Below are 144179 nucleotides of genomic sequence, written 5' to 3'. Positions count from 1 at the left end.
AACGCACCATTTGCACCAAGGTATGAAGACTGGGGAATTCTGGGGAACTGAGTTCAGTTCAGAGTCTATTTTTGAAATGACAATGAATGACTTCATCTGTGGATCCAACACAACAACATATATTATTTTAATCAAAACTTAAAATACTTATTTGACAAAGTTTGAAGTATGAGTATCACTCTCTCTCTATATATATGGCCTCTTCTTTATAAAAACTAAAAGACCCAACAACAAAGATGAGACCAATATCCAGTTTGTTAGCAAGTTAGCTCCACACTTTAACATGTAGACAACTTCAATCTCAGTGACTGCAGTAATAGTCTGACACACACACTCACTGTGCGTGAATTAATGCATCGCATTAATTCAGCCAAGAGAAGAATTCAATTACTTTCGAACAAATGAGTGTCTCTGTATCAGTCGGGGTAAAAAAACAACACTGACTTCCGAATCGATATGACTCCGTAGGTCATTCAGTGGTGGCAATTACTTCTCCCCCTGCCTGTCATAGCTGCACTGATTCAGCCACAGCTTGTGTTAATGCCACGTTTTTTGGTCTGGAGATTTTATTTCTTTACGCTTCGTCTCCTGCCAGACAAAGGAGAGCCTTTTTTTTCTCAGATCATGATTAGCTGATCTCCTCCTCTCCAACGCCGTCTCTCCTGCTTCAGATCCGGATCATGACAGGTCCTCACTTGAAGCGTTGCTAATCAGGAGTCAGGCCGCTGTGCTCGAAGGCGCAAATGTCACATGCAGCTATTTATCAAATGTCAGTTGACTTTCAGTGCAGCTTTTTCCTATTTCATGTTTGATACAGACCTACTCTCAATATTCTTAGTGGGGCCATTCTGCTGTTGCCGCCAGGCAGAGAAATGAAATGCTCTTTCAGTTATAAGATCAGTGCTGGAATAGCTTTTGGGTAAAAAAAAAAAAAGTGTTTACAGAGCTTTCATGTGATCTAATGGTCTCAGCAGAATGACTTTCGAAATGAAAGAACAGGCCGTCTCATTTGAATAAACTGGTAAACATTTTACATTTCTATGCTGGCTTTGCTGAAAATGGATCAAGATACTGTTGTCATGACATTCTTCCTCACCCATGGGGAGCAAAGAAGGGCTGGGTTTGGCTAATATCCTGTCATTATCAGCACAGACAGATTAGTAATGCCAGCGGGGCCATTATCAACACTTTCTGCATGATTTCCCCCTTACGTGGTTTTTCTACTACTGCGATGAGTCGAGATATTTGTGTATTAGCTTTAATCTTTGCTGCATACTGTATTTAACCATACTGAGGACAGCCAGTTATCACATGGACCTTAGTGGTGGCAGCCAGGATATCTGTAACTCTGAATGTAGAGGTGTATTACACCGTCCTGCATCCCTCTGCACTGTATATGAGGTAGGAGTCAACTGATATGGTTTTTTTCAGGGCCGATACAGATTATTAGTAATCCAGGAGGCCGATAACTGATAATTGGAACCGATATAGGAAAAATAAAAAATCTGAGTGTCAAAGTTGAGAATAAATAGGAGTGGGCGGGACACTGAGTGAGACCACGGAGTGATGACGACAGACAGACAGACAGACGGAGAGAGGACGCTGCATCCAGCCTCGGGATGAACATTTTAAGCAGTTAATTTAACCAATAGTCGGCTGCCTTAACAGCCGATTAGCAGTTAATCATTGAAAATATTTGAAATTCGTTTTTCCATCAGAAAACTGTTTGAAACACTGACGTGATCTGTGTCCAATGTAAAATCAGAGCAGGTGATATAACAGATAAACACCAAGTTACTTGAATGATAAACTCAATAACACAAAATAAGGACTTCATTTTCATTGCAGAGCTCCCACCTGTAACTATAACCCATACTGAGAGTACTAAATGGCTGAAATGGAATAATATCAGTTTATATCGAATGTCCTCTTGTATTTTGTATTTTATTTTTACATACTCGATAAGCAAGTATTTGTAATTTGTAACAAGATACTTTATGATGCACGTGTGCCCATCTCTGATTGTTGTTTAATACATTTTTAATCAGCTAAATTCTTTATCCTGATTAATCGATTAATGATCAATCATTTACATCCCTAATCCAGCTAAAGTAGCTCACTCTTTAATTAATTAATTTTATCAGCAGTCAGACACAGACACTGATACCGATATCAGAAGAATGCTCAATATCAGCCCCGATAATCAGCCAGACCAATAATCGGTCTACCCCCATGAGGTACTGATACTCTGTACGGTGTTGTAGTGTGTTGGCTCAGTATGCCTGTGTGCAGTGTGTCCCTAAGCTGGTGATTCTTATATAAACACTAGACAATATTGCTCCATTTACAGTTGCAGGAACATCTGTCCAGAACCAGGTGAATAAACCATAAAACTGAACTGCCCATGCTTGAAATTACCCAGTATCAGCATTTGAAAGGTGCTCACATGCACCTTGAAATTGCAAACCTAAAAGACTGCAGTTTCAGCCGTTCAGGTCGCAGCTTTGGATGATTACAGATATCGTCTTTATTTTATTTTCCCCGCTGCCGACAAGTATTCAGCATGCAAATGTTTCCAGGGTAAGGTCACTGTAACGATAACTGTAGCGTGAGTGTCAGTGCCGGGTGATATTTACAGCCATTTACTGCTGCATTCATTCAGCTTGCATGTTATTTAAGGTGTAGCAATAGATGAGAATGAGTGCTGACACTCATTTATCTTCTCCTGAGAGTAGAGATTGCAGATAACGCGACCTGCTTGCCTTTTGAGAGTAATTACACGCAGCATGTGAAATCGAAGACAGCTTGACTAAGATGTAACAGGCACTTTCTAAAGCCCTTAACTTCACCTTGATAAATGCCTGGAAGCTGTCCGATATCACTTAAAGATTAGTTTAGCAGCTTCACCACCGGAGGCAGGGATTGTCCTTGTGCATCTCAGCTGGTGTTGTTAGGAACTTTTGTCCCACCTGCTTTTTTTGTAAAAACCTGTCCTGACTCTGAGAATAACTGTTAATATGAACAGAGGACGGTGCGCAGGGGTTTCTGTGTCCTCTGCACATCACCTCTGAGAAATCATCTCAGAGTTATCTCTTACCTTTGGTCTTCATGAATGCTTGATGAAATTACCCTCTGACAAGAGGGCAGAATTTAACTGGGGGAGCGATTCAGGTTGAAATTTGAAATGAGATCATGCTGAATGTGTGATGAATGAGGGCAGGGTTAGAGCACAAGGACAGAGCTGAGTGAGGAAACACTGACTCACGGCAGTGATTGACAGCGAGACGTGTCTCTCGTTGAGAAACACTAAATTAATGACGTGTCAACCAACATAAAAATGTATAAATTCATGGAGGCTGCATGACGTCCACCTGATGAAGATAAATACCGAACTTAAAGGTGCATATATTAAAAAAAAGAAGCAATTTTAACATTATTACAAAGATGTCTATGTATTGTGTTGAGGAGATAGCTACTAAAGTTAGCATGCTAACCAGCTAGCCCCAGGTCTGAAAACCTCTTTGGTCCCAGTGGTCCAAAGCTCCTGTGCTAGCGCTGCAAACACCAGCACTCCCTTGGTAGTCCGGCTAGCTGCGAGGCTAACTGAGCCAACGAGCTAACAGTAGCTACAGTCATGGATGTATAAAAAGAATACAGCAGCAGTTAGCCGTTACTCTGGTGAGGATGAATTCAAGGGGGCCAATTCCTACATAATGAATTTAATCAGATATGACTTGAATAATGACAGTTTAACAATATATTGGATTTTGAGATAAGATTCAATATTCATGACATGTACACATGATCCATACTTGCGTTCTAGCTGACAGGAGGATGAAATTATCATCTTGGGTTTCCATTGACTACTTTAGTTACTTACTTTACTTCAAGAAGTGTCTTTGCCTTTGCTGTTTTGCCCCCAAAAAGTGCATGATGAAGGTGCTGTAGTCCGTCAGGACAAGGTTGTAGATTGTTGGCCTGGTCTGGCGGGTTGGTGTGATACCAGGTTGGAATATTACAGTATGATGTATGATACTGTATGATTCCCAGTCAATAAATACATAAATATAATACATAAAAACAAAACAAAATTCAGCTCTTTTATAAGGGAAAACAGCTTAAATTTATATCATCAAATACACAAATGTAACATCATGCATTGATTATCTTTAGTCACTTAAATGTTGGACTAAAGGACATTTTGTCTTGAGATGTCTCTCCAGCTCACTTGGCACCATTGCTGACAGGTTCTTCCTGCAGAGGAGGCATTTCCGTGTGGGACAGCTTGGTTGGCTCAGGTTTGGTCATTTCAGACTGTGTTGAGGGCTGAGATGTTCTGTATCAGCACAATTTACACAGACAAATATTTCCATCATCCCACTTGCTCTGCCAGTTGCTAACCAACAGCCAGAGAGCGTTAATGTGCAGCACGGTTTCGCAGCCACGCTGGACTGTCCTTGAGGCACCCACAACTTTCTTCATCATATTACAGCGTTTCAGGATCAGGTGCCTGATGTGCCTCTGTACTTGATGAAGAGCCAGCGTAATAAAAAAGGAGCTTTCTTCCAGTGTTCCCAGTCTTTGTTAAGACTAATTCAAACCACCTAGTTCACTAAAATGTTGGATGCTTTGAATTCATATGCTGTTTTGACCTTTGAGTCTCTGTTTGACACGTCAGATGTGATGTCAAAAACCTCCAGTCTGGATGGTCCCTCTGGTCTCAGAGTCTAAAGGGGCTCTATGTCACAATTTGTAGCAATTTACATGAATTAATCACTTTTTATCGGCCAGATTGTGATCTGAGGTGAAAAATGAGACCTTCCCTGTCTGTCTTGGTCGCCTGTACAAGCCTGTGGACGATTTGTTTAAGTTGTTGTGCTGTCGGACTGTGGATTTCTTTGTGAAGGCCTCGGGTTGGATGTCCTTGAATGACCGAATGCCATTAACAATAGCCGACAGCGCTGAACATGAACAAAAAATAAGGCAAGTGCCGCACTGGGTCGAAGGGAGTATTGTAGAAGTTAAAAAATCAAGTGCTCAAGGATGGCGACGGACACTGAATACAAATAAAAATGGCAAAACAATGACTGTCCAGTTTACTTGCAATGGAAATCCAAGGTGTGTGGAGGCACTCTGATCGGTTTAAAACCTTTTTTTTAGGTAAATGGATACACCTACGCTTTTTGATGACAAAGTTCATGATCACTAAGCATCTGGAGGACATCAGTAGGAAAATCAGATTGAATTTTCACCCTAAAATATGATCTAGTTATAGATAACTGAATATAACTAAATATATAGAGAAAGCTGTGTTTCTGGACAGTAATCAGTGACCCACTCCCCAGAAAAGAAAGAAGAAGAAAGAACCCCCCCCAAAAAAACTTTAAAATACATTTTAGAAAACGCACAGAAGACTTTTGTTTGGCATTGTTGGGCCTGATACTGCTGTAGAGGTGATAAAGACATTAGAGCACTAGATCAATGCATTTAACCTGTTCAATAGCCAGCAACAGCACACTGTTATGAGTCTGTGCACAGGGGGCAGATCCACAGGGGGTCAAGGAGTGTTTCATATTTCCAGCTTGTACAAAAGAAAGAAAGAGTGATAAAGACTGAGAGACATATTTCCATGTGGACCTCATGGTGTATTTTCTCTGTTTATATAAATTCCTTTACAGCGACACACTCAGTAAACTCAGTTATTTCTTCCTCCGCCCTCCTGTTGTCACCTCTGTGCAGGGTTTTTTCTACATCTGCCACTGTTTGTGCAGCTCCCAGGTGTAACGCAGCTCGAGGAACATTCCCTAGAAAAATAAAGACCAAGAAATAATTAGGCATTTCGATGTCAAGAACCAGTCACATACAATTTCTGTTTGAGAGATACAAAACAAACCCTCGCTAGTTAAAAATAAGATGTGAATATGATCAGAGCAGACGAATATCAAGAATGATCTGGATAACAAATACTCCATTAATCTCAGTATCAGAAGGGGACACCTTCACCTGATATGAATTGCTAATGTGAAAGCGGCAGTGCTGCTGATGTTTCTGCAGATAAGCGGCAGCGTGTAATTTGTTTGCCGATGTGATTATGTTTATCCTCCTTTAATGCAAAATGATTCGGTTACTGTTTGATATGGGACTGAGCCCGGCGCGCTGACTGATCCCAGAAATGAAAAATTGAATCCTCTCGCTGTAAATAAAGCTGCTCGAGTCCATCCATTTGTGTTTGTACTCCGGTGTGTGCTGTTGTCTCTGAGGTACATCAAAGAGCCATTAAGACTCGTGAATCACACTGTGTTTTACTGCACCGCCTGAGAAATGATATGATTACAGGCCAAAAATGGCCCCTCGTGGCCACTCAAGCTCCAGTGTGCCCCCGCTGTGGGCAGATGGGCTGTGAAAGAGAAAAGGGTTAGTATGGAAAAAGGGGCAGATCCTGCTAATGTATTTAATTTAGAAATTGCAAAATGAGTCAGAGGATTGTACAAACAGGTGTTACGAGCGTGGCTAATTTCAAATTCAACCAATTGCTGAACAAACATTACTGTAGCCAGGCTAAGAAGCACCATCTGGTTCATGAAATACCACCTGCATAAGCAGTTGGCCTCTTGAAACATCTCCATCGAGCTTATGGCTGATGAAAATCACAATATTTAGCACATGCTGGGACGGGAACAGACAGCATTAACCCAAATATTGTTGCTAATCAGCTGAACGCCTGGAATTTAAATGTAATCAGTATACAAGCCTTTAAAGAAGTCTGTGGAGTGAGACTTATGTCTAGATTTGTCACAGTTGGTATCCTCATCTGACAAAAAAAACAACCTTTTTTATACCCACATTTAACCAAGCTGGAACAAAACATCTGTTGTACAAGATGCATGATTCAACTGGCTAAGTATAGCCAAAGAGGCAGCTGTAATATTTATGAGAACGTGTTCTAAATCTCTGCCGAGAAAAGTCAGCCGATGCAACTACAGTCTGAGAGGGTCCAGCAGGCGGGGGACAGTCCACGCAAACACACTCTAATGGCTCTAATGGTGGGCAAAATCTGGGTCTGCAGAGCTTCTGACTTCAAAGACAGAGTTAAGCAAAGAAATAATCAAAGATGGCAAAAGTGTTATATTGAGTGTAAACAAACATGTCTATTACTGCTGTGATACTGCAGGAAGAGATTTTGCCTGCAGGGCACATTGGATTTTTCAAAAACACTTTTCCATCTTGTTTTTAGGGTTTTCTGTTAAAAACAAGTTGTGAATATCTTATTCTAATGTGAACGTATAATGCATTCTGAAAATCACAATTTTTGCAATGTTATTCATTTTTCCATCACTGCCCCCGTCAACCAGTCGACAACAACAGTTCCACACTCAGTCAAATCAAAACACACAAACTTCTGTGCACCACATTTACTCCTGTAGAGAGCAAATGGGTGCACAGGCCACACCACTCCCCTAACCACAAACAGCTCTCCTCGAAGCCACCAGACTCCATAGACAAAAATGGTAATTTTACTCAAAGATCATCAATTGTCTTCTTATCAACAGCTCTGGTTTAGCTAACGGTCCTATTTGTCGACTCAGCTGCAGTGTCAGGAGCCAAACCCAGCAAGAAAACCTTCCTGCAGGCTGCTTGCTACATGGCAGGGCCTTAACTCACATTCATGCCCCTGATATATGACTTTCCTCAAAGCTACCAGACTCCATAAACAAAAATAGTAATTGAGGGGTACTTACAGCTGAAATAAACCCGTAATTAGATGTGAAAATATTCTGGGTCTACATGCTGTTTTTCCACACTGTACTTCAGTACTGCTTACTGATAAATGCAGGGGCAAGTTAAGTTATCTTAACACAGTCAATAGTTGTTTGCTGTTATATTAATGTTGAAAATCTCTTATATTAAACCTTTAAAAACAAAACAAACATGATGCAGCTGTTCTGAATACAGGTCAGCCTCTACTGACTTGTATTCTCCCTCACACCCCACACCTGAATACAAATACCTTTTGTATTACACCCCTATTAAATGCAATGCCTAAAGTGAAGCATATAATGGTTTCAGCTATTTTGCTAAGCTTGGTGAAGTGGACCATTAACCCAGGGTTTATCTCTGCAGCTAATAGACTTTAGCCAATCTCAAAGTGGTATTCCCAACTTTTGGCCAGGACCCGTCTACCCTGAGCTCCAACTTTTCTGCTAGTGAGAGCAGAGCTAAATGATGCAAAGCTAAATGAGGTACCATTTGCCAACAGCAACCTTCAGGTTAGAGTTGCCTCGGGCTAAGTAGGGAACCATTAATAAGGAATCCTGCTTAGATTCAGGCGCTGTGAAAGAGAGAAAAGTGGGTGTTGACTTTATATATGTATATGCAATATATATAAATACAGTACATAGCAAATTACTTTATTAGGGGTGTCAATTTAGGTTACTTTTTCTTACAATAGCCTGGCAGCCATTAACCACTAACTAATTATGGAAGAAATAAATAAAAACACAAAATGAAATACAAAAGTGTTGTCGCTGTGTCAGCGCTGATGAAAGGAGCTCACCTGAGAGCTTCTCCCAGTCAGCACTGATGAAGTTACAGGTATCTGTGAAGTTAGCTGTTGTTTGTGAGTCCGGCAATTGTTTGTCAGACCTAACGTTAGCTTTGTCTGCCCCGGCTAGCTTGACTTTTAGCTCATCCTTCGTCTTTTTAAAATTGTTTTTCCATGTGTTTAGTCACAGCAGGCGACCTTTGGGCTCGAGGTACCGACACAGCTCTTCGAATCCTCCAGTGCATCACACTTTCTTGCCTCGGCGAGTAATGACATTACCTTTTGGCTGTCATCCTTTATACATGCTGTTCTTAATGTGGTTAATGTGGTACAGTACAGTACTACTACTAAACTGAAGAGTGGCACACATTAACTTACAATAGACTTTGTTGCCTGTGCTTCACTTTTGACCTCAGACTGTTCTGAGAAAAAGCCGTTATCAGTTAGTGTGTCTGTATGCAAGTTAACCTAAAGACTGACCTGCACAAATCTTCTCAGCAATTAACCGATGAATGTGTAAGAGATCGTAACTAATGATCGTTAACCATCATTAGTTACAATCCTGCAGATATCTGGCCCACTCTGCTCTCATGTCAACATTAAATACAGTAGGGAGCAGTTAAGTATGCAAGTCGCACTTGTCTCAGAATTAATGCGATAATGATTTGTTGATGTTAAAATGGAGGAAAAAATGTCTGCAGTTTAACTTCCTCTCATGAAAAGTAACGGCGACTGTAGCTCCCGCAGCTCTGGTGATATATAAAGTACCCCCACTGCCCTTTAAAAGCAGCCTGATGAAGCTCAGTCGACGCTCTGCCAAAATATTTTTGCTAGTTTTTTAATGACACTAACTTATCCTCCCCACATCAGCCTTCAAGTGTGCTATCATCCTTCAAGTGACACGATTTGACCGGCTGATTTTTTGCGAGCGGGACAAATTTCCAATGTTCCTGACTGGGTTAAGCAAAAGGTTTCTGCTGCATTATTGAAGAGGACATTTTCTAAATCCTGCTGTCTCTGCAGCTTGTACCCGAAGGGGAGATTGATGGGCAGATATTTGCTGGAGGAGAAATATTCTCATAGGTTTATTTTTTTCCATTTTTCTTTTTTTTATTTCTTTTCCTTAAGAGCAATTCATCAGCTACAGCGGGTGACATTTCAGACGACACCGCATCAAACAAAAACTTGGATAAAATGACATTCTACTCTAAATATGATGTCTGATGTGTGCACATGCATTTGCTTGTTTTGGCTTGTGTGTGTGTGCGTGTGTGTGTGTGCGTGTGCACCCAGTTGTTGATTCAGCAGGCTGAGAAAAATCCTTCAAAAACACGCGTCTCTAAATTGCATTTCATTTTACAGATGGAATTTAATTCAGCCAAACAAATCTGCTTCTTCAGGCTTCACACTTTTGACAAAACTTTTAAATTACCCAAAACACATTTGCACAGACAATCAATATCACTCAGGTGACCGAACTTAATGAAAGCTTCAGCTCAACTGGTTTACAAGGTGGCTGCTGCTGTGTGGCTCTCCATGAAAATACATCGAGATTTTGTTTTCATGGTGATTTCCCAGCTGAGATGTTGTTTCATTAACTATAAGTCACTTTCCTCGGGTGATATAACTGATGAGGAAGACTAAATGATTCAGCTGATGGCCAACGACTGTCTATAATAATAGATGACTATCATAAACTGGTGGTTGGTGGTTAGTTATTTTCCACAGAGGCAACACATTCACATACCTATCTGACGGACTGGGTTGTGACTACCAGAACAACATGTATGACAGACTGTTGCAGCGTACCGGATTTGTTGTACGGTCACAGTCTGGTCAGGTTTAGGTACCAAAACTACTCGGTTAGGTTTGGGTTAAAATACGTATGTTACCTATGCAACCTAAGTTACTTACGTATGTAACTACAGTGATGTTATGCTCATGAAATGAGTGAATAGGATCATGGGATTAACCATTTATTGCGACACATGGAAACACAGTTACTCTCGGCGCTGACGGCTCCACTCTTAAGGCGCTCCCTGAATTGACCCAGCAGCACGCTAAGCCAAAACAGGCAGCGCCATGCAGGAGACCCCGCCCCCCCTGTTGACACGAGGTTTTGTTGCTCTTTATACCACATTTCCTGACTTCCTCATTTTTAGAAATTACATTTCTTTGTAATCTTATCCATTGTTAATACAGAAATATTGGTTAATGCAGCTTTAAATTATTCTGGACATAAAACATTAGCATATGGACGTATTTCAAGAGAGTAACTTGGACTGTGCCACAAGAATCGTATGCCATGGTATCTGGTATTGGATTTTAAAGGATATGATGTAAATGTTATGGTCGGAGTCGCCCCAAAGGATTACACTGAAGTAGAGGTAGACCGATTATCGGGGCCGATTTTCCGATTATTGATATAAAAAAAATGTATCTGCATCAATTAAAAATGTCCCGCCCTCACAATGATTGGTAACGTGTCACAATTAATAGCCTGTAAACGCTGAATAATCTGAATCTGCAAAGTAACTAGTAACTTAATGTATCAAATATACTGTATGTAGTAGAGAGGAAGTATAAAGTAGCATAATATGGAAATGCTCAAGTAAAGTACCTCGGTCTCAAACATCAGTTTTCAGTCGGTATCGGCCCTAAAAAAGCCGTATCAGTTGACCTCTACCTTGCAGCCATGTCGCAGCTTTTGGTAAGTACGAATCATTTACACAACCAAACATGTAAATATGGGTCCCAGGTTTAAAAAATACTTGGAATTGCCCTTTAAAGTAAACTGATCTAAAGCCCATATCCCTTGCAGAGTCAGTGGAGGCTTGTATTTTGAGATATCATCAAACACTGCGATCTCTGATAATTAGGAGGAACAAGTGCCTCTCAGTCAACTGATCTCTTTCTCTGTGATCCTGCAAAATATATTTTAAATGTGTTTTAGCATTTGAAGAGCCGGAATAAATAATCTACATGTACCGATCAAAAACACTTTGAAACTGAAACTGATAAATAATGGATATTTTGTGCAACAAGGAACTGAAATAGTTGTAAAGAACACAGAGAGACGAGAGACAGACGTTGACTTAGAAGTGTATGAAAATGCACTTTTACAGACGTTTTAATGGGATTTTGTTCCTGCCCTATTTTCTCTTGTTTGATTTCTTGTGTTTTTGATAAAAAAATAAATACTTTATACATTTCCCAACATAAATATTTAATTTAGTCTTATCTTGCATCAACATTAAATCCTTTCTCAGATCAAGAAAATGCTGAAATATTTAATCTTGTATCTGTCAGTTTTGGGGACTTACACTCCTGGGAAGAGATGATGGCAGACAGTTTAATAGAGAAGATCAAATGAAGCCGATACGATTCAGTGAGAGCAGCCGTAACTGGAGCGGTCACAGTTGGCCACCAGCACCGGCAGCCTGTGTATTGAAGTGACACTCGATACGGGACAGGACAGCTTTTGTACAGGCCCGGGCTGACGCTGATGCAGCCAGAGGATTGACAGCGGGACAGCAACTCTCTCCTGGCCTGTCCCGTCTCACTTCAGCTGATGAACACAACCTGATAGGGTTCAGAAAACACTTTGAGGGGGTGCTGCCTGATATCAGCTACCAGGGCCGCTCGGCTCGACAGCAAGCGAGCCGAGATCCTGTCGACAAGAGGCTTTCATATCTTTGCTGGGAAGCATACGCAGCATGTCACGCAAAACACTCCGACACCCACGTGAGTGTGGATATATCTGCGGCTAGTAGATGTGCAAAGTATCCAGTGGACCAATCATATTTGTGTGATGTATAAGTTAGGATTAGGAAACAGATCATTTGCCGAAGGTCGCAGGAGGGGGACTGCTGAAACCTGTGAGGCGAAGGTCAAGTGACCAACGGAGACAATGATCAGTATCAGTGGGTCACTTTACAGAAGCCTTAAAAAACAAACGCCTTAAACAAATGACTATATAACTGTCTTAAGTGTTAAAGGTTGATGTGTGATGTGGCGCAAACTTGTCACATTTTTTGTGCTTTCAGCTTTTGTTGAGTTTTTTCAAAGCAGCCCTGAACTTTTATTTGAAAAGTAATCAATGCAAAACTTTCTAAAATGTAAAAACAATTCTTTTGAGACAATCAAACTAGGACAGCATGCTACCGTCCTCAAAAATACGACCCAATAAACATAACTGCTAGTTCATCAGATTTTAAAAATGACATGCAGGGACCCCTTCCACATACTTAACCTGTATTGCCTACATACATGCAATGAAGACATCCCTCCCGTCGTCTCTCTGTGCATAAATATCTTCTGAAATATATCTGAAGCTAATCTGAGGCTTCAGCAGTCTGAGTTAGTCACATCAATGGGATGTTTTCCAACTTAACAGTCTTTTTAATACAGAATTCCCTCTTTGTGTTTCCACAGACGCTGTTTTTCCGATCACTAACGTAACAAGAGGAAATTTGGACTAAAAAGACTGTAACTTTGGAAAACTCAGACTGCTGAAGCCTCAGATTAGCATCAGATATACTTCAAAACACATTTTTATACAGAACGAGGCCTTGATTTTTATGTCCCACCACTAGGGAAAGAGCTTCAGATCGGGATTTCCTACCAGAACTTATCTTGCAGAGATGGACTGATCGCTTTTTCATATGATGGCTTTTTGTTGGCTGTAAAAACTTCTACCTGACTTCTTCAGGTATCTTTTTGTACAGTTGATGGCATTATACCATTTAAAAAAAATACATTGTTCAACATTCACCCATATGCCCTTTAATGACAGACTTCTCCCTGTTCTCAGTCATGTTTCCTCTATGTTTAACACTTCAATGATAAAAAAAAGTGTGTTTTCATTTTTTTTGCACATAAAATTATGCATTCATCTCATTAACTTTGCTGGGCCAATCATTACAAATGTATGTTCTGTGGATAAGCTTTGGAAATTGAATTCAGAAGGTGTACGGTTGTATTTTTCTGTTTTGTAATGAAAATGGATGAAAAAGTTTTTCATTTCTTGACATTTTGTGGATTTGTTTTGCTCATTTAAATCACTAACTGCTAGCGTATATCTCCTTGCTGAAACCAGGGGCTATCAGACTATCGCCTCTGAGTGGATAAATGTATCTTTATTACATTTTCCTTACCTATAATTTCATGGACGATGTGTTTAAACTTCACATGTCTCTGCCTTTCCTGCGTGTAGGATGTGGTTGGTGTAGGATTGCAGCCCTCCCGAGGTGTAGAGCTCTTTACACCTGGGCCAGTGTTTGTGAGGAGCAGTCTTTTCATCAGCCATTACACTAATTGAACAATTATGAGCTTAAGTGAAAAGAGAAACTCTCAGCTGGTCTCCAAGTCTCAATTTGTCTCACATCTGTCCCAATTATCAGGTGGTTTGTAAAGCGATATGTTTGCTTTTGTCTTGGCAGAGAGCAACGATGACAGGCCCTAAATATTATGTAAAAACTCTCATTAACACTCTGCAATTGAATCCTCATAAATGGAAGATGAAATAGTGACATTCGACTGAGGGGAAATTTCTGTGCCATTTAATTCTGGCAGCTACAGCCAATTTAGTTTTAAAGCAGTGCAGCAGGCTGGTAATTATTCCTTTGACCTTAAGAGTCCCAATACCAGCGTCGTCGATCAAATTAGCCCGGGTTCATCATATTTCAAGCTCCTCTGATTTTTTTAAAAGCATGTTTTACACAGTAACCCAGCAATAAATGAACAGAGCACAAAATAACAATATGACAATCTGTGAGCTTCAGGAACAGAATACAGGACGGAGACTCATCATCATTATCTCGACATCACGACTTTTTAAATCAGCACTGTAGCTCGTTATACAAAGTAAAACCAATCAAAACCCACAGTAATGGAAATGACATTTTCTTTTGCCTTGCAAAAATTCATTTTGAAATAGCTGGTAGATTGATTCATCTGTCTCCATTTGGCTTCCACTGCTCAATCTCTTTTTCTTCTAGAAAAAGGAGGGCAGGATATATTAGCACATTTCAAGTCAAATGCAGCACGTCAGAGGACCGACTGTAGCTGTATTCTGTGTGCGTACAGAGTTCCTCTCACCAGAACATCCAATTTTCATCAAATATGTCAGAACTCCTGCAGAATTTAATTCCTGATACTGTACATCGACGCTCACATTCATCTCCTGCTGCACATGCACGCAGGAGATGTGAAGAACATAACTTGGGGCACATATCGACGAGTGTCTCTTTAAATTAGGTTAACGAGTTGCATATGTGTTGTAGGAGATTTGCTTCTGATTAGGGTTCTTGTACTGAAAGACGAGATGCTTTTTTTTTAACATATCCACCAGTTACAGAGCAACATTGTCATCATTTGGAGTCATGATTTTGGTCACCTAATGAATGTAAGTCTGATTCTACTGTACATTCAGTGGGAAGGATAACCAGGAAGTAAGTCTGGAAGTGAACGCCATCTTTGGGTTCCCTATCTAGTTATTTTTTCAAATCTATTCTCACACATTCAAACAAAACTGTTTTGAAAGCAAATGCACAGCTGAGCATGAGCGCAGAGCATTATGTTGTATTTGTTTTGCAACAGTAGTTCTTAGACAAGTTTTCTAGAGTTAAAAGTATTAACCTTCTGGGGTAGACGGCACCAGTGATGCAATGACTTCCCTGCATTAAGCTTGTTAGTCTTCATGTTGCTAATGTGCACATCCATTTTTCATGCCTCATGTCTCCCATGAAATATACGATCATCAAAACATTGCAAATGAGGTACAGGCAGAAATAATTAAAGAGGCCTCATCAAATATTTAAAAGTCAGAGGGCCATTTTTTTTTTCTTGATTTGCGTCTAATATTTCCATTTAGATTATTCTTTAATTGCAGAGTCAGTTACGATGATTAGTCGTGAACCAATTTGCAAATGTCTGAAATGGGAGAGAAATGTGGGAATGTGAAGTCAAGACAGTCGATAAAAGCTCTTTAAAACAAAGTCTGTAAAACATTAAACATATAATTGTCAGGATGATGACATTAATCTAGCAGCCTAAGCCCATTTGGCATGTTTATAAATTAAGTAGTAGTTGTACCCATCCTTGCTTTAAACACAAGCGCTACAGTCTAAAATCGGTTTGATACAATTTAATTTTCTCCTCCTCTGCTGCGCTTTCTTCAAGCTGAAGTCATAAACTGACTGACGTTTGAGTAAAATTGTACTTTCATTGCACAAATGGTGACGGTGGTTCGGTCAGTTTGTCAGGATGAGTCCTGGAGGCCTCCCTGTGGACGAAGTCTGCAGGGATTAATATTTATGACTCACTATTTTATTGGCCATATGTGAGATATTTGGGTCCGATTTTCTGCAACAGTCCAAAGGATGTTAATTTATCTTTAATACAACCGAAGAAAAAAAAAATAAAGGACAGCACTCTCATCAAACTGTTTATTCTTGCCACATGGACGCCCTTCCTCAGCGTGTATTCTGGCAAATTGGGGTTGTTTTTTTATTCAACCCCAATTCCCAAAAGTTGGTCCTCTGTGTAAAACATGAATAAAAACAATGCAATCATTTACAAATGAACTATGTTTACTGACGGCAGGTTTACAACGTGTTCCCGAGCTCATGTCGTCACATCCTTTATACAATTATGTGTTCCCCATCCTTCTGACAACAAGCACAGCATGCTAGCAGTTGTCATCCCCCATGTGGACATTTTTTTAAAGCTCAGAGGAAGACAACACGATTCTGCAGGGGTTCTTATGAGTCACTTGAAAAGCCGTCATCAACGCAAGTGTATTAGGGGAATACAAAGCAGCAGCTCCATGAGTGCTCCACTGCCTACACACTAGTGCCTATTCAACAGGCATTTGAAAAGTGCAGGGCGTATTCTTAAGATAACCCAAAGGCCAAAGCAATTACCGACAATACTGAGTTCACTGCACTTGACGACCGGCTCTTTTCCGTGGTCGATGACCTGAGGATCTTGTGGGATAATGGCAGCCCAGATATTCTCTTCTGAGCCGCCGATACTTTGCAGGCGTGTCCCTGCAGTACCTGCCCTTTATAATTCGTAGTCTGATTGATGACAAAGTGAGTGGATGGTTTAATATGCCAAAGCTCTCATCATCCCTGCAGTGTTTATAAATAGTTTGTATACCTAGTTTGTGTAACTTTTGAGGCCATAAAGGTGCACATATGTTTTCAGGCAGTAAAGGGTATGTACTATTCTTCTGAAGGTACAAGGTCCCCCAGCAAATATATTACAGTATCCTCATCGCTCCATCAGTGTTTTGAGCGACTCTCAGGACTGTTGGGTCTTTGTAGGTCTAAAGGTGAGGTGACATTGAGAAATTAGGCCTTCTTTTATACTTTTAGCTGAAAACGTTGCCATGAATTCTTGATGAGAAGTTTTGGTTTCCAGGGACCATTTCTGTAAAAAGAGACAACTAAATGGGTGCTAGGATACAACCAATCACATCCAAGACATTATCATCGCTGTGGATATTGGAAAAGATGGTGCCTTTGAATCAGATGTGAAAATACAGCCCCGCTTAAGATCTTTTCTGTTGAAAGTCTTTGATTTCTCTCTCTCTCTCTCTCTATCACCCACTCTGAATCCTACACAAACACAAACACACACAAGCACACACAAACACACACACATCACCATTTTTTCCTGGGGATTTAGAAGTGACATTTCCATTTACCCCATGGAGAGTGAATTGGACAGTCTTCCACCACCATCTGTTTTGAAGAGCAGGATGTAGTGACGTGTCTCTGTGGGAATCTGCTTAGAAATAAGCTTTTTCTTTTTTTCAAGGATTCTTGATTGAATTCTAGAAACACCTCAACATTTACAAAACAGACATGTGAAGATTAATCATTTAAAGACATCTCAAGAGTTTCAGAAAATTGTCTGTGGCAGTTGAAGCTTTTCTGAAAGTCATTTTTATTTCATTTCCAACCTGTATTTTCCCTTAAAATATCTTTTTAAAAAAAAAAAAAAAATATCTTCCATCAAACCTTATCTTTCATGCTCAGAGGACTTTGAATCAGAGAAGGTTTCACATTTGTTTTTTTTTCTTCAGTGGCTATATTGCGTGGGAACAGCTCCTCAGATATTCCCTTAATGTTATTTCATCAGGCCGTCACTCGCCAGCTTTTAAATTGAAATTCCAGCAGCACACACCCACATCTACCAGGAAGCCAAATAAGATGGAGATGACATGCAGCAAAAAAAAAAAAAAATGTGACCCACTCTCTGAGGGGAAAAACACAAAACACTCAGACTCAAGTCAGAATGGTGGAGAAGCTCAGTATCTGTACTCCATCACCACACACACACACACACACACACACACACACACACACACACACACACACACAGGCATGTGCCTCCATTGCATCAGTCCCATAACTGTCATTAGAGGATTCCAGCGGTACCGACCACCCAGCTGGCAGATCAATATGCTGGCTGCCTCTGGCCCGCAGCACATAATAGTGTCATCAGTCGAGCTGCAGTCAATGCTGATAGAAGAGCAGCGATTGTAAGCTTGGTGTGCTACTTGGCAACTGAGAGGCCTCAGGAAAGTAGATGAAGCAGGGGTTAACTGCCTTCCTCAAGCACACCTCTAGCAGTGCTGCTGAGGAAGGGGCGATGATACTTTGCTGCCAGTTTTACCATCCGGTCCGGTGGTTTAAACTGGTGTAGCAGTCCAATTGTGTAGTACTTAATATCTTTTTTATTTTAGCTGAGTTTTGAAATGATCGCAGTGGATTCAGATCAGCTGTGTGCAGGCTGTTGGAGACTGGCTCCTAGTTAATGAGTGAAAGCAGCTTGGGGCGTTCCCCTCTCAGCCAATCAGGGTGTGATGACGGCCCGTTTTGTGAAGGCTTAAGAGAGGTGGGGAATGACACCCAGGTCAGACTGGTTCTGATTCTGTCCTTGACTCACTGCAGACCTCATCCCAATAGGCTGTCAGCCAGAAAGTCTGCTCTGTTTGGGCCCTGTTCTTTCTAGTTGAGGGAGGTTGTGTATATTCTGCAAGTTGGGTGACCGTCGAAAGTTGTTGGTTATTACCCAAGTTTTTATATTATATTTGGTATTCCCTGGAAATACATGCATTTTTTTTGTTTATATTTTTATGTGGGTTGGGGCTGGTTTGTAAGCATTTTACTGCTGGTACCCCCACACTGGTGACGCTTTTAGTCAAGAGCACATCCAGATTTGATCGCTTTAGCAGTGGTAACACAGAAGCCTGTGCTGAATGAACCTAAATGAGGTGTCATCCTGCATATTTTTAAAAATGATTTATCACTAAATCAGATTTTATTTTTCTGAATAGAAGCAGGCAGGCAGCAATGTTCTGGATGATCCAAGCATTTGAGAATTTTACACCTGTTGATCCAAAACAGGGGGCGGATACAAAAAAATATTTTTCACTTGTGTTTCAAATACGAGAAAGGACAATTGGCCTGGGCGAGAAAACATTCAATACATCTTAAAATCAAGTAGATCGCTGGGAAGTTCAATGTTGGAAAACATAGCCAGCTGTATCTGAATCCACATTCACGGGATCCAGTAATCCTCTCGGTTAGCCGACTTCGTACAGAAAGCAGTTATTAGTGCCCTCTCAGTGGCACAGGTATCACTATTGGATCAAAAGATGCTGTAGAAATCAAGAAGATCTGAACAAGTTGTCTTTTGTGCCCTTTAATCTATGAAATTTAAACAGTTTCACCCAAAAAAGGAAAATTAGGGACATTTTTATATGTATACCTTTTTTATCATATGAATTGGTGCTTGTAAATCTGTTGTAAAATGCTAAAATAAATGACTCCTGAATTATTATTATTATTATTATTATTATTATTAATATTATCATACAGATTTCTGTATTTGAATTTAACATGCTATTGTCTTGTTTTAACACAGTTTGGTTTAGTTTCTGGTAACACACTTTGTTGTTGTATCTTGGGGATTTAACTACCACCAAGCCTTTCAGCTGCACCAGCTACTAACAGGCCACCTTAAAAGCCTTGGTTGCTAACAACAGTACAGGATTCTGGCCTCACATGAACCCCAGTGAGCTTCAATCACTTTCTGCAGTTGCTCCGCTTGTTCCCACGCATCCCTGCAGGGACTCTCGCCACGTGGCAGTGCCAGCTCGCTCCGGTAGTCCTCTTGTTGTGCACTTAGCTCGGCGCTGGTTTCAGTTCATTTAGGTTAACAAAGATGCACACTGAAACAAAACCAAAGCTTTTGTATAAAAGCGTGTCAGTATCATGAATAATGACGGGTCATTTTTCAAACTTGATGTTATTGGGTTAATTAGTTTATCTTCAGCTGTCAGATCCCATTTTATATCCAGTTAATCAAAGCTGTATATAATATCAGGATAAAGTCTTTGGGCGTAACTATCTAGCACATCTTTACCTCAGTACTAGATTCATCAATCGTGTTACGAAAGAGTTAGAAGGAAAAAAAGAGAATCTCATTTAGATACGTATATTTTAAAGTAACTTTCTGGTCGTTGAAGAAGTGCTCAAGGCTTTTTACCTACGCAGGAGAAGCGATACCAGTTTAGAAATACTGTTACAACACTTTTGGGAATGAAAGAGCACAAGAACTAGTGAGAAGTGCCAGGATGGGACAGACACTAGTGCCTAATGAGAGTGTAGTCAATGAATCTTTGATTTGAGTCAGTAAGTCAGGAGTCTTCCCCTGCCACGGTGGCCGGGAGTGTCCCTGATGTGCACTTGCACGCAGATGTGAAAACACACACACACACACACACACACACACACACACACTCACACTCACACTCACACTCACACTCACACACTCACACACAGAGAGAGAGGAAGCACGCACACACAGCCTTCAAGCAAAAAGTAAAAAAAAAAGGGTGGCATGCTAATTAAAAATACATGACATGGCTTATGGGAGTGCCTGCGAATTTGCATACATTACTCAATACCCGGCGGCACTGCTGGCAATCGTGTGCCACTGTACATGCAACGTACAGCCAAGCACAATGTAATTAAACTTGTTGAACATGCGCCGATTGATTGTATTTAACCAGAAGCAGAGTCAGCTCGCTAGAAGACAAACCGTCAGCCAGCATGGTTGATGGCAGACAAAGACATCGACATCAAATCCGATTTCTCAAAGAATGTGACGGTGATGTCACCAACAACCACTTGATGAATGTCTGATCAAGTAGACAAAAAAACAAATCATCCTCAGGTTTACATCAAAATCCTTTTTTTGTCTTTGCTTTATTACAGAAATCTTCAGGTTACGCTCTCCAGTTTTTAAGCTCTCCAGGGGATTGAGATTGGATCTGATTGGGAGGGAGGTCATCACGCAGATTTGTGTTTTCTCTGTGTTTTAAGTTTAGCTATCATGCTCACAGTTTCCTGGTGTGCTAATTAATTCTTAACAGATGAGTTGTTGTGTGATTTTTAGCTACGTTACCCCCATTACCTTTCCAACGGGAAGTGTATCTCGTGTATCCACCAGCTGTGCCACAGCACATCTCAGCAGCGTCCCAGAAGTGGCTCTCCGCTCCGGAGAACAGGCTCCAAGTCTGTTTTTGATGGAAGCGTCTCGCTGCACAGAGCAGATCGAGCCACACAGGAAGTCAGACAGCAGAACAGTAACAGTCTGGTCAATTTTCAAAATAAAACACCCTGTGCAACAAAGTAACAAAGGTAACAAAGACGAGCCCAGTGGAGTCAGGGGTCAGGTGCTTTCATTCACCGCCATCATTCTGCAGCATGTCGACCTCATAGTCTGGAAGTTTGCAACAACCAACAGTGTTACAAATTGTATTTTACCTCTGGCAGATTTGAAGAAAATGAACTTGATGCTGTTCCAGAAGCTGTGTGTTGTGTTTTGTTGTGTTGTGTTGTGTTGTGTTGTGTGAGTGTCCCAGAGGAGGAGGTCAGCGTGCCGTGTGTGGTTCTACCAGCCCTCACTTGTGTGGGAGGTGTTATGGCAGGCGATGCAGCAACAGGAATGGTGCTCCATGGTAGTCCTGTTTGACTGGCAACCATGCTTCACACACACAGACACACACACAGACACACACAGACACAAACAAACAAACAAACAAACACACATCCCACCTGTAACACTAAGCTGCCCTGACAGGTCCAGACCCGCCAGGACAGCAGCATCTAGGGGATGCATGTCAGAGTGAAAACAGACGTCTTGCTGCTGTTGTCTTTTTTTTCTATTTCTTTTTCTTTATTCAGATATTCAGACAATGGATGGTGCTGATTAGCCATCGATTTAAAGATGTGGAAGTCCGTCAATCAGTCTTTGCTCATTTTCAATATATTACATGTGATGCAGATTGTTTGACAGTTAATTGTAATTGTATTGTCTGTGGGAAGCCATCTTGAAGGCATCCATGTACAAAATTATGATTGGATTTACCAAAATGTCTGTAATAATGTGATTATCATGGTGCTTCAATGTCCCACTAGTGTGCTGTTTCTAATTAAAAAAACAAAACGGAAGACTGATTCAAAGATCTGACGCCCGAGAAGAGTGACAGCACAAAATACAGCTTTAATCTTACATTAGCTGTTAAATCTATAAGAAAATGACATTTTACGTATATACAAAATGCTTACATTGACTTGCGACAGCACCACTCGAGCGACGGCTGAACAGATACGTGTCGACAAGCGTGAATTCCCTCCAGACATAATCTGTGGGTTCCAATCATGCATCATTTAAGATAAACTGATGGCGAATTTATTAGTGTGAATGTGGACGTATTAAAGCTCTTTTAGGAATGGTTCGCTCCTATTCAACTTTGTTATACCTACTGCACACGATCTCAAGACTGGCGGTTTAAATCCTCCGGCCTTCGGCTACTACTGCAACCCACAGGTTTGAGTTTGGCATTTGGGCTGCAGGAGAGAAATGTTTTCACTGACATGAGTCGCCTGTCAGAAGACAATGGTACCAAGCTTTCCATATACTTCACCAAAAGAGCGTAGAATTTGTTTCTGACCACTTGTCTTTCACACATGATCGCAAACAATCGAAAGCACATGTAGGGTATATTATACTGTAAGGCTTTAACTTTCCATAGACCCTTTATAAACCATTTAGTAGTCGCACACATTAAATTGAAAACATGCATACTCACTCATTGATCACTGCTCACTGTGTAACAGACAAATAGCTCGATGAATCGCTGACTGCAAAAGAAAAGGAACACTAACGCTGCCCGTCACAACAAACAAAAATGAACTTATTACAAAATCAAACAAAAATAATTCAGATTTTATGACAAATTATGCAAATGTGTAACGTGGTTACACAGTGTGATGTAAGGAAGTCACAGGATTGAAGGAGGGATGAGGCTTTTCAGACGTTTCAGGTGCATTGTGGGAGAGAGGAGCTTCTGTTGGTGCCGACTTTGACCTTAACCTCTTTTTTTACACGCACAAGAACCTTCTTAAACTCTGAAGAAAGTAATAGCTCTCCTTAAGAAAACAATCATCACAAGGTCTTTTAGTAGCTGTTCTTTTTTATGTCAGTATTTTCTCAGTCTTAGAAATCTCCCCCCAGAGGACACTATGCAGCTCTTTATTTGACACAAACTCAGTATCTGGATGAGCAGTTGGAGAGATGTCGGCCTAAATGTGACAAGCTGGAGAAACAGAACAAGGACCTTACCTCTCAGTACAGCGCACTGGAGAAAGACAAGACAGACATCCGAGTACATGAAACGCTCCGTGGCTGCAAAAGACAAGAAGGTGGAGGAGCTGGCTGAGTGTCTGGAGGCTAACCATCAGACAGGACAGTCAGCAGATGCAGGAGCTGGTTGATGAAGTTAACTCTGACCATGGTGCAGTGTGAGAAGTACTTCAACACTTGCAGAGCAGATATCCAAGGCACATACGCACCACTTCCACACTGCTCTCAGTCAAGGTGCGGCTGTTTGGTTGCTTACGGTGGATGCATAGTGTTGCATCGGCTGAAACTTCATGTTTATAACTGAACCTCTCGTATAAAACTGATGAAAATGCCCTTTTTAAAATCAAAGATTTAACATTCATACGTCTAAAAGAAAAAATCAACAACGGCAACATTTTACCGCCACTTTCAGATCCAAAGAAGATTAAAGATAATTTTCTTCAGCAGGACTCATCAGCACCACATGCAGAGGCTCACATGTAGAGTGGCGGGTAATGATGCTGCAAGCAAATTGCTGATTAAACATGAGAAACTGAGATCATATTTATTTTACGCTACACGCTTCTTTCCAAGTGGGTGATTTCTGATTAGCTGAGGAAGAGATTTACTTTTCCTGACTAAGGTTTTTTTAAGTCAAGGTCTGTATTAATGTCTCCATGTCTGTGTCTCCATACTGCTGTGTCCACACGGTGGGTGAGGTGTGGAGAGCCATGCAGCAAACTCCTGCTTCACCTGAACGTCACATGTAAAATTTGCTCCGGCAATCAGAGCAAAGCTCCGTCTACGATTCAGCCTCAGAAAATTATGAGGCAAAAAAAAATATTTTATTAATGTGCCATTAAAAATTGATTCATGTTCATTACTTTCTCCGATAACTTTCATCCACTTTGCATGCAGAGAGAGAGAATTTCATTTCCTCCAAGAAGAGGCATTAGAGGTTTGATGCAATAACTTCTAAATACTCGTTATCAGGAGACGACTAAATCAGGGTCAGAGTGTGGAATCTGGGTAGAGCTTTTAAAGACTCAGTGACTGAGCGAAAAATGTCTCAAATTGATTTTTACAGTGTTGGAGACCCACTGATGCATGTATGAACAGAAATATAAAAAAGTATTTCACTGGTATTGTACAACTGCAGTGATTTTAGAAATGAGTCTATGGGACATTTCTACATGCACTGTGGGACTGAAGCAGATAAATGTCTTTTCGCAGTGGTGCCCTTTACATCAGACAGCAAAGATTGTTATTTGCCACATATAGAGGCAATTGTGGTGAAGGAGCACACGGGAGGATGGCGAAGCCTGTGGTGTCATAAGCATGTCGACAGTTTGTGTAATCACTCTCACTGCCAGGAGGGGGAGATAAGAGCTCCACACTTCAGATTAAAAATGTCCCCCAAAAAACAAAACAAAAGTGAAAATACTTCTATATAATTAAGTAGTTTTGGTGATTTAACCTAACCAATCTGCAACCATTTCATTTTCACTTGATGAAGGTCACCTGACTCGTCCTTTACTGCAAGTCCAAAACACATAAAATGCAACATCTCTTCAAAATTTGAAGTATATGGGGACTAAGTCGCATATTCACCCTGTAGAGTATGAAACATTACAGATGAACACAAACTGACACACAGTGTCTGACGGTATCTCATTGAGGCACCTGTCCTTCAGACAAGAACATTCACATTTCCCTTATTCAGACACAAAAAGTCATTTAAAATTACAATAATGTACTTTTTCAGTTTGTTTGTGAATGCAGCATGTCAGCATATCTGTCTGTCTGTCTGTCTGTCTAGAAAGTGGCTGAATCTTTTCCACATTCATGTATATAACAAAACAATGCAGAGTGTCTTTAAAGAGGACATAAAACAGCCTAATAGTGCCCAATAAGTGTTATAATAGATTGATGTTTGGTACTAACTAATGCTTTCGCCACACTGACATCAATTCTTTTTGACATATAGCTCCTTTAAAGCACAAAAGAAGCCACTTCCACAAATGTAATAAGTAAATAAACAACATCAACAATGACTTGCACAAATGAAGAGCACAGACGCTCTCATCTGGTTATTACATCCATAACTTCATAAGAATAAAATGCTTCTGTTTCCTCAAAATACAGCAGACACATTCAGATTTATTGTCCCATTACAGATGAGTGCAGCGTAAACAGACAGCGCTCAGTTCCTGTCGACACAGAATTTAATAAGTAATATTTGTCACATAGAATCATGATAAGAGGCAGTTAAAGCTTTGTTTTCTACACATATTTCACTAATATCTACATATCTCTTCTGTGATTTCATTTTATGTGGCATGGAAGATTCGTGTCACAATGTATTTAGTTGTTGAAGGCTATGAGCAAAATTCTTTGTTCATTATTTGATTAATTTTTATTCAGGCGTCTTTAATCTTCCGTACAAAAACCCGTCCAAAGATGACCTGAATAATGATGTAGCACACTCGGTGTAGTGTATCATAGATGGTATCAGCTCAGAATATAAAGAGCCTGTACGTTTTCCCTCGGATCGTTAACCCGGCTACTGGCACACAGCGCTTTAGCTTTAGCAAAGCTCCTTAAATCCCTAATTCTCTCAGTCCTGGAAAGAGCAGTAACATACTTTTTCTATGCATCGGGGACTCACACAGGAATGGATGGGTTCTGTCCCAGATCCAGGAAACTGTTTTCTCATGTTTACGCTCTCATGAATCAAAGTGGCTGTGAGTGTTCATACATGTTGAGGGTGTAAGAGCCAGGAAAAGGAATAAAGATCTCATACTCACCTCAGCCCCAGTCCTCAAAATAACCCTGCTCCTCCTCTTCTTCCTCTTCTTCTTCTTCTTTCAAAAGGCTGGGACAGAGCTGCACCAACCCCCACAAAATTTTCCCTTGCTCAGATGTTTTTCCAGCCTCCAGCCCTGCAGGCTCCAACTCCTCCTTTGTCGCTCTTATCACGCTCAGGTAGAACATTAGAGATGATCTGATTCCATCTCTGGAAGCCACACTTCTCCAGATCAAAAGGATTCCTGCACATCAGGTTTAATTTGGGCAGTCAGGAGGCTACAACGTGAAACAGGATTACAGTGTATCCAAACAACAAAGTTCGGTCCTCGACTGTGCAAACTGAGAGGGTAGTTTTTGTGAAAGTAGTCAGGAAAAATATAACAAACTGAAAGATTTGCTCAGGCTTTGATTGATGGCTCTGCTGGAAAAAAGGTGTCAGTGACAAATTGATGAATGCAGTCTGATCCCTGAGTGTGTTGAGAGAATTTTTAATGATCCCTTTTAGAGGTCGGTGCAGAAACCTCCAGTAACACCCGGGCTCCTTCTCGACACACCTCCTCCTGCAGAAACCAATTTTGTGAACCTTTCCCCCCGTTTACATTCAATTATTCAAATTTCAGAAAGAAGTGAATTAATGAGTCTTGCTTCCTGATGGGAGGCTGTTGTGTGCATAGATTAATAAGAATCATTTATCTTCATGGGTCACGACACACAGAGTCCAAACCCCGCTGGAACGTTTCACTGGAAAATGAAACATGAGGAGCAACACATCTTGTGTTGGGTGTGTTGTGGTTTAATCCCACTGAGCAAAAACATCTGATGTTGAAAAGACTTCCACTGGAGAGCAGAATGAGAAGCTATTTCAAGACATCTTTTCAACGTTCACTGGTGATGTCCAAGTGACAAAATTAAAGTTTTTACGATTTAATTTTAGACATCTTTCAGCAGTTTCAGCTTTATTAAACACCTTGTACCCTGTAGCTTTTGCTGCATGACGTAAAATTTAATTTCGAGCAACAAAAAGTTCTTCAGGCGTCTGTGACTGAAGTTGTAAAATATGTCTCAAATTACATTGTAAAAAGCGAAAGGATGTCACGAGTGAAGACGTTTAAAGGACATTCGTTCTGGCTCTCCGGTGGGAGTCTTCAGCGTCGACAGAGACGTTGAACTGGCGTCTTCTGGAAATGTTTTTGCTCAGTGCGATGGGTTAACAATTTTTCTCATCTGTGAGGAAACTGCAGAATAAAACTAAAGTTGAATAGACTCTTTTGACAGCTGACATGTTATCAAAGTTTAACTGACTACAACACTGTTCGCTGCACTGCAGTAACTGCTGTACCAAAAGCATCTCGCCACCTTTCTACCTGGGAAAAAAAAGTGTTCTGGGACCTTTATCTTCCTCTGAAAAACCACCATAGTGCCCTTTTAAAGCTGAATACAAAGATGGGTTTGGTCTGTCCATGAGTGCTGAGTAATTATGTAATAATGTAGTAACGATCACAGGTGGGAACGTCGTGATGCTGACAGGCCTTGTGGCTGAGCCCATCGAAAAATGTTCTCCAGTTTATTTATTTATATTTATTTGACACCTTTTCTCTCACTTTTATTTATTTAACACCTCTCTGGCACGCAGCCTGGCTCTGCTAACCAAACGTTAACAACCTGGTGGTCTGCCAACAGTAGACATTTCATCTCCACGCAGAAACTGGAGTTTTTAAAAAAATGTGTTGTATACTGAGATGATGTGTTATTTGTCATTATATATGATATTATAATGGCAGAATATTATAACCAGACAGCCTCATCCGGGCCCACATGCCACGTGAAATGGATGTACTTGGTTGGGCCACTCTTGCCACAAGCAGGCTAACGTGGACAGATGTGGGCCGGGGGGAACCAAATAAACCAGAAGTGGCACAAATCTGGGCCACAGCTCATTATTCTGGTAGGCTGGACCCGGCCGACTGCCTAAGTGCCATCATTTCACGTGGTATGTGGGTCGCAACACTTTTCCTATCAGGGAAGGCTATCTTCAGTACTTATTAGTACTTTTACTTCACTTTTACTTCAATTTATGTAAAGAAACCTTTACTGTATCTGATTGTAATGTCATATGTCAGAAGTGAAACTAATTAGCGATCTAACTAATTAACCAACTTCCTAACTACAAATTATACATTTTAAAATGTCATTAAAACAGCTAATTTGGAGAACCTTTGTGATGTATGTGTGACTCTAAACTTCCTTCTGCTTCTCTCATGATAAACTTGTTGCGTTGCACTAATTACAGTGATTATAACTCACTATAGAAGCACGGACGTGACTGTAATTATTGTAAACAAGATTAAAAAACACAACGGGATACAGAACAGAGTTTGTGTAGTTGCAAGTGTCTTTTTATTCTTTTTCTCAGACACAATAGAGCACATAACCCAGAGCACAGGGGGACTAGAGGGTGTATGTATGAGAGGTGGACCTGTGATTTAGGAGAAACGACCGATCCGAAGTAATGTCTGGACGGAGATGGCATCACTCAGGCTGAGCAAAGCAATTCAGTGGATGTTTTTTTTTTTTTTTTTTTTTTTTACGACTTGCAATAACAAATCATACGTGCACTTCTTCTTATTTGCAATATTAAAAAACACATTTCTATAAATCGTCGTTAATGTCGCCGGCGGTGGAGCCTCTCACGTCGGCTGGCGGCTCTGACATCAGCCAGCAAACAGTTTTTGTTTCAGTCCGTGATGTTCGTGATGATTTTTTTCCTTCTTCTCGTTCTCTACAGTACAAACCTCCGGCTCTCTGTGTTCACGTGATTTCGGCTTTCAGTAAATTCAAGAGGTCAATGCCAAAAAAAAAAAAAAAAAAAAAATGCCTTAACAATGTGAGTCAAAGCTACATTTTTGATTCGACACAGCTCTGCAGTTGACACGGCACTGAACATGTGGAAGAAAACTGTAAACAGATAACAAATTAATCTGATCCACAACAGTGATATATATTACTCATTTATAATTTTTCCTCATAAATTTCATTTGTACAACACTGGCTTTAAAAGAAGAAAGAAAGAAGAATGCTACATTAGCTTTCGAATAAGATATATTTAAATATACGTATATATAAAGCTGAATTACCCTTTTTTAAAACACTCCACAATATCAATACTCTTTTTTTGTGTGACCGTTACAGTTCTGGTTCTGATCGTCTGACCTCATCTACCAACTACAAAGGCTCTATAGTGGAATGGATTCAGTACAAGTGAATGTTTGACTCACTAAAGCAGCCAGTTACACCTCCCTGAGATGAAGACCATACTGAAATGAAAGCATCTTACCCAGAGAAAACATTTCTAAGCCTGTAACACTGACCACATACTGTAACTGTATATGTCGCATCATACAGCAAAAAAGAAAAATACCCATTCTTAATTTGTGAAAGACATCAGGTCCTCTATTATCTGTTTAAACCGGAAGAAATCTAAATATTTTATCTTATGTTCTCATTTTTGTAGTATTGGACATTATTTCTGATATTTTGGCGTTTTTTTTCCATCACAGCTGCCGGCCCGGCTCTGCTCCGTTTGACTCACCGCGCACGGATTTGCATTTCCTCCACAGCCGCGCTACCTGCTTAAAGGTGCGTCTTAAATTTATGACGCGCTTGTCTCGATCCCCGCAGTACTAATCGAAGAATCGCAGCTAATTCAGCTACAAACACGTGTCATTTCCTATAACTCCTTCACAATAAAAGCCAGCCTTTATTTAGTCATTTAAAAGCTTTTATTATGAAGCAGCATCACAGGAAACGTTATGTTTTCAGCAGCAGTAACTAAACATGAGTCCTGAAACAGCTGAAGCGAAACAGTAGAGATGTTTTAAAGAACAAACAGGACGAGAGAAACTAAAGAGATTCAGTTAGAAGCTACAAAAGTACTGAGAGCTGAACACGACAACTTTTTAAAACCTACAAGAGTTGAGTATCGATTGTTCGAGGGGGAGACGGGTGCTTGTTACGGGTTGGCCGCAGTAAAACTGGTGGTGGAAAAGCAAATCGGCACGGCTGGGTTGAATCGGCATGGCCAAAAGTGCTGGTGGGAAAAAAAAACGCCAAATGTCCTCACCGAAGTAACTGCTGAGATCTAGAAACATGGTGCAATTAGTGCAACAAAATGGGGCAAGAAACCTGAGCAGTCAGGCAATCAGTTAGGTTGTAAACAAGCCAGCAGTTTAGCCAGCTCACCTAAAACCACTTCACCGGGAGGTCAAAGTGAAGGTGACACCCAGAGTGTCGGTAAAAAGCTCTCAGTGCACAGAAGGAAAACTGTGCACCAAGAAAACACAGGTAGATACGACTGTCTTACTACTTTAAAATCTTTTCTTACTCTTGTGATCAACAAACATTGATCTGAAGTCCAATTCGGAGGCGGTTCTGTAGATGGTTTTCTAATAAATATTAAATATAGCAACTTCTGTTAATCCAGTATCCATCAGTCCCGAGTGCGAGTAGACAAATAATTCAGTTCAGGATGGATGATCGCAAATGTCCTCGAGGCCACATGTAGGTGAGCATGAACAAGGTTGTTGTCTGTGGACGTTCATGTGGCACAGACCAGGTGTTGGTTTGTCAGCAGGGTTACACAAAAACTACTGAACAGATTTTAACGAAACTTGGCTGGAGGACGGGTCTCAGTCCAGAATAGACCCGGTTAACTTTTGGTACAGATCCGGATAAATGGATGGATCCAGGAAGTTTTTCATTTTTCTTAATATCTCAGAGAATAATGTACAGATCTTGATTAAAGAAAAAAAAGGCAATTTAGGTGATCGGGATTGATGAGTGAGTACAATTTTTATACAGATCCTAATAAAAAATTCACATATGGGCGTGATTGAGTTGAAGGAGACTGTATGAGGGTTGAGGTTTGTGCTCTTCTGATTGCCATCTTAGTTTTCTTCCGTTTTCTTCTCAGCCAATCAGCTTGCACACTTCTGCACTTCATGTCGTTGAGATGTGGACGATCTTTGCACAAGAACTCTTTCAGCTTTAGAGGTTTAGAGAGCTCGAAGCCGAACATCTGCTCCTTCATCTTCATGTTAGATTGAGTGAACATGAACCAGAGGATCTGAGGACTGTGGAGAAGGCTACAGGTCGTGTCCATGGATGGAGTTGGGGTAATAATTTTCTGTTCGCTTTACTTTACTAATTTGAAGTTTTGTTTTAAAACCAGTCTGATCATCTGACTGCTAGTCTCTCGTCTCTCTTCGTACCTCTTTATATCAATATCGTTGCATTCCCAGATCTCAGTAATTACTTGGTGAGTGCGATGAGAGTGTCGGCTATAACTTCAGAACAAAATTGGACCTTAAATTGTAATCTGACCGAGCCTTTTTAAAAGCTTTAAAAACTCATAACTGCATCATATTAACTCTGTTGGTCTCCTTTTTAAAGCACTTTCAGAGCCACGGACAGAAGTCATTCACTGTTCAGTACAGCGCAGACAAGATCGTACCATCACAGCGTAAAGTAGGAGTCCAACCAGTGTCATTATTGCCATCAACCCCTTTTTAAGCTGCAAAGGGGGTTTAGCTCCACTGCAAGCATATATGCAATAAAAGCAGTATAGTTGAGTTGCATTGTGTGTGTACCATACAGCACGGTTAATGATCTCCGACTGTCAGTGGATTAAAAAAAAAAACACAGTACAGAGCTGCAGTGGGATGTCAAAGGTCGATGATTTAAGAGCGGCCAGCGATGCGGGAAAAAAACGGTTTAAACTGTACTGTATACTGACAGGGGAGGCAGTTGATGCAGTGCAGTGTTAGAAAAAAAATAAAAAATGTTGCTTTATTTTCCTCCTCGTCAGGGCAGCCGAAACAGAGACAGAAGAGAGAGAGAGAGAGAGAGAGAGAGAGAAATTGAAATGATGTGGAGGAGGGCAGAAGCAGGGCAGAGGCAGAAAAAAGCAGGGCAAGCTGACCACAGCTTGTCTGACATCAATCCAATAGTTGGTTTTTAAATCTTCGGCCCACGCTCACTGGACGCATATCTGATTCTTCAGGCTGTTGGACAAAAGACAAGAGAGAGAGAGACGGGAGAGGGTCGGGTTAATCAGGGACACACTGAACATCTCAACAGAGTTAAACTCAGACTTATTTATAATACAACACAAGAGAGAACGAGGTCATAATACAAACAAAGAAATATTTATTTTTTTATTAACGAGCTGTTCTCAGAGGAAAATAAGGTCACAGAACACTGTTTGAAGCTAGAAAGGTGGCAGGGTCCGCCACATATATACAAGTTTGTGTATTCAGTCATGAAAACAAAGAGTTTGTTTATTTAGTTTGTTTAATCATAAAAAAAAAAATCAGCCAAAGAAGATTTACTACATAACGTACCTTTTAGGTGGCTAGCACTAGTAAAGTGTTTTTTCTTTAAGAGACAGGAGAGACTTTAAAAAAGGGGCTCGTCTTCTGCAACACGGTCAAACGCATCACAAACTGCAGTTTAAAGCTTCGACCATGACTCGTCTTCAGAGACCTGTCCTCGTAAGAAAAACGACACCGTCAGAGGTTTTTAGAAAAATGCCCCCAAAAGATGTATGTGGACATTAAAGTGACAAAGAGCGCTACGGGTCGTTATATTTATGATTCTTGTCCGCACGTAGCAAAACAAGGAAGCGGTGTGATGTTGTTGTAGAGCCACAGAGTCGGAGAGGTCAGGGTGGATGAATGGAGCAACAAAACGTCAAAGTAGATATTTTAACCACTAATGTTCACCAAGCTTTTGTCAAGTGTTGGTGCCTGAGCCGGTTTCAGCTGGTGTTACTGTCGGTGCCGCTGTCGCAAAGACAAACGGATAACTTTCTGTTTTCACAGGACAAAATGTGAGTTTATTCATTCATTGAGTCTTTAAAGGAGAAATGAAAGTGGACAGAAACAGAAAGCTGACGGGCGATGCAGACAAAATAGCAAAGTGGAAGTGAAGTTTATATGGAACCAATCTAAAACCCAATCAATATTTACTTTACAACAATAGTGAAGAAAGGAAAATAAATAAAACTATATATTGGTGTGAGATCAGAACCAGTATATCTGTGAAGCAATGATTTGTAACGGTGTTGGAACATCCTGACAGGTGATGCCTCGTGCCATCCAGATCAGAAAAAGGGTTAATGTGTTCATCTGTAGGGCAGACTTTGTCGTTTATTTGAGAGGACATCTTGAAGTGAAAACACTTGGCATTCATTACACTAAAACAGAAAATAGGATCAATTTTTGTGCGTCGTAAATCTGTAAAACTTCTACCTACATGTCTTTATTTCAAACCGAGATCCGTGAAGTTTTCACATTCAGCCCACGCCGCATTATCGACATAAATGTCTGCGAGCAGTGTTAGTCCCTCCGGTGTCGCCCCAGGAGTAACACTCATCATCAACACATTTGGGCTTTTGTGCGGCAGAAAGGAACAGAACTGTTCTGCAGGTGAGCTGCTGCATAAATCAGCAAACTGTATTGTTCAGTTTATCAGGGAATGAAATCACCTCAAAGGACGAAAAAAGTTCCCTGCGAGTTTAAAGAATCAATTATAACTGAGTTGAAAAACTAAAGTCACTGTTGGAGGTGATTAGCTTTGGCAGCGGTTTAGAAAATACCTGGAGCTGTCTGGATGGATTGATAAACAATAATTACAGTTTTACATATCAGCAATTTCACTGTGTAATCGAGGACAGCGGCAAGTTTTATCTGCTGATCAAAAGATAAAAAAAAATCCTCTTTTCACGTTTGCTTTCTGAGGGTTTTGTTCCTCTTCTTCTCTTCGAACAGCCGGTCAAGAGGTTGCCATCGAACCCCGCTGTTGTGTGATTGAATAGCTGCGTGGAAACATTTCTTGTTACGCTCCAGCAGCCTGAAACCAAACGGACGTCCTCATCTTATCGGTTTTATCACTGCGCAGTCGCTGTCCTCATCTCTCCTCAGCGAGCAAGAACTCAATCAGTCAACCCACAGAGGACCGTGTCAAGACGAGCCCTCGGCTGTCTGCCTTGTAGACAGTAGAAACAGCATCAGCGGTTGCCTGTGGTTTTAATAGCACAGATGGAAATAAATGGAGAGGAAAAACCTGCAGCGTGCCCCGGTGGGGATACACGGCGGCAGTGTAACCGGGGGCGGAAATGTGACAGATTGACAGTTAGCGTTGTTTTTGTTGTTACTGCACATAATCAATGCAGTTTCCTTCCTCTCTTGAAATGGGAATTGCATGTTGTCTTCAGGTGAACTAAGCAGATTAATCAGTGTGTGTATGGGCATCCCGCTGTGTGTGTCCCGCGAGGACAAAACGGCGTCAACACAACAAATTGTCACGCTTATTTTACCAGAGAGCTTAATGTGGCAGGACGCACCGATGCAGCAGAGATGCAGTCAGTCATCAACCTACACACACAGGAGGGTTTACTGAACTGAGTCTGTTTTCTAACCCTACACATTCAAGACGGACACAGAGCAGCTGTCACTGTTAAAGGTTAAGTTCACCCAAAAATGAAAATTCTGTCATCTACACACACATCATGCCGATAAATTATCAGGTGAAGTTTCATAGTGCACAAAACATTTCTGGGACTTCACAGGGGAACAATGTTGCAGCGTTCTCCTAAACAGCTGAAGCAGATGCATAAAATGGCACCGTACAGCTCGCCCGGTGTTCTCGAGATCACAAATTGATCTACAAAGACGTTATCTGCACCTTTTTTTAATGCCAAAATCTGTTGTGTAGCTGCTAAGCTGCGGGCGCAGAAGCTCGACTACGTGTCGAGAGTGTAAATAACGTTCCAGATACTTGAGATTCACCAGGACGAGCTGTGAGGAGCCATTTCAAGGTTTTTTGTTTGTTTTTAAAATGTAAAAACAATCGGAAAAAACTCCCCGTCTACTTCAGTTGTTTAGGAAAACTCCAGGAAGTTTTTGTGGACTTTGAAACCTCACCTGACTTTCCATCAGCATGATGGGTGAGGAGATAATGTCTGAATTTTCATTTTTGGGTGAACTCATCCTTTAAGAACCAAAGCATACAGTGTCATCGAGCACAGGCGCATGAAAAGGATAATAAAATGTCTTTTATTAACTTTATTCTGGACACCTTGCTGCTTTAAATGCAGATGTAGCCCAGAAATATAGGTCAAAGCAACATTATGTAGAAATAGTGATGTAGGTGCTAACTACAAACAAACCTCATCACGTCAGAACAATGTCACGTGTTGAACACTTGCATCTTGAAGTAAACGTGTGTGTAACGCTGTGATCCTACCCTCCAGAAACAAGTGACAGAGACACCGTTCACACTATTACCAGACGCTGAAGCATCAACATGATTCTGAAGCTGTTATTTTAAAAGGTAAGAACGTTGCTTTAACAAAACTCAATGGAAACTTTGCAATCTTCTTTCCTGGCTGACACCTGTGTGACTGAAGCTGTGGCAGCACTTCTGTCACAGAGGAAAAACATTTTTTTTTTTTTTGGGCATCCCACCTCTGTTGAATGAAAATCTCCCCAGACTGTCAAAGGAAACAAAAAGCAGATGCTGTCTGTGTGCTGTAATCTCAGTTCAGCGATAAGACGGTGATGCAGTGAGGAGCAACAGTGCCGACAAAGCTGTCAAGGTTACACGGCGCTTTCCATCAGCCTTTCCTCTATCTCCATTACAGCTGACAGGAAGGCACATGGACATCCCCCCCCCCCCCGAGCTTGTGGTATTTTCCTGATGTTGAGGCACAACAAGAACATTTTCTGACTGTATGCATGAAATTGTAAATAATTCATAAATGTGTAGACAAGCGTAAAAGGTCGTGTGGAAAATCTGACAGAACGATAAGTTGAGCTTTATAGTTTGGACCTCCACGATTCATCAACTCATTCAGGAACCGTGCGTAGAAGCTTAAAGCTGCACACATCAGTGTTACGTTAACGACGGGTCAAATGATTGTGTGTAACGTGAAACCACAGAGCGCTGACCCAACTCTACAGTTCCTCTCAGCTCTACGGAGCTTTCTGGTGTCGTTCTGCACATTTCTCACGACTTCACTGTTTGTTTCCATTCCCACTGCTTTTATCCACCGTCTTCCCAACGGCAGCAACGGCCGACATTTACCATAATGTGACAATGTCCTGTTTACTCAGCCAATGTACTCTCATTTAGTTTGAGTGGTGTAAAATAAGCCAATCTGTTTTCTGGAGGAGCTGCACTCTTAGCCAATCAGAGATCACTTTGGGGGAGTGGGAGAAAACAAGGTAGATCGAGATGGAGAAGAGAGCTGGAGTGGAGCAGTCGAAACTACGTTTAACGTGGAGGTGAACAATATTTGTAGGCTGACGTACTTTCACAGTTTTGGCACAATTATCCTGCAGGTAAAACTCTTGTGTTTCTCGCAGTTCATTGACTCGTTATTCAGAAGTTTAAAGTGAAAGTGCAGCCAAGGTATCTGCGTTTGTTGATTTCATTAGGTTTGGAAAAAGTTTAACATTTAATACTAAAAACGTGGATGTTTAAGCGAGCACGGTTGTGAGCTGCAGTTTCACTGTTTCCTGGTAAGCAGAGTCAGATATTTTCCTCTTCAGCTGATGGAGACTGAAAGCAAAGCTTAAAGGAGGATGAATATTGGACTTAAAATCACCAGATTAATAGAAATATGACTATAAATGAATGTTGCCTGGTAACTGTTAGATGAAATATTATATTTATTGTGATATTAAACAGGACAGGTATTGGAGGACAGCATCTCAACCTTTAAGGGGGAAAAATGCACTTTTCTGGGAATAGCAGCGATGGATTGCTTCCGTTTCACACTCCTCTGGTGTCATTATACATATGAATACACACTCAATCATATCCTATACATTGCAGTCTTAATTATAGCGCATTCAGGATTATGTGGAATCTCTTCTTTTCATAATTCCCCAGATGAAACAACAGCAAAATGACTTCAAGGCATCATTACATTACATCAATTCTTCTTACATGAAGCCACATTTAATTTGATATACGACGCAGCTGGCAAGCCCCAGTTAAAAACATTGGTGTGCTTCGACACGGGAGGTCCCAGGAGTTCAAATTTGTCTAATTTAGCACCTCATCACACCGGCGAGCAATCTTAACCGCAGACAGCTGGATTACAAGCCACCTCTGAGACCCGTTCTCACACTCGCCTGCTTCGTGTTGTGGTTAACACGGCCTGTAATGAAAGAGGCTGCCTGGTAAACAGCGGGTCAGAGGCTCCATCCCCTCGGCAGTCGCTACCTTCTTCCCTGTTCACCTCTCAAAACATCAGACACACTCACCACAACGCCTCAACAACAAATTTATGAGCCTCTGAAAACTCTCTTGTTGGCTGTAAATACAGATGTACTTCTCTTTTCACGACAACCAGGAACATTTGAAAATAAAAAAAATGAAAAACTTTTGTTGCCAACAGTTGTATTTAAGATTTAGGATGTGTGATATAAATGTAGAAATTAGGTTCACAGATAGAAAATCAATAAAAATTAAAATAAACCAAGTGGTGGTGTTTCAGTGGACTCAGATCAGCTGTGTGCAGGCTGTTGGAGACTGGCTCATAATTAACGAGTGAAAGCAGCTTTGGGCGTTCCCCTCTCAGCCAATCAGGGTGTGACCACGGCCTCTTTGTGACGGCTTAAGAGAGGTGGGGAGTGACACCCGGGTCAGACTGGTTCTGATTCTGTCCTGGATTCACTGCAGACCTCATCCCAACAGACTGTCAGCCAGAAACTCTGCTCTGCTGAGATTTCTTTGCTGCCCCTGTTCTTTCTAGTTGAGGGAAGTTGAGTGACCGGCCTGACGCCTGCAGGTTTTCTTTAGTTTGTTCATCTTTAGTTTATCTTAACTTAATGAATTTCGCTGCAACCTGTGTCGGCTCACATTAAACAGCTCGTTAAGATCCTTGGGATATATTTACTGCAAAACCGATTGTCTTATCATGTTCATGGTTATTTTCACTCTTTGTCAAACTCACTGGCTCAACCTGACCGCTACTTGTGATGTCAACAAAAAGCTTGGTGACGAGCTGATTAGTATTTCTTAAGCTGCTGCTGCTCAGGGAACGCAGGAGAGGTTGAGGTCTGTCAGCTGGCTTATTCGTGGCAGCAGGGACGCTCTGTCACAGAAAATGAAACGTGCAGCTGAACTCAAAGACGAGTGTAAAGGGTGTGACCTATAGCGAGGTTGTTTTCTGCATTTATAAAACACTACTTATAAGAAGGTCAGTACCTGAATCTACATCTGTCTTGGAGGCCTTGACACTTCTGCATATTGAGTGCTGTGACTCTTCACCACCTCTGAATGATAGACAAAGACCTGGCTGTTTATTAAATTCCTCTGTAGCACAGCGTGGTGCTTCACACGTTACTGATGAGCACTTTGAATAGATTAATCAGTCAAGTCAAGTGAGCGCACTGACAAAAAAACATCTTAAGGCCTTCTTGGTGTCGGTGTCAAGTGCAGATTCAGTTGTTGAACTCAGAAAACAGATTTTTTTTTTTTGTCTTGAGTATCTGAAATCCTTGCTGCAGTTTGCTTCGCTCTCTATCAAAATGTCAGCCCTCAAATGTGCATCCTCCCCAAACTTGACAGCAGGACAGGCTTTTAAAGACGCTCAGGGATGATACATGGCCTTAAGCCCAGCCTTCAAATTCTGCTGCTGCACACGCACACACACACACTCACACACGCTCACAGATTTAAAGTGAAGAGTAGAGTTTTTCAAAGCTACTGTATATCAAGGCTCCCAGCTTTCCTCTTAAGGCGAAGAGGGCTCTCATGAGTAATTCACCGTGCAGTGGGTGCAGGTTACACAGCTGCACGACCTCCAACGTCCCGGAGAAACCACACCACCCCGACTGCACCAACTCCTCGAACATGGCTACTCTGCAACTTATGTATTCCTGTGGCGTGTGACAAATTGTGTCAGCACATTACTCTGGTGAAGCATTTTTCATGCATAATTCATCCCGGAGCCTACATTCCACATGGACATTTTCAAATCCCTTTGAAGTTAATTCCCTCTCTTCGTGATAAACAGCCTCGCTCGCTTCAGCTGTGTTGCGGCTTATGATGGTCTGTGTCGTCTGTGTCGGAGGAAGTCACCTGTCCGAAACACTTTCACCGTACAACACTGAAGCGCCAGAGAGATTTACATCTGATAATCCACCGTGCAGAAAAAAGCTTCCTGAGTACTTTGGTGTGTTTTTTTTCTTTTTGTACATTCGAGGAAAATTCAAGGATAGTTAAACATGTTTTTTACACGTAGTTTGAAAACAGAGCTCACACATGTCCTTAACGACTCTGTAACATGGTGGCGCTGGAAGTGAAGTCAGGGGATTACCACGATCATTAAGATTCATCTTCTGGGAACCATGACTGTTTAAATTAATCTTGTAGATGTTGATTAATTGCACTACATGCAAACCTGCTGGTGGGGCTGCATGGAAAGTCAGTAGGATTCATCCTCTGGGAATCATGAAGAAAGATAAAATATTTTAAGGTAATCCATTCAGTAGTTGTTGAGAGATTTCAGTCTGAACCCAAGTCATGTACTGACTAATGACTTACATTGCCACCAAAAGAGCCAAGGCACTAGCTTAGCTATAAATGAGGAGCTAACAGCATCGATCATGCCTCTGTTATAAAGTGGGACGTGTGGACAGATGGAGGTTGTATCGACGGGACATTTCATGCTCTGAGGTGGTCTCTGTTACTGTGGCAGACCCTAGTTAAAACCCTGTACCTAAGTACTATATATGCACATATGGACTGGCCTTCAGCAGTAAGAGATGCTTTTCAGTATTATAAAACACAGAACAAAGCGAATCCTTCCAGTGAAGTACAGGGAATTAAATGAACAAGGGTTGGCATCTCATCTAGCACCAGTATCAGCAGGCCCTGGGGAGGATATTTGCAGAAGAAAAAATGGAGAAAGAGAGAAGAAGAAAGCAGGTGAACCGATTGGCACTTGCCCCACTTGGAGGTAGACAATCGCCTCCTCTGTAGCCAACTGGGTCCCTGAGTTATCTCCCTGTGCACCGGGGAATTAATCAGCGGCTTGATGGTTGGGGAAATGAGGCTGAATAATAAAAAGCATTACGATCTCTCTGTGGTGTGGCTTCCTTTTGTCCCTTTTTCCTACCCAACCCAAGATCATTGTCATCCCTGGGAGCTGCTCTCGTCATCAATACCCACCTACCTCGCACACATAAAGCGGTTTGTAAAAAAAACCCCTCCGCTGAGCAGATAATGGGTGCAAGGTGTAGAAATGGCCTGGCCATTCGCAGAGCTCCCGCTGTGCATTGTTGTAAATCAGAGAGCCATTACATCAGGAGATGAGTGCTGCGAAAATATAGGCACTGAAAAATTTCCCCTGCCTCAGCTCTGGCTGTTTTCTGCTTCAGCACACAATGCACTGTACATGCTCAATATTTAGCCCTCCAGTCCTGCATAACCACAGGTACTCCAACCCAGATAGCAAAAATTGTCACGGCCCAGATCTGGCCCACACCAGACACGTTCATGCGGCCCACATACAGAGTTGAATGATGACACTTGGACGGTCCACTCCTGGGGCAAGTGGAGAGTTTTATCCATATTGAATAAATCCACACCTCAAGATTTACATCCAGTGCCAAAGCTGGAAATCTGCCCTGTATGCTGCGAGACTGAGAGGTAGTTGAGATTTGGAGAGGATGAGGTGTTTTCACATTAGGTACCATTGTTCCGAGTGTGGCTGCCCCTCATCCTCTCTCCCTCGGCGGTCAGCTTTCACATTAATAATGTGGTTCTGTTCACTTGTGTACGTACACAGTCCCATACAGTAGGTTTATAATCTGCAGTCCATTTCCAGTTTTGGGTACAGTTGCTTTCACACCTCATGCAAACCGTGGCTGGGTACACAATAACATACCTACGTTACGTACTTAACTTCAGTTATGTAAGTTAAAATAACTCATCGCTGACCTCCTCCCTGAGTTTTTACTCTTTATTCTACTTTACCTGAGTTCCTCTTTTGCTGCCGTAATTATTACTGCGCCACCCAGAAACTGTGGGGGGGCGCCATCTCGCACAAAATGCTAATTTCTACATCGTGTTGCTTTAAAATGGGACATAGTATATTGTGTGATGTTTTCCAAAGATGCCCCAATGGCCATTTTGTTTCTGCATCTAAATAAGCAGCAGTCAATTACCAAGCAGAGGCTGCAGCTCCACAACATCTGTACCAACCTCTGCGTACTCGATGCAACCAGCTGAGTCCTTCGCTTCCCTTTCAACAAAGTAAATATGTTGTCTGAATTGCAATGAGAGAAGCTGTCGAGGCTTATTAGAGAGCGTTCTTCCATGCTTTGAAGATGTGATCATTTGTATGCGCATGTTTTACTTGTTTTGAAATGGGTTGAACGGGAGGGAAGAAGCGATGCTGGTGGTGATTTGTGGCAGGCAGGATGGAGCCTCGAGGGGCTGATCGCTCCCCGAGCTAGCCTCTAACAGCGACTTCAACGCCTGAGAGAACAAGAAAGGGAAGACGGTGGATGGACCTATCAATGACGCCCAGAGGAATTCTGCATCGCCGGGTTGCTGCTGTCAATTATAGGCAGCCTGTGGGGAATTACTGTAAAATAACATGCGATCTTGAGACTTAGAGTTATGAATTTCACTGGTTGACATTCAAAATTCTGAAAACTGAGCAAAATAAATATGAGATTGTGAGAGAAGGGTGTTTTATTTATTAATGACAACGAGAGTTTAACATTTCAGTGAATTCAACATCAACCAGATGAAAAAACTGCCTCAAGCTACCGAGTGACGGCGAGAAGAGAGCTTCTCATTCAGTGCCTCAAGATATAGAAATAAAAATGAACAACTGGGTTTTTAAATAACTCTCTTTTTATGACAAATATATAGACTTTTGTTAAAAAAAATTAATCAAATGGTGATCAGGATGAATTCAACAAGTATGTTACTCGAAGTATTTAAGTTGAAATGCAACCAATCTTGACTATTTGATGGAGCTGAACCAGAACTTAAACAGTAACTTTTGTTCTTTTAAATATACTGCGATCATAAATCCACAAACCAAACTCTGATACTGGAAAACAAAATTAAAATCATCCAATCATTTGAGCATAAAATTACATTTTCGATTAGTTTTTAATCTTCCTAGTTCATGGCCTGGTGCCAGATAAGTCCTGTGAAGATTTTTAAATTGAATTCATTTAATATGACTTTGTTTTTCAAAAGACAATTACTAGATCATGTTTTTAAAAAACCTGCAGCGTTTTCAGAAATATAAACGAAGTAAGATCAATCTGGAACTAAAGTTTTCTGCAACATTAACTTTCTTGAAGTTTTCAGAAGTTTACATCCAAGAGAAACGTAAATATCCAATTTAAATGCTAAGATTTTAGCATTAGAGAATTTGATTTTTATTGCTATTGAGTCCCTTTTTTAGTGTTTGAACTGTATTATATATATTTGTTTAATTCTATCCTTGTTGATGTGATGGTACTTGCTTGTTATGTTACATTTTGTTGTCTTTTATTTTGGAGTTACTGTGTTGTGTGCTGAACTGTCATCACATAACTAACAATCATTCAGCCTTCTGTGATGAAGAACCTGCGCTGAAATGCATTCGTCAAAAAAAAAGGAGAACTCTTCCAGATAAACTGAATTTGGAGAAAATTACTAGAAAGTCAGAGATTTCAAAATACCTCAAAATATTCTTTTTACTGATTTTCTGTAAATCACCTTATTTGGTTTTACATCAATGGCTGTGTGTGTCCCTTGGTTAACTAAACTATGGCCACAAATCCCCCTTCAGGGAGCCAAAGGATCCTCTATCCAGCAGAAACAATAAGGATTGTGTTGAGAAGTGAGCCGCGGATAAACTGCCAGTGAATTGGGAAACAGCGAATGAGCAAATTGCAGAGGAACAACTGGGAGGGAAATGTCATGCAGCCGAACTGAGCTGCAGAATCAATACGCCTGCCTCTGTGCTGTTTCTAAAAAAGGGGCATGTGTGATGTGTAGCTATTGGGTGTTAAAGTGGACAGATGAGAGCAGAGGCACTCAACACAAGGCACGACCGGGGAGACACAGGTAGGAATGCATCCAGGCTCTGGCATTACACTATCACATTCTGTTTCATGTGTCTCGGCTGAGCGTGGAGCGAACGACCGGGACAAACAGAATAAATCCTGCTGCTGCTGTCAGACGGTACAACAAGCTGGATTTAACCCGGCTGAACACAATACATATTACAGTGTGTTCTCTTGGTGCAGCAGAGGACACAGCGTGAGTCACAGCACAGCACCTTTACACATAATCATGTCATCTCCCCAGTAACACCACCGTATTGAGTTAAAATGACACCATGAATTGAAACCCAATCCCTTGCTAACATGTATTTTTACTGAAGTTTGCTCTGTAACTTTCAGTCAGACTGAAATACCTCAAGAACTATTGGTTGGATTTCCCAGGATTTGTTTACGAATGTGGTACAAAAAACCAATAACGATTTGTTTTTCATGCAAAATTGGGATCAGATATCGGGAAAGAACAGGCCAAATGTGGTAAAAACCTTCAGGATTAAACTCCAGGTAGAATATCTGTGTCCCATGTTTGAGTAGTCGACATAAAAAGATTATTTTCACAGTACGTCTCATGATGTATCGAACCGAGGAAGTTAGATAATGAATTTCATCGCTTTGGCACAAATACAAAGATACCAAATGAACTACAACTTCATATATATTCCAAAAATTAAACCCACTGAAAGCTGAAGTGACCAACATGGATCATCTCGTCGCTGCTGGGAAACATTGGGTCCTGGAGTTCCTGTGGATGCCAAACCCACCGCCCATCAAAACAAAGTACAACCCCTCATGGAAACTTCTCTCCTTGATGCCCGCGGCCCCGCCAGCAAGACAGGAGTAACACAAGGAACGCAACGAAGAGCTCGAGGCGTCAACCTGGCCTCTAAATTCCCCATATACCCAATACGTTAGATCATCTGTGGGACCAGAACAAGTCAAATCCACAGAGGCCCCACCTCACAACCCACACAACTCAAAGGATTCACCACCAATGCACCTTGGTGCCAGATACCACAGTACACCCTCAAGCCTTGACTGGTCAAGGAGGCTCAATCAGACCGGGGCTCTGGGGAATCTGGAGGCCAGGTTGATGCCTTGAGTCGTTTGTCAAGATCCTTGAGTTGTTCCTGAGCAGGGTGGTGCACGTCCACATGAATACAAGGACATTTTCTCGATGTTTTTCACTTCACCTGTCAGTAGTTTTAATGGTGAATTAAGTTTATTTGTATAGGACTTTTCCTCTAGAAGCACTTTCACACCCTGGCGACAGAGGCTACCATGCAAGGCGGCACCGGCTCATCAGGAGCGATAACCATTCATCAGCACTCGCACGCCAATGGAAAAGCCATCCATCAGAAACAGATTGGGGTTAAGTATCTTGCCTTCGACATGTAGACTGCAGGGGATCGAACCACTGACCCTCAGATTGGTGGACAACCGCTCTGCCTCCTGAGCCATGATGTTGTGGCTTACACTGATCTATTATATTGACGGCTTCCTAAACAATTCACAAACAGCTTTTGCAATCATGTTCAAATAACCGTCTACTATCAGATTATCATGTGATCTGTTTGCTTTCACACCACAATTGAACCACAATGAGACCTATTAACCGCTGTCACAGCAGCGCTAACGAATCACACTAACCAGGCGAATGCAGCAGAGTTTGTTTTCACTTAATCAAACAGGTTAGTTGTGACATCATCCTAATTACAGCCTCACAGAGCTGCAAACATGACTGTAGACATATTTCAGGTGCTGGCAGATCAGGGTAAAGGGGTTTTGATATTCCAGCCTTGATTGAAGCCATGGATTTGCATGAATTGATGAGATTCAGCACAGAATTATAGTGTGCACATCAGTCGGAGTGGATAATTATTATTAGACAGAGGCAAAACGTCTGTAGACATTAATTATGTATGACTTACCATTTCCTGAATATTTTCTTTCCAATTGAGTGCTTCACTGTCACAATATGCCACAGCTACTATCAAATCTGGACGGCAAGAAATGCTTCACATTAGCGATTATTCAGGCTTCCTGCTGGTCGAGGTCGATGCATTCGACTGAAAGCAAACAATGTGTTTTCCCACAAATGAGTCGAGTTTTCTAAGTTTTTTCAAGTGGCCAAAGGTCAAGAAAACAACTCACCGGTGAGAAAAACAATGCATTTACAGTCACAGTGCCTTTTTTTTTTTTGCACGACAGCAGTCTCAGAAGAATGGATGTCAGACTCGCGAGGTAAGAATACTAAACAGTTATCTTCAGGTATCGACTCTCAGCAGCACGGTTACCCTGCACAGGGCTGAAACCATTCAACTGCTCTGTCAAAGGCACAACACATTCTCATCCTGCAGCAGTGATGGCAGACAGCATGTGGCTAATCAGTTTTCCGCAGCCTACTAGCATAGTCTGATCTAAAGCCACCATACATACATGTGTGTCTGCGTTCATGCATGTAGGATGTATACACACACACGTAGCGGTCCGTGATGGATGGCTATCCTGGGAAGAGGTGATGGCACACTAATTACACTGTCAGCTTGAGTTGACCTATCGATAGCAGCAGAGTTGGATACACTGCAGGATTGCTCACATTAACAAGTAATTTGTCTTGTATTCAGTTTTAATGTGATGACTTAAAGCTCGGGTCGGTAAGTATCTTTGTTATATTTGTAGAAAATCTCTAAAGACACCCCGGGGGCACAAGAATGAGAAGAGAGTGCAGCCAAAACAATAGCCATGTTCGTTGTGTTTGTTCATTATGATAATTAGATGTTTGCTTACATGTGAGTGAGACGTGAGGTAGTTGGATACGGTTAACGATGGTTCAGCAGTGTGCTAACTCAGTAGCACTGAGTCCCCCGAGGCAAAGAACGACTCGCTCATCCACCAAAAATCCATTTGCATTAAATATTTTTAAATGCTTGCAGCACATTTGTGATTAGTTTTGATTAATTCATTACAAAGCTTGTAATCAATTCCATCATTTTTTTAATCACTTCACAGCCCTGAATAATATTTCAAATTGAACTCTGGTGTTTTCATTAATCGGCTGCCGGCACAGATAGAGAAGTTAATCAGTGATGGAGAGACAGCCGACAGGTAGCACTGCTTCCACTTCTCCAGCACTGTTTTAAAATATGGAAAATCATGAACAGGCCAACAGTCAGATGATTACCTTTGTATCTATTGTGTCAGCTCCTGAAAGAAGTCATGGACGGACGTACAAAGATGTTGCTCATCTAACTGAAACACTAAGTGAAGTCAGTGTCACTGCTTTCAATTTTGGCTGGTAAAAAGATGCTTTGTATTACAGATATTTTTGGAGATCTGAAGGTGTGTTCAAGGTTAAACTGCATGTTCAGTTGCTCTTTAAACTGGTATTAGACAACTTGGAATAAATACTGATAGCACAGTGTGGTAGAAAATGACACCATCCCTATATATTGTGAGCTGGATTTTCCAGTTTTAGGTTGAATTACGATAAAAGGAAGAGAATTTGCCATTGTGCAATAAAACCAGGAAGTTTTGTTTCCGCCGGTCACTATCCTCAGGTAACGGTGGAACAACTGGAATAACTGTGGAGACTCTACACTGCAAAAGAAAAAGAAACCAGCTGATCTATTTTTTTATTAAGATTTTTATGAAAAATCAGCATCTTTATCAACAGGCACCATGTATAGTCAGCAGTTTTTTCAATAGCTTCCTGTACTGATTGAATGAGACACAACTCTTTATGTTGGATTTCGGTGCTTCTGTTATTTTTTATTAATATTTTTATGAAAAATCATCATTTTTGTCGATAGTTTCACTTGATGAAAAGCTCTGTTGTTGTGTCCAAGTCTGTTTCCTCTCACCACCGGGACTTGAGACGGTTCAAAACCGGCGTTCTTTCTACAAAACTTCACAAAGTTCAGGGTTTCTTTTTTCAAAAACATCACTTCAACATCAGTGTTAGTGTGATGCCATTATCCACTGAAGAATGCTGCAGACATTCATGTTCAACTGTAATCTCCAGAGCCTGTTGTTTAACCTGTTGGCTTGTCTTGCTTGGTTGTGAGTTGCTCGTGTTTTTCCTTTGTAAGCAGCAACAGCAATATCACAGCCAATAACATTTCCCCTTCCATGCTGAACCTGTTAGTAAAATGACTTAATACTCGTCCTGTGAAGAGTACAATGATCATCACTTGATAACACCATGGGTCGCTGGATGGATTGGTAAGCGATCCATCCAATATTTATTTTGCTTGGTCAATGGAGGGAGACAGACTCTGCTACAGGTTTAGAAACTGTGGAGGTGAGAAACATGACTGTAAGGAGGTGGAGAAGGTGGTGTGGGGGAATACCATAAAACTAAATCAAACTAGTAATTCTTAAAGACAGACTCCATTAGGTTAGAGTTTCCTGCTTTGGATGCATCAGGGTTGTTGCGCTCTTGTAGCCGGCTCGTTAGAGGAGTTATCGATCACACTTCTCATTAGTACACCTGTCATGAACGGGTCATTTGTTCCCCTCCTGACTCAAAATTGCATTTTCCTGCCCCTCAGTTCATCTGAGCAAAGAAACAGTCATGTAGCCGTGCAACTTGTGAGCTTTGTTCAGTATGACCCGCTTCATATTGACGTGATATTATCACACACACACACACACACACCGCCGTGCTCACACTACAACCTTAGCTGACCTGATAAAACATGCAAATAGTCGCACTAAAAGGATCAAATGTCAATAACAGCAAATATCACGTGTTGACTGTAAAGAGGATGTTTATAGTTTTATCACAACCCACAAATGTATCTTGTTTCCTGTGTTTATACATTTTCTTGACTTACACTATTTAACATGTTTTGGCCACTTGGGGTCATTGCAACAAGCTGTAAACACAACACTGACATATTATCCCTGGATGCACGGGGCCGGCGCACTTTGGCCCCACTCTGGAGAAAGTCTCGGTTCAAATCAGCACGACATGGTTTGACTCGGCGTGACTGTGGAAAATCCCCAAATGTCCTCGTTTGGCTCGACTGTTAAGTATTTATCCTGTTTATAGTATCTTCCTGTGTGTCCTGCTTTTGCTCTGTCTGTCAAAGCACTTTGTAAACTCTGCTTCTTAAAGACGCTCTATAAATAAAGTTATTATTAATCGAGCAGCCACACAAGGACAAGCTTTCCAGTTCCCATTCACTCCTGTTAGGCTCAGATAGACTGTAAATGCCACTGTGATAAAGGACACCAGACACTTTCAATATTATTCTCTGGAGTTTTTTTTTTTTTAAGAACAGATACGCCTTTATTCGCTTCATGTAAACTAGCATTAAGCAAATGACCTCAATAGACCCGAGGCACCTTTTGTGGGCTATGTGGATGAAATCAGGCTGGTTGGGGTGGAGGTGGAGGCTCGGGGGCTCACGTGTGGTCTTAATTCCCTGCGAGAGCTTTGTCCTGCTGCGGGTGTGTGTGTGTGTGTGTGTGTGTGTGTGTGTGTGTGTGTGTGTGTGTGTGTGTGTGACAGTGTGACGGGATCTGCATGGAGCCCCAGTGGCTCCGACAAGGCGGTGCAGCCATCCGTGACTAAAGCACGGGGCTGTTAAACGGCATGTCACGTCTCCTGATGCCAGCAATCCCCGTGGATGTGTGCAGCCAGAAACTGGCCAACAGGGGGAATTAATTCCAGGACATGTACCATGGAGGCCCCCTTCACTTCACACCTACTGCCTGAGACCCACGCAAAAAAACAACCTCACACAGTTTACAGTCCTCTTATTCCTGCTGAAACTGCTTTAGGTCGAGTAACCGGTGCAAAGGAGACGGCGAGGAAATAGAAGAATAAATAAGCAGACGTGGGAGTTCAGTTTGAGGAAAAAAGCACTTCACATGTCAAGTTTTGAAGGACATCATTCTCCCTGAAGTCACCTGACATCGTGTCAGCTGCTGCTGGCCGTTTTTCATTTGACTTTTCGTGTCTAGTGAGCAACAACTGAACATTTAACTGACCAGCATTCACTTCTTTTTATATCAACATTAGGGCCTTTTTGCTCCCTGCGATGCCCGCGCCATCGTAACACAAACATCCCGTCATCATACCGTCTGATAGACGGGATGGCATCATGGAAATACTTAAGTGTCTTTCCAAAAAGTCAATCTATCCCTTAAGATTTTCTGTCTTGCTGTAATATGAAGCCTGATTGCTTTCATTGACTGAACAAGCACAGCATCTACACAAGGGGTCGACCGATTATCTGCATCAGCGTTTTATTTTCTGATTACTGATAAGATTTCTAAAAAAGTGGTCTACTTTGGCTCACAACACTACTCTGATTGGCTATTATTCTCGTGACTTGTAACCAATCAACACTGAAGGCTCTGTGTCACTGACAGGCACAGAGACACGGCAGAGACGAGGTAAAAGTACATGTGATCGAGCCGTGATTTGTGTTTTGACGAGCAGGTATTTACTCAGTGTGAACTGCGTCAGTATTTAGAATAAAACATCAAGCTTGCTGTTTTTTTAATGATGTGTTTTGTGATTTTAAAACAGACAGGGCCTGAACAGAGGGGTACCCAGATGAAATATTACGGCCAGCATCACTTTAGCACCAGTTTTTGGGTGGAAACTTGTAGATTTGTTTAATGGTGCTTGAAATTTCAGAAAGCTTCATCGCGGTATTCATTTACGATACCTGTTGTGAGTGGCAGGGGAACCGGCTGTGTTCAGTTTTTTAAAATGAGCTTTTGTTTTATAGCTTGTTTCTCGACAGAAGTCTGCTGGAGAGCGACTTCCAGCAGGCTGCGTTGTTTGTTGTGACTATACTGTTAAAGCTTGTCGATTCACAGCTTGAGTTTGGATCCTGCCGGCGCCGCAGCCTCCAGGTAGCTTTAGTATAAAAGCAGGAAAAGGCTCAATTAGAGAATTTTCTTTCAAATTGTATACTGAGTGCCCTTGGCGAAACTGAACTCATCAGTTATTCCTGTCTCGGTAATGCAGCCCTCTACAATGCTATCGTCGTGCAACGCAGAACGAAATGTATGTGAGGAGCAAAGGCTCCTCCGTAGGATGCACAAGATTTCAAGGCTGCAGATGAAAGCAAAAAGAAAACAACATATTTTGAGTGGAGCATTTAGCATTGTGACATTAACAGTTAAAAGTGGAAAATGGCTCTGGTGCTGCCGTGAACGGTGGCGTGATCCACTCACTTGTTTTGGTGCTTTGAGCCCTGCAGATGTGCATGGTACTGTGCCACCGAGTTCAGTGTGACGCTGCAGACTTCACAGCTGTAGCTCCGTTTCAGACCTGGAATTAAACAGAAAACACGCGTTACATAACCAAATACAGGACATGAGGACAAGCAGTCTGCTTTGAGGAGTATAAATAACAATCATCTCATAATTTCACGTCATTATTCAGTTCAACTGTAGGATTCACGCTGACCCACGCACAATAAATACAGAATCAATCAAACCAGAACAATTCCTCCCCGCAGATACATTTCAGTCTCACTGCAGGTGAGTATTCCTGTGTGTTGTCAAGTCTGACACAGCTGTAAAAAGGTTGCAGGTGATGGAGTGTGAAAATCAATCGGAACCATAAACAATGACATTTCATTCATTTCAAATCCCGGGGAAATAAATGTCACAGCTGAATCTGAGAGCTTGTTCTTCAGACACTTATGCTCCAGTTTTTTTTTTCAGATAAAGAAATGTTTCTATGTACTTGAACACATTTGAAGCAAATCTACCGAGGATGACTGATGATACCCCAACCCGACCTCAAACACACCTTTAAGCCTGTGTTTAGATGACAGTCCTTCAGTGTGTAAGCATGCTAACGTGCAAATTAGCAATAAACACATGAGGTTGAGGCTGACGGAGATGTTGTTGGTTTTGACCTGATGTCAGGTGTTTACCGTACCAAAGTAATTACAATTGATCTTGGCAGGAACAGGATGTGGTAGTTGTAATATCTGTCTTCTTGTATTTAAAAGGTACTGAGCTCATTCATCTTCATGCTTTTATTTTGGATCTCTACTTGAAAGAGTTTACATGCTTTAATGTGCAAACAACACATTATTTCTCACGCTGTCTATTGCTGCAGCACCTCGATTCACCCTCTGTTTTAGTGCCTGTCTCTTTAAGAACCCCCTTCTGTAAAAGCGCAGTCTGCTCTGATTGGTCAGCTCTTACAGGTCTGAGTAGGCACCGCCCACCGTGTCCCCCACCTCAGCTTTCTTATAACCACGGCCGTGCTGGAGGCGTGGCTGAGGGCGGCGACTGTACAGTTGTGACATCACAACCTCATGGAAGCCCTGATGGCTCATTTCTGAACACAGGCTGCGTGTATTCAGAGTTCACAGTGTTAATATAGCATCTAGATCTGCTTTACAATCAAAACAGACGTGGAAATGTAACATTTTAAACCATAATTCCTTAACTCGAGCCTGATTTAATGCCAAAAAGTAAGAGGAAAGTCATAGAAGTCATTGAGAATAAAGCATAAACACAACTCAGGCGATATACAGTACCTGAGACCTTGAGGTGTCTGATTTATTCTGAATAAACAAAATGTAATAAGCTGTCTCATTTCTTAAAAAAATCGTACATCACTGATTATGGTTGTACACAGCCAGCGCCCTGTTGCTGCAAATTACGAGCGCTCCTGTGTAATCGCTGTCATGTCGTACTAATCTTATTGTGGTATGAAAAATGGCCGTCTTCATTGCCTCGCTCTCACAATTGAGTTAGCTCCTCCATAAATATGCCTCAGAGCAAAAGGCCAAGAGAAAATAAATGTCGCCCTGCGCTCATTGAATCACATTTCCATATCCTCTTCAATCAGATTTCCCCGCATGAATGATACGTTTACTCTCCGTCATCACACCAGAGGACGAGCTGCTGAATCTTTTTTAGAAAGCACAGTTTCTTTCTTCTTTCAGAAACAGCAGTGGGGAGATGCTGAAAATTTTGACGTTCACTGACATCTCACTCCTCAGAAGTTGATGTCAGCTGTTTACTTCCCAACATTTTGATGGAGGGCAAATATTCTGCAGACAGAGAGGAAGCAAATCTCTCCCTTTCACTTACCCCCTGATAAGCTGTACAATAACCGCCCTGTCAGTGGGCTGCCACCGGGATTGAGATTTCAATTTTGCGCGGCCGTCCCCGGACGCAGTCATGAGCTGACATTAAAGTTCTGCAGCAGGCGGCGAGGGTCTAGCTCTGCAGTGGCCCCTTTGACAGCTTGCTTCTCAAACAATTTCTGAAAGGGTGAGAGATTGTAGAGCGGCCCCCGAATCCATCACTGCCAGCCACCTGCGGCTCTTCCCCTCGTGGTGCTGCCCTGCATGAGCGATGAAGCACCGGGAGCCTATAGGCCTTTGCAGTGCTTCCCCTTCGATCACCTTTACTTCCTGCTTTCTGAGGCATCGCCGGCGTGTCACTGGAGACTCGTTTGTTTTGGTTAACTTGTCCCTTCGCTGAGAATAGAGGCAGCTTAGGAGAGCATGCAGAGGAAGAAAAATGTGCTCTGCAGTCTCATTTATTTGGGGGAAAGGCTGGAATTGTATAAAACCATAGTTAGAGATTGTGGAGCTGATGCATGCGGAGGAAAAATGCTCTCTGATGTCTTATATCTTCATTTAATATCAAAGTCACTTTTCAGGAAGCAGCCACAGGCAGCAGGAATGCAAAATGTACGTGCGCTGACAGTAAAGTTATTGCTAGCTTCTTCTACCTGGTCCTAACTTCTCCTGTGACTGAAACCATGTGCTGATTTATTTACAAAGACCTGTGTCCACAGCGCGCTACTAAAAATACCAAATTTAGATTAATGCAACAGACCCGCTGAGCAAAGACGCGTCCAAAAGACATCAAATTAACGTCATCGTCTCAAGATGTTCACTGAGGAGCCAGAATGCAAGACTTCATAAGAACGTTTTAACCACAAGAAGCTGTTTTTCGGATGTGTGGAATCGATGTTGTAGAGATGTCTTAATAATAATCTTCAGGGGGTCTTTGGAGATCATCTTGTCACTGAGTTACTTTGGTACAAAGATGAAGCTAATCTCAGTTAATCAAAATATAAAAGTGTGAGGGAGTAAAACTGAGGTCAGTACTAACCTTTATCATGATTAACAATGTTTTCATTATTTTAAAAGTAGACAACCATGACCTTTCTCAAGATGTAGCCTATTAAAGTTTCCATCGTGCTCTATTTGTTTTCTTAAAGCAATTAAAAAGAAGGGTCGCAGACGGGTCGTCATTAACTTGAAATCAAAAAAACTTGCATATTTATGTTAAAGGGCCTCTGTGTAGTTTTGTAGAAGAAAGTCAAACTCAGAATTTTAATATTTAGTATAAATTGTGTTGTCCTTTAAGGTCAGTTTGTTTATTCAGTTTATTCAGATATAAAATACAGATCTTTCTCTTCTGATTAAAATGGCTTCCCCAAAACTACAGGTTGCTCCTTTAAGTTAAAAATAATCATACAGGATCTTAATTTGCTGTTAAGAGTGCTTCTGAATCAGTATTTGAAACTAAAGTTGAGGAAATTAATTTATTTTATTATCATCTGAAACCTCTTATCTTTTTCAGGGTCGCGGGGTGGCTGGAGCCGATCCCAGCTGACACCCGGCGACGGCGGAGGTGCACCCTGAATAAGTCGGCAGGTCATCACAGCGTCATCACACTGATTTATTTTAGTCACATTTTAATGATCAGAAGAAAAAAACCTGTTGTGTGAAACGTGGAGTCTAGATACAGATACTGTAGATTTTTAATCATCTGAGAGGCAGGGAGACACTCTTAAATGGAATAAACGCTTTAAAAGCACTATTTTGAAAGTTAATAAGCTACTTTCCAATTCAATATACTAGAAAGCTCGTAGTAACAGATCGCTGGTCTGTATCTGTATATCAGCTCACCAATAAGCCACAGATTGGGGTGCTGAGTTGAGTTATTTCATTTGCACCGTAGTAAATCTCTAGTTGTCTCTCAGCTAATTGAGACCTATTGCCGGAGCCCTTGGGAGGGAACATGGTGGCGGGTTTGACTGATCAGCTGTGCAGTCCTCTGTGTGGACTGTTTATGAGCAGGGAAAAAGGTGGTGCAGGTCCAGGGTTCATGCTAAATTAACCAGCAGCCATCTGCCCCACTCAGATGGTTGCAAGTTTAGCTCATTCCCCTCTCTCTGACTGCAGCGGGAGCGGCCAGGCTGAAAGAGCATATGCTAAATCTGAATCCGTACGAAAACAAATTGTTTGCAACTGTGGGGTGGATTATAATGAATTGCTTTGTGAAAATCGACTTTCCGGGATGAAAATCATCACTCAAAAGTGTTTTCAGCCCCTTGAAGCAATAAAACTGGCACACTCACCAAATCACGGATAAGATTGGTATCTGAAATTGGACGCAGTTAGGAAACGGGCAGTAGGTAGAGATGTAATATCTGGATGAGAACAGGCGCTGGCTGGAAACAAATGGCCGGCCCTCTGCTGCTCCAATCCAGTGTTTAAATTGAACCAGTTAGCGGACACGGGGACACATTTTGCCCTTTGTTATCTGCTGAAGAAGACCTTGATCAGCTTGTTGTAATTTGCCAGTCTGTGGCAATAATAGGTCTATTTTAGGGTCGGGGTGGGAGGGGAGGGTGGCGAATGTAACACACAGCCAAGAGCAACAGCTTGAGAGCTGCAATTGCAGGGATCGACAGAAGGAAAAGGAGGAAGTGAGAAAGAGGGAGACAAAGTGCTAAATCACATCTGTCACAAACCCATCTCCGATTAACAGCTATGATGGAGTCTGGAAAAACACAATTTGTCTGTCGGGGATGTTTGACAGGCCAGACTGCGGTCTAAATTTAGTGTTTTTTTGGCGGCTACACGAGGAATCAAAAGAAAAACCAATGGGTGACCAAAATAATAGCGATGAGGGAGCCAACTGCAGCTCGATCAATGAGAACATGACTGACGATTCAGACGGGAAGTGTTATCATTATTTCTTCTTTCATGGCATAAAGAGGCCAGCTCAGGTCAGTCAGTCAGGTTGAAACCTTGTTACCTGCACACTATTGAACTACATCACTCTCCGGGTGTCAAACTGTATATTATGGTTAAAAGCCCTCAATAAAAACCTCCTTTTTTAATGCATAAGCCTAAAAAATTACATAAAACTGACATAAAACCATTTATGTTCTTGGTCCCTGCTGAATGCAGACACGATCCTGGATTCTTCTGAATGGTTACTGCAGTTTACTATCAAAAAGTCTAAGTGGCCCATCATGTGACGCCAGAAAAAAACAACCAACCACCAAACAAAATCATTGTTTTCTTTATGGTACAGCACATCTGGCATGCCCTCGTCTCTCGCACAGTACGTCTTGTTTATAGAAGATGAAATATTCTTGCTCAACACGTACCATATTTGTCTACTTTCCTACATTTATGAATGAAATATGCCTGTTACTAGGTCTAGTTGGGCATAGCCATGTTTGGACACGGCCAGTCCCAAATGTGGTGATGGTAACACTAGAACTGAGCGAGGTTTGGTACAGGCGGACACCTGAAATGGCCATTTGGAGAATGATATTATTGAGTGAGCAGTGAAATATCTACAGCTGCATTAATTGCTCAACAAACTGTTCATGTGTTTAGAAAATGGCCGATATGAATGTAGAGAATTAAACTTAATGAAATCTTGCTACTTCACACCTTCAGACTCATAATGATGTTGGATAAAATGTCTGTCAGTCATTCCGAGTGAACGAAGGTAAAAATAACTGGCAAGATCATAAAAGTTAACAAGGTTTCATAAAGAATAACACATTTATTAGACTAAAGCTTTGGAGCATTTTCTTCACCGGACGTGGACATGATGAAAAGAAATCTACAAGAAAATTGACTTAAATCTGACGTATAGATGATAAAAAAGTAAGGAGTTATTAGTTTTCTTTGTTCTGCATGCTTTAGTCAGTGTTGCATGTGTGGTAGCTCATCATGGTTTGCACTGCTGGAAGCGTGGGACTGGACTATCAAATGATCTCTATAGTAAGGCCACGTCACAAGACATCACTTGAAGAAAATGTGCCGGTGCAGAACAGATCTGTGGGCAGTTAAATAAAAAGAGCCAAATGAAATATTATTGCCTAAATTCTAGATTATCTATGAATTTTTCACACCACAGCCGCTAATTTTCACACTACTCCTACAACCCTCTCGTACCGCGCTGAAACAGAACAATGTCGTGTCATTGGGAGAATACAAATTGGCACCTCTTTAGATTTATCATGCTCTCCTAACGGTGATTTTAATCACGCTGGGTGCCATAAATTTCTCTTGTATCAGTACTTTTAATAACGTTCAACATGAGGATATTCAGGATGATGACTTGGAAAAAAGCCTCAGTTTTACTTCAGAGCTCTGTGTGGTTCACTGGTCTGTGTGTGCTCGTTTGAAACAATCAGATTTTTATTTAGTACTTTATAGTGTATTTATGTGACCAACATACACATGTGACGCAGCACAGTACAAGGGGGGAACTAGACTTAAACAAGCCAAGACAAATAAGAAAAGAGAATATACGAGCTGTTGAAGCGAAAACAAAAGAACAAAACAAAAACACATCGCACTAAACAGAGAATTTAAAAAAAAAAGTAATTAATAAAATTAATTAATAAATAACGGGTGTAATGTTCAGCCAAGATTTTAATGATTGTAGTACATATACGTGGAGGAGGAAGGGATGTAAAGAAAGTGAGGATGGAAAAGAAGGGAGGATTGGAAGGGAGGATGTAAAGGAAGGAAGGAAGGATTGAAAGGAAGGGAGGACGGGAAGGAAGTGTGGGTGGGAGGATGTAAAGGAAGGGAGGATGGAAACAATCAGATGTGATGCCAGTTAAAAGTTGAGGTGCTCTCAGCAGCAGTGACCACTTGAGGTGTGGACAAAGCCGGGTGACACAGTGAGAGGTGGACATGAAGGGTGTTTCAGATGTTTCCATGCAGACTTCACAGCAGCCTAATTTGACAGCCAATGAGATTGGAGGGAGATGACGTCACTCTCTATTGAAGCATTTAGAAACTGAAAGATCAGGAGGGTAGCTCTGCAGTATGTGTGTGTTTGCTGCACCCTCTTTCAAATATAATTACCCTCAGTATGAATATATCCAGCCTCTCCATGTGAAGAGCTTCCCCCCCGCTGCACTCAAGAGGAGCTGCGTCACCAGGAGGAGCACTTAATGGACACGTCAGTGTGGACCCATCTTCACACACCAGACATGAAGCATAGTGGACAGGTCGTATGATGGCCACGGCGATGTGACGGGAGTGGAAACGAGTTTAACTGCCATTGTGTTTTCAGTTCAGTACTTTGATTTATTTCCTTATTGTCAGCTATGTTAGAAGCAAACATAATAATGTAAGTGGGTACCTCTGGTTCTGGAAGTAAAAGTCCCATTCATTTACACCATTGACAGTGTTAGCTGACTCACAGTTTGAGCTTATAAAATTATAATGTTTATCTTTTATTTGTTTAGATAAATAGGATAGAAATCACTTTCTGCCAGGGTTTGAGTTTGTGGTTCAGTTATTTCCTGTTTTATTTTGATGTTCTGTCCTCATTTGTCATGCTTTGCTTTTCATTTCCTCTCTTTGTCTGTTTCCTCGACCTTCCTCACCTGTATTTAATCAGTTAATCCCCCGTTGTGTATTTAAGTCCTTGTCGTCCCCTCTCTGTTTGTCCTGCGTCTCCTGTTCTGGTTCTGTTTTGCCACACACTACCGTCGTGTGTTACCGGGTTTTGGTTCCTAATTCCTCGCATTATTTCTGGTTTGTACTTCGTTTGCTGTTGTTTCCTGGTTTCACTTGTCTTGTTTTCTGCCTTTTGTTGACACGTTTGTTTAACTGCGACACGTTCTGTAAAGTACACAGCCGAAAAAACAAGAATATTGATAAAAAAGGAAATGACAGCATGTGGGCATATTTAATGATTCAGGACGGAGCTGAAATTGTTCTTAATGAGAGAAAACTTGTGTGTTTACTGTCTTTACTTACGTAAAGTTCATACTGTGCTTAAGACACTCCCCCCTTGAAGCTTTACAGAGGCAGCGACTGCAGCTCTGGTTTCATGGAGACGATGTAGGAAGAATAAAGAGTCCCATTATATTCCCATGCAATAAAGAGATTTAGTAACAATCATCTCTTTGTGTTCTTCCAGTTTTAGATAATTGCAGTCATCTATGGCAACATGAGCTCTCATTGGCCAGGCCTGTACCAGAGTAAGACTTCTACCATCAACACTTACAGGAAATTAATGTTTAATACTCAAAAGAAATGATTTTATTCTTTCACATAAATATGAATCAGGGTTAGAGAGATGCAGTGGTCTTCAGAAAGTCTGCAGCTACAATTATGTTCATTATCAATTAATATGCTGATTATTCTCACCATTAATCATTTAGTCAGTAAAATGTGAATAAATTGTGAAAAATGCTAGTCAGAGTTTCCCAGAACCCAAAGTGACGTCTTCAGATCGCTTCTTTTGTCCAACCAGCTGTCCAAAACCCAAAGACTCTTCATTTACTGTCATAAATAGCAAATAAAAGCAGCAAATCTTCACATTTAAGAAGCTGGAACCAGCAAAGTTTTGACATTTTTGTTTGAAAAATGATTGAAACGAAGAATCAACAGCTCCTCCATTAATCAACTAATCACTGCATTTCTAGTTGACCGCATCCTTGTCGGGACAAACGTGGACCATAAGTATTTAGCTTAATAAATTCATTGAGACTGAGCTTATTCTGAACTGTGTATGGATTTATAACAATGCCTGGTTGTACAGTGGCACTGGGTCCTGACGGGTCAGGTCCGTAGTACAGAAGAGCTCCTGCAGCAGTCAGCTCCCTTATTTGAATGTTTATTCTTATATGCATTTGCTCAATTATACATTGATAGGCATTTTCAGTTTGACGGTCTGAAATTAACTTTTCCATATATGCAGCTGTCCACCTGTGGTTGTGTTTACATTTTGGGGGACTGTATGACAGGCCAGTCAAATTTCTCTGACGAGTGAGCCAGGCGTAGCAAAGCAAACGACAATATTGACAGTGAACAGTATCCCCAAACAAACCTGTGTTTAATCAATTAACAACAGATTTATTTAACACAGAAGGTGGGTTAGTCCGTACCGGAAGGGAATTTGGAGGCAACAGGAGAGGGGAAACAGGAAACAGGAAACAGAGGAGGGGAAATCTGTGGGGTGGGTCTGTCACGGACTACGTGTTAATTCAGACATGTTTACTTCTGGATGACATCCAGAACATCACTGGTACCATCTACAGAGCATCAGTGACATCGGTGAAGTGAGATGTCTGCACAGAGCCCAGAGGGTACATAAAGACAACACCCACCCAGCCACAGTCTGTTCAACCTGCTGTCATCTGACAACAGATACAGAAGTATCCGCTGCCGTACCACCAGACTTCACAGCAGCTTCACTCCTCCTCATCTCATCATCAACACTCCATTTTCCTTAAAAGATGTAGCAGGACAAAAATGACAATAAATGTACCTTACGTTATGTTACTTTATGTACTGTGCTTTAAAATGTAATGCTTCTACGCATCAATAAAAAAAGAGAAGCATCAAATCAAAATCTGTTGGATCGGCAGCGGCTGATACTGACTTTATTAAGCACATGATCTCCAATCTATCTGACCCCCTAATGGTAGAGTGCTCACACAATCCGCCCACGTGGACTATCATCTGCAAATTAATTTTCCATTCCATCTACAACTCTGCACACATTACAGTCCTCACTGTAAATGAAACGTCCCATCTCTGCAAAATATTCAGTAAAATATAAAAAATGACCAAATGACATGAAAGCAATTTGAAGGAGCACAGGTTACATCAGTTTTACAATGTGCTGCGAAGTATTTCCTCACACAGGACGGTGAATACACAAGTATGTATATGTGTCATTATGGTATATACAGATAGCTATAAAAGTTTTAACAACCTCCTTTTAAAGAATGTTTTTTCATCATGTGGGGGGTCGAGGCTAAGAGCTCAGTCTATAGCAGATACCTTTGACCCCCTAGAGGTTCTTCTACTCTTCAAATCAAACACAGGACCGGTGGAGCACTAATGGCCCGGCCAGTGCATTTACTCTCTTTCTCTGTTTGTTTGCCACCGACCTTCCACAGCTGCACTGCGCTGCTGTATACACAACAACAATATGCAGACTCCAGGATGATGGCACCTCCTCCTTTTTTATGGGAGCTGTTGAATATTTCATTGCATGGCAATCTTTCAGAGTCGGACCGCACATTTTTTCTCAGCGAGTTGAGAAGTGCGCAAGGACGTGCTGGAGGTCAGGGAGAGGGGAATCAAGCAGAGGATGGGCAGAGGGAAGAGACAAACTCAGCACAAAGGAGATGCGGAGATGAAAAAGAGGAATTAAAAAACAAAAAAAGTTCTCCCAGTTCCCCAGTTTCACCACCCGCCCTCCCCTTCTGTCCCGACCGCCTGGTCGACCCGCTACGCCTGCTGAGGTCCCATTCTCTTCTCCACAGGCTCACAGTGCTGGTTTTGCCTGATAGGATGATTTGCCACTTCATTACTAATTGATAATCACCGGAGAGAAATACTCATTAGCCCAAGTGCTGAATAGTGCAGCGAGCATGCTGACATTTTCAGCCTCTCTGTAATGACTGTGTTGATGCTGGCGAATCCGTCTCCTCCTGACACAGTGCAACTAACAGGGATGGTGTGAAAGAGATGAAGTCAAAGGTGGGGATGGCTTTAAGTTAGAGTGGAGAGAATCATAACCTGTCTGCAGGAAAGTGCTCACGACTCGGCACCTAAGATGCAATCACACCAATTCTCAGTGAAGCTATACTGACAATATTTCAAAAGCAAACGTACTAAACGTACGACCCAGAGTTTTATTTCCAGCAACAACACTGACTATCATCAGTCCAAACCTCTAGTGATGTTGTTATTGAGATCACTGCTTATAAAAAAGGGAATTACAGCAACAGGATATTCACATATTCACATAGCAAAGACTCTAATCCTGAAACAATGAGAAGAACTTAGCAATGAGCTTCCTCATGATCTGTGGATGGAAGATTCAGTTTGTTTAAGTCACTTGATCATGCAATTTAAAGCCAGTGTTGGTAAGTTATTCTGGAAGCATATTTTCTTATATTTGCATAACATCACAGCAATCAACAAATCAAGGCTGTCACAGGCCTCTAATAAGCTCATCCGATTGTCTCATTAGTGTTAACGACACATGATGCAACCTGGTTGGTTGACAATTTAAAGTAGGCCAAATGTTCTGTACCTGAAATAGACATCATGTACAAAAAAACCTCCATATCCAACATGACAAAGCTGAACTGATTCACTCAATTTGCCCTCAACCAGACACAGTGCACCTATAGGCATGAAGAGCCAATCAGACCCATAGTTTGGGGTCCGTGTCCAATCAGTTTTGAGGACTTGTTTCTCCCGTTCGTTATGGTCACGCTCCAGTGCCCTTTTACAACACCTCTGGGCTGCCTCTGCTCTTCTGGCAGCCGGCCCCCTCCGCCGACTGGAATAATATTGTGTAATTGTTATTGACATATTGTGACTGCGAGAGGATAAGCAAGAACATTCTCTCCACCTCCTGCGTGGAAATTAACAGCTTGTGACAGCCCGGTGGACTGCAGAGGGAGTCGAGCTGACAGCTCCAGCCAAGAGGGCTGCCTCCTTTCAGTACCACCGTGGAGGACTTACAAATGATCGGAAGTCCTTCCAAATGTAATCAGGATTATACACGTCACATTATTGGCCGATCTTTTAAAGGTGTAGTTTGTGAGAAATGGCCAGAATTTGAAGGTAAATCCAAAACTATCACCTCTTGAGGTACAAAGAGGTTTACGAAACAGGACAGGGCTAGCTGGTTAGCATGCTATCTTCATTAGACATCTCTGCAACACACTACATAGATGTATTTGACAAATTACCCCTTTGAAAGCTGCATTTAGCAGTTCAGCTCTGGTTTATTTGGTTGGCTCTTGGCTGACATCTGCTCAGGTCTGGCAAACAGGAGCGGACCGCCCGAGTGCCATCAGTCCATGCAGTATGTGGGCCGGATGAGGGTGTCTGGTGCAGTTTTGCTATCAGGGAATGAACTGCTGAACATGTTGGAGCATTTAGCAGCATTAGAGACTTTTGGTGGGAATTTTTGCTCAGATGTTGTGAGAAAGAGGTACTATTATTAACAAATAATAATAAGATAAGCCCATGATCGCTGGCAGGTTCTGGCAGGTCACCCCTGGGACCCTGCAGGGTATCAGCGTTCTGCTCAAGAACACTTCAGCTTGCTTCAGCTTCAGTCTGCCGGCTGACAAGGTCCATCGCTCTGTTAAAGGATGTTTCTCCTACCACTAGGTCACCCCCCCGTCCACTGAGGTACATTATACAGTGGATGAGAAGCCCCGGGGTCGACAGGACTCTATATCATTACTTAACACCTTGCCATAGTCGTTCTCTAGGTCACTGTGCATAAGTCTGAGTCTGACACGGCCACTGGCACCGGGACATGACGGAGGAAGCTGTCCAGGACACTGAGGCCTGGCACAGTACCAACACCAGGCTGACATTTTTTTCATTAGATAAATACTTCTTAAAAGACTCAGAGGCTTACTGACAGTGCATGCAGGACTGTGGTGCCTAACTGCTCCCCTTTAATCCTTCATTTCAATCTGGATTCGCCAGATTCGGATGTGTTTCAACCATGACGTGCTTCATATCAATAAACCATTAACAAGATTTCAAAAAAAAGCATGAATGTGATTTGTGAGAATATAAAAGAAGTATTTGCTAACTTCAGCAGCGTCCGTACCTTTCATCTCTCCCATATCCAGGGTCTTGCCCAGCTGCTCCAGCAGATCTGCTCTGGCAGCGTTCTTCTTGTGCTTTTTGCCATCGTAATGTTGTTGAGCCATGCCGGGGTTGTTGAACCAGGCGTTGCATAGCTGGCAGTAGCGGTCCGAGTCGCGGCGCTGTCGGGGGGACGTCATGGGAGACGTTTCTGGGGAGCTCTTTACAGGACTGGGAGACGCCTCTGAAGGGAAAATCAACAAGAAAAACACAAAAAGGAGGTTTTGCAGCAGGTTTTACTGGATCAAGAGAAGACACATGTGCCTCAGTGAGCTTTTATATGTTTTAATAGAAAATATATTCAAACTTGTCTCTGATCCTAAGCAGATGTCCAAGCACTTTACTTTTACTTCCATAATCTAATAACTCTCCTTGTAAATTTTACTAAAAGAGAAAACGTGCCTTCATAATCAAACTCCACGGCCTATTTTCTCTAAGTACATCCAACTAATGTACGTCCCAGATCTGTTGTTAGACCTGCAAAGCAGATGTGCTAGGGCCCTTACTGTATCACTGGGTAATTAAGATAAAAATATGATTTGGTGTTTAAACTATTATATCTGTTTATGTGGGTAAGTAGACAAACAACACAAAGTATTTACAATCACACAGAATCGTTTATTTGTATCTAAAATACCACAAAGACCGCAGCACCTCGGGGACGATACGGCCGAAATCTTCTGACATTCTCGACACTTGAGTATAAAACAACTCTCAAAAGAGTAAAAACCAGCATTACTTCAAAATGGAGGCTTTAAGTTTTTCCAAAATGAGAACGATCATTTAAAGTGTTAAGTTGTGTTAGCGTGCAGTCTCAGCTCAGTCGAGGTGTCGGAACAGAATCAATTTCAAGTGCAATCAGATTTGTTTTTCACATTCACACTCTCGTATGCAACACAATTCTCACAGTGGTCGAGCTCAGCTGTCGTTAAGGAGAGACGCTCTGCAACACTGACATTTACAAAACACAGAGAAGTAAAGAAAGGACTAGACTTTAGCCAAAAACGATTCATGAAAATATGCCCCAATCAGCACTGAGTAGATTTGGAGAAGAACTTCAAACTTTATAATATTAATGAGGTAATAATACAAACTCAGGAATATATATTTTTTTTCCCATAAGTGAATAAACAAGCTGTTCTCAGAGGAAAATAAGGTCCCAGAACACTGTTTGAAGCTAGAAAGGTGGCAGGGTCCGCCACATATAAACAAAGTAAAACAGTATGAAGTTGTGTTGTCCTGTAAGGTTAGTTTGTTTATTCAGGCATGAAAACAAAGACTAATAAACTACACAGTGCATCTTTTAAAAGTATGATTCACACGACCGAACCGATCTTAATGTCCAGCGCTAATTAGCCAGCACTTCTTTTCACCTTGCACCATATTGCAGTTGTTTCCCTCCTCACTCTGAGAATCAGTTTGTGTTATTTTGGCCCAAATTGTTAAGTTTTTGGCCAAAAGGCGAATGTAAATGGAGCAGGGTGATCACCTCTGAATCCTCTCTGCAGCAGATACACTGCTTCAGGATAGTAAAAACAGAGCTACACTGTGTTGTGCTTCAAAACATATTTTTTTTAAAAAGTGAATCATGTTGGCAATATTTTTAGCTTATTTTTATAACAAGATTGCAGACCACTAATGACATGTCACCACAGCCTAAAACCACAAGTTGGCCTTTTTCAAAGTGTGGCTGTGCAGCCAGCAGACAGAGGACAATGTGAGGGCTTTTAATGAGCACTGATCAGCAGCGATGTAACAATGACTGTGGCTCGGCGAGCGCAGCCCTCTGAATAACAAGCCGTTATCTCCATTAAATGCCTGAAGAGGAAAAACCTAAATTCTACTTGGCAAACGGATTAAAGAGCCTGCTCTCCTCGTGGCTACCCACTTGTGCCTTCATGCATGGATGACAGCATTAACCGCGAACGAGCGCCGCGTTGCACCGAGAGCTCCCCGACACAAAACAGCACTATCAACTTAATCAGTTTTAACACTCGAGTGCTCGACCCAGCCTAAGTCAACGTTTAGTGTTGTCCCATTATGTTCCATTACACCAGTCAACATCTCAAAGTGGCGACCCGAGAACCTTCGCTGTCAGCATTTTGCTCTCCGTTGTATCCGGTGCAGTTCAGCCTTCAGTGAGTCAGAGCTGCGATATAAGCAGAGTTCACATTTGCATTATATTATACATTCAGCGCTTGGGTTTGGCGCTCTCATCCAAGGAAAGCTGGCTATTATGTAGGATTGAATCTGTGACTTTGTGGTTATAGGGTGACCTCTCCGACTAATAGGCCAATGTAAACTGTCAGACTTAATTTAATCCCTGAAGTCCCCCTTTGCAAGGAGGTCAGAGGTCGGCTGCAGAACAGAAGCCCTGGAGCTGTTGTGGATGTAACGCCTACCCTCAAAGGACGGCAGCTTTCAGAGAGCGGGGCTGTGCGTCCGCCATTAAGCTCAGATACTGAATCCAAGAGGACCACATACAGGAGACCCACCTGCTCCTTTTGAAAACTACAGTTTGTATCCTGACGTTAACTGTGTAGAGAACTGAGAGCTGTTTAGACACCTCTGGCATATGAAAACATAACCTGAAAGCGCAGCGCTCGGTTTTAATAATAACATTCAGGCAATTACCTGCGAGAACAGAGAGAGAGGTGTGACAGAATGTGGGAGAGAGGATTTAAAGGCTGAGGGAAATATTTATTGTTTGTGGAGAAGACGAAGAACAGAACGGAGGAAATAACTGTTTCAAAAAACAACTACTTGACTCGCTGCAGTCAAATTTGTATTATTTTCATAATAATAATAATGATAATGATGATAGAAACAACAGTTATAGTATTTGTATTGTCCACACTAACAGCCTGTATCCCAACATCACCTCTCTGAGTCCTTGATGTTTGTTCAGACACTCACAGCGTCCTCGGAAATGATCCGAATGTGCTGTTCTGACCTCAGACAGTAATTATTTAAATGGGCCACCTTCATGACCGGGTAACTGAATCTGTGCCTTTTGCAGTGCAGATCCAAAATGCACAGCTCACTCAGGCCCGGCTTCTCAAAAAGGACACAAGTTGGTTTCAAATCAAAAAAGAAAAAATCTGGTACTTCTCTTTTTTTCCTCGGTCCAAAAAGTCAGTTTCGCTCGATAAACATCTCTAAATGGCGAATACACAGGGGCACCATCACATTTAGGCGAGCATTTGAGGCTTTAAAGTGCAGGAGAAAATCACTCCAACAACCTTTTTAACACAACACTACGCAACAATAAGGTTTCACATAACAGCTTTTACAAATTATCTGAAATACGTTGAAACTGACAGCTCAACGCAGCGCAACTCAACAAAACACATGCAAACAGAGAAAACACAACAACACAGACGTGCTGCAAATACAGAAACACTTCCCACTGCTGTTTGTGTGTTTGTTTGTCTTCTTTATAACCTCAATAAAAACCTTATTGACGTTTGTGAAATGTAACTGTGAAAGGTTTCGCTCGTAGTCACGAACCCACAGAGAATTACCACCTGAATCTGCAGCTCCCCCTCGGCTGCACCGAGCCTTACAGTGAGTTTCAGCTCATTGTTTCGCTGTCCAGCTGCAAATGCACTGTTTTAGTTCACTCTCACTGCCCTCACAGCGTCGATTCACCCGCAGCAGGCAGCTGTTTTTAAAGAAACGTACACAACCTGCTCGGCAGCAAACAGCAGATGGACACAGACTTTGTTTTTTCCTTCCTGCTGCTGGAGACGAGGCTGAGGGGAGTGAACCAAGACAGTACAGTTGTGGGCTTGCAAAAACCAAAACAATGAGCTGAAAGAGATGCTAAAAATGATCTCTAGAGCTGAGTGGGACTGCAGATAGTGGGTGATAGTTATCTGTAGATTTGTCATTGTAAGTCTTGCTGCAGCTTCTTGGACTGGAATAAATCTCGAAGATAAAATGAGTGTAGGGAAAATGGAGACAAGTAGAAGATTTATCGGTCGTATCTCTTGTGTTTAAAAGATGGCCAAAAAGTTGAGAGAGGAAGAGGAAATGAGAAGCAAAGAGGAGAAACTCTGCCAAATAACGCTCGGCAAACACTCGGGGAATTAAAGGAGCGTGATTACAAGACCCAAACAAAGATCATTTATCATCATCAGTGTGACCTCACCGTACAGTATCCTCCTCCAGCCAAGTGTAATCACAGTGATTTAATATTCAAACCACTTGTATGTCAGAGTGTCCCAGCCATTCCTCCGCAGCCCACCGGTTTTTACCTAAAGTATTTACGTTCTCTTCGAGGTGGCACGCTCCTCATTCATACCCGGGCTGTGTTATTGCAGGATGGCTCTCCAAGTCCCATAAATAACCCAGCAGGCACACAAAGGAACGAAACCCTCTTCCTCGCATTTAGCGCGTCATTAGAGCCATACTGTTTAACACCCCTCATGCGCTTTGATTGAGGGGGTTCAGCTCAGTTCAGGAGGCAGGGCTCTTCGCCATCGCCAAGAGGCAGATGGTGTCGACTCAGCGTGGCACCTGCTGCGTAAAGGACACTTTAAACTCTGTGAAAAGGCCTCTCGCTTCTCTTTATTATAGGTTTAGGTTCAGCGTGATAAGAAATGTGCCTTATTTTTGCTGCACAGAGATGAATTCACAAGCTTTGGACACAGAGTACGAAGCACTGAGAACACACTAGAAACTGCTCGGAGAGGATTGCAGCTTTTTCCTGAAGGCGTACGATTTTTTTGACGTTGACGTCTGAGAAGAACATTTTTTTTTTTTGGGGAGAATCATCAGCACACGAGGGGATGAATCATCCAGGCCTGATGGTCTTGATTTATCATCATCAAGTCAAGGAGACAGTACACATGCCACATTTCATAATGGCAGCCATGTAGCCGGTTAGTCAGAGGACACACACACACACACGCGCACACACACACACACACACTCTGCAGCAGTTTATTGGCCTGATAAGCTCTCGGCTGTCTGACCAAATGTGAGGGTGAAGAGCTCTGCCTGTTGGATCAGATTGTAAAAAAAAAAGGAGGAGAGACTGAAGGAAATCTAGCACACGGACTCACAACACAGCATCACATCTTAACTCCTTCAGCTTCGGTTTAGAGCTGAAAACACTTTATTAAAACTCTTCATACAGTCTGCGTTACCGACAGCTCCCCTCCAAAACTCACTCGAAGCGGCAAAACACTTCGAACATGTCTCAAAATAGGCTCGTCCGGCCATAACGCTGGCACAAATCCTCATCCTTTACAACTGTTAACACGCGTTTCACTGAAGATGGTGTGTTGACGTCACATCATTCATTTTCTGTTCCAAACCACAGTTTGTTTCATGACAGTAAATACCAACTTTGTTTACATACAACACAATCAAGACATGACTAAACCCGACTCAATATCAAATAATTATTTTGAAACACGAGCAGGATCTCTGTCCGAGAGGATCATATAGCCTGCATACAACAGACAAATCCAGGGTTATTAGTAATATACTATTTAAGCGGCTGGTATCTATGAGTGAGTATTTGATTTGGGTCCTAGATCTGGTGAGATTAACTCCTGGTCAGGCTGTTACGGGTGGTTTAAAATGTAGAGTGATACAGGACTAAAAACTTCTTTCTTCACCTCTTCTCTCTTCTTTCATCCTTAAAGCCCGAAATCACAGCTGCCTCTTTTGGAGCTTAATTTCTCTTGTAGTAAACACATGAATATATGAAGCCAGACGACATCTGCTATAATTTCAAGTATCATTTACGACCCCAAACTCTGGTGATGGACTCGATCAGCCGGAGAATGGAGGTAAACAGCAGCTAATAAGAGAAATCAGACAGGATGCTGTTCGTCAAACTATGACTTTATTCCTCTAAATGTGTTTTGCCTGCTGTATAAAGTGTTTGTGGGTAATCTGTAAGCAGATGCTGCAGGTTTTAGAGGCTTCTGTCCTTCAGCAGACACTTTCTTCATGGCTGTAATTAGTCATATTCAAATCACTTAGTGTTTGTCTCCGGGGAGATGCACAGCAGTCATGTTAGATGAAAAGCTTACATTTTATAAAAAGGCAGCTTTGCACAAACAGCCTTTTTTACATTAATGCAAATGCATTTTTATAAACTATAGAGCAGCGTTCGGGCTTTATTATTGACGAGGAGTTGAAAACAGTTGTGACATTTGGATGCAAAGCAGCAGAAGCTCTGGGAAGCGCCCTGCTGCGTGGACTAAACGCTGCTCTGTTCAAATATTGTGTCGGCTTTCGTCACCTGTCATTCTGATTTTACTTATTCAGCTCTCTGATTTGCTCTGTTTTGTGCATTGGGAGGGTGTTTGTGTGAAGATTTAGTTCATCAGTGACCAGTCTAGTTAAGAAAAGAAGAAGAGAGAAAACTAAAAAACCCATTAGTAGTGGATTAAACATGTCATTTTGCCGAGCACAGAGTTGTGTTTGAAAGCCAAAATCCCCCTCCTTTGCGTGGCATTTGTATGCAGACGGAGAAGCGGTACAAAGTAGACCTATTTAGCGTGAACAGAGTTATAAATCTGAGGCGATTCAGCATCTGTGAGGGGAGAGGGGGATCAAAGTGCTCTGAATCCATGCAGTTATCTCTTCCTACAATGCTGCCGCTCCCTTTTGGGGCTTTTCGACTCACCAGCCTCTCCTCTGCCTACAAACCAGGAAACAAAATATTTTCTCATATTTTTTACTTCTTTGTCTCTGAGGAAGAATCTCTGCAAGCCAAACAAACATCTCCATCTCTGAGATTGATTAATGTCTGCGAGGCTGAAGTCTGCAGACTCTTGAAAATAGGAAAACAAGTTTGAAGAAGTTATCTACTAAATTACTGTCAGGGGTGCAACATTTTGTCATTTAAACTACTTGTATTAGGCTGAAGTAGTCAGGAGAAAGTAGGGAAGAGGGAAAGAAAAAGGTGGCACGATGTCCATATGACTGTCTACAGGTCGTTTCCAGGTCTATTTTTGCAGAGAGCTGCGTGCATGTCACGGTAAGAATAGGCGAAATCTGAATTTCTAAATAAAGCGCGACGAGCTGGTAGTGTGTCTGCTCTAACCTGTTAACATGGACACTGAAATGAAAAGCAAGACGTTACGTGGCGCCACGCACTCGTGCTGCTCACTGGTCAGTGTGTCCAGCCTGCCAAAAAAATGCACCTTCATAACACATATTGGTTAAAAATGCTGAAATATAAGAAATGCATTAACAACCTTGTTATTTTTTAATGCTTAGTCACTCAAACCTTGATTAGTTTATCAAATATTTTATTCTGTTGCTGTTCCTCTCGTCACTACACCAATTCATGACAATAAAGATATTGTAAAAGCACTAATTTGCTCTCGGTATCTCCAACTATCGGAGGATCTCGAGCTGCTGCACTGCACCAGGATGTCAGCAGAAGCCCTCCAATGTAAATGTATGAACATGTAAATGTCTGAATGTTGAGGCAGCTCATTATATAGTTTGCACAGCAGCGAACCAGAATGGGGCAGTTTAAATGTTACTGCTAGGATTAATTCATGTTAACAATTCAGTTTAATCGTTAATAGACGGAGACATTAAGAGTCATCAGATAATAGTCAGTTAAATGTGAAGGAGGAGAAACCATGGTCGTGTTGCCATATGAACACTTTAGCTGCACATTTCTCCAAATCACTTCCCAGTAAAAAAAAAATCAGTTCAGGGGAAAAATAGGTCCCTACATTAAGCTGCAGATGTTAAAGGAAGTGACATTCATGGCGAGGCGATTGCGCTTACGGCCCAGACAATTGGAAACGGGCCAGAAATGTGCAAATAGTGCTCAGAGAAACCATGTGGATGAATGTGAAAATACATGTGACTGTGATTATATAAAAAAAATTGCAAATTAACATTCATTCAGGCTGCCGGAGCTCCAAAATAGACCCTGAATAGGAATTGCAGCTCATTGCAACACTGGCAGGTTTGATATTCAGCTACAAATGCATGCAGATGAGCGTGTGCTATATGGGTCAGTGAAAATATTCACATTAGCACGACTGTGCCGGACTTAAAGGGCAAAGAGGGGTTATTTGTTTGCTTATAGAGGCTACGTGTATGAGAGGAAACAGCCTGTGGGAGCGACATTAAACATTCATTTCATCTGTCAGATGAAATTCCTGAATGCTCAAAAAACTTAATCGGAAATTCAGAACAAGAGCTCACGCAGGACTTTTCAACAGTGGATTTCAGACTGATAACGGGGCATTTTTTAAATGTTTATATGGGTTTTGAACAGACTGCGCTCATCATTCCTATTCAAAGGGAGGGGGGAAAAAAAGCTGAGTACATGAGGCTCTCCCATGACAGCAGAACAGAGATGCTGTATAATCTCAACAGCAGCACCTGCACGGATCTTTGCTGGTTTGGGGTGCATGAGAAATGCTTGGCAAGCTGGAGATTTTGCAACTGTATAGCGTCTGACAGCAGGCTGGAACAACGGGGCGTCCCCAGAGGCGAGGCGGTTCAACAGAGGAACTCGGCCAGTCCGCTGACGTTACTTATGTAGAAATCAATAGCCCGGGCCTCCCGGTGCCCTGGATTTATCTTCCTGACATTTTCTATTTGTGACAGATCTGGGTGCCTGTACAATAGAAGTACTCTAAATGTTTCAGAGAAAGCAAGCTCAGTTCAAAGCTAGCAGCTCTCTTTATTCCAGCTGGATGGAGGGTTGTTTGGACAAGTGTAACAGATCCAACATTTTACTGACAGACTCTTTTCCCTTCATGAGTTTTCTGATGGTATATGTGCAACTATTGTGACGCTGATGTATCAATGTCAGTGAATATTACTACAGTGTATTAAAGGCTGTTGCAGCCTAAAAAGGATCCATCAGAAGGACTGAATGTTTGCACCTTCTGTGATTTTTAGTGGTGAAAATTGTTACATTTCTGGATATCAGCAGCTGCAATCAAGAAGAAGAAGGTATTTTCTGCCACACAGGAGGTGGGAGGAGAATCCTCAGGAGCTCGCCGGGTGTCAATACGATTGATGGCTGCGTCTCCCCCTCGTTTGGCCGGGATGGAGCTGCCTCGGTTCTGAACCATTGGCCACAGATGGCATGCTTAATGGCCGTGTCTGTCACTGACATGTGGCAGAGAGAGCAAATAGCAAAGGGTGCCGGCTGAGCTCGACATCATCAGACTGCAATCAAAGTTGTTAGGAAGTTAAGTACAAATGCAATTAAACAGTGTCGAAGTTTCCTCAAGGTAATTTAATTGCGAGGCAGCTGGACGGGAATCCAACTTTTCAAGGCCTCAAGTTATGCGCCTCAAGCCAAACACAGGCAGTAAACAATTTAAAGTTTGTTTTTAGTTAATCCATGAGTTGAATAGGAACACTGCACTGAGCTCATTCAGGCTCTGCTTCATACACTCCCCGACACCATAAATATTTCAACCAGCCAAAGCAGGAGCAGGGCGAGATCGATCCAAACCCCCGAAATAAAAAAAGGACGGAGCCCACAGGTGGATGCTGGGCTGTAAATGCACAGGAAGGAGCAGCTACTGGACGGATGCAGCTTGGTGAACATTTGCTTGTGACCGCAGCGATGACCCAGGGTGCAGAGCTGCTCAAGATTTCTGACTGATTCGAATAAAAAAGTTAAGCCCCTATTGTCATTTCTGGCACGTCAGTGTGCAATGGAAACAAAACTCATTTTCCTTTTGCCTGAACTAGCTCAGCAGACTTTACAGCACACCCTCTGTCTCTACTGTCTATGCTAAAATGACATTCTGGTGCCACTACAGAGAAATGAATTAATCTCTCTCTTTTATTCAGCGAGAGAGTTCAAGGATTTGTCCGACAAACATTAACTCAAAGAGGAGAGCTTTGTGCACCAATCTACCGATTCGATCCTTCCACTTTAGAAGGGAAATAGGCTGCGGTGGCTGAGGCAGTGCTAATGCAGGATAAATTCAGGATGGTCCAACAATGGGAGACTCCAGATAATACCACTATAAAAATGCACCGCCTTATCAGTCAACGGAAAACTTCCTACATATTTAAATAAAAGCGGCGGTGGCTATCTGAGGGCAGGAAGTTAAACGCAGAGCTATCAAGTGCATACAAATGACTCGGTCAACTGCAGCCAACAAGCCGCAGTAAACAAACAAAGGCTCGAGGCTCATCTATTCACACCCACACTGCTTATTGTGGACTCAGGTGTTGGGCTCCAGAACAATCTCCAAAACATAAAGTTTCTCCTTCACTTTTTCCCCCAGTGATCTTCACTCATTATTCAAGCACAACTGCCAATTTGTAAGTAGATTCGAGGAGAGCAGCTGTCAGTGTTTCACAGCAGCAGCAGACTTCAGTCACCCCAAGGTAAAAAGAGCAGTTGGTGATTAAATCTAAATAAAAACACACACAGAGACTCGAGATAAACCAGCCGACCACAGCAGCTTGCGGTTTGGCTGTAAGTAAGATGTAATTGGCCCCAAAAACACGACGTACAACATTTTTTTTTTTTTTTAACACACAAACCCACAGTTTCCACCGGGCCCGTCACTTTCAGCAGCGGCTCCCCGCTCTGCTACGCGCCAAGTTGATTTTTGACCTAAGCGGACTGCAGCCACCTCGATCTACACAGAGCAGATCGAGCCAGACAGGAAGTCAGACAGCGGAACGGCTAGTACATCCGGTCAGTTTTCAAAATAAAACACCTGGTGCCGACTTACAGGACTTACAACTCAACAATGTCTGAAATATTAACAATAAAAAAACTTAAAACAGACAATTAACGAAACAATTGAACTATGTAGAGGCATAAAAAATCAAGGAGAGGCTTGATGCTCCACTTCTGAAACGCTCCCACATGCTAGCAGCACTGTGAGGCTGGGTTAGCACAGGGGTGCTTTAGGGTAAATGCTAACATCAGCATGCAAACCCTATCCCGGCTACACTGGGGTAGAAGCACCCTGACGCACCTCAGAACCAAAGGTGTAGCGACCAAAGGCAACCGGGAGCATGAGGCCGTCTCTGGATTGGTTGAGGAGTGTGTACCAGCATCAAAACATCACTAAGTAATGTTCCTCAGCTAAGCAAAACACACTAACGGAATAAGAGGTGTGTTGGCTGTAGTGGTAAGTATGGCTTTAAAGAGCGCTAGCAGCTCATGCTAACAGACACCAGTGCTTGTCTGCCCCCCCAAAAAAAGCTACGTGGACACGGGCGCTAACTTAGTGCTGATACCAGAGAAACGACAGCAGATGTTTGGTTCCAGGAACAAAGACTGGAATGAAAATGTTCCTTCTGCAGCTGAGCCATGTTCTGACCCTCACAACACCTCTGTGTGTGTGTGTGTGTGTGTGTGTGTGTGTGTGTGTGTGTGATGTTACAGAGCACTAAATCAAGGCCATGCACTTGTACACGAACATACACACTACACAGGCAACGCTATTTGCTAGGACTCACAACTCAGAAACAACAGAGGGGAGAGTGAGGGGGACACACACACTGAGTTTGAAGCGAGAGCTACATAATTATTTAAAATCTGCTCCGTGGTTCTACTCCACTTCACACGTACATAACAACACCACCACACATTATCAACACATATGGCGTCTTGCGCCTCGTTCCTTGGTTATTTTTCTTCTCAATAATAAATCCCCTCCAGAGGCGTTTCGCTCCTCTATCATTTATACTCACAATGTATTTTTAACAGGGGCTATACCTTTGGTTGTGATAGCAGGCTGCTCCCCCAGTAGTAGTTTTAGCCTCTTGGCGTGGATTTTACCCTGGTAGTGTGACTGTGCCACCACCGCTGAGGTGAAGGACATGTTACACAGCGTGCAGCACTTATTCTTGTCCACGTCGCCTTCGTCGCTGCCCTAAAAAGAAAGAAAAAGCACAGTGACATCTCGTCAATGATACATCAAAGCATCCAACATGACAATTATTTATCTTTGGCAGCTTTTAAAACAGGATCCAATCAAACACAAGTCAAATGTATTATGAAGAAAGTGCAGCACACTGTGCAAGCAAGACAGCTGCACATTGAACACATCACTAATCTCAACCACCTCAGATGTAACACTCCTCCCCTAAAGTGTTTAGATCCTGGCGGGATGCAAATGAAGTCGACTCTGCATTCTAAGGGGTGATAGTTGGGCCAATGCAGCCAATGGTGGACCGCTCTCTGAGCCTCCATCTGTGCAAGCTGCACCGAAACCCATTATCCTCAGAGAACGCGGAGGACTAAGAGCAACCTGCCACTGCACGCAGCAAGACAGTCGGCTGCTACTGTTTTCACTGAGAAATGAGAGGGAGGAGAGGAAAAACAGTGGCCCGCCAGGCAGGCCGGGTCAAGAAAGGGCTGATATTCAGAGAGGAGGAAGAGGAGGAGGAAGTGAACTCCATGACTTCACTCAGATGTCTGTTTGCAGCACATATAGCCAGCGAACAGCGTGGAGTGATCTGTGTGCGTGTCTTTACAGTTGAATTGCCTCAGCTTGAGACGAGCTGAGATAATGAGCTCGTTCACCTTCATGATATACATACGGTTGACTTTGTGTTGCGTTTTCTTCGAATGCAGCTTTGTATAGCCTGATGACTAACGTGTTTGGATTTGAGCTGACAGTGCAATATTTTACATTTTCCACATTATTAAAGGCAGACTGAAATTCAATTTAACTTTTGCTAAACAAAAATCTCTCTATATATGTGGTGGTGTTTGTTTTGACTTGTGTACATATAATTATTGAGATGTAAATTAGGGCCCAATCCCGATACACCCCTTGCACCGACCACTCAGCCCTACCCCTCTGTTTTGGGCCTTCACACCTAGGAACTACTTTCTCCCTACATTCCGCCACGTCCTCTTCGTTCTCTTAGTTCAAATCTCCTTGTCATCCCACCAATCAATAAAAAGTCAGCTGGTGGCAGGGCCTTCGCCTACCGTGCTCCTTTTCTATGGAATGGCCTCCCACTAGGTATCAAAGAAGCTACATCCACTGCAATTTTTAAGTCCCGTCTTAAAACACACCTTTTTACTCAATATTTTGGTTTAAACTAATTTTTAACTGTTTTATCATTTTCCTTTGGTGTTTTAATATTGTTTTATTGTCTGTTATTATTGTACTTGATTTTATTGTAAAGTGTATTGAGACCATGTACCATGGTGATTTTGCACTCTAAACAATAAATTGATTGATTGATTGATAGGGGTAGGGTGTCCTGAGTCATGTCGGGGTTAGAATTGTTTGCTGATGTCTCTGTAGCTGTATCGTAGGGAAGTGGACTTGTTTCAGTTTCTTGAAGACGTTTCACCTCTCATCCAAGAGGCTTCTTCAGTTCTAACTACCTGGAGGGGAGTTGCAGGCTTATTAAACTCTGTGTGGGAGTGTCCTTATAGAGTCGTTAATCAAATTAAATGACTACATCATTACATTATGAAATATACTGATGTAATGTAAAGTTGCTGCTCTTGATAGCCCATTAACCATCGCTAGTGGCCAGGTAATGAAGCAGTGTTCTTTTTACTTAAAGACTTGATTGATAGCAGAAGTTGTGACCAAATTGTGAGCGTTCATGCTTTTAAAAATGACATTGCATTCTCATAACACCAGGGTTGCCACTGTTAATGCAAGAGAAATCACCACAGCTGAAGATTGAAAATGTCCGGTCTTATCCCTTTACACAACTACGGATGTTATATTAGGAGATGTTGCTGTATGGATTTTGAGTACATCAGTACAAACCTGCTTCCTGACATGAGATGGAGCCATCAATCAGCTTATTTGACGTGCAAATCCACATAACATGTCTGACAGGTGTGCACGCCAGGTACCCTGCAAGCCTCTGTGACCTATTTTCACCCTTAGCTGTAGAAGTGCAAACACATTTTACATGTGTCTTTGCAGAGGCATCATTTCAGCTTTAGATGCTTTTCTGGCAAAAAATAAGCAGCAGTAATATGATTTTTGTAATCACAGCTGGTTTACAGCTGGTGTTAACTAATTCATTGTTAACACATGTATCTATCTTCGCTGTCCAAAATAATTTGGACCGTAGCCAAACTAATAACAAATGCAAACTTCTGATTTAAGCCATCTACACACTGTTTGTACTCATTAAGGATGCTGGATGTGAGCTGGGACAGCTGCCAGCTTACACTGACTTTATTTTAGAGCTTTTTAAACAGCGTTTAATTTTTTACTCTGCTCGAAAAAAAAAAACGAATAGGTTATTTCAGCACTACTCAATTACTCCCAGCACCACTCAATCGCTTTCAATTAGCTGGCAGAAGTACATTTATATTCACTGCATTAGTCTGTGGTCTGCATGCAGAGAGGAGGGTTTGTTCTGTCATGAGGAAAACACATGTGGGTAAATATTTAGGTGTTTAATGAAGTCTTAAACATGACAAGAGGTTCTTCTCATTTGCCAATAATTGCACCTTTCATCTGACCATGTCTTATTATTTTACATATAAAGAAATGTGTCAATTCAGCAACTTTATACTCTTTTCAGGGGAAGACCACCTAGAGAGGAGAGAAGAGAGATCCAGGATGGGAGCCGTGCTCATCCATCTTAGATTTAAGGCTGCTCCTGGCTGATATCTGGTCGCAAGAAAAACTGAAATGGACAGCGGGACATCAGAGACTGACTCTAAGTTGATGGACAGTGTTTCCCAGATGTCGAACTTTTAATGTTAAGATGTCGACCACATTATCATCGCCATCTTGTTGCAGGTGTTTTCATTTCCCCCAACGAAAATCCAAGAGATGCACTACATGTTTATGGTATATTTGCATATAATATGTGTTTGGTATCGATCTCTTCATCTAACTCTCAGCCATAAATCGGCCATCTAGTCCTTTACAGGCCAGCACACCACTTTTCCAAACTACATCCTATATATGTATGAAACTATCCATCTAACCCTACTAACTTTCTCCATGACGCCATGAAACAATATGACCAGGCCGCTGCTCTGGTGCACAAACTGTACACAGAGAAAGCCGAACTATTGATCAACCTCATTCCACCACTGTAACCGTGGGGAGAAATGCATGAAATTACCGAAATGTGACGCTGTTAATGGTCTGCTGGAGCTATGAAATTGGAAAAAAACCCAACAGCGTTGTTTATGCTTTGATGCGCTGGATCAAAGCAGCATTGATTGACTGAGCTACACGCCCCGACTGTATGTGACACGACTCATAATTATATTCCAGGGGAGCAAAATGTTTGTTTACTTGTGAGGCATTTGCATACAGTACAGTCGCAGAGAATGCACACACAGCTCTCATCTGTTAAAGTCTGCAGCTACATTAACACAGGTGGCATTATACATTCACCTGTCTTCATCAGACAAACTGTTCTCCATCTCATTATGTACCCTGCACTCCCAGTGGAGGGGCAGGTGACTTTTCACCGAGGCCTCACATAAACACGCAGCATGATGAGCCAACATGTGTCCAACATGACACACAGTATATTTCATTGAACACTCAAACTAATGAAGAAAACAATTAAGCTAATTAATGATTCAATGATGAAAACTGCAGAACAGGCTTGGATATGAAGCCGTGCGTTACACAGGTGGCTGAAATCAACTCTCGCCCCTCGACAAGTCTGTTTCCACTGCACGATATTTCAACTTTAAGATCCTCTATTATATTTTGATTGTTGTAATTAAGGTCAGATATTGTTCGTTATGCAGAGTCACATTCAGCCAGAGGAGTATGAGCGTGCTCAGGTATGTTTTACTGTAGACCTCTCTCACTCCGGACCCTCGCCGTGAGCAGTGTCTTTAACAAGGTGACATGCTAACAAGATGATAACATGGTCAGTATCTTCACATCAAAAGTTTGACATCTGGGAAAAACTGCTCATCAACACAGTCCACCTCTTGTCGTCCTGCTGCAGTCCTGTGCTCTGCTGGCTCAGAACACGGTCGGCCCGTCAAGTAAAACAGCTTGTTGTGGTCCCATGTGAGTCCCATTCATCCATTTCTTTATACATTACATCAGCAAGTAGCAGCCTTAAATCCCAGCTGGTTTAGTATGACTCCTGGATCTCTCCCCTCTCCTCCCTGGTGCGGTCCGGCTGGTCGGGATGAATGGGAGAAAGATGCAGTGAAGAGTGATCGTCTCAAGTTCCAGTGCTCTTACTCCAGAACCAACACTTCCTTCCTTTTCCAATGCTGATTAATGTGTTTCTGTCATAGGTCATATGTGTGTTTCAGTGATAAAGCAAAAAAAAATAACGGATAATAAAACAAAAATGTAGCTGCATCTGCACTCGCTGCCGTTGCCATGTTCATGGCTATAAGATGCTGTGAGGCGATCAAAGCTTTACGTATGTTCACTTCTGACAGATGCATCAGCGTTACACAGCATCGCAAAAAACTATTGTAAAGAAAACGCAGCATGTGCTCAAGTCGATAGAAGTTGAAGGTCAGTGCCTTCTACTTTTAATAAGCTGACTTTGTCATTGTCAAGCGTTCCCAAAACATCTCTTCTCTGAGGGAATATCTCCTAACTTAATAACGACTCAGATACGACTGAGTGAAGTGAAGAAAGTTAGAAAAACTATTTTACTTCTCGACCTACAAGTAGGACCCAAAAACCTTCTCCTCTACCTCCACCTTTAGCCAGGTAGATTTCCTCCTGTTCGAGTTTATACCCACAGCTTTGAGAACGCATATTCATCCACGTCAAACGGTATGATGACAATCGAAGAATAAAACATCCTGCAGCTGAGATTATCACATCGTAAATAAAGCTGCTGCAGATGTGTTTCACCAGCGGGGGTTCCCGTATTGGACCTTTTACTGAAAATGGTATTTGTAGTAAGCTGCAATCTAGTGCAGATCACCACTGCGCACGTGCGTGTGTTTGGTCTGTGTGTGTGTGTGTGTGTGTGTGTGTGTGTGTGTGTGTGTGTGTGTGTGTGTGGATGAGGAAAGGACAAAGACACACAGCTTTTCCTCCCACAGTGTGTGATAACTGAGGAGCACTGCTGCACAGTGAGTCATTCTGACACACACACACACACACACACACACACACACACACACACACACACAGACACACACACTCAAAGCCCCTCCTCCTGCCCTTGGCCTTGTCCTTCAATAACTCTTAGCACACTCATGTATGCACACACACACACACACACACACACACACACACAGACACACACTTCTTTCAGCTACCAAGGTGGCAGCAGCAGCACAGCCACTAGATTGCAGGATTTCATAGTCATAATGAGCAAATATATATTCAGGAAGAGACCAAAAATACACCAGGAGATGAGACGCCACCTCCAAGTAGGAAGGATCCATAATTTCATGGTTAATTAAAACTGGATAAACGAAGAGCTAATTGCAGGGAAATGTGATTAATGAAGCGGCGGGTCGGTGTCGATGATGCCAGATTGACAATCACAGTTAAACATACAGAGAGCGGCTCGATCGCTGTCCTATATTTTGGATCTGGGGTGGTTACAGCGTGTGCAGCGGAGCGATAATTCTAATGTGATTTGATTACCACGAGTATCGGAACGGTGGAGGAATTTCTGATAAGCTCAGCAGCATATTTAAAAAAAAATTATCTTTGTTTCTTTCCATTTTGGTTTCCGGAAAAAAAAAAAAAATCCATGAGTCATCTGAAAAAACGCAACATATCCAACCTCTGCCATATTTCAGCAGTCATGTGTGGGGAAGGTTCATTTTTTTGTGTGTAGTCTGAAACCCAACAGTGAGAAATAATTGGAGTTCTGCATTGGCAGAATATACTGCTGCGCTGCACTTCTCTGAATATGTAACTGATGGAGGCAGGGAGACAGAGAGGGGGAGAGAAACGTTGCATTTTGAGAGGAGAAAGGGAGAGAGAGTGAGAGAGAGAGGAGGGGTCCGCCTCATTCCCATTCATGTGAGGCATAATAAAATAATCTTTTTGATTTGCAGGCAGTAAATTCTCTTTGCTGTCAGCGCCGTGCTGCACATTTTCATCTTGGTTTAAGTGAGGCACTGTGTCCCTGCCTGCCTGTGTTTGTGGCGTAATATAGACGGGCTGTGATGTCTTTACTGCACCGGACTGTTGTTGTTGTTGTTTTCTTTTGTGACTGCATCAGAACTGCCACGGCGTCAACGTGCACGGGCTCGCAGACGCCGTCTAGGAGGCAACGTTTTACTTTTTCTAGTGCTAGAGTCAACAAGCTGCACTGCTTCTTGAGGTAATAGCTTTACTCTGCGACTAGCCTGGACAGGATTGGCCTGATCCTTGGCCAGGCTTAGCACCGTATAATGCCTGAGCTAAATCTGGAGGTCAGGGAACTCTCACTACTCATGTGCATCTCCCTTAAGGCACAAGCAGAAGAAGAAGAACAGCCAAGTGCAAGGGTAACCCTGCAAAAAAAAAAAAAAAAAGACCTGCTCCCGACATAGCTGTAGACAATGCAGTCCATTGCTGCCAAGCGGAGCATACAGGGGAGCACTAAACAGGGCCGACACAGTCACAGCTGCTGCTGTTGCTGCTGCTGCTGCTTCAGCCACACGCAATCAAATGACCTTCACATTACACAGCAGGCAGTGGACTCGCCTGGACTCACTTAAAATGTGTGTCACAAGGACACAGCGAGAGAAAGTTAAAGTGGCGCCACACGTTCTACTCTCAATGTTTTATTTCCTTTTAAGGCCTCAGGCAAGAAGCCCTCGCACAAACACATTAGTTATGAATGATACACACACGTGATTTACTTCTTGCACTTGCATCGATCGATGTGTGTAAGATCATGTGATGAGATGTCTTCTCTCGTTCATAACTGTTATGTAACACGTTAGCAAGAAGTTTGAATATTTACAACCTGTCTGCCACTTTATTTGGAAGTTGTAGACAGTCTGTCTGTCTGTCCTTCACATATCTCGAGAACTGACTGATCTACTTCAAACTGCAGGTTTGTTGCTGATGACCCCACAGAAATGCAGTGTTGAATATGGTGCAATTTGGACACCATCTGTCTAGACTCAAGCTGGGCTCACACATGATCCCCCTCACACGATCTCATGGGGAAGCAGATGTAAACAAAACAGAGATTCGTGCATTGCAGTGTGAAAACGAGTCGCGGTGAGTGGGGAGACGCGGTCAGCACAGGATTTCTATTCTTCAGTGAGAACTGGAGGTGAGATTTTAAGTTTCTGTCCAATCAAATCCATTTTATTTATATTGTCTCAGTGTTGCCTTCTTTTTGAGTGAGGAAAAACTTGCCAAATTGAAAAATAAAAACCCTTTTAACAGGAGAAACAGTAGCATGCTAGTTAACATTAGCCTCAAGGGCTAGAAAGGTTTATCATCGCTTCGCAGCACCGTCAACTACTCCGGGACGCCTCGCTGATTGTTTGTAGGGTCCGGTTCGGAAAGTACTGATGCAATCCAGATTCTGAATCGTCAATATCAAACATATTTGATATAATCAGGGCGAAACTTGTCGTTGTAGAGACTGCTCCAAGGGCGAGTCGGTGAATTAGCTGATGGGTTAATCACTAGGTCACACTGATCAAGTTAACACAAGCAACTGACGACACATTTCTACAGTTCAGAGGGTTTGCTGAGTCTGACTGAACACTTGTACGAGCACACCTCAAAGACAAAAAGAGAGATTAACGATAAGAATACAAAAAATGTTCTGAATGAAGCTCCTCGATTGACAGACTTGTCTTCGTTCAATATCTGCCGCCTTCTCTTTGTCTTTTCACAAGGTTAAACATTTTCCTGTTCATCCTTATCTAAGCTCTTCACAGTGTAACATAATTGTGAACAGCAGGTTCACACTGTGGATGACCCAGCTGAGGGACTCGGGGATATTCTGATCAGTTACACCAACTCAGCAAAACGCACAGCTGTGATTACTGCACGTTCAGCACTTTCAATGAACCATATGAAGCTGACATATTCACCCAAATTAGTTTTCCCATTGTTGGAGTCACCCCCTCACCTTGACGATAAGGGTCCAGACAGCTTCCTAAATAAATGCACAGTTCAGAAATGATGATAAGGTTGCACTGATCCTCCAAATCACAGAAATCAAAACATTCGTATTGAGCAACACAGGGAGAGCTGAACTCACAAACGTTAGATATTTTTGCACTCTCATTCTTTTGGAATCCTTCATTGGAAAACATCACAGACCACCCAGTGTGCCAGACGTGCTCAGTGGAGTTCAAACACTTCATTCTCAAACGGTTTCCTCTTGCTGCGAGTGGAGTGCAAAAGTGGGCAACGTGTCTGGTGTGGCTAATGAGTCGAAACTAGTCGAATTTGGATGGCAACTTTTAGAAGACTCTGCTGGTGGTGTTTTTTCTGTACTGTTTTTAAAGCTAATTTGAGATTTGAACTTGCCGATCTTCTGGTCCCAAACCAACACCTTCTCACTCCCGACTCGTCAAATATGACAGCTTGGTCAGAACCCCTCAGATTCAAATTATGACGCTCTACCTGCTGCTATTGCATCAGTTTTACATGTGAAGGGCTCCACAGTCAAGTTGGGCTCAGTAGCTACTATGGTTGGACTTCAAAACAAAGCTTGCTGACAAACATTTCATATACTATAACTTTTGAACTGCACAAGACTACTTGGTTAGGTTTAGGCAACAAGCTATTTGGTTAGGTTTAGGCACCACAACTACTTGGTTAGGGTGAGGCAACAAAACTACTTGGCTAGGTTTAGGCAACAATGCTTAAAATCAATGTGTTCACACACAGGACACAAACCCTGGTCTCCTGCTGGAAAGTACTACCTATTACCAACCCAACCACCCCCTGACTTTTCTTGCTCTTTATACTACTACACTAAAGGAAAGCTTCAAGAAATGATGAGTAACTACAGCGCCAACCAGTCCACCCGAGGAGGAACAACATTGTCACCTCTCTCACATCTTCCTGTAGCTGGAAATGGTTTTCTTTCTGAAGACAATTCGCCGGATCCCTTTTGGAGGTTCCCTTTATCAATTAGTTCATTGCCCTTGGACCTGTACTGTACCTCTGGACCCCTGCCTTCATTCTGCTGGACTCTGGACACCTTCGCTGGGAATAATAATCCACCTTTCCTCACAGAGCACCAACTCACATCCATCCCCTTTACAAAGAAGCTCAGAGGACATTTGCACATTTAGAAGACAAATGGATGTGTGGTGTCCAGGTTACATACTGAAGGGAGCTGCAAATACAGTTAGGGAGGCAAAGAGGCATCATCCTCTCCTCGGTTCATTTTTCAAAGAGTAGAAGATTGACACTTCAGTACTCTGGAAAATATTTGATATTATATCTAACAGTCTGAGGTGCCTTTATGTTTATTCAGCATTATGTTCAATAGAGTCTGTGTGCATTTATCTGTCAGTGGTAAGCCTTAAAGTGATATTTAACTGCTCTCTTTTGAAATGTCACGCATTACAGATGAGATTTAAAGTTTTGTTTCCGGGCGAAAGTGGCTAAAAATGCTTCAAAAGCAGCAGCTCGGTCCAAAGTGTTCAAATCCATCTTCACACCCAAATCGGCTCAACAACTATAACGTCTTTCCCGGTCGTAAAATTATAGAGCCGACACTATATAACCCAATAATTCTTTATCTATTCATCTTTGAGAAGCAATACAAATAACAGCTACACAGCTCTTATTTCCATGCATTATCTGAGTCATCTGGTTTTCCTTTTATCCTGTTTTTGCTCTGCATATCTTTGTTTTTACATTATTTAAAGCCACCTGGCACGGCATTCGAAACAAAGATACATGAGAGCAGTATGTTTTGTACATGTGGTACCTCCATCTGCATGGTAGTGCAATTATGCAAATACATTTTGCACATACATTACGGCCATGTGTGAGTAATAGTTTACACTTTCTGCACGGTACATCCATCTGTAGACCAGACTATTTTAATATCCCGTTGTGCTTGTCACATTATACATTCCATTTGTCTGAATTTACAATTAATTTACAAACTTCTTTGTGTTGGTGTGTGATGCATTTAGCAATTCATGCCCTTGAAACTTGTGTCAGTACTCAACTACTGCAAATATACTGAAAAAAATGTGTGTATTGCTGCATTTGGAAGATAAATATAGTTACTATTTTTGTAGTTTTTGCAATGACACCACCATGTATTTCCTCACAATGGCAAGATAAAGTGGATAATTATCCTTACCCACAGTAACTGTATGCCATGTATTAAAACTAGCAAAAGTAAATGTCGATTGCACATTGTAATGGCTATGGAAAAGTCAGGCCATCGCAGTCAGATCTGTTCCCTATAATCATCACTTTCACTTCGCTATTTTGTCTGCCAACGTCCACGAAAAATCTCCCGGGTCCAGGCTGGCAGCCTAGCACCCGTTTCCACCTGCTTTAATGTCTTCATTATAGACTGAATGAATTAATAAGCTCACTTTTTTCCTGTGTTGTTGGTTGTTGCTACTTGGAGAAAAATGGAAAGTCATCCAGTTGGCACCAATAATACCACTTGGAAACACGAGGGTTGGACGGTTGTCTATTTACACTTAAAGTCGAAACCCTCCATAGTAGAGCTGAGTTTTAGTTTTTGTGCGTGTTATCCTTCTGTGAACTTTTATTCCATCCCTGGTGCTTTCAGGCCAAATACGCTTTACGGTGAATACATGCTATAAGAAATGTGTGTATTTGCTATAGGTGGATGTGCACCATGTGTGCAGTATGTTAGATATTGCTCAAGGAGAGGTTGAGGCAACGAAGCATAAGACTGCAGTCACTTCTTATTCAGTCAAGACACCTGTGCCGTCTCCAGTGCAACTGCTCCAGCTCTCCACCAGGGTCCAGTGGCGACGCTGCAGGCCTGATTTTAATGGAAACTGGCAGTTGAATAAACTGACAGGCGAACACCAGAAAACCAAGTCTGCACACGTGAACATTTACAGTATCGTGGATATTACTTCTGCTTGATAAATTACTAAATCGTGCCTTGAATAGTAAGTGCAACATATAATACAATGAGAGAATTTCATATTTAGATAATGTTCTCACTGATGAAAATGTGGTGCAGAAAGTATTGATCCCTGAGAGGCTATGGGGCAGAAGTGCTGCAATCGTCCTTAGGTTTAGATGTAAGATTAAAAAGGGTTATGTTAAGGTGTCAGTCTTGAGATCTTCACTTTAGTTATATATTGCAGAAAATGGTTTAGCTAGCTTCAATCTCCTGATTAATTATTTTCGCCGCTGTAAAAGCTTGGCTCTATGGATGGCAATGTTGGTCTGTGGGAGTCAGTCCTCCACTTCTGTCCAGACTGAAATATCTCAACAACTATCGGATGGATTGGCGTGAAATTTTGTACAAGATATGCGTGGTTCCCAGAGGATGAAGCCTGTTGACTTTGGTGATCCTTGGACTTTTCCCATTTGTGTCACAAGCAGATCAAAGTTTCCATTATCCTGTGAAATATCTCAACATCTACTCGATGAATTGCTGTAACTTTCGGTAAAGATTTATGGCTCCTAGATGATGTTTCCTGCTGACTTTACTGATCCTCTGACTTTCCCTGAAGTGTCACCACGAGGTTGCCAGTAGTAATTATAAGTGAAATGCCTCAGAGGCTACTGGATGGATGTCATTAACTTTGGCACAGATGTTCATATTCCCAATAATAATGGTGATGGCGAACTCTAGCACCATCATTGGTTTATGGTCAAATACCTGAAAACTAATGACATTTCTATTAGCCTTATAGCTATTTTGTTTGTACCTCAGTTAGCCAATTTTAGCAAGCTAATAAGCTGAACTAAGATGTCAAACATTACCTGCTTACATCAGCATGAGTATTGTCATTTTGAGCATGTTAGTACGCTGACGTTAGCATTTATCTCAAAGCACAGCTGCAACCTAACAGAGCTGCTAGCATGACTGTAGACTCTTAGTCCACTTAACAGAGCCAACAGGGACATAACACCACCAGAATAAAACAATAGTCTTCTACTTTTGGCAACAGAGCAGCTTCCGGGGAGCCGTTCTGGGTTTAAATGCTTTTCAAGGGCATCTTGACAGCTATCGTAGAGGTAGGGGGCAGCTGCTCTTTCACATGTCCCTCTTTCAGCTGCTGTGAGGATTAAATCACCAACATTACTATCAAAAGAAAGATTCTCAGAGCTCTTGTCTGCATTTTGATTTTGCCTAGTAACACCTTAAGAATGACAACTTGAACAGGAAATACAAAATGTGTGTTGCAGATACTCCCATAGTGAATTAGTGTGGCGATCAAAGAGCTTATTTGCCAGGAGGCCGTGTTTTCCTTTGGCATACATTTAATTTCATGTCGTATGCATGTGCAACCCTGTAATCTGCCCTGAAACATGTAAAACCAATCACAACCACGTTCTGTAGCCATCATTAGACCTGCTTACTGCATGTAGCAGTGTGGGAGAATGACGTCTCCTCCTGAGCTGTTGTAACATTAAAACTATCATCTCCTGGTTGAGGTGGGCCGAACCCCGGGGATAAGACAGAACAAAAGGATCTGAGGAACCATCTATGCAAACTGTTGTTTTAACGAGTGTCTACAGCAGCAGAGCTTTCAGACAACACACTGAGACCAATAAAAACACGTTCACCAACAGAGCTGCGATGGTTCCTGGGAGCGAGTGTGTAAACGTGGAGAGCTGTTTTTTCCGGGTTAACAGCGTCGCCTCATGCTGCATCTCTGCGAGGGGCATTTCATCAAACACCGAGCTGTCCCGGTTTATATTAGCTGCCTCTTGGATATTCAAGTCTATTTCTTCAATGTAATTTGAACGGAGGTAAGGGCAGTAATTCAGTGGCTGCTTGGGAGCTCAGTGCGATATTAGGCAACTCCCAGGCAACTGTGAGCACACACGAGGAAATGATGAAGGTGCCGATGCTGGAAGCGTATTCGACTTAACTGCGAGCTTCACCTGTGTCTTCTCTTATATGTACCTCTCATGGTGTTGTCCAACAGTTGCAGTATGGACTGTAGCTAATTAAAGTTAGTTAGTTTGGTTATTCATTCTTATTCAATGATAATATTGTTTTATAATGTCACTGCCTATGCCGGGGATTTCTGCAAAAATAAATCTGGCAACTATGAATGGTGGCCTATAAAAATACACTAAATACGCCTCATGGGGATTCAACACAACGTCCTTCTGTGGTATAGTTGAGTGTCTCACCATATGTTGGTGTGTATATACTTTCACAGATGGCATAAACACACAGATACACACAGCAGTGACCATAACAGATCAGACGATAACAACAAATAGATCAGCTTGAAGTTGATTTAAGATGTGTAGCAGTCTCATTGTGTAAGACTTGCTATATTTTTAATTTGAGTTTTAAACCCTCTGTATTGATCGCAGTGGACTCAGATCAGCTGTGTGCAGGCTGTTGGAGACTGGCTCCTAATTAATGAGTGAAAGCAGCTTGGGTCGCTGCCCTCTCAGCCAATCAGGGTGTGATGACACCCTTTTTGTGAAGGCTTAAGAGAGGTGGGGAATGACACCCGGGTCAGACTGGTTCTGGTTCTGTCCTTGACTCACTGCAGACCTCATCCCAACAGACTGTCAGCCAGAAACTCTGCTCTGTTGAGGCCCTGTCCTTTTTAGTTGAGGGAAGTTGTGTGCGTGCTGACTGACAAATAGTTATCAGAGATCGATATCCAGCATCTCTCTAAGTATCAGTATTTTTTGTGTCTATTGCCAAAAAAATAAATCTATTTAAATTGGCTCTGATGCTCCTGTTTTCTTCACCAGCCTGATTTTTTTTGCTCCACACGTGTCCTGTATCTGTTTAATCAGCCCAGCCCTGTTACCTGAGTTCTCCCCATTTGCTTTCCCTCCACACCTGCACTTCATCTCCCTGTTTGTAGTGTTGTTCCCTTCATTAACCCTGTGTTTCTCCGCCTCACTCCACCTGCACCTCTATTCTATCATTCGTTTGGTTTTCTGCTCTTTGTCGATCTTTGTTTCTGTGATCTTGCTTAGTTTCTGTTATCCTGCTGCTCCTGTTCCCCTGATGTTCCTTTGTGTTTGTCATCTAATGCACTTCATGTCTGCCGTCTCATGCATTTAGGGTCCACGTTCCCTACTCCAGAGTGACAGTACCTGAAGATTGTACCTAAGTACAGTACGTAAGTAAAATGTAATTAGTTACGTTCCATCACTGGTTATTCTCGACTTGACACTAAGATTTTTATTTCTACTGCAAATGTTTATCAGTTATCGGTATCGACCCTGAGGAAGAAAAAAACATTTCAGTCGACCTCCAATAAAAAGTCTTTGGTGTTCATCCAGCTGCTGTCTTGAACAGAATACTGAATTAACTGCAATAACAACTTAAAAACCACAAACGCTGGACACATCCCCGACTGGCAAAACTGCAGCCTGGATACAGATTTACTCGTCTCTCAGGTTTGTTTTATGACAAAACATCACCTGAATGTATTTCTGTCCTGCATATTTGACTATTGAACAAACCTAACCAGAACATAACCACGCTGGTCCAAACATGTATAAACTATTTCACCTTCTTAATCCTCAAAACCCTGAGAACATGCTACGTGACACTCCCTCCCCGCATGAGAGCAGGTTATCACAGCAACTAGCATGACCAGCAGCGTGTACAGTTGTCAGATGCCATCAGCTCAACCAGGTCCAGACGCGGGCCATGCCAGGCCATACGCACTCCCACAGTCTCTGGAGGCGGTGCTGCCGCGTGTATTTTTAGACGGTGCCACCTTATAAGCACAGCCTGGTCGCATCACATCTGTGTAGTTTAAGTGGAGCCCTCTCCTGTGAGGGCAATGTGCCCTTTTACCAGGAGCCTAAGGTCAGCCTGCAGACCCAACATAGATTTATTGTGACACTTGAAAAAACAGAGATGAAAAGATGTGAGGCAGGTCCTGCTTTGATCACAACTGTTGTCGTCCTGCTTCAGAAAGCCAAACCACAGTTAATGTACAGTGAGGTTCAGATGTGCGACTGGATATCACCTTTCCCTTTTGTGTAGTCAAAAATGTTTTTTAAATGTATTTTTAAAGTTTTATATCATTAAAGATAGAAAAAGGGTCCTTGTTATTGTTAGTAAACGTGCTGCAGCTAATTAGCAAATTAGCCTGCAGACTGACGTTAGCGGTGCACTTTAACCCGGTGATTGTTTGGTTTGCTGGCCGAGGCCGCCACAAAATAACACAAGGACAGGAGTGTGCAGTAAAGCAGCTCTGTGAGGCCGTCTCTGGTCCTTTGAATTTATTACAATTCCCTGAGGGGCACATGAACGAATGTCTGTACCAAATTTCATGGCAATCCATCCAATAATTGAGATATTTCACTCAAATGCATAAATGTCAACCTGCTGGTAGTGCTACATAAAAGGTCAGGTGATCACCAAAGTCAATATGATCCATCCTCTGGGGATCCTGAGTGTCTAAGCAAAATGTCATTGCAGTTGTTGAGATAAATCAGTCTGGACCAAAGTGGCGGACAAACCAACAGACGGACCAACAATGCCATCTCTAGAGCTGTGCAGTGAGTGTGGCTAGAAATGTGTTTCCTGTGACTGGGGTTTGGTGGTGCATGCATTTCCCACTTCGATCCACAGCAAATGTAACAGCAGCCGACATCATGAGGCCCTGCCACCAACAGAACCAACGTGTCCCTCCATGACTGACCCATTTTCTATAAAAAGAGGTGTTAAATACAGTCTTTAAAATCCACTGTGAATGTTGTGGTTATAACTTCACCCACTTCATTTGACTACTCATCTTTAAAGATGCTCAGTTGTGTAAAGTATAGAGTGTAAAACTGGACTCATCTCCATGATCCAAATACATAATAGATGACTCAAAACAGAATCCAGAGGCTGCAGCCAGCGAACCCTCAGAGGGACGCCGAGTAGCTGCAGCAGAAGAGAGCGAAGGATAGTAAATCCCAACCTCACAACCCCACCCCACCCCCATCTCCGTCTCTCCTGGAACAGATATTAACCCCAAGGTAGATTTAATTTGAATAGCGGTGTGGCTCAGAGGAGACGTTCTATCAGCTCCGAACTCCTCCCGTGGCTCTCATTCTCGTCTCCTGACAGGATTCTGCAGCGAGTTACACAACATTGAGATTTTCCTGTCTTCATCCCGCCGAGGTCCATTAGCGGGCTGATGCTGGCAGTTGATTTGTGAAATGCGCTGCATACGGGGAGGGGAACGCGTCCCTTTGGGCAGATTTGATGGTTGTTGTCCTGGTGGATGGCATCTCGTTATAAGCAGACACTCCTCGTCAACGATGGGTGTCAAATGGAAACGTGCTACAGCTGAATTTTGGTTTGATGGATGCCTCATATAGACGTTTTTATAGCATCTCACTGCAGCCATAGCGACAATAGTTTTAGGACGGAATAGCCTGAAGGAAAAATCCTGAAGTTGAAGCATTTGCATTGAATTTAAGTTCGGCACAAGGCTTTTACACTTAATGAGATGCATTTTATTGTAGTTTTTATAGGTGTGGATTGCAGGATACATAAAGCAGTCCCTCAGTTCGTGGCATTATTAAAATAGGCCTGCCTGAGCCACGGCAGACTTATTCCTGGGATATGCAGGCTTTTAGAAAGAGGCTTACAAATCATCGGAGTTTGTAACCTAATGTCTAAAAACAAAATGCAGCCCCGGGGCAAATGCAATACATGCTGATTTATTGAACGGGCTTAGAGACTTTATGGTCCTTGACTTAATCCTATTAGTTGAGCTTTCATTTAAACTTTAATTTATCTGTCAAGAACAATTTGTAAAACATTTTCACACAATGCTGATACGAGTCCTGGAGAGCAGTGATGGAAGCTCAGGACAACCAGGTAGAGTTCATGAAACATGACTCCTGACCCTGCGGCTGCACAATTAAATTTGAATAATCATACTGTTACTTTATATCAGAATTTATAACCATATATTTTGTTTGTCATTGACATATGCCTGTTAAACACTAAGACTATCTTCAAACTGCAAACTGTTATATGCAGATTGTATCCAGATTGATTTTAGGAAGTCTGAATGACAAACTCAGGTAATGCAATCTTTTGCAAATTGGATCCAAACCACATTTGAAGGTGGTTTTAAAATGCGATTAAAACGCGACGTCACATGCTGTACGATGACAAATCAATCACAGGAGTGCTTCAGAGCAGCTGGGCAGCATCCACTTAGGACAAAACATCTCTTTACAAGCACTTTGGTACAAACCCTGTTTGTTTTTAAGCGCTCTATAAATACATTTGACTTTGACCTGTGAAGTTCCACATTCTGTAATAATATTAGCAATCTGATTTTTTTTAAATTTCTTAAAGACTGATCTGGTGATTCACTATATTCTGTTAACTGTCAACAAATTCCATAAAAGGACCCAAATCATAAATAAATGAATGTATCCCCTAAGAAGTATTGTGTGTGTGTGTGTGTGTGTGTGTATGCACGTCTGATATATCTTTTTCCTCTGTGCACTGTTGTTGTCTAAAAAACACTCACTGGAGCTCCAAATCTGAGGATAAAACAATCCCTCAAAATGCATCATTTCATTTGTTAAAAACTACAATGAGCAGCTGTTTCAGTCATGGGTCATGTTTTTAAGATTCACATCGTCAGGGTTGAGTGCCACAGACAGGACAGGGATCTCGATAACAATAATTTTAATATCTATAGCCTCGTTATTTAAATGTCTCTATCTTCACTTTCTGGCAGAAATACAGGAATTTACATTTGGACGTGAGACCTACAGTATCATCTTTAGCTCATCAGCTTACAAAAAGCTGAATTATTAGTGACGTCAGACACAAGGATTTTATTTCAAATCAGATCAAAATGAGTTTTGAATACATAATAACGTAATTTTGTACGATTGGATATCAGTACCCTTGACCAAGGCACCGGCTAAAATCTGTAGATGTTGCTCACTGTTCCCCCGCGATGGGTTAAATGCAGAGTACCACTTTGTTGTACATTGTACGATATGTGATCAAATAAAGATTCTTCTCCCTAAAACATGCCTCATCTTCTTCTTTTACCCCAGTAAACACAGCATAAACACATTGTGTAAATGTGTGTTTTTGCTGTCAGACTCCACATCCAGAACTCTGCAAAGATAAAAGCAGCTCCCAGACATTTACATCATAGACTTACAAAGAAACACTGAGCACAACCCTCCCCCACACCGATGCCTTTAGATGACACAAGCCATCAAGGTCACCTCACATGAACCGGCACTGAACGCTCGACATGAGCCGTTTCCCTGTTGACTCTGCTGCAGTAAGGACGGTTTCTGGTAAAACAACTGTATCCATGTAGAAAACAATTTCCCCGCCATCCCTGTTAACAGAACGGCTACAAAACAGACACAGATTCTACCTGACAGCCAAACACAAAATACAAACAGCTTTGATATTGAGAGCAGCTGAGAGTAATAGTAAAGGCCAGAGGAAAAAAATACGACTGCCTCTACTTCACGCACTTAGCCAACTTCTGAATGATTCTGCATAAATATGTTTTACTACCAACAGTTACCGCTGAGAATTTTATTTTTTGAACATCAGCAAGTAATACAACACCATAAACAGGTTGGATGACTTACAATCATGTCTGTCCAGACTCATGTAATATATGTAGTGAAGACTTTGTGGGTATTGGAGTGTATTTCTTGGCAAAGTGGAAGTCGTCATTGTATTGACATGCATGTCAGTACAGTATCCTTTTTTGGAGGTCTCAGTGTCGTATCGACATTTTTACTCAGTCTTGTCTCAGACAAAGAGGACTTTTGCAGGGATATAGCTGGATTGTACTTACTGATGGTTTCTACGGGAAGAAAAGAGTCACCCAGAAAAAAAACGATGCGTGCAAAGAAAGTCTATTGTGTTAAGCTGATGGTAAAACAGAAAAGGAGTGTTGAATGATTTGTTGACTTCAGCTCCTTCGATTTGTTTGTTTGCTCACAGAAAACAGGAGTAAGATTCAAACCCACACGTAAAATTCAAGTCTGCAATGTCTTTTGATCATTTCCAGCCACATTGTGAGAATGTGGATCCTTCAGATTTTATCCAATTAAACATTTGTGTGAAATGCTGTCATAATTACCTCCGTGTGTTTGTTGATTGGTCGGTAAACTCGTTTGTCAGCAGGATTATACAAAAACTGTTGATTGGATTTCTGTGGTACTTGGACGGACAATGGATCTTGACATTTTGTTAACTTCTCAGGGAATAATGCACGGATGTATTATTCCACAACACAATGGAGATTATGACTTCATCTGTATTGTTTTGTTGTCCTAGTGGTTGGCTGCTACAGATCTGATAAGCTTAAAGAGGTCATGTTATGCTAATTTCCAGGTTCATACTTTTATTCGGGGGTCCTAGTAGAATAGATTTACATACTTTGATTTTCAAAAAACACATTATTTTTCTCATATGGTGCATCGCTGCAGCATCCCTTTACACATTGTGTCTTGAACGCTCCGTTTTAGCTACAGAGTGAGACATCTCGCCTGTGTTCAATCTTTGGTGAGAGTTGCACATGCGCATTACTTAACGGGCAGGATGAAACCAATCAGAGGCAGAGTAGGGCCGGTCACGCCTAGCAAGGTAGTGTGATCTAAAATAACGCTGCTGCAGCAGTAGCATCTGTTTGTCTGCTGACTGACTGGAGTGTATATATTTTCTAATAAATATATGTATTAATATAAGGCCTGTTACATAGTGACAAACATACGTTACAGAAGTAAAGGCTCGACTCCAAACCAGACGTTTCAGGCAGAGCAGGAGCAGCGTTTTCTGTGGGAGAGAGTAACTCCCTTTGGTGTGGACTTTTTCACTTTGCAGAACTTTTTACATGCACAAAAATGCTTCATAACACAATAAAAAGGCAAAAAACCCAAAAGCATAATATAACCTCTTTAAAGCCCCCCTCCAGTGTATTTTAGTATTTTTATGATATCTCATATCTTTCTGAATCCTTTCCTGACAATGTTGAGCCACACAGTTCCACAATTTGACTTTTGAGTATGACTAAAGTCGAATCTGAGTGTCGTAAAACATCCTCCAATAGAGGTTATAAAAGCAGCGTAGCTACTTTTTCAAGAAACAGGGCACTCGTCAACACACAAGAAAATCTGTGCGAGTGACGACTATCACTATCCCTGCTAATATTCATGCTGCTTGTCCGCGCTAATTTCGGCGCTATCACACATCCATGTTGCGATGGTAATAACTTTGTGTGACTATTAACCACATCCCCGTTCTCTGTTTGAGAAAAAAGCGCTGACTGGAGGGGAAGTATTTATGGGTGGATTAATATCGAGTTTGATATTGGGTTAGGCTTGATTCAATTAAAGGGAACAGTTGGGCCTTGATAGAGGGATGAATTCATGAGTAATGGCCAAAAAACATGTTTTGTGAGGTCAGAGTGAGTCCAAGTTGACGTATGTACCAGATATGAAGAAATTCCCTTCACCTGTTCCTGAGATATCATGTTCATGAGTATGGTGCAGACATACAGATGTACACAACGCCTCTGTCCATGGTTATCACCAGGCGCAGAGGCATAAAAACAATATGACACTATGCATCAAACAGTCAGACGGCGAGTTGTAAGTAATGGGAAGCACAAACTGCTGCCTATAACCGCGTCTGTATCAGTCTTCGCTCTGATTAGATGTAGTTCAGTGCGAGTGATAAAAGTTTCAGCACAATGCTGACAGGAGATAAGAGTACAAGTCCTCCTGCGTCTGAGAGATCGCAGAACAATCTAATCAAAGAAACAGTCGTAGAAACGAGGAGAGGGGGGAGAAGGAGACAAGGTGGGAAAGTGAAGAAGTGGAAAGGGGAAAAGGGGGCAGGCGAGAGGAAAAGGCATGTGGGGACAGATGAGGAGATGGGAACGAAAGAAGACAGCGAGGCAGCGTAGGGAGCACTGGGTTAGAGGGGGAAAGTACAGTGAAACAAACGTAACAGCAGGACCGGGTGATGAGCGGAGGCAGCCAGAGAAAGCGATAGCGTCTCTTGATGTGTCCTTATCTGGTCCAGTAGCCCAGATTTCTACACTGATATCTTGCAAACTCCCCAGTAATCAGTCTCTCCACAGCCTCTCTTCCCTTCCTACATCACATCACACCACGCCAACCCCGAAAACGCCACTTGAAAGGAACGTGGAAGGGAAACGTCCCCTCTCAGTGTGACACAAACATGAAATCTCAACATGCACCATGAAATCTCAACACTGTGATGCTTATCTGAGTGTGGGCATGGGAGCGACTGTGTTTTTTGTCTTTGCCTCATGGAGACAGAGGGACCAGAAGTTGCTTTTGAGTGGTAAAAGGCTACACAAAAACAACCAACACACATCACTTATCGAACAGGAAATGACGGGCCACATAATTGCGCCTGTCAAACACATCATGTACTCCCAATTTACATGACAGGGAGGGCTGGGAGGGCCGAATACCTCACAATGTGTCTTTGTGTTTAATGCGTCAGACCGAAGCGCTGTCACTGTCGCATTGTTCATTGGTCTAGAAATGTGGCACTGCTGTTTATCTGTCAGCCGTTCTGGGGTGCGGGGGGGTTGCGGGGGTGGTCACACTGGTGTTGGGAAAAGCAGAAAATCCATTAAGAGTGAGGGTTAGCATATGAGACTGGCAAGCTTGTGGATTGATGTGTGCATGTTTCTCAGTGATTACCGACACCGTGGGGAGACATACAGCAGCACGGAGCACAGTTTTACACAGGAGGACTCACATTGTCTGTTCTGAGCTTCTTGGCAGGGCAGCCTCCATCCACAGGATGTAGCATGTAATACAGCCGCACTTTGTTGGCGTGTTTCCGACTCTGAGAGAAAGAAAGAGGAGAAAAAAATAAGAGAAGAGTCTCATTCAAGAGGTAGACTCATTACATACAAGTGGTTAGTAAACACTTCACGTCTCAGCGTGTTTTCCTCTCTAAGACGAGGTCAACAACATTTTTCATTCCTCTTCTTCTAATCATTCCACTCAAACCGTAAACAGGACTTTTATTAAATATTTCTAATAATTACTTGTAATCGAGTTTACCACGATTCAAAACCCGAATCACAAATGTAAAAAAATATAGATTTTCTAAATGTTAGTTAGTAGAAAAACAAGTGGAACTAAACTGCAAGCGTAGTGCAGCACCTGGACACACACAGCGCGCACGTGCTAGAGTTAACAAGGCAGCAGTTGCAAGGGTGTCGTTTATTTAACGACTGAATGATGACATTTTTGAGAGACGAATGTGAAGCAGGCCACATGTCTGAACACTTTTTGTGTCGTCACGAGACGTTATGATGAAGAACATAACTCTACTATAACACTTTGCTCAGTGTTTAACCTTTAAAAACTCTGCTTCTGCTCAGCGTCTTGTACAACGATAGACCCCGGAGCTAACAGTGCAGCACAGAGGCGTTAATAACGTTAATAACACAGCACAACACACCTCCTTTATTGTGTTATCCACATGCACGCATGCTTTCAAATGAATTAATTAATGAATTGATGCTGTTAACTTTTTCCAAATTAAAAGGTTGCAGATGATTTATCTTCATTTCCAGTTGTGTCTCATGTTGTAAATCAGCAGATTAATGACCCCAATTAATGGTTCAGCAGTAAATTGGAGGAAAAGAGTGAAAAATAGTGCACTCGATAATCAATTATGAATCGAATCGCGAGAAACTTGGTTATGTTCAGGGAGCAACTGTGGTCATGTTTTTTTTAAAAATATATACATATATTGAGTGTTGGTAGGAAACAGAGGTCACCACCCAACACTTAATTGACCTATCTAACCACTCCAACCTTCTCCCTCTACGGGGGGTTAGTGGCTCTGTGATAACACCACTTCCTCCTTCACTCCCAACGTACAGCAGTCATAATTCATAATCATAATTCCCTCAGCTGCTGATGGGCGAAAATTTGCTGAAACGACGATTCTGTCGTTTTTTCCTGGAAGGAGACTCTCGTCTATCCATACTGCAGAACCCAAATCATTCCAAGGCCCATCGAGATATTTAATCCCATGAGCTGCAGCTATTTTTAACACGTCGGATGTACCAATAATAACCTCAGTGAGAGGAAGGTATCCAGGAGATGTTCTATTGATGCCTGAACCACCATCTGACATATCCCATATAAGAGCCCAAATTCAATATTGAGGTCACAGAACAGAGAAAGCAGTCCTGCAACTGAGAGTTAATGGACTGTGTCATATCATGGAGCTTATTTGAAAAAGCCACATATTATTTACAGGACTGTAGCTGAACATGGCACTTTGCCTTTTCAGCACTCTCGATACACACTCCTGTTTTTTAAAGATGTGGTTTTACATTTGTGCCGGGAGGAGGTCCCATTAAACACGGGAGACGACTGTCAAATGAAGTGCTCGCTGCCGCTCCCTGACACTGAATTGAATGGATAATTAGTGCTTGGTTCACTGAGGGTGAAGCCGGAGTCTTCTTACCGGCAGCCCATCGATCCCCCCCAGGATCTGATAGCACAGCCGCGGCAGTAGAAAGACGGGATTTGGAAGGACAGGAGTAGTTTATCTCAAAATGATTCTGCTTTTACAAGGAGAAGCAGCTTCAGATGTCAAGATACAGAAAAGAGGAGGTAAAACCCTCCTGTGATATTGTCATGGCATCGTCAAGGGAAGCCACAGATGAGGGGGAGTTTACAGTTACAAGATAGCGTCTACTGAGGCATGCAGCAGCATGGACAGGTGCCCGATGCGTTACTCTGTCAGGCAGAAGGACAGCCATCGGCTTCTCTTCACAAGGGCATGACAGACAAACTCATCCCGTCTGGTTGGGGGGTGAGAGCAGGGCTGAAAGAATCTATTTGTCTTGCCTGTCTGCTTTCCTGGCAGTGATGCCGCAACCTGAGCTCTGCCGCTTCCTTGAGGGGAAAAAAATGATCCATCTTGAAAAGCATTGGATACAAGACAGTTAACTCTCTACACTTTTAATTAAAACTGGCTCCGGTTTGATCGACTCCCTTTTTTTTAAACTAATACTCGCAGAAATATGAAAAGTGATTGTGACACTTTTAGCTCAAACGAACGAGGAAACAAGCAGATTCTGCCTTTTTATATAAAACAGCAGTCTTGTTGTGTATTTTGGGAATGTGAAGCTGTTCTATTCATATTGTATTACCCTTTAAATATAACATGCTCACTGTAAGAGCAGACATATCTCAAACTCTCTTTAAATGGAGAAGAAGGAAAATTTGAGCATTTGAAATTCAAATTTTCTCCCCAACTTTACCGATGAATAGACTGCATCAGCCTCGTACTGTTCACGCTGTTTGTTCCTGTTCTCAAAATATGCCTTATAAGATCTTTTTTAGAGATTTTGAAAAGGGATAATCAAACGGAGAAAATGCTTCGCTCACGTTTGCCACTGATGGAGTACATAAATAAGACAATCAGCCAGAGTTGAACATCATTTTCCTGAGAGGTCACCGTCTTCACAGAGATACTATCTGCAGCAAACTGGGCTTTAAATCACCCCCTGAAATCATATCGGTGCTTTGTTCACCTACAATCAATTGCACTTCCAGTGCCCAGACACATTATTTGTTATGTCACCCTAAAGTGCCTTTTATGCACTGAGGTAACATCTCTTCTTTGCAGTAGTACTTGGGTATCTGCAGTGCAAACACTTCCAACTGGATGAAAATGTTCACATTTCACCAGCTAACAGAGGACACTGCAGCAGTTGGACTGCCCTGCACACTGGCCTTTTGGTATTTACACATTTGAAAGTCTTATTATATGCTAATTATGTTAGTTGTTTATGTACATATATTCTTCATTTACTTTTATAACTTCCTAATTACCAAGCGTCGCCAACTGCAGATGCAATTACAGCTTTTGCCAGGAGTGAAAGAAATGTTAAGATATCTGGCACACAGTCTGGTGCTGCAGGTCTTTCAAGGACTAACTACTGCAGAGTCAAGGAACAGTTCAGTTTGCTAAGATTATTCACTTTCTTCCTCAACACTGGAAACAGCTGGTCTGATATCACCAACCAGCACCTCTTAAGCTAAATAAAAATGTTTCCTTTGATATGTTTTCTTTATACAAGGGTTCATGTTTCAGATTATTTTTGTGGCGAGGATCAAAGAGAAGAAATAATATGGCAATGTGCGAGTGGTGCTGTCTCTCCATCCTACAAGAAAAAGGTTATTTTTGTAATTTGTTCCGTAACTGGTTCATTTGAAAATTTGATGAAAGAGCGCATCTGTGAAGCCGATGTCGTTCATGTGGAATCATTCCTATCATGGCTCCGGTTTCTGCCAGCAGCAGGTCCCCTGTTGCTTCCCCACATTGTACCTCACCAAAGGTCAAACCTGTACTATCACATGCATCTTTCAAAACTGCAAAACAAGCACAGAACTACTGAGATTTGAGCTCTAGATAATAAAAGCAGATTGCATGAGAGAGGTAAGCTTGAGATGGATGAAAATAAGCCTAACGATGAATACAAAGAAGGCTAAAAGACCCAGGTAAGTTGTATTAAACTTGATTACACAGGGAGGAAACATGGATATCATAAACAGCAGCTGCTTAGTAAGTGATCATCAAGAGGAAGGGATGGTAATGTTCAGCCCACAACTTCGGTCCAAACTGAAATGTTTAACAGTTGTTGGGTGGAGTTTTCACAATGTGGTACAAAAGATGAAGCTTGCTGACTTGATGCTTCTTCCTCCAGCACCATCATCAACAATTATTGGATGGCTCCACATGACAATTGGTACAGACATTTTGTGCTGCCCTCAGGAGGAATTGTAATAACTTCAGCAACCATCATCAGGTCTAAATTTCTAATTGTGCTTTATTTCGGTGTATACGAAGCCTGGAGGGTGTTGAGGTGGAAAAAACTCAAAAAATAAAAACATTATCGGTGTCTCTCAGCCCCCGCCGTACTGATGTTAAAGCAAGGTAACTCACAAACTGAAGACGGTGAACATGATTAACATTACACCTGCTAAACATTAGCATTTTATAACATTGTCATACTGCCATTAACATTTGGTTCAAAGCACCACAGTGCCTTACCTTGCTATGACGAATGACTGAAGCAATTATTTGATTATCAAAGTCGTTGCTGATTAATTTTCTGAAACATCGACTCATCAATCATTTGACTACTCGTTGCAGCAGCAGTTCAGCGTGTTGGATTAAGTTCTGTGCTATATTTACTTCAACAAGTATTAAGTATTAAGTCTCTGCAAGTTCATGTTCATGCCACAGTAAAATATACATGGAATATAGAGTGAACCTAATGGACCGGAGGAGCAGAAAACAGAACAGTGTGTTTGGGAAGTGGCCTTGAGGGTTTGTCAGGTTTATGTGATTTTGAGTAAATGAGCCAAAACAAACCAAAACATTACAAAAACTCCAGAAAACCGAGTCATGAGAAAAGAAAACTCTGTGCAGGTATCAGTGAGGAGACACATGCACCAATGGACTGAAGTGATGGGAGCCTGTAGGTTATTAGTGTAACTCACTGTGTACCGCAGATCTACAGCTGTTCAGGCATGTTCCAGCTGATCAGTTTGTCAGGCGACGCTTATTAGAAAAAAAATGACCACTGACTGAAAATGTAACTGAACTATATTGGTCGGCTGTGGGACGTGTTTGTATGAGAGAGAAGCTCGGTGAGCGCTCTGACATAATCAGGACTGAAGAAAAAATCCATACTGCATTACCACCTCATCAGTGAGCTGATCAGTGGAGGCTCAAACGCTCCCCCTCCCCAGGGTCAGGGTGGCTACTGTACAGTACAAGTGATAAACACACCCAAACCAACCGGAACGTCACGGCCAATTAGGAACAAGCCTTGTTTCTAGCCTTGGTATCCTGTATATAAAAACAGATCTTGTGCCTCCCCTACAATAATTTCTGTGAGGCACAAGATCTGTTTTCTAGTCCTGTAGGTGTCAGTGGATGAGTCCAGCTAGCAGTATGGGCATGATTTGATATCGCTGTGTTGGTGTTGTTCCTGGAGCTTCATAATTAATGTCGCTCCAGGATAATCATTGCAACCGACCAATCACATTGTGTAATGTCAGAGCTTGCTTGACTCTTGAAGAAGGCCGGAAGAAAACAGAACAAGAGACAACATCACACAACAAGAGTAATTAGTAATGGAGTAACACTGCAAAGTAGCAGCATTTTCACAAGACAACTCCAGACGACACGTATTACGATGAGGAGCTCAGGCATGACGACCATAATGGTTTCAACAGGATGACTGTTGCAGTGTATCAGTTTGACTATTCTGAGGAGGAAATGGTGCCGGGAAACAAGAAGAGGGGACACTAAGAGGACATCATCATCAGATCGACCAAAACACCCTCTGGTGTGGCTGTAAGTCATGTTAAATTATGCAATCAACAGCAGCGCTTGATGGGACATTTTGGAAGCAATGTTGGAGGGATCTGGGCCAAGGCATCAATGTAATGAATGAACCTACATCCTGATCCTCTCTTGCAGGTGCACAGCACAGACTACTAAGTTGTTCATCCCTCCTAGCTAGAATGTTTTTGTCACAAATGCAGAGTGCTTCACTGAGCACAGTCGGTCCAATCCGAACTTCCCATTCACCTCATATCGCTGAATGATATCTTTGCCTGTATGGATGGAAATATTGCAAATATTGGTTGGTTATTTGGGCATAAATATGCACAACAACTGGTATGGTCCTTTTTTTTAAAAGACATGGTAACTTGCCTGTTTTGCCACCAAGTTGAGTATTTGTATTTCATTCCAACTGCAAAGGCTTGCCTCTCTTGTGCCCTGGAGGACGAGGCAAGTACCATCATTAGTGCCATCTCCTCTCATCACAGCGCTCTTTACTGCCTCGTGTTGACGCCTGTTATACAACTCGGATGAACCTCTCTACCTCCCTGGCAATTTTTTCGGAGCCCTTTACCCAAACACAGGCCTGGGTGTTTTGTGATCGGGAATAGACCAGTGGCTGTGTGCTGGCAGCCTCAGCGAGTCCTCTAATTATAGAAAATCAGACAAAAACAGTTGTGACAGAGGTCAGGTAAGCTCTGAGACACTCAGGACCAAGGCTGAGCTGTCTTACTTAGCTGTCCCTGGATGATTTAGGTTTGTTAGAGTGTTGTGTGCTTACCAGTCAGCCCAAGGCTCTGCGTTGTTACTACTATTACTACTGTTGCTGTACACCCTCCAGTCTATGACAAAGCTCTCCACTGCATGGAACCATGGGAAAAGCACCGCAGTCCCCACTCAAACAGGCATTATCTCATGAATCATCACTCGTTTACATCTAAACAGCCGGCTCACGCAGTGTTTTGTGGGGGGGATTACAGTATGTTTACTCAGAAAAACCTCCAAGGATTTGACGCTTCCAGCACAGAACGAAGAAAACTTCTGCTAAAGTTCTTCAAAACACAGCAGCAGAGTACGGAAGATGATTTAGCTTTCCTCACACCGACAGCCTGCAGCACATTTACCCAGTAAAAGGCATAAATAGTCCATGAATGATTTCCATTAATTGGTTTCTTTTGAAAAACAGCTGTGAAGAAACCAACCTTACTTCTAAATGCACTTGAGACCTGCACTCTTAAAGACTAACACAAGGAACCTTTTACAGTCTCTGCATCCATTTACCCACACTGTCAGGTTCTTCAACCGTAAAAATACTTTAACCTTTATTTTCCTTTTCCTATATTTTCTTTGTCAGTCCATATTTTTTTTCCACAGTCAAACACCTTCGCCACTCTTGCCCCTTGTCTCTGGGGTGAGGAGCGAGTCCGGTTAGGGACTCTCTGAACTGCGTCCCTGAATTTTGCAGATGACGTAGTTACTTTGGCTTCATCAGACTGTGAACTTCAGCACAAACTGTGGCGGTTTGCAGCCAAGTGTGAAGCTGTTGGGATGAGAGTCAGCATCTTAAAGTCTGAGGCTCTTGTTCTCTGCCTGAAGATGGTGGTTTGCTCAAAAGGAATGGTAAAAAAAAAAAATGGAGCGTGAGATTGACCAGCTGTTTGGTGAGTAATGTGGCCGTTGTGCCAAACCACTGTGGTAAAAAGGGAGTTGAGCCGGAATGCAACGCTTGAGATCTACGTTCAACTTTAACCTGTGGTCATGAGCTAAAAGATGAGATCCTGAATTGAAGCAGCCGAAATGAGTTTCCTCTGTCGAGTGGCTGGGCTCAGCCTTAGCGATAGGGAGTATAGCTGCTGCTCCTCGGTGTTGAAAAGGAGCCAGCTGAGGGGCTTCAGCCATCCGACTGGGATCAGACCTCCAGGGTAGACCCAGAACTCACTGGAGGGATTATTTATCAAATCTGACCTGAGAACATCTTGGAATTTGCAGGCCCCAAAGTTGTGACGCTAAACTTCCTGGCTCGACACTCGACAGCATCATTTTAAAAAACCTTCTGTCGTCAGTGCTCAGAAGTATCCAGGCTAACATGTGCCTCAGGAGTCATTTGGGTGCAGAGTTTTACTGCTACAGTGCATTACTGTTACCTTCACTCACTGGCACTGTTTCCAGATATATTTCCCCTTTGCTGTGCTATTGGGGCTATAACAGCGTTAGGCACTGTTACAGCAAACTGAAGGGGAACTGCTGTCATAAACACAAGGGTTGGACATTTTCCAGCATGACTTTGTAAGTGATGGGATTTTTTTCCTTCAGAGTTAGTGGAGACCAGGTCAAGACTGGCGTTCATCAGCCATTTCAACTTGATAATGTGCTAGTGTTGAGCTACACTGTCCACATCTGGCTAAAATAAATCAACTAATGCAGATTTGACTTTATTCACCATATTTGATCAAAACCATGAATCAACACTTAAAAGTTGAACAGTGCATAAATTGAACTCCAAACTATGACACTCTACCTTCCCCTCTAGTGTCAGTTGTGGTATATACAACTCCTTTAGACTTTGAACGTGAAGATTACGCTTTCAAGTCAACAATAATACGCAATAACCGCAGCAGGATGTAAATACCGGTGTGTATCTATCGCGAGTTCTGTTGATCTTGTCCGGCGCGGCTTCCGTAGTGCAAACCGCTGTGAGGGAGACTCGCGTGCACGTGGGAGCGTGCCTCCAGGCAGATATAGCATAGTGACTGTTTAGGCTACAAAAATGTACTAAATGACGTTGTTTCGAGTAAACTCTGGATGTCGCCACTTCAGGACACTTGGATTGCAGCGGACGAGCAGTATGGAGGAATATTACAAAGTTTTTGTGTAGTTTTATGGACCTTTTCGCCTCGGGCACATTGACGCCTGTTATATGGATTTTTGCTGCAGGACGGTACCCCCGCGGGTCTCCAGCTGCACTTTGAGGAATAAGAAACTACACCGGACTTCTCATCAGCATGAGGGTGAGTCGATAATGACTGAATTTCATTCTAGAGTGAACTATTCCTTTAAGTACCAGAACTTTAGAAGTTTTGACTGTTGGTCTCAAACGGGACGAATTTCAATTAAAATGTGGAAATTCAAGTAACGAGTACAGAGCATGTCAGTGGTTGAAACCGTTTTCTCACGGAAAAAACGTGTAAATGATTAATCGATGACTATCAATTAAAGAAATTGCTTCAAATTTGCATCCCTAGTTGGGAGTGTGAACAGGATGCCCACACAGCGAGGAGCAAGAGAAAGAGCATCACAAACCAGCCAGAACAAACAAAATGATACAGCCTAAATCATGTGAGGTGTTTCCAAGTTCAAAATTGTTTGACAGGCAGCTTTACAGAAACACAGGATTTGCAGTAAACACACTAAATGATTTTACATTGAAGCACAAATTTATAACAGCTCCGTATGCATGAAATGAGAAACGGTGGAGGACTAATGGAGAGAGCCGGGTGTCGGAGCCTGGACGCTCCTGCTGAGCTCCAGTCGGAATAGACCGATCCATCAGCACAACCTGCACGCTTCTTACCGACAGCGTCTGATCTATTACTGCTTTTCACCACTTCTTTGCCTGTTAACATTAAATGTTCTTGTTTTTAGTTTGGATTCTGTTTACCTTCTTGTTTTTATTATTTTTCAGTTCATGAGAAGACTTTGACATATTCGTTATCTGGCGATGTTCATTTTTTGTTTTTTCTCATTAGGTCAGTGCAGATGAGATGCAGTGTGTGTGTGTGTGTGTGTGTGTGTGTGTGTGTGTGTGTGTGTGTGTGTGTGTGCGCGCGCGTGTGCGTGTGTGTGTGTGTGTGTGTGCGTGCGTGTGTGTGTGTGTGTGTGGTGGGGATTGAGGGAGAGCCCCTACCTGTGTGTGTTATTATGAATGTTATTATCTTGATTGTTTTGTGTCGCTTGGATTATTTCATTGTATTATCGTTACTATTATTGCTCTTGAAAACACGAGGATGTACTGTAGCTCATGGGGGGTTTATCCTTAAATCAAAATTTGAAATATGACATACTGGCCCAACACCTGCCGTTTGTCTTCCCTTGTCGTCTTGCATTTGTCACGCTAATACCTGCCAAGCTATCCGCTGCTGGAAATGAACCTCAGTTCAGCTGGCTCACACCAACATAAGCAATTGCAATCAGAGCATATATCAAAGCAGGAGTTCAATCTGTTCCTCCGGACAGGAACCTACTTAATTCTTACTGCTGACAGTGTGATGTAAATAAACAGCCGCCTCGCCACCTCATTGCTCTTACAATAGATTTGAAACCTCAGATGATTACTAGATGGATTCATGATCTTTTTTTTCCCCTTAAAGTTTTTAACCCTTTCCACACAAAGACAGCACGCTGGAAGCTGATTGGGCCACTTTGTAAGCAAGCAAGAGGGATTGTTGAGCAGAGATCAGTAGACAATACAGGGAGCGATCCCCGAGACGGCTGACAGAATGCTGTCGTGAAAAAGTAGGCCACGCAGTCAATTCTCAAACTCCCACTAACAACAACGCATCGACCGCCAACAAAACCCTCTGAGATCAAAGACAACAGGCCCGTCGGCTTTACGCGACATCCCGTATTAGAAAGCACAAATGCAGCGATTTCCCCCCCAGCTCCCAGAGGGAAGTGACATCATGTGCTTATGTATGTCGCCACAGTTTTATTGTTACACGACCGACGATGTCACCAGCAGAAACAGAACAAACCCTGTCAGTGTTTGGGTGATGTACACACTTAACATCTGCTTGTAACTGTCTATCCATGACCATATTTCAAGAAGACAATGCACCGTCACGTTCGGATGTAAAGAGTAAATATATTATGATTCTGTGGGCAATTCAAGCTCAATGTCTCCTCACAGAGCCTGAGGACGTCTCACTCCGATGCTTTTCTTTTTGACGGATCCTAACATTATTTCTCGTTCCTGTTCCCCAGAGCTCAGAGGGCTTTTTTGTTCTTCAGTGGATTTTAAGATGATTCCTCATGAACGTTGGACTGATGAAAACAGTGTTTGAGCACCGCAATACAAAGTGCAGGCTGCTTTCTTCTCATGCGCTGTATGACAAAATCCTGTCCTCTGCAAACCTCCAAAATAAATCCATCAAAGCCCATAATAATATATAATAACGCGTTAATGCTGTTTGAGAGGCGCGTTACTTGTACTTGAAAGCAGTAAGTTGTCTCTCTGGCAGTAAATGTACAGTTATAATGTGACAGGTAATAACTGCTGCAGCTTCCTCTGACCAAGAAAAGTCTTTTTATTGTTTCCCCAGAAGCTGGAAAAGTAAAGAGGGTTAGCTCGAGCAAACATCCCCCCGTGCTTCCAGTGCAGTACACGGCACATTTTCGGGGGTGTTATGTAACGTTAGCTTAATTTATAGGATGCATCGTTAATTAGGCCGGCTTAAGCTGCATGTCATTACTACCTACGTGTTCAGTGTTAAGAGTTTTAGTTAGCAAATGAGACAAATGAAACAATAACTCATTGGTGATTAATTTGTTATATTTTAATTATAATTAACCAGTCATTATTCTTGATGCTCCTTGATTAAGTTCCAAACTGACAGTCGGGGGGAAAACGCAGCTAAACTTCAGAATATTAATACGTTTATCTGAGATATTTGGGACTTTAAACTGGCAGCAGACACGATTTTTGCTTTAATGTATCATTATGAAGTTAATGTTGATTGCACAGCGTAATAGCTACAGAACGACACCATCAGTGTTCAGATTGATTCCCTCGTTTCACTCTGCTGTTCGGTCTCCTACCGGGCACAAAATCACCCGGGAAAAAGAAGGCAGCACAGCACCATCCCCGTCTGTTTTCATATCTCCGCTGTAGATTAAATTAATGAATAAACTCTTGTTTTGTCCTGCGCTGTTGGTAGGAAAAAAAAGAAACAATCCTGCTGTTTTTGGGACAGACTAAGAAAGTTAAAGTTTATGTTTTAATGGAAACATGTTTCTAAAAGCGAGTTCTGAGGTGGATATTCATGAAGGCTGTAATGATGTCCAACAGCAGCTTATAGACTTTCTTAAAGACTCTGTGAAAAGAGCTTTTATCTCCAGACCCATTGATCCTTTCAAGAGAGGCATACAGTGCAGTTTGGGAAAAGACAATTAACGCACAGACCATTTATTTTACACAGTGCAGAGTCCCTCCTCACACTGACCGTCCCATACCTCATGTGCAAACACAGAGATGGTCATCTCCGTGGCTCTTTCTTTAACCACCATCGTCTCCTCCCATAGACCAACTCCAGCACGCTCAATTTCACAACCCTCTGCAGCTAACCAGAACGATTTAAGCTCCTCTGCATTCTCTGTCTCTGCTCTCGGTATTTTAAACATCAGACTTTAAATGTGCCCCAATTTCACACATTAGTTTTACATATTTTGAACATCTTGGTTTTATGATACACTCTAGAGTCCCAGATTTAAATATAACAATATACAGACCTCCTTAAATGTAAATTCAACACTGTATGCTCTGAAAAGCACATATGTGAAGTTCAGTAGATTAATACAGATAAAATAAGCTACTCCTCTATATTAATCTCTGGAGGGCTGCATGGAAAAAAATCCAGGAGTTCAGCTTTGACTCATTAAACTGTCAGCAGCTTTTACTCTAAAGGGTTGAAGAGGAGCGGGGAATAAAGCAAGTATCACTTTCTATACTGTGATTTTATTTTCTACATCCTACAACCCAAACCACCTACATATGTGCATATGCAATTGTTTTCTATTTAAAAAAATGTAAACACTGGCCCCAATCCTCCACAACAGCTCGATCAAAGCCTATAAAATATGTTAATGACTACAGTTTTTATCTCTAAAGGTTTTACGGCGCACTAACATCCTCTGTATTCATGCACCGTAGCCGTAATGCACAATAAACATCATAGCAACGCAACAAAACAATTTTCCCCACACCACTGAAGGCGAGGTTCACCATGTTTAAAAAAAATGCAGCTTGTTTTTTGAATTCATGCCTCATAAGGCTGCAAGCACAGGTGGTGACGAAGACTGGGGGGATGGGAGGAGGGGTGTTATATTGAAATTAAAATCCTGCCCGGGATTATGAGCTGAGTCATCCCGAAAGTGTGAAAGAATTCAATCTGAGTGTGAGTGGAATCTGCATCTCACGCTCTCTTAATTTGACACGCTTCGTCGGCTAATCGCCTCCCTGTCAGAAAGATTGGGGGCTGTTTCGAACTCGTTTAATCATCTTTCAAGAGCCGAGAGGACCGTTTCACCTACCTCCCTCCCTCCCCCCCCTCCCTCCCTCTCTCTGCTCACCAGCACCGCTTTTTAAAAGGGCGGACTAACAACTGATCTCTCAGGACTATTTCCATTAATAACCCCTCCTTCGCTCCACTGTTTCCCAGTGAGACAGGCTCATAATTAAACTGTGTAAACGCTGTTGCATCAGAGTGAACTAAAAAAAAAAAGAGGCTAAGCATCTCAGCGGTGCAGTTTTTGTGCTTACATGAGAAGCTTTGGGCCACTTTTTCTTTGTGCCAACATGTTTGTAAGCATTTTAATTACCTTCTTCCTGTGTGTGTTGTTAGCACACAGAGCGAGGATGTGTTCTTGAGGAAGGTCGTGTTTGTCTTCTTCCCATTTTTAATTTAATGAGATGGACTTCAACAAAGGCGCAAAGTAGCTTTACAGTTGATTATGTGTTCCAGACGCGAGGCTCGTTGGAACGGCACCTTTTCAGCCTCTTCAATTATCAGCAGGCGCCATGATGATGATGATGATTCAGGCTCATTTCACTACTGTAGATTATTTTCTGTCAGCACTAGAAATTGCTAATATTTCCATCCCATTAACTCCGAAGCCTATGAAAATGACAGCACGATGATCGATGGGTGCAGTGTGGACATCAGTCTTGCAGACGCAGACAAGAGCATCTATAAACTCTCTGACCGCCCGGCTGAAACTATTAGGAGACCTCACTGGACTAATGATGCATGAGAAGTAATTAAGAAGGGATCATGGAAATTAGTTTCTTTCTTTATCTGACAAACACGTTCAACTCGTGACAGACTAAAGGGGCCGAGCAGGGCCGCGAAGAAACTACCAGCACTGCAAATTTGCTCTTCGGGAAGTATCAGTCTCCTGTGTGAGGAGACATTTATTAAAAACCCATTTCAATGCCCTGGATAATATATATGTCGGTGCATGTATACAGGCTCCATCAAACTGATGAGTCAGTCGCTGCATTTACAAATGTGTTTGCTGAGCGCGAGTGTAAATTGACATGTTCTTTGTGTGTGTGTGTTTAGAGTGATATAATCTGAACCAGAGGGCAGCCACTAGTACTCACACTGACTGAGCTCCTGTGCTTCACTAATCCTCTCCTCCCAAAAAAAAATCAATATTTGCAAAGGTCAAACAGAGCAGGCATGGAAAATGCAGATTAGCTCGTCAATAGTTGACACTCTCCTACACCCACATGCTACGAGCTGGTGAGGAGCTGATGGAGCCGTGTGAGTGGTGGGAGGTGGAACCGCTCAGGGTTTGTAAAATGTTATCTTGAAGGCAGTCAAAGGTCACCTTGGAGAAAAAAAAGATAAAAACCTACCTACCCACCTACTTTATGTGTGAGTAGATGACTGATACTGACAGGCTGCCTCAACTTGTCCATTCATTCATGGTTTCCACATCGTGCAGACTGAGTTTTTGCCTCTAGTGCGACCACGAGGTTGAGATCTGTTTTTTGTGTGAAACGTCTGAAGAACTACTCTTGGGCTGCAACTAACAATTATTTTCATCATCGAATAATCTGCCAGTTATATTCACGATAATCATTTATGCTCTCAAATGGAAAACGAACGTGAAAAATGCTCATCAGAGCTCCCCAGAACCAAAAGTGACGTCTTCATGTTGCTTCTTTGATCCAATTTTTCTCATGAACCACCAAACTTAACTGTTAAAAATCAGGCAAATGCATCCAATGATTGTCTTTTACTATACAAAGTATTTTCATTGGTTGGCCACCTGTCGAATTCATACTCCAAACACATAGAGGGCAGCATATCACCAGAGTAACCGCTAATGGCTGCTAACTATAGCCAACCTTAACTAGCAAGTTCACTTAGCCGTGCAGCTGGTGGTCGTATAAGTGATTCCACCGTGACGGGGAGCTCGGAGCACCAGGGGAGTGCTGACGATGGACTAACTTCAATAGATATCTCTGCAACACAAGCCTGCAGCTCCCCTCCAGTCAGTTAGAAGTGAAGAAGACTCTTGGATGAACCTTCATCAACAAGTTTTAAAACATAAATTCTTACATATTACACATTTTTTAAATCAAGGAATAAAATAAGAAGGCCGTGAAGCCTTGGCAGAGATGCTTCCATTATCAAACAGAATCATAAAGTCAGATTATTGGTTAAAAATCTGTTTTCTCTCTCTGTAGGAGGGAAGTATGTGCTGAATTGCAACAGATGATAACACAGAGAATGAAAAGCACCTTTTATAGTGCAAACATGCTACATAAAGGACATAAAACTGTTTGCATGGGCAGAAGCAAACCTCATCTCTTTGGATGAATGTAACAACCTTTCTGCCTGCAGAGGCAGAAGCATAATACGAGGAAGAGAGAGTTTGGGAAACATTTTACTTTGAGCTTTGATATTTTCAGCAATCTTGACTGGATGCAAACTCAGGATTTTATATTAGATCAAAAAAATCAATACTCCAGCACACACCAGGATACGACTGGCACTATTTTATTAACGGATAAAAAACAAGAGTGAACTTCAGGCTTTGATAAAACTGGCACAAAGCTGTGTTTGTATTATCTTTGGTGCCTCGCAACTTGAATCCACAGTGAAGAGCGTTGGACTTTATTTTGTCTAATTCAATATATTTTTTAAAAAAGTACTGCGATTTCCATTTTTACTTTGACCACAGCTCCTTTACCATTTAAATTTACCCTGGAGGCCCTTCGCACTCCAGTGAATTGTAGAGTCTTCAGCACCACCCACCTACATTTAACTTGGCACATAATATTTTGTCTTTTTCAAAAGCTTCTCCGCTTCAGACTTGATTGTTCGCTCAAACGAAACATCAGTTTGCATTTCTGCAATAACCAAACGTGGATTTATGATCCTTTTCTTCAGTCGAGATGAAAGGATAAAATATGGCCATCATCTGATGTTAACAACATGATTTTCACGCATGTGATGCACTGCAGGCAAACATCTGCATCCAGCCTGAATGACACACAGAGGCTGATCGTCACATACGACATGCATGTGTTCGAAACTGGGGGAAAGTGAGGATGAGACATCCATGCAGACATCCTTGAGGGCAGATGAGCCAAGTCCAGTTAGTAGGTCTCCTCCACATATAGCTTCATACATATTCAGCAGCCTGATCGGACCACTGCATGTGGGACTAAAACACCCAGGACAAGGATGACACAGTGGCTCACGTCATCATACTGCAAGACAGTAGAAAGTCATATTACAGGGTTTCTCCCACTTGACCCACATGTTTTGTCCCTTTACTTCCACAGTTGTTAATCTGAGGGTTCATCGCAACGACAACCACCCCGACCGCAGTCTGTTCACCCTGCTGCCATCTGGCAACAAGATACGGAAGTATCCGCTGCTGTATCACCAGACGACGGAGCAGCTTCACTCCCTCGGCTGTGAGACTCCTCAATCCATCATCAACACTCACATTTCCTGTGATTATGTGACACGTCTTCATTCATACTAAGAAGCTGATTTAGGTTGTATACGTCCTGATATCACAAGACAATACATGAGCAAATACAGCTAAAGAGACCATCTTGATTTTTATGACGTTACACTCTCAGAAGTTTAGTCTGTGTTGCTGTAATTCAGTGGTAAACCCAAGTGAACGTTCTGCCCTCGAGTATGTAGTGAGAGTCGTTATATGCGATGATGTGCTGTAAGGTCACACCGTGTATCTGTTGAACTCCTAAACCTCTGCTATCCATCTGAGAATTGCAGCACAAACAAAACAGAACATAAAGTGTTGATGGGCAAACTCATTTCACAATGCACCCGAGATAATGGAAACCAATTAGTGAAGACGTGAAGTGGACGAAGGGCACAGCGGTCAGAACGTTAGAGACTCCACCATCTCCACCAGCTTAATACTGCTGTTAACGGTCACTGTGGCTGCTGCAGCGCTACAAGCCCAAGAAAATGATTACTCTCTGTGTTTCTGAGGACTAGTTTATATAAGTATGGTGGCATTTTGCAATAAGCCTCTCTAGCATTGTCCCTAGACATACTTAATGACATTATTCAGGGCTAAAGTGGCTGAATATACAGTTCTGTAGATGGATAAAAGTGCACTAAAGATAGTCTGCTGTGGCATTTATAGTTCATGCGGCTAAAAATTTACAATTTCCGGTTCCCACTCTTTAAAATAAATCACCCTCACAGACCTGGACACTAATGCTGTGGTGGCTGTTTCATAGTTCAAGAAGAAACTGGTTTCAGTTTCAGAAATTAAGTTCTCTCAGTCTCCAGGTTGTCTGAATGGTGCACGTACACAGCAACCTGCTGCTTTTAACAGATACTTAGCAGCTAGAATGGCACTCAGTAGAGCGCATACCTCTGCCATGGCCCAACAAACTATCAAACTGTATCACTCCTAGTTTTAAACCACCGATAACTGAAGCTTACAGATGTGAAACAGCCATCCACAAGGACAACAAAATAATGCAGATGGACTCATGATCTTCATTTATTTGTCACGCAGCTTTACTTGTGACACAGCTGGTGTCGGGACACAAACTGTAGCTAGTACCGAGGTGGTTTACGGAGTTTAAATGCTGTTAGACAGTCAATGCTTGCTTGTTTAGCCATGCAGCTAATGTGAGCGGTCCTACTGGCTGACTAATGTCAGGCTCCGGGTTGACAGGCGTTAAACAAAAACACCTTGTATTCCCCGTCGTCGACAGCTGCCATGTTAATCGCCTGTATTTACTGGGGGTTCATGGTCAGGTAGTGTCAGCTCCTTCCCTACCTGACCATTTTTACAGGAAACACGTAAATATGTGCAAACAAACAACACTCTGCCTTCTGTTTTCATATTAAGTGAAGAAAGTGAGAAAAATTTCCTGGATCCACCCGGATTATCCTCGGATTATCTGGATTCACACCAAAAGTTAATGGGGTCTATTCTGGGCGACTGTATTGTTCAATAGGCTGCTATTTCCAAAAGAAAAAGCTCTGGCACACTAACACTAGAGCGAACATGGTGAAGCAGCTAAAGAGCCAGATATTCCCCTCAGGAGGTGGTAAAGACCAAGAAGGAATACTAATATTTGAGCATATTTCTGCACAACTAATGGGAAATATCCTTCTGTGGGAAACACTGTAAGCATTTCTGTCCTCCACTCACTTTGTTTCTCAACCTCATTTAAAAAAAGCTTTGAAATGGCACATCCTTATCGAGTGTTATGATGTACTGTATGTGCCTTTGGAATAAGGACTGCAGCCCCTGAAACATGACAACACCCAAGCTACATACAGATACACATGCCTGTAAGAGTATCAGTGAATTTACGTAGATGGTTTCGCCTTGAATAAAAGATGCAGGTTTGGCACTTGCTTTTAGAACCGCAATATATTCCTCGTTCCTTGAATTAATTGCTCTACTAGCGCACATACATTACTACCCCCGCACCTTGCTTAATAACTACTCCCGCGGTCACTCCCCATTCTATTTTCTCTGTGAAGTAACAGGCAGTGATTTGAAAAAGGAGCTCTCCTGCAGCGCATGAAGCCGTGCAGCCTGTCAGGAGTAGCCGCAGCGCACTGGATCCACCACACATGCAAAGAGACGGATGCATAAATTAACACGAGCCACTCGATGTCTTTGAACTGTGAACCAGAGACGGCTCTGATCCCCCTCTAAAAAAAGGAGCGCTGGCTTTGATGTGTTTTTGAAAAGGAGGTTTAAAGATCAATTACATCTCCGGTCTGTACTGTCACCCGAGACACTGCTTTAACTTTGCAATTTCAAATTCGATTAAAAAAGCAATGTATGGAAATTCAAAAAGGGACGTCGACGAGATCAGAGATCATCGTATTAGTGTGAGTTAGATGATCAGTGTGTCAAGAATGTTTAAATTTTATATGAAATTAATCTTGAAGCTTTATTAACTCCTCCATTTGATTTGAGAAATAAATACACAAAAAATGTTTCTGCTCCACATGAACAAATGTCATCCATCGAGCATGAGGATGTAACAAGCATGAGTTCTTCCCTCCCTACAGGCTTGCATGTGCTCAACACTTGCTCGCTCCATGACCTTTTTGATTGGTACTTTGGTTTGATCACCGACAGTCAAGTGGTTGCCAGAAAAAACCTCTTTCATGGAACCATCATGTCGGAGCAAACATCTTTGAAAGATGTTAAAGATCTTATTTACTGTATGTAATACAGGCTTTATATTCTGTTTATTACTAGACAAACAGCCTATTTGATGTTGAATAAGCTGCTATCGCCTTGCAAAGGGGGCTGTTGAAGTAACCAATCAAAGAAGGGGGAGACATCAGCCACTGTCTTTTCCATCCCAACCAAAACTCCCAGAAATAGATTCAGGCTTTGAAGACAATCTGACATCGTGGTAAACCATCAGGAGGTGCACACTGGGTCAGAGATACTTTTTTCCCATAAGCTTAAATTGTAAAAGAAGACTGTAAAACGCTGTTTAAACATTTGGAAAAGTCAGGAAGAGCTGCACCATTAAATCATTAAATCCCCTTTCAAGTTAGCAGACGGCTAAACAGGAAGTTAGCTGCTTGGCCTGAGGACGTCTCTGGTACACGAGCAATGTGAAAGCTACAGGGCACTTCCATAACTATGACAGCAAAATCTGCAAACAAAACAAAGACTGCTTTGTTTAATATTGAGACTGTGTCTTTGAGCAAAACATCTTTCATCAGCAATCATAATCATCATCATCATCATAATAAAAGTGTGGATTGTCCCTGACTTGCATCTCAATTTTCAAGTCGAGGGAGTCGACATATTTGTTTGGAATAAATCAGAATAATGATCATGAGTGGTGACGGCCACCGAGCCAAACACAGAGGAAACATTATGATATACAGCGGAGCACGAAGCTTAAAGTCAAAAGTGTTTAAAGTCAAATATCAATACTGTTCATATTTCATGTTCACATGACTTATTCCCCTCAGGAGAGCTGGATGATTTAAATCGAGTTGACCTCACCACACCTGGCCAATCGCTGCATAAAACAGGTCACACTGTCTGTTTCAGAAGTTACAAAATATATATGCAGCCCTCTCAAAACAGGCTGTTTCAGACACTGAGACAATCTGGCACTAACACTTCAACTGGAGCGCACTTTAACGTCTGTGCAGTATGATGTTTGTCTCTGTTTGGCACGGTGGCCATCACCACTCACGGTCGTTATCCTGATTTATTCCAAACAAATATGTGTATATTTTTTTTATGGAGGATGTTGTGGTGCTGTGCTGGATCCCCAGATTACACATTGAGATGCAAGTCAGGGACAATTTATATTTTTATTATGACTGTGCAAACCACTGATGTCTTTCAGCTCAGGCATCACTTCTGATAATCACTGAAACGAAGATATTTTGCTCAAAGAGACCATTTATATCTCGACATTCAACAAAGCGGTCTGATTTTGTTGTTAAAGACCAAATCTACAAACACAGTACAAAAGAAATAAATATAGACAAATCTATGCAAACAGAAGTGAAACATCTCATCTTCTTAAGTGCAAAACGACCTTCTGCATCTAAGAAGGAGGAAAGTTTTGTACACTCTTTATTCCCATCAGTTTTTTTTGTTCTTACTGCCGTCACTGTGACCCAAACATGTCATGATGCATTAGACCCGAACTGTGCTAAAAGAGAATTCAAATATGCCCTCATCTCCAGGAGGCAACAGGCCAAGTGCCGCATTCAGCATCCACCACACAATAACAAAATGAATATTTGATTTGCATCGGTACAGCCACTTCCTGTCTCCTGCAACGCCCTGAAGAACAAAGCAGTTCTCCTGTTTCCCATGGACAGTTAGGACTACTTTAAATAGCACTCCGCAGCACCGCAGCGAGCACAGCGCCCTGCAGGAAACACAGTTTGACTTGTTCAGAGATGGAGAAGAAAAGTTGACTCAAAGAAAAAAAGCACTGCAAACTTTGAACAAAGTGATGATGGCAAATCAAATTAAAGAACATGTATTTCTCTTAGATGAGATTTTTTTTATCTTTCAGCAGCCACCTGGTCTTTATTTGGAACGACGATAGAAAATCAATAAAGACGCCAAACTGACTCAAGGTCTCAAACTATTTTTTAAGAGAACCACAACTGGCCAACCTTTTATTAAAACGTAAGAGTTGAGTGTTCATATGAGTCATTTCAGCTCCTGTTACTGCAGACGTCCAACAGCAGCAAGCTTTTGCTGCCGGACTGGTCGTATAATTCAAAGTGACAGTGGGTGAGAGGCAGCATCTGCGCGGGGGGGGAGGTCCACCACCTGACAACACTCAGGCAGGAGGAAGGAAACTGACTGGCAGCTTTTCGTCACGCTGTCCTTGAGGTGCCTGATCAGGGCGGCTCGTATGGGTGTTACGGTGCACAGAAGTCACGGTGCACTACGTCACCTCGGATTTGGAGTCACGGTTTGGTACGAGTTCAGTGCAACGTGAAAGTGGCAACAAATAATCCCAAATCCATGAGGTTCCTTTTCATTTATTTTCAACAGACAGTAGTGGAAGTTGGTTTGTTCCACCTAGTTCCACTTGACATCGTCGGTACAGCCTGTAGTGCATTAAAGCAGTAAACTGTGAAGTCATTTTTTGATGCTGGGTTGATAAATATGGGTCTAATGCCTGCCTTTAAATGTGGAGGCTGCTTTAAAACAGCAGGGGTGAGTTGCTGGATTTAACAGATCTTGGTTATGTTGTCAAACAGGGGCGAGAATCATGGAGTAGCCCCAGATATGATACGATTCCTTCTAGAAGGACTATTTACTGTGTACAGACTGAATTCAGTCCGAAACACGTCAAGGAACTGACGGTTCACATCAGATGATTATACAGTCTGATTTGTTGGAAGGAGCTCTGAGAGAATCCACGCAGCTGTGAGGATTCTGCTCGGAGGACTAACTTCCCACGGACGTATGCATGGACATAACATCTAGATCATAAATGCCAAGCACTTAAACTAAAGAGGAGGCTGTGGTGGTGGAGCGAGCCGCGGCAGCAAACACTGACATTAGTGTGGTAGTGAGTAACAGTGAAGTTTTAACGGCTGCATGATCGGACACTAACAGTCAGCTGGTAGCCAAACAGCTCATGAGTGAGCCAGTGTTGTCCTCCAGGCAACATAATCTGGAGAGTAGGGGTGTGAATATTTGGCTATTTCACGATTCAATTTTATTTCTTGGGTGGATTTGATTCAGAATCGATTCTCGATCAAAATTGACAGCAATTGAATGAATAGAAAAGGGGGCACTATGTTCAGTATTTTGCCCCAGTTAATTGTGAGCTAAACAATTAATTGGGGTCCTTAATCTGCTGAAATACAATATGAGACACAACTGGAAGCATACATGTATGTGGATAACAAAATAAGGGGATGTGCTCTGCTGTTATAAGAAACATGGAAAATCAATCTTTGACATTTGGGCAAATTCAGAGACATCGATTCTGAATTGTGGGAGATAAGATTCCTATCGATTCCTGTTATTTATTTTTATTTCTTTATTTTTTACCCAGCCCTACTGGAGAGAATCACCACTTTAAGAATAAACTCCTTCCTTGCATTCATTCCTGTGAGCTTCAAGGAGGGACAAACAATGGAAGGGTACAGTTTGAAACACTAATAAGTAGCTCATAGGGCACACACACAGCTACAAACAAGAAGTAATGAACCAAAGAACATTAATAAACTTAAGAAAGAAAGGCGATGAACAGCAGCAAATCCTCATATTTAAGAAGCTTCGACCAGCAAATGTTTGACACTTAATCAATTATGAAAATAAATGTCAAAACATTTTGTTTCCAGTATCTTACTCAAGGATATGTTGACAGGAGGAGCTGGAGATCTCTCCACCAACCCCGTGAGCTTCCACCCCATGACTGCTGAATTTAATATTGGCCCAACACTGGACGCTACAACAGCGAGAGCCAGTGCAGCCTATTATCATGAAGAATGGCCACATAACACACACATAATGTGGCATAATTTGCTTTCAGTGTTTGGACTTGATTATTCTTACATGAGTGATCGCAGTGCTTATTATTGCTTTTAGCTGCTCACACTGCTGGATTAGCTGCCATGTTTGCACTTCCACATATTGCAACACAAGCTGGGTGATATAAGAGCGCAGTGCCACACAATGTGAAATAAAGTGTAGCTTCTCAGTGATGGCTTTGCTTGTTTACTGTAATTATACTAATGAGTCACAAGAATATGGCAATTATCGAATAGTGTTAAAAAGCCGTGCGCAGCACCTTTAACATCCATGTGTTAGACAGGATGCATTCACAACACTTAAGTAACCAAAGTTCAGTTTCTACTGCTGTTGTTCCTTCATTGCCGTAGTTTCCTGCTGAGCTTTAATGAAGAGATCACTGGGTAAACGCAGGTGTGTTGTGTGTGTTATTGACATCGTATGTCAGCTGCAGGGCTCAGGTGTATAGATCAGCCAAGTGTCTCTAGAGGCAGAGCCGAAACAGACCCTTAGCCTTTCATTAACACTAAAAGAGTGTAGTGTGAGTTAATGTGGGGGGGCGTCTCCACCTCATAATGGGCGACCCTCTGGGACTCGGAGATGAGCTGAGCGCTGCACACTTTGCAGTAGCTGTCTGTGAAAAGCCCTTGGTCCACCTCTGTTGACTTCATCTGCAGAAAAAGACAGACACACACATGGTTACTGAAACAGGATGCACTTTGTGGAAATGCCAGAAATGTTTTATTCACAAATGTCAAGACAGAATGTGTCAGACAGATCTGGCACACCCAACAAAATATTAAAAAATATGAATTTCTCATCATTCCTTACACTATTGAAATGAACTGGGGAAAAAACAGACTGATAAAGAGACTTCATGTCACGTGCAGGGTTGCCATGGTGCACACGCTGCTTTTAGGATATTCAATTGACGAGTCAGAGACGGATCATTACAGCACAGAGGTCAAAACAAAGCTCTCTGGAGAGAGAAACGGACAACAGCAGTCAGAAAAGAGGAAAACTCAGCTGACGTTGGGGGGATGCTCCTCCACCCTCCAGCTCCTCTGACCCAAAACCAACCGGGTAGGTTTCTGGTTTTGTTGGTCCGGTGTATGAGCTTCAACTAGTTTGATTTCTGTTAAAACATATTCTAAGAGCGCCTCCTGCATCTGTTTCAAATTAAAGGCCCTCGAGCATTTCAGTGGACAGAAATCCTTCATTTCTCAACAAGGCTTTTATTTTGAAACATCTGCAGGAATGTGTTGTGGAAAACTGACTTGCAAGATTTACATGCATAGGGCTGCTTGAACTGTTGCTTCTGTAATTTCTACAGTTTCACTCTGCTGAAGTCTTATTTTTATTCAATATTTGAATGTTTTAAAGTTTAGAAAAAGAAAAGCTAAGTTGGATTGCTGTGAGAAATCAAACCTGATGTGTCACAGTTGCCCTGATGGACTATGTTGCTGAGATGTAAGATCTTCTGGTACTGTGTTGAATCACTGACCTACAAAGTGAGGCAAACTCTGTTATTTGATTAAAACTGGAAGTCTGAAACACACCGGACCTCGTTTACTTACCGAAAAAAGTGCTGAACAGAAATTAGCATAAAAGTTATGTCCAAAAGATTCACTATTTATTTATTTAGGAAAGAAAGCCTCCAATTTTTGTTGTCACTGTCACGCAGCCTTTGCTTTGTAGGTCTGTAGGGTGCTGAGACAAACCAACCAAGATGTAATAGAGCAAGTAAACAATAATCTCATCTCATACTTTCATCAGTGTTAATCAATATTTCATCACCTCAAGCATTTGAGTTAGTGACAGACGCTGAGCAGCTTTTGCAAGCAATGAGTCAGAAAAACCATTTAATGTCAAACCTCCCACTAAAACTTTAGCCACACAGCCAGAATTAAATTTGATGATGATGATGATAAATAAATAAGGACAAAAGATCACGCTGACAGTTTTCCCTGGAAATTTAATTTAAACATGGCTGAACTCCTGTTGGAGGAAAAGGGGGACAGAGGCGGCAGCGAAAAAAGCTTTTTATTTCCTCTGACACTGCTGAGCCATCTCTGCTTTCTATTACTAATTCAGCCCGCCTTCCATTAGAGGCTCACATTTCATATTTGGAAGCAGTCAGGCTCAACTCATCCTCATTTACATAGGCACGTCTTCATTAGGAGCAGCAGGACAGATGAGAACTGAGGTCATGTGGGTATCGCTGCAGATTCTCACGACTTGTTTGTATTTTTTCTTCGCTGAGAATGGGAGGCAAAAGAGAACTTTTAGCGCTGATGCTAAAGTGTTTAGGTTTGTTCTGTTTTGCATACAAATGATGCTCTCAAATGTTTTTTCCAGATGAAATGCTGCTTTCAAATATTCACAAACACATAGCCGGCAGTTGAGGCATCGCACAGAAGGAGGAAAAACTGCAGGATGCTTTAATAATTCTCTATAAATACCAACCAGTCTGCAGTGACATCTGATTTTAGATTCTGTCCCGCAGCAGAAATCATTTCTAAAGCTTTCTTAAGACTCCTGTTTTTGGATACATCAACATATTTTCTACATTAAGATCATAAGATATCTTAAGTATTTTGGATGCTACGAGCTGTATTGTGCACTGTATATTTCCCTCATCGTCTCCTGATGGTGTTTAAATAAATGATGTTCAGATTTCTTCTGTGGGTTGCAAACAATTCCAACATGTTGTTTTTCTGCCTGGAGCTACAGGTAAGGTGAATAATACATATGAGAAGTTTAAGTTTAAAAGTTACTTTTTAAAGTTTTCTGACCACAGAAGGCTTCAACTCACAGCTTGGTTTTAAGGCTGTTCCTGGCTAATGTCCGATCACAGGAAAAGAAAATGGACAAAATGGGACTCACGCTGGCAAAACTATTGAAACCTGTCTCCAACACAACATCTCGGATCGAGCTGTTGCACTCGACGGGCAGACCGTGTTCAGAGCCAACCGAGCACAGGACTACAGCTGGACGAAGAGATGTGGACTTTGTGTTTGTAACATCGATGCTTGGTGCTCACTCACAGTTAAAGATGATGTAGATGACGGTGTTCCCCAGATGTTGAACTTTTGATATGAAGATGCCGACAAGGTAATAAATTACCTTGGGTTTGAACTGAAGACTTCACTTTGGGCTCTGGGAAATTGTAACATGTGGGGTTCCAGCTGCACAGTTACAGTTACTGCATTCACATATGTGACTAGTTGAACTGTCGTTGCTTTTCGTTGTGCTAAAGTCTTATTTCATTTATTTTTTTGATGCTAAACTTTAGAAGAAAACATGTTACGTTGAAATGCTGTTGTGACAAATGAAAACACGATGTGTTGCAGTTGCCCTGATGGACTGTAGTGCAGCTCTCATCATGTTCCTCTTGAGTCTCACGCGACATCTAGTGGTGAAATTCGATATTACCGTTCTGGTCTTTAATCAAATCAGTTTGACAATGTTTAAATCAACCCAACCCTAGTGATGTGCATTTTTCAGAATTTTTTTAATACATTTTATAGACTCAACAAGAAAGTCATCGTTAGTTGCAGCCCTACTTTTGTGTGATAGCTTCACACTATCATGTCCCCACCTTTCGAGGACATGACATGACCTAAACGGTGACTAAAAGCAGAATGTAATCTGCCTCTGAGCTGCTGCCACACTGCTCTCTGGTCACCAGCAGCCCAGAGGCCACGACCAGACCGACACGACAAGGATAAAACATGTCAAGGGCCGATGTGTCTGCAACCAAATGGCTATGAAAGAAGAGACATATAAATAAATCAGCAAAGCCACTCCGGTCTTCAGACTTGTAATATGTCGAGAGCAGTGCGGTTTCCTGTTCAGATTCTACAGGACAAACAACATAAATGAGCGGCTTTCAGAGCCTCTATCAGCTTGTGCCAGTGTTGGGCCCGCTGCCTGTTTTTAGCAGGGGGGGCACAGATGCTGCAAATGAATGATTAATCACCCTAAATTCTGTTAAAAAACAGAAGCATCAGCGGCAACATCAGCAGCCGCACGAGGAACTGCAGCAGCAGCAGCAGCAGCCTGGGAACAAAAACAACTCTCATCTGAGATGTTATTTTCAGCAGCTAGAAGAGGGCTTTACTTCTCGTTGTTTCATTGTCAAGTTTGCATTTTCACCTCAGTATGATAACGAAATGTCCCGACCCAGCAATGTGGAATAAACCGATAAAGGAATGAAGAGTTTGTGTGTCTATTTCCACAGTATGTCTCAATAGTGCATCTTTGTGCTGAGGACCCAGAAACACTTAGCTGGATCCATTGTTGGGATGTGACCTCTGACCCTAACTTTTGTCTGCATGTAAATTCAGTAATCATGGGAGTTTATTTTGCTGTTACCACTGAGTGCACAGCTCTGGAAGAATTACTACAGCTTATTAATTATAATCTATATAATAATTTTCATCAGTCCTGAAGACACTGTATTTTCCAAAATAACTGCTACAAATGTCTGACGGGGCAGGAAACTTACGGATAAAATAAGTCCAGGCTTTTATCTTCCTCACCTCCTCCAAAAGAAACTAGCAAGGGATGTTGGTTGCTATTTTTCACTCACGTTAGTTCCCACAGTGATGGCAACACATCATACAGACAACAGGCAGCTAAGTGAAGGATGACTGACTGCTGACCTCGCACAGCTGATCTGTTTTTAAATCAGTACTGTGTTGTAGGTGTGACAGCGACTAACGAGAAAACATGCAGCACACACAGACGAGGTAATTACAGCACGAGAAGTGGATGAAGTTTAGTAATTATTTAACTTGTTTGCCATATCGGAATCAATCTGGAACAAATTTGAACTCAGATTTAATTTGTTCAAATAAATTAGAACTCAGCCCATTTAGTCTGCAGAACTCGTGTTATTCTGTTCAGTTACAGTGATCAGCTGCTTCACTTGAGTGACAAACAATCTCCGAACCTATCGGCTATTGTTTGACGCCAATTTAGCCTCTGGGAGCAATGGCCAATGTTTCAGGGCTTCCAGTGCACTGGGTCAAATATCCAGATCACAGATATTTGTATTCATCATTTACGATCCGATTAGCAAAGTTAGACACGGGAATGGAGTTGGAGTTGAGGGACGACTTCTCTAACTGCGATTGTTTCAGAAGTAGCAAGTATACGCAGAGAAAAGCTATCGAAAAGCTAAAAAATCATCAGACAATAACAAGTTAAACGGACTGCATTTAAGACAATGTGTTCTGTCTTTTTTTGCTCTCCACACGGACCGTTGACTGCCAACAAGCGGTGGCTCAAGACAGTTGTGTTTGACAAAGTCAGCAGACGCACTCCACAGCACACGCTGCTTTGCTCAACGCAGCAAAACAGCTCTGTGGCACGGCACGAACCGCTGGAAATAATGGGTTTCAGAGCGCAATAGTGCCGATGTCACATTCTGTCTGAAAGACCATTCACATGTATCCATTTTGATTTATGGTGCTGAATCCAACATGCTCCCACTCAGATGGTTTGGTGTCATTATTATCCATTTAGCATGGCTCACTAATGTTCCCTATTTACTTGAGCAATGGCAGCAACAGTAGCCTATAGCTTACTGATGCAGACACTTAGAAGAACAGGTCGTTTTGGGAGGTTTTCTCTTACAAATAAGCTTAACCAACCTCGGGGCTCATTTAAAAAGTATCTGATTGGCTTTAATTGTTTGCCTTGTTAGACTTTGTTTCAGCAATGTTGCTGCATTTTTGAGATCTCAGCAATTTACTGACAGGAACGATGGCCAGAATGACCAAAGTCATAATAAAAACCAGAATTTCCTTTTTAACCTGTTACTTGACAGCAGCCAGAGTGTGTCTATCACTCAGCAGCACCGGAGAGGAGGCGAGAAAAAGCCCCGCTGAGTGTGAAGCACAGCCCTCCAAAGAGCAACCACTGCTCACTGAATTAACATGTCCCTCTCCTTGGCGATCAATTCATTAAGCTAATGGATTTTACTGTCAGATACACCGCTGTAATTGCAAGAGGTTGACTCTCTTCTAAATGAGATGCTGTGAAAAATATAAATTTTCACCCGGTGTAATTGGATAAGGGAAGACATCCCAATCATAAACCAACAGGGGGTTCTCTACACAATTCAATCATCAATATCTGATCAGAGCAGCTGTTGTCAGCATCGTTACAGCCCGGCTCTCTCTGTGAGCACAGCACCGTGAGCTCATTACAGAAGTCGGCTCACCACTTTGGTGAAGGAGAAACACGGGGAGAGAGAAGTCGTAGAGGAAGCAACGTAATGTGCCTCTTGTTGACAATGAAATTAGCAGGAAGTCGGCTTGTTTCTCACACCTAGTCAACACTGTTCATCGTCTGTCTTTGACTATGACGAGCCGCCAGCTAAAAATCAGCCAAAGCAAGATGCGAGCGAGGCTGGAAGCTCAAGACTGGAGGGGGGAAGAAATAGAAAACGCTGATGAAACAGTGGGAGGGAAGGAGTGCAGAGATGAAAGGGAGGTCACAGCAGCAAGTGGCCAGCAGATGTTGCAGCTATAAAAGGTCATTTGTAATTCATTAGAGAGGGTGTTGAGCGGGGGAAGCTGGACTAATGCCCGCACAGACAAGCTGGACTCATACTGGCCTTTTCCGGTAGGTGTTCCTTCTGGCTGAGGACAGTTCAGAATCTGGATTCTGATCAGCAGAATTTATTTATTTATCGACAATCAGACACCAAAAATACTGACACCGATATTTGGAAAAATGCTAAATACCGGCTCTGATATCCATCACACCAACAGTTTCTCACCAAAACTCTGATTAACAGATGTGCTACGGACCTATGGACGCTCCAGTAATTGTGCACGGTGAGCTAGGATGTTTCTCTTTGGAGACTCTTCTTCATCTCGACTGTGCGTGCAGGATAAAAAGCTGTGTCACTCAAAAACTATATGACAGTTCAAAGCAGGGGTGGGACAAAATATCGATACGGCAATATAACGTATCACTTCCTCTTGCGACAGGAAAATCGATACACTGGGGACAAATATCGACATTTTTATTAAAACGTGCACTCAAAACAGATTCCCCTGACAATCTGAGTTACCGGTGTCAACTCAGAAGTGTGTGTGTGTGTGTGTGTGTGTGTGTGTGTGTGTGTGTGTGTGTGTGTGTTCAAAAAGCACTAACCTAAGACTCTTTTCACTTTTTAATACATGATTTCTCTCCATTCACGTCAAATTATGTAAAAACTGACAACAAGACAAAGTGAATAAACACATAATCTCTGAACTTTGCAGTTTTAGGGATATTTTGTTTTCTTCAGTTAGACAGATAACGTGATGTATCATCAGCTTATCTTCTTGCAACTATGTTTATGAATCGTGATACTTTTCCCATGATATCGTATCATAGGTAAATCCCTGATTCTCACCCCCAGTTCAAAGAAGCACCAGGAGCACAGTTCCTGTTCAGTGACGATTTTGTGCCTTTGTGTAGATAAACTGCTCTTTTCAAAAGCTTTTGAAAATGGATGATTAATGAATTTGCAGCCACACTAGCAGCTCTGTGAGGTTGTACGTCTCTCGAGTTATAAGCTAATGTCAGCATATAAGTGACGCCCGTGGGAATCTCATCAGTTTTGCAGGTTTTCGCGCTTACTCGACAAATTAAACAAACAATATGTAACTTCTGCTAGTGGTCTCTCTATCAAAACAAAACTAAATATGTTTGCTGAGTGTTGTGTTGTGGAGGGCCGGGCTCTGTCGGATTCAAATACACAATTTCTTCATAAATTATTGTGATGATGATGTTTTACTTATGACAAATATTTTGACTTTATTCTCATTAATATCTGATAAATAATGAAGCAGACTGTTGCAGTATCCTTCACATATAAAGTATAGACCTGCTAAATGAAGACTGATAACTACACATGGATCATCGTGGTAGCTCATAAATTAGAAGTTGGCCATTCGTTCCATATGCAGTATTAGCGGTAGTAAAACTGCAGATTAATCATAGCTGCTGCACACATTAAGAGTATCAGTGACGGGAGGCCGCGGCTTTGAGCTGCTGTCGCAAAGAACTGCTGAAGTGCTCAAAGCAGAAAAAGTCATAATGATGCCCGGTTGGAAGAGGATCAGTCGGCACACCACACTTTAAAAAGTCAGTGAGAAGTGTTGGTGGCTAAACAGCACTTTTCTCCTCAGGCACTTGATCACAACCAACCAATTAGGTGTTGTTTACCAGGATGCTCCATCTGCATCTCTCTGTGTGACCAAACCAGCACCAGGCTGCTGTTAATATCCCACTCTACAAAATTTACAACCCACCAGAAGCGTACAAGTCACCATCAGTTAACACAAAAACCTGTTTTGGTTTGAACAGTGTAGGTTAGTGTAATTACTCTGTGAGGCTGCAGTGGAAGCAAACAACAGATACGTTCAAGGTTGGCATTTGCACCAAAACTGGTATGTCACATGACTTTCAGGGGAAGGTGGTGGCGTTATCACAAACCACAAGGCTGCAGTTAGACTCTGTGGGGAGATTTCCAGTCTTTTAAGCCAAACCGCGGTCTTTTCTTCTAACCTTAACCAAGTGGTTCTGAGAGAAAATAAACAAACTTCAAGTTGCAACATGATTTAAAACTTTAAAAGCTTCTTCATCTGTGTTTTCTGCAGAAATGTGTTTTAATTCTGGCGACTGGGTTTGAGGGTTTACTGATCTGAGAAACTTAACTGTCTAACAAACTGAATTTCTATCACTTGTTGTTTGTTGTTAAATCACTGAAGGATGAGGAGGAGGATTTTTTTGTTGAACTCTTGAATCTTTATTTTTGGAGATTATTATTCATAACTTATTAATTCCTAATTACTCACCCTAACCTGCAAAAAAGCCACCAGGACAAAGTCAAGCTGCTGATGTCAAATAACTCTATATTTCTAAATCCACAAAAAGAATGTGATGACTGTTGTCAGGCCATAAAATCAACGATCTGTTGATCTTTACAAATCAAGATGCAGTAGTCTAACAATGGCACAGCCGTCAGTGCTGGAAAAGAAAAATGTCGATCGTAAAATCGAGTGGATTTGGAGAATCGTGAGACCAGAGGAGAGAAATGAGGGAGAGAGATGCAATAAAACTGCACAGTTAGTATCCAAAATATATTATAGCAAGAACAAAACTAGCTCCGATAAAGTGAAATACCAGTTGACCCATCAACCCATCGCCATCTTCAGGATCTGCTGCCCGGACCACATAAAACCTTTGTGCCTTTCTGTGCCATTCTGACCATTTTCCAAAAGTTTCCAGACAGAACAGTTAACCTTTTATCTGACCAATTATGGCGGAAAATGAAGAAAAAACATGTTTTTACAACTGAATACTCTTTGATTGATGTTTGGAATTAAAAAATTCAAATAAGCCTGCCATGAATATAGTTTTAGTCCTGTTAATGATCAGAGTTGGACGATCCTTGCTGGAGTGAGATGGCCTTTTTTAAATATCCAGTATGAAGCCATTGTGGTCAATCAGTGGTTCACTCCTCGACCACAACTCTGTAAATTTTAGTAAATCACCCGAAAGAGCTGCTAACCCTGCAGAAGTAGTTCAGAGTGGCTGGAGAATTGATTTTAATTTTGACCATACGGTCTTGATGCTGTTAAGGAAGTTCTCCAGCTTTAGTCAACGTCTGTAAAAACCTGGTGCTTAAAGAGAAATTGTACTTCAAAGTTGAAAGAAGCCTCTTTGGCGCAGCTCCTTGGACGCGGATGTATATTTTCTAAAATCAATACATCATCCTCTTTTGCTGATACGCAGCAAATTAAAGCATCCGGATGAAATTTGCAATCCATACAGTCAGTGATGATTAAGTTGTCAGAGGTTCTGGTCCTCACGGTCCACCATTTATTAATATTCTCCTGTAGTCGCCCTCACACACCTACATTTTTTCCTCATTTTGTCCCGACTTTGCAGTGAGTTTTTAAACGCCCAGCACAGCAAAACGAATCAATCACTGATTTGGCACAATGGCCAGAATTGTCCTTTTTTGAAATGAATGGTAGTTATCTTTGCTGACCTGTTGCTGACAGTGAATGATGATAAGGAATAAAGTGAGCTTGACACGGTCATTAATTTTTAGAGGGGCCTTCAGTGCATCGCTTCAGGGGACCAGATACGAGTGTAAAACCCAGCGTAGGCAAGAATCCTCAGGCTGATGAAGATGCAATCTAAACCAACTCAAGTCACAAGTGGTCGTGCTGAGAGACGAACTCTTAGGTCCTGAGTGGAGGACAACACTTCAGAAGCGACTGGCAGTCTTTGTGATTATATATCACACAGCTAATTGTACACAGATGAAGGTAAGCAATTACAGTATCATGCCTGTTTAATCACCGTGTCACCAGAATAAACTGACTCATTTGACTTATGTGTCAGAATCTCCTACGCAGTTATAATACACAGCTGTAGTGTTGAGTGTACTGGGTGACGCTGTTGCTAGTATTTTTATTCTAAAGCTGCAGACATTCGCACATATCTTTATGTAAATGTCACTTGTATAGCACTTCGCCGCAGGAAACTTAAGCAAGACACGTAGATTTTTTTCCTGTCTGTGGACGGTAGGAGCCAGGAATCGATCAGCCAACCCTGCAATCAGTGCACGACCCACTGAAAAACTATAAAACAGAAAACTATGTAATAATGCTGCTGTATGATCCATTTATTAGATTCAACCTTGCAAAAGAAAAGTGAAAAACAAGCGAGAATTTATTAAATTTTTTTCTGTATCCACCAAAGATTGAAAAGACGTTTGTCTTCCTGTCTTCTGCTTGAAAAAGAAAATCTAATAAGGAAACAAAACGTTACTATGACTTCTACTACTTATATTTCTGATACTACTAATACTTGACGTGCATGATAAGCAGTAATGAAGAAGTCAAGATCAGGACTGTTCTCTAGTAACTAATTCTTATTAACAGTTAATCATTTAACGGGTTTTCTTGATTTGCTCCTCACTAATTTCTTAATGGACTTATCATTAATTTATAATTGGATGTTCTATAAAACTGGATTAGGAATTACTTTCATTACATTCACTTATGGTTAACTAGCAATTAGTTCCTCATTCATTACACATTTGTGCCCCAGTAACTAATCAAAACTTTGTGCACCCTATTGTCAAGTATTAAATTGACTACTTTCACTATAATACAATTTCCTGAGTGTGTACGTGTATATATATATATTTTTTGTGTGTGTGTTGCATGAAGGAACTGCAACTCTCATTTCATTATGCAACATTGCGTTGTATAACGACTAATTACCTTGATAAAACAATAATTACTAAAATGCGTATATTGGTCGCATATTTGCCGTTCATGTTGTCTTACTGCCACGCTGTCGTGACTTATTGCGACTTACTGATACAGTACAGAACCATTGTTAGTTTTACAACATGAACTTTTCCTACGATTCAAAATGTCTGCCATGAAGAAGACCTATTATTAGCAACATTGCAGGTGCACATTAGTTTTACCTCTAAATAAAGCAGCTGCTAATCTAGAAATCTGATTGTCTGACACCTCCTGTGTGAAACTAAGTTGCTTTTAATATTAGCAATTACTTTGGTGAGAATAATGTTATCATAACTGTCAGGACCAATTGCAACAAAAATACACTTTAACTACAGTTTTCCCTTCAGCACGCCGATGGGAGACTTTCAAGTCTTTCGTACTGCGCCATATGCCACCGCTAGGCACGTAATCCATTTTATCTACCGTCACCATCGTCGTCTTCATCATCAACTTAATCAAACATCATTGTCGTCATCATCATACAATCTCCCCACCGCAAATATCTGCATGAGTGGCAATCACTGCTCCAGCCAGCCTCTGAATGTTGATTAGGCTACCCCTGCCACTTGATTGCAACAGACCTCATTCTCTCTCTCTCAGCTGAGGTCCTGTGTTCCCCCTAATTGAATGTCTTGTTAGCCCAGTGCAGTCACCACATCTGCTGCCTAGTGAGACATAACCCAAAGGTATGGCTCCACATGTCTGCACCAGTTGGTATATCTCTTTCAATAGGGGATGCTTTACATCCTGTAAAACAGAAAAATCTGTATGTATCAACCAAATTCTCTTGTTTAATGGCCTTTTCCAAGACTGTCCTAAACATATGACAAGAGCTTCAGATTCAGATACAGCTCAAAGTTTGAGGCCAGAGTCCAGTTCATTCCTATGTAAACTGCTCAGGTGGTGCATGAAGACAAAAAACGTTCTCAGGTATAACATCGCCATCTTCCACATAAGCCTAGCTTCTGCATTGTGCGACCCATACAGCATAAGCACTGGAGACCTCCACCGGCTCTTTTCAGACTTTCTAATTGTTATTGGACTGAAATGGATCAACTTTGGTGGTTGTGATGCTCAAAAAAATGTATAAACTGTTCACAGCGGCTTCTAAACTTGTGGGAAAAAGAGTTTTTGAGGCAGCGTGCACAACGTGATGTTGCAATGACACGGTGCGGCCGCTATGTCGAATTGACTTCAAAGCCCAGCACTATTTCTGGGAGCTTGTTTGGGAATGACATTGCCATCCATAGAGCCACGCTGCCGGCACACAGATGAGTTTATATAAAAGAAAACAACCTAGAATTGCCGCCTCGCAGTTGTATTCCTGCACATACAAGTCGCTGTTCCTCAGCAGTAATGGACTTGTACATTTCTCACTATACTTGACATTTAGTTGCACTCTGATCACAGCGATGTTTCATCGTTCCTTCAGAGTTTTGCTCTCCTGTATTTGAAAAGCTTGAGTATCTCGACTGTGAACATAAAACATGATGTAACGTAAAGAAACCAGCGAAGAAAAATCTCTTCAGCATAAATGCGACTACCTGCTGGTGAGTGATTTAGTAAGTAAGGCGGCTGCCGGGCCTCCCCGGGCTCGCTGTGACCTGTACGCTCTACAGAAATTGTTACCTCTCCAGCTGGTGCTCAAGGGCCAGTGAGAGAGACTGCAACACCCCAGATGGATGAATGAGGCTGCACACTCTCACAGCAGAGAGAGAGGCTGTAACTTCCTATCCCAGAAGCCTTGTGCACTCATCTGACTCCCCATTCTGTCTCTATCATTCTGCTGCTTTGGCTTTCGGGGGAGGCAGAGGCAAGCCAAATTGTAATGCCATGCCTCGAGGTCAAAACAATGAGCAGTTACTTTGTGTTGTGCCGCTAAGTGGCCTATTCCCATGCAGTGTGACCTGAGCGCCCGTCCACACAGATCTGCTGAGTGAAAACATTAGCACGCGCGCTGGGCAGCCTGCCTGCACTTCAGTAATATAATCAGCTTGGTGTTCAGCCAGCGCAGACATTTAGGGCAAATGTTGAGTCGGTGCGACAATAAAATTGTGGTCAGCCTAATGAGATTAATTCTTTCCGGTGTGGGCTTTCCATCAAGGCCGGAGGATTCGAACTCAAATCATCTGCAGTCAAGGAAATAATACAGCAAAGCACCTGTTGCAAGAGACTGTTGATTCAGTAACTCTTTAGATTTTTACCCAGAAACAATCTGGCTGAGGTGAAATTCTCTCTCTGATAAAAGCCTCTAAGTCACTCAAGTCTTATTCACAAAGCACTCAGCTGTGGAGTGCGTGGATCCATATATTGAGCAGGTCTAAGATTTAAAAGACTCTCTTGTTGCAGCAGCAGCTAATCAAAACCACCAAATAATGTATTTTTTCTCCTGTAGCTTGAAATACATCCACTAAGCTGCACAGTTAATTATGTGCAGCAGCAGCTCAGAGTGTGGAATCATTACTTTACGCTCATTCTGCGATCTATAATTATTATCGGTCGCTATTGGTGACCAGTACAGACTTCAACAGGCTACATTTTTCTCTCTGAAACACACATCAACCCTCCTTTCCCCCTTAAACTACAGTATGATGGGCTGTGACTGACCTAAGCAATGAATACACACTCTCACAATAGTATATTAAAGGAAGTGTCATAGTTATTGGAGTAAATCTGCAACGATTAATTGATTCATCTGTTTGAGTAACTTTTTAAAAAGAAAAGTCCAGATTCTCTAATTCCAGCTTCTAAAATGTGAATATTTTCTGCTCTGTGCTCCTCTGTAACAGTAAACTAACATTTAATGACTTCATCTTGGGCTTTAGGAAACATTAATCACCGTTTTCTGGCAAACAACTAATCAAGAAAATAATCAACAGTGAAATTAATCATTAGTTGCAGCCCTACAGCAGAATCAAACTGTTTACAGGATCAGTGATTTTGCTGGGTTCGTGTCCTTCATCTCTGTCTGTCTTTCCCTGATATTGATGCTTGTGAACAACATATCAATACTGAAATCATAAAAAAAAAGAAACCTTGCTGTCCAAAGGTCTCCATTTTGTTAAGTAACGTCTGGCTTGCACAGACTAGATCTTGTGTTTATAGTCTGAATTATTACAAAGTGCTACTTTTGCTGCAACAAGGCCTGGAGAGTTAGCCTTGTCATTCAGCCCTGGTAACATCAAACACAATTTTAAGGGCTGTCCACACCGAGAACGAGAACTATGACAGTAAATATAATGATAGCCATGTGAGCATCCACACTGATGATCGATGACGATCTGTAAACACTGGTGTTAAGCGGTAGCTGTGAGCTCCAGCTGTGTGTGCAGCTCAGGAACACGTAGGATATTGATGACCTCTTACTGCTGTATGTTGTAGAGAGAAACACAAAGGAAACCAGAGGAATATGATGAAATCCTTCAAAGCCGCATGATGCTGCTTCCAGCAAACAGTGATCTGCACCAAAAGTCCTGATCGGAGCACTCTTCAAATTCTAGTCATACTTTTGTATAAATCAGCATAAATTATCCTTCTGAAAAACTGACGTTTCACAGACTGTTTGAGAGAACGTCTCAGGTAAAATCACAGGTTTATTTTTGTATAATCATCATGTCGAGATCCCAAAGATATTGTTCACCGCTTTCCTTGTGGTGTGACTGATTTTTAAAACGGTCTATTCGCAGTTATAGTTTTAGTTTCTAGCTTTTGGAGTGGACGGCTCTGAACATTATAATCAGTCCAAAAAAAACCATTAATTTTATTGGGGACCCACTCAAATAACCACCTGTGGACCCCCGGGGGACTCACTGCATTGAAAATCTATCAACATCACTGCAGGATATTTAACTTTGGTTTCATTAGGGACAGATCTGTTGTTCCAAACACCAAAGCGCTCCTCCTTCTACTTAACTCTGATCTACAGGCCGTATTTATTTCTAAAGCCGTCTGATTGTTTTGTTATAATCTAAGTTGGACCAGCAACATTGGTTTCTATCCACGGTCCTGTGTTGTGTGCTGCACTGTATCCCGTCCCGGCTCACTCACTCACAGACTTCATGTGATCACAGCGAACACTTCAGGAACAATAAAGTTACGTTTCATTAACGTCTGCACGGCCTTCAGACTGATGCGTCTGTATCTGCTGCATCACATTTGACCACTCTTTCTTTTTTTACCTGCCTTTCTGAAGTCCCACAGCTGGAGCACTTCCTTTCAAAACGACCTGGTCATCTGCTTTATTGACTTCATTCGGTGGTAAAAGTATTTTGAAACTCATTCAAAGGTTTGTGAGTAATGTCTTAACTTCACTGCTGTCTTTAAAAGGTGCCACGGTTTGATTTATACGCAGCGCTGTCAATCAGTTGTAAGAACAGATGTCGCTTTCTTTTTGGAGGCTTCGTTGGATATCTACAAATAAAGACAGTCTTTGCATGTTTTTAAAAAAAGATACAAGTTGTTCTGCAGATCTGAAGCCGGTCTGGAACACTTTAAAGTTGAACAGGATTAATCACCTTTTGATAAAGTACACATTTCTTCATGTGATTTCTTGCTTCGTTATTTGCTTCAAAACAACTTCTGCAGCGTGTGAAAAATAAATGTGTTGAGCTCAGATTATGATGCTCTTTGTTACTCAGCGAGCTATTTATACAAACACTCATACCATCTCAGATGACCTTCTATGAAAGAAATAATGGAGACAGAACTGAAAAATACTGCAGGAAGAAGGGAACGAGAGCAACAAAGACGGAGGGGCAATTTTAACTTTACAATAGCAAACAATTATTGATGACATTGAAGCCTTGAGCTTCAAAGTGTTTTATTTATAGGCATCGCAAATTACTGCGAGCAGACGGGGGAATAGGGTTTTTTTTTTTTTTTGCAATACTTGAAGTTTTTCGAAATCAGGAAGGATGACTAGAGGGCCTGAACAGACGCAGGGAAATCACAGGGATATTAAAGCGAGAGGTCGATGAAGGAGCTTTACGATCTGAGGCTGTGTGTAACATGTAACTGTCTCAGAGGAGAGACGAGATGATGGAGACGGGCATCGCGTCCCTGGCAGGACTTTCTAGAAAGCTTCCTCGGTGCCAAGATGGAGCCATCTTGTGGTTTGCTGGAGGAGAGGGTGATTATCTCATGCAGCTTCTCGGGGGGGAAAGAGTCAACTTTAACTGAGGCAGATGGAGATGGAGCTCGGAGCGCCTGCTCGGTGAAATGCTGCATTATTCTTCTTTTTTTTTTTTTCTCACTATGCTGGAGGCTGCAGAACAAAACACTTCATCCATATCTGGATCTTAAGTATGTGTTGAACTGGTGCTGCAGGAGAAAAAAGAAAAGGACGGCTCCTTTCAGAATGAATTATCTACTGTTGGAACAAAGCGACACCTACTGTACTCGTGGAAAAGAAATCGCAGAGTCAAACAAAGGATACAGCTCCGTTTGAGTGCTTCTAATTACACATGTTTTGGAGTTTTTACAGATAATGCGGTAATACCTCGGTCCCCTTCAATTCAACCAAGGCATAATTATCATAATTCAGGCTCACTGGATCTGTAACAGCCAACAGCTAGGACAACAAAACGTTTCAGACAGAATCATAATCTCCACTTTGATGTGAAAGTTGAGCTGAAATGAAAAACGCCTTTTTAACCGTTTTAGATCACATCCACGGCCACGTTGTGCAACTACTTACCAATTTAACAACAGTCAGCATCCAATCATGTCCTCATCCTTTAAAACAAAAATGTCACGTGTGCTGATGTTTTTTCCTGTGTTTTTTTTTTTTTTTATGCTTACCTTTTTGTTTTTGCATTTGACTTTTTGATTTTATATTGTTAAAGTTTTGGACTATCAGCGTATTAATAAAGCTCGCTTCTTGTCTCAACCTGTCTGCCTTTTTGTTTATCCCCGACCATCAGTCTTCAACTGAGCTTACATTTCATTTCAGAGCGACGCAGCTGACGAGCAGATTGTTTCTGGGGATGGCTTCTCACTGATTACCGCACAAAAACACAAATTTATATCTGTATTCACTGATTTGAGGATAAAACTGCATCATCTTTTTCTAGAGACAATATTTTCTGCTTTTCCTGCTGATGTCCTCCGGCTGCTCTGCCTGAACCCTCTGTGATTTACAGAGTTTCCTGATGAACAGATGGCTTCACTTGTGGCTAAAGTAACAGCGGCTAACTGTGGCTAACTGAGTTCAAGTGCACACGGTCAGTGTCGGGACACAAACTCAGAGACCAACTGCAGCCAGTTTGACGACGGGGAATCCAGTACCGAGGTGGTTTACAGAGTTAAGCTGCTGTTCAACAGTCACCTGTTACTGGTGTGGTCGTGCAGCTAACATGAGCCGTCCTGTTGGCCGACTAGCGTTAAGACGTGTGTTGCCGGCAGCCAAACCCAGCAAGAAAACCACGTTGGTACTAGACTGGCAGCTGTCGGCCTCTTTGCCAAGTCCTCTCATCACTTCATCAGCTGTGTTCCCTATGTGACTATTTTACAGAAACATAAACAGGCTGACGCAAATAACACTCCGCCTTCATGGAGGCTTCAGACGATGAAACTGAGAAACATTCCTGAATCCGTCTCTTAATCCAGACCCGTCCTCCATCCAAGTTTCATGGAAATCTGTTTAGCAGTTTTTGTGTGACCCACCGACCAACAAATGGTCGCAGGTCAAAACTTAACCTTCATAGCGAGGTAATAAAAGCTGATCCTCTGGTATCATTAGGAAATATGAATACAGTTAATCACCAACATTTTTGATAATTAATTTGCATTTTTCAAGCAAAAATCTTTACATTTCACAAGCTCTTCCTCAAATCAGACTATTTAAACAGGTTTTCTGTCTTTTATGATAATAAACTGAATATCCTGTTGGTGAAACATAAAAACAGATGTTTGAAGATGTCATCCTCACGATGTGATGGACGTTTCCTGCCTGTTTTATAGACCAGACAATTAGCCAATTAATCAATAAAACTAATCAGCAGATGAATCAATGATGAAAATCATTAGCTGCAGCCCCTAACTTAGAATACCAACGTGTGAATCCCTCAAGGACGAAACATTTCAACTAATTAAAAAACTAAGCAACAGTTTCACTGCTGTGCTGATAAAATAAAATCCACCTGAGAGACGCGTTCCAGATTTTACATTTTTGTTTGCTTTTCTGTGGAAGAGGGAAAAATAAAGTTGACAGAAAACAGTGGAAAAAACAGTTAATCTACGAGTCATCGGCAGCTGTACTGGTGATACATTTTCCCATATAAACGATAAACTAGTGAGCATCGTTGAGTTTTCTGACTGCTGGTGAGATGTGAGAAATAATTCATGGGCTCTGGGAGATTATATTGGATGTTTTATCAGCACAAATCAATCCAGGAGAAACTTAAAAGAGATTATCGGATAAGGAGAATAAGCCTTACTTGCAGCTCTAATATGTTTGCCAATATTTTCTCCAGAGCAAATTCATCAGGAGTCGGTTTTCTTCCCCTCCTGCTGAGCTACGTTACATTACATACCATCAGATCCACACAGGTACGCAGGTATAATCAGGTAAACTCTGACCTCCTCCTGTCTGCTCAGGGAGAGTTATACTCTATAAGACCTGCTGTCAGTGTGACAGGATGTGATGAGGACTCACATCAGCTGGAAGCAGCACTGTTAACCCCCTCAGCTCCACACAGAGGTGGCGAAGGTGTGCTCTGCTCCATCTCTGCTTTCTAATCCACTTTAAATGTCACCTTGAGAGAATCGAGCAGCCGTCCTGTGCATGCAGAGCAGCCCTGGGACGACATGTGGAGGCTTGTTGATGCTGACACTGTTACTCTGCTAATGCACATGTGTGTCCACAGTGGATACAAAGAGACACGCTGCAGAATGAAGCTTACTCTGAAACTCTGACACAGATTTCCTTCAGGATGATTTCGCCTCTGAGGCTGCAGGAGTTCAACACTGAGATCATTTCTGTCTCAGGCAAAGGCTATAAGGGACCCCCTGGAGTGTCCCGAGCCGGTCCCCTGTCACGGACCCGCATGCTTATGAGTCGTGAGGTCAAACCACCACCACGCTTACTTTTAAACCTCCATGCGCACCGCACCGCACCGCACCGCGCTGCCAGCCAGCCAGCCAGCCGGCCGGCCACCGCTCCGTCTCCCGGCGGCAAGCAACAAGAATCTCGGTGAGAGAGAGAGAAAAAAAATCTGCATGCAACACGACATCCATGCCTTCCTCCCGCAGTAAATCATCTCCATAAAGTCACACTCACACCTCTGCACGCGTGCACGCCTCTCATCATGGATAGTACAGAAGAAGAAGAGAAGAAGAAGAGAAGAAGAAGAAGACGGGACTTGCACAATGGCAGTACCTGTAACTCCACACTGTAGCCCTGGTAGAAGTGCGTCGGGAACACCGCCAGCTGATGTTGCACTTGGAGGGAAACTGTGTAATCCATTAACCAGAGGATGCTGGAGAGCGGCGCGCTGAGCGGGAGACGCGTCCACACTGTTGGCGGCAGTACTACACTGTAGTACGGTCCGCCGCTGCTCTCCGCCCCGCTGCGCTCCCATTGGCCGCGCGGCGCTCATCAGCCGCGTCAGTGTCGCTCGAGGCAGAGCAGGAAGTGGCAGCTCAACATCAGCAGCATCATCTGTCTGTCTGTCTGTCTGTCTGTCTGTCTGCAGCCACCATTCACACAGAGAGCAGCCAGGACCAGAGCCCAGCAGGACAGATTACATATGACTAGCTAAAGTAATAGATTACGTTACAATATCACTGTCTGCAAAGAGTAATTTATTACTTATTACACTACTTTTTGTTCACTTCAAACAAAATGCAATTTATTACATATTACTAGTTAAAGTAATATATTATGTTACAATATTACTGTCAGCGTAGAGTAATTTATTACTTATTACACTGCTTTTTAGTTACGTTCAACAAAATGCCCAAATAACCTGTCTGCAAAGAGTACTATATTACTTAATACACTACTTTTTGTTCACTTCAAACAAAATGTAATATATTACATATTACTAGTTAAAGTAATATATCATGTTACAATATTACTGCCTGCGTAGAGTAATAGATTACTTATTACACTGCTTTTTAGTTACGTTCAACAAAATGCCCAAATAACCTGTCTGCAAAGAGTAATATATTACTTAATACACTACTTTTTAGTTACTTCAAACAAAATGCCATATATTACATATTACTAGTTACCTTAATTTCTTAAAGTAATATATTATGTTACAATATTACTGTCAGCGTAGAGTAATTTATTACTTATTACTCTACTTTTAGTAACTTTCAACAAAATGTCCAAATAACCTGTATAGAACAGTTAAATAGATCTTTTTAAATAAAGGATGAGCGGGCAGACAAAGGATCGGGATAAATATTTTTAATTGTAGGCTCAGTCATATGAAACACAGCAGACCTACACCTTCTATAATGTCACCTATATGACATGACAAGACAAACATCTCTTCTTCTCTGCCTTTTTATTTTAGTCCGCAGAACAAGGAACACATGGGGATGTGGATGGGTTCTGAAAAAACAACAATAAACGCTTCACTTCGGTCGTTAACACGGATTATAACACGTTACATGACAAAACTATAATAATATATCACTGAAATATTATTAGTAACACGTTATATTACTCCGATACCGCTAAAAGAAATATATTACTGTAACACATTACCCCAAAACTGATTATATTGAACATAATGATTGAACATTGCTTGAACACCACAAGCATTAGGGCTCTACCTCAAAATGTATTGATTTAATAATAATATTCTAATAGCAGTTAATAAATAGATAATTTCTACACATTTCCAGAAAACCTCCAACAGGTTTCTGCTTAATTTCTGTTGATTACGCCATTTTAATTTCTTCTGTCTAACTTCTGCCTGCCAGTAAATTCAAGTACATTCTTTAATTTACTCTAATTTACAACTTTCCCTACATATCTTTTAAAATGTTTTTTGTATCAATCAAGAATTAATAATGTGAGCCGTAGTTGCCCCGGTAAACACACCTCCACTGTGGCTGTCGCGGCTGCAGCGTCTCTGGGCTCATTAGGTAGATCAAGCCTGTCTGCTCCAACTAACGAGTGCAGAGACACTCTGACACTATAACTCCAAAACTGCTGAAAACAGACATTACCAGAGCTGCTGTGTGAGCTAACAGTTTGAATCTAATGTCAGGGTCCAGCTGTAAGTGAAAAAAACAGTGTGACTGTGGTTCAGACTCACTGCAATTTCTTTAATCTCCTGAAGATATGAGTCGAACTCGTCGTCGGTGTGTGGATATTAAGTCTGTTTCTTTCTGCCTTTGTTAATCACAGAGACCCTGACATTAGCTAACGTCAGAACTTGTTCCAGCAGGACCACCAGACCAGAATAATTAAAAATGAACTTTAATCCAGCCCGGTTCTGTGTGAAAGAACGACCGCAGAGAGAAACTGACTTAACAAACCTGCAGTTTGGAAGTTTCTGTATCGGCTCCATAACTGCAAAGCTCAGTCAGGGAAGTTTCCTCATTAGTATGCAGATATGCAAATCACACTGAGAACCTTGCCCCTCCCCTCGAACCCCTCCTCTCCAGATTAACATCATAAAAATCCTGTTGCTAAAAAAAGACAGACATGAAGTCAAAATCAGAAGATTGTCATTGAAAAACACATCAAACCCAAAAAATATCAAAATAAAATGAAATAATTTGTCTGTAATGTCATTTTTGACTGTTCCTTACTGTAGCTGTTCACTCCCACTGCTCCTATAACTGTTTTCAGCCTCAGCTCTTTTCTCTAAAACACCCCACTGTAGGCCCACAGAGAAGTGGTGCCAGCTTGAGTTAAACAGTGGGGGCTAAAAAAAAAGTAGGTAATGTTAGACGACATCCTCTCGTGAGGAAACGCCACCTGGGTTTTAGGTGGTTAATCACTATAATTAACTGCAGGTGCAGAAAAGATTCCAGTATGTGGGCTGCAAAAAAACAAAAGATAACAGAACATAACATCAATCATCTGATCCGCTGATTTGAATACATTTTCTTCTTCTTCATTTTCTTTTACCAGAGCCGGGGCTCTGAACTGTGGCTGGGGTTTACACTATTGTGATTTACCTGAGAGGAGTCACTGGCTGTAGAGCTTTTCAGTCATTTATGTAACACTGTATTAGCAGGATTTTATAACACAACACGTCCTCATACCTCGAGATTTAAGTGGAGCACAGGGAAACTTTCCTCCTCCTGCTTTGAGCGGTCGCTACACTGGAAAAGTCCATTTACCAAAACACATTTCTGAGTGGAGAGAATTCTCTCCGACAGTTTTTTGTATTCAGCAGTATTTTGTTCAGATTTTTGTCAATGTGCATTAAAATATCTATAAATAAAGTACACATTTTTTACAATCCATAGACATAAGCACATCTAGCTGGAGGGCCTGATTTCAGAGTCGGTGTGATGTGTTGATGAACGGACGACCAGCGTACCAATGGTTCAGTTAAAGGTTACTGCTGCTACAATGTTCATCATAAGACAAGTCAGTTGCTGTAATGTATGGTGGTAATAACCCACTAATCACAGAGCCCTCAGGCACCATGTTCCTCATGATAACGTACTCGACTCCTTGTGTGTAGGTAACGCAGCAGCTGTCATGCTACGTGAACAGCATGAGTCAAAAGAGTACAAAATAGATAGTGATAAGACGAGCTGGCACCAGCACCTCCTCCTTCGAGGTCTGCTTCAGAATGTGGGTTGAGGTTTAAAAGACGGTGCGTAGCTGCAGGGCAACATTTATGTGCAAATAGGGTCGGCGATGCAATTTGCAAAATATCTCCACAGCTGATTATTTCAACTAGGTCAGAATATCAGGTCGGAAATCAGTACAGAATTGCATTTGGTGGAAAAAACAAAAGAGCGGGCAAATGTCTTTTATCTGCCCTTGAGCACGGTGCCCATGGTCCAGATGGTTGGACTGTCACAACAAGCTATGTTTGCAACGGGAAGCATGTCACCTCCTCGGGGGCTTGTGTGCGCCACATTTACATTTTCGGCATGTATTCGGAGTGTGTTGCAGTTTAGCGAGCAGGTAGGCTTTCAGCAGCGCACCTGACCGATAATTGAAGCGGGGGCCGCTCTGGGAATCGCACTCGTGACCTTCCAGTTATGAACAGTGAGTCGGGGCCTCACCACCGGGCCGCCCTGGCTCCCCCTGGAGAAGCGCTCTTTGATCACAGCTGCATGTTGGCCACCAAACGGGAGCTGTGCGGAGAGGAAATGTGTCAGGGCCAGATGATCTATTTTTGTTCATTTGTAGATTTCTTTGCATCTCATTACTCAGTACTCAGCGGTGGAATATATTCATGATATGCATTATGGAGGAGTGGTTGTATCTGAGAAGTGAATATTAATTCTTCCCCCTTTTACATTGTTTCCAAAATAGGATTCCCACCCTCCTTTAGAGGCTTAGCACATTAGCTGCGTATTTGCATACAGTTGAATGTATTTAAAGGACTCTGTCAACAAGGATTGTCACAAACTGCTGCACTTAGCAACAAGGGATGTAAATGCAAAAGACTCCTATGCAAAAAAAAAGCACTAATTCCCTGATAGCTTGTGAAGCATGAGCAGCTAAATATAGGCCACTCCTAAAGGTTGTGGATATATGGGTGAAATCCCTGCCGCTGGTGATAAAATACAATTTCACCAGGCTCCCTTAGGAAAGAAGCAGGAATCATTTCTTCCGTAGACAAGTGTATCCGTACCAAAAGTTCACGAGCACACACACTTGAATGAGGTTATATTATTCTAAACACAGCAGGCAGCTGCAATTAAGCTTTACAAACCTGGCCCAGTTTTGTTGTGGGGAGTCTCTGTGTCAAGCCTGCAGCACACATGCCTGTCTGCGGCTGGCGTGCTGTTTTGGCTCCTGTCTTTCCTCCTCCTCTTTTTTTTTTTTTTTTCAGTTTGAGCTGCCACAAAGTGAGCG

The 144179-nt window shown here is 42.0% G+C and overlaps 1 protein-coding gene across 1 annotated transcript; it reads right to left on the bottom strand.

The window, feature by feature from the left end:
- Window positions 1-31860: 31860 nt before the first annotated feature.
- On the bottom strand, window positions 31861-139631 carry zmat4a (zinc finger, matrin-type 4a). Its single transcript, XM_073466918.1, has 7 exons — window positions 139545-139631; window positions 120398-120499; window positions 96909-96998; window positions 74836-74992; window positions 63094-63315; window positions 50404-50500; window positions 31861-32118 (listed from the first exon to the last, which is right to left on the bottom strand). The coding sequence occupies exons 1-7, from the start codon at window positions 139629-139631 to the stop codon at window positions 32091-32093; spliced, it is 783 nt and encodes a 260-aa protein (XP_073323019.1). The 3' UTR covers window positions 31861-32090.
- Between the last annotated feature and the right edge of the window lie 4548 nt (window positions 139632-144179).

The sequence above is a fragment of the Pagrus major genome, chromosome 5 (assembly GCF_040436345.1).
Source record: "Pagrus major chromosome 5, Pma_NU_1.0".
Lineage (NCBI taxonomy): Eukaryota > Metazoa > Chordata > Actinopteri > Spariformes > Sparidae > Pagrus > Pagrus major.
This window is presented reverse-complemented; position numbering and strand designations above follow the sequence as displayed.

Excerpts from the sequence above, each read along its gene's own strand:
- zmat4a (XM_073466918.1), bottom strand. The coding sequence starts at position 139,631 with ATGGATTACACAGTTTCCCTCCAAGTGCAACATCAGCTGGCGGTGTTC. Across the intron at positions 96,999-120,397 it reads AGAGGGTCGCCCATTATGAG|AGTCGGAAACACGCCAACAA; the intron begins GTGGAGACGCCC and ends TCTTTCTCTCAG. Across the intron at positions 50,501-63,093 it reads GGATATGGGAGAGATGAAAG|GTCTGAAACGGAGCTACAGC; the intron begins GTACGGACGCTG and ends GTTTAATTCCAG.